Genomic DNA, 140114 nt, shown 5'->3' with positions numbered 1-140114 from the left:
CAGCAGCACGGTGGCGGAGAGGCCGCTTGCCTGCAGCAGGGCGTCAACTTGAACCTCCTGCAGACGCACAGAAACACAAACGTCACATGCACATCAAACTACGGACTCGTTCCTCCAACGCCACAAACACGGTGGGCAGTGAGACCACGAGGAGCTACCTGCTGGCTGTTGAACTGCAGCAGCACGAACATCTGCAGCGTAGAGACGTGCAGCGTCCAGTCGCCGAACTGCAGCTCGGCGTGCCCGAGCCACGTCCACTGCAGCCGCCGAGGCTTGGAGTGGCTCAGACCGTATATGGACTGACCTGCAGACAGGAAGTGACATCGGTCAGTGAGCTTGAGGCAATACTGATTGCTGTTGGAAATGGGGGTGCCGGTGTGGGTGGAGGCGCTCACTGTGGGTGTAGAACTGGGTGAACTGGTTCAGGTAGGAGCAGAGCTCCGGGGGGAGGTGCTTCGCCGGCGCATCCAGGTAGCAGAGCGAAGAGACGGCCCAGCAGCGCGGCGACAGAACCAGGACCTGGACCTCCGCCTCCTCCTCTGACTCTGCCCACTCCTCCTCCATCACCTGCAGAAACAAGGACACAGAATGAGACCCTGCAGGCAGTGATGGGTACTTGGGGGCAGGGCAGACATGTGACCTGGTCGTGCTCCTGCAGGCTGCGGTCCAGCTGCTGCAGCCGGTACAGGTGGAACTCCTGCTGCAGCTCGGACGACTCGCTCAGGTTCTTCAGCATCTGCTGCGGGAAGCGGCTCGGGAAGCAACTGCCGATCTGCTCTGCCACGGCGTGCTCCAGCCACACGTTCCCCTGAGCCAGCAGCCGGTCGCCCAGGTAGTACCTGCACAGAGCGAGAGGCGGTGATCGTTAGAGATGCGCAGCGGGACGCGCAGCGCAATGCGGCGCAAGTGTGATCGCACCTGTAGAAGTGCTCAAAGGTGCTGGCGAGCTCCAGGCCTGACAGGAAGAGCATCGGCTCCAGAAACTGCTGCAGCCGCTCCAGAGTCTCCACGCAGCCGGATGCCATGCCGCTCGCCTGGATCATCTGATCGATGTACTGAGCGAAGCGCTCGCTCACCTGCGTGCAGCAAACACAACAACGTCACACCGTGCACCGAGAACACGAGATCTTGGATGGACGCACAGCGGCGCCGGCACTCACGTGCATAGCTCTGAGGATGGAGAGCTGCAGAAGGGCAGCGGAGAAGCCATGCCGCAGGGCGAGGACGAAGGCGGTCTGCTGGCCGAACAGCTCCTCCATGGCGTTCTTCAGCCGAAGGTAGAGCCGCCGATATCGCTCCACGAAGTCCGGCAGAGTGCAGCTCGCCTCCAGGAACTTCTTCACCTGAGGGGGAGGAGTCACGTTTAGCTCATTAGCATCGAGGGCCGGCGTCCTGCAGTTTTTAGATGTGTCCTTGATCCAACACAGCTGAGTCAAATGGCTAAATGACCTCCTCAACATGTCTTGAAGTTCTCCCGAGGCCTGGGAATGAACTAATCATTTGATCCAGGTGTGTTGACCCAGGGTGAGATCTAAAACCTGCAGGACACCGGCCCTCAAGGCCTGGAGTTGGGGACCCCTGATCTAAACCCTCAAACAGGAAACGACGCTGAACAGCTGACTCACCTGGCGTTGTACAACTCCCTGCCAACAGAGGGCGATGCCTGCGATGCTGCTGCTGCTCTTTACTTTAGGTTTGGCTGAGGACGAGGAGGAGGAGGTGGAGGTGGCTGCGGAGGAGTCTTTGTTCTTCCCTTCTTTACCATCTGCAAGAAGAAGACATTTCAGACGTCGGGTTTGGGGAGCTAACGCTCGCCGGCGATGAGTGACAGGGAGGTGAGATGAGAGCGCGGCAGCCACAAACGAAAAGTGAAGCCGAGCGTCGGTCCTTCTTTTCCCACTGAAAAGAAACCGCGTCAGGGACTGAGATGGGAACAGGAAGTAAACAAAGAGCGGCCCAAACTGAAGGGAAACAAGATGGAGGACGGGCTCGTCTGAAGGAAGCCGAATGTTTCAGTTGGTTCAGATGAGGACAAGGAAGGTTGCCAGGCACCGCCTGCTGGAGGCATTTCAAACAAAAACGGGTGCTTTTGGGCTGCCTGTCAGACTCCTCCCCCAGCATCAGCAGCTACAAACATCATGTTTCAGCAGCCAGCAGGGGGCGACACCAGCTTCCTGCCCTCATGTGGACGCATGAAATGTCAAAGCGTAAAAACCAAACTAATAGGGTCCGACTGCAGCACCTTCGTCCTCTCAAGCACGTTTTATCGCCTCTCCTGGTGAGGAGGGGTACGGCACCAAGACAGAGCGCCTCGCCAACGTTTAAACACCGAAAGATTGACTTTAAATATGACTCACAAACGCACCACAAACAACAAGCTTCGCCTCCTCTCGGTACGTTCTGATCTGACGGACGCCCAAACAGGAACAGGCGGTTGTTCAATGCTGCGTCTCTTTCATGTTTCCTTTGTTTTACAAGGCTGAACACCAGACGTGTAAATTCAATGCAAATATTTCGTGTGTATATTTTATCTATTCATTACACAGCTGTTCACACCGAACGCATCATTGTGCACAACGAATCTGTGACATTTATTTTTCAGATCAAGGTTGATGTTTCAGATACGTATAAACACATCTGACCAATCAGATCTCAGCATTTGGTAACATCGTGCTGTTGCTCAAAACGCACGCCGAAGACAAACTGTGAAACCGACCCGTTTTACCTCAGACGCTCACCTACACCTGCTCAGTGTCACTCTGGTGCCAACAGGAGCTCAAACTGCTGACATCCTGAACGTCTTAAAACCATCGTTAAAAGCATCATGAACAAAACTGTTCATGATGCGAAAACTGTGAAACCATCCAGCTTCAGGAGCTGCAGGATCAAACCAGGAACTCCTCACTGCTGCTGCCTTCTCGTGAGAGCTGCATGGACCCAGAATCTGTTTCTTCCTTTTCTGGTTGACAGCCTCGAGGTTCCTGACAGTCATGCTGAAGTCATATGCTTGTCTTTAAGCTCCGCCCCATCATCAGCTCTGTGCAGACGATTGTAACCCACCTAAAATTTGCCTCATGAAAATGAACTGCTGTTCCCAACGAACGTCAGTAGGTAGCACTATCAGATTGTTTAGTACTTGTGAACTTGAGTTGATATAGAGAAGGAGAACAACGCTAAGGCTACTTATGCTGGTCGGAGCTACTCACCGAGTTTTTCTTTAATCCTTGTTTAAAAAAAAGTTACGTGTGAAGACACAAATTGGATTTTACTCTTCCGCTTGTTGGGAAACGCGAACACTTTGTTGATGCCGATGTTCCCCGTTTTTGTGATTTCTGTTCATTTCGGGTTGTTTTTTTTTGTTGGAGTCTAAAATTGTGAGAGCAAGGCCAGTAAATTCACCTGCAGCTGGGGATCCTGGGGATTCAGGATCCCCAGCTGCGACGCAGGAAGGTTCCCAGTCTACTTAGAAGTGACAACTGCGTTACTTATTGACAGATAAGCTTATGAGATCTCAAAACAATACACTACCCGGGTAGTACTACTAACATTAACACTATACACACACACACACACACACACACACTTACTTCACACACCTGAACTGAAAAGACTGAAAAGAACTCTGAACTTTGGACTATGAAACTGAATACATGGACTGACAAATATGGATTATTGGAACTGTTACTGTTTTTTGGTTTTGTTTTGAATAAATGTTGACCGTTCTTTTAGCTGTGGGTCATTCGCTCCTTAGTTGATTCCTAGAGAACATAAGCCCAAGATCCTAACTTTCTCTACATTCTGTAGTGGTATCGTGTGTTACACAGACAATGATAACTAAAAGGATGACACGAGATCACCGTTTTTATGGAGACTGAAATCTTTTTAAACTTTCCCCATGAACAACCTGCGACAGCGTCCCCGTGGCCTTAATGGCGGGCCGTCACCCTCAGAAGGCGTCAGGTTGAGTCTGCGTTTCCTTTTGTTTAGGATGAAATACGACGGTGTTACGGTCCAACTTGGAGACTGCGGACGAGCTTGCATTTTGTTTTTGTTTCAACGGCAGGAAGAAAAGTGAAAAGCTCCTGAGATCGGGCCGACTCATCCCGACCCTGACGTGCACTTTGACCCCTCGGACGTTCAAGCCCAGCTGTTTTTTTTTGGAGTCACAGGTGAGTGTGAAGCACGGCTGACATTGAGCAGCCATCATCGCCCTCACTGTGAGGTCACTTAAACTGTCCTCACAGTCACCGTGACAACGCCAGACTCTGACACGATCACAGATCTGAGACTGCGGCCGAGGTCAGATAAGAACGCTCGACCTGTTTGGCTCAGAGAGGAGGAGGGAGGAGGAGCGCAGCCGGACCCTGGAACAAACGAGGCCTCTGAACTTTGCTCTTACTTACTCTTCAGCTCTTTGCTTCTGTTGAGACCTTCTGGAGACAAAATAAACTACTGTAAGTTATTAACATCCACAAAGGGTCAAAGGTCAGCTTTCAAACACACATCAGCTGTGTCCCAAAACGTAGGCCGCATCCTCCTCAGGACCCGGCCTTCGCGGTCTACGTGGGCCGGGTCCTTTGAAGACCGAGAAGGCCGGAAGTGAGCGGCTGTGAAATGGGACGGTCTAGCCTTCAGATCTGCGTCACCGCTGTGTCTGTGGAGTTTAAACTCGGCTGTCTGCTCCTTGCTATCTAAAATATAACAGGACACCAGCTTGATGCTATCGAGCTGGTGGGTAACAGACGTCTCTGAAAACGTCGGAGCACTTTTGCAAATATGTGATGTCTTGAGCAGCAAACTGAGCAGATATTTGAAGTTTACACAGCTACATTCTCACCTGAAAATACGTTAAAAGTTTATTTTGTGACCCAGAAAGAATAATAAGAGTAATATTAAACCTAAGTAGCTGCCGCCATTGTTGGGAACTGGAATTTGCTGGGCTGCGCTATTCAATTCAATTTCATTTATATAGCGCCAAATCACAACAACAGTCGCCTTAGGGCGCTTTAAATTGTACAGTAGATAGCACAATAATACATACAGAGAAAAACCCAACAATCATATGACCCCCTATGAGCAAGCACTTTGGCGACAGTGGGAAGGAAAAACTCCCTTTTAACAGGAAGAAACCTCCAGCAGAACCAAGCTCAGGGAGGGGCGGGGCCATCTGCTGCAACCAGTTGGTTCATATCCCCTATGAATTCTGGGATATGGTGGGCCACGAAGGGCACACCCGACCCATCCTTCAAATTTGGGGAAATGAAGGACGCATTGGTCGGCCGCATTTGAAGGAGTCAACGAATTGGGACAGCCTTCGTCGCCTGGCTTTGACATAATCGGCCTACAAATGCGGCCTCGGAAGAATGCAGCCTACGTTTTGGGACACAGCAATTGTTCCTGAAACAGAACTTCCTGTTTGTGTCATCAAAGATCCTCTGACCCCGACCACCACTGACACCTAAAGACAAACTAATGCACTTTAACCCAAGGATCACACAAACCCAACAGGAAGTCAGAAAAACACGAGGAAACTATCACAATAAAAGCCATGAACAAGCTCCGACTCACTGGATTTGACGGGCGGTTTGAGCTCCTCGCCGTCCACTCTGCTCGTGTCCACGTGGACCAGCAGGTGCGTGAGCCGCCTCACTCGGGAGTTAAAGATGGTGGCCCGACTCTTACAGCGGTGAGGCGCCTCCGAGTTATCCAGATACTCACTGAGCAACCAGGACAGAGGGCTGCACGCCGAGGATTCTGGGAACACACAGACATCGGGCCGAGAGACGGTCCGCTTTAACGAGGTCATAAAGTAAACACATTAGAATTCAATAATTAACAATCTAATCAACGAGGACGACCTGCAGCTTCAATGGGAGAGGAAACAATCTTTCTACAGACATGAATCCAAACGCTTTGATCAAATCAACAAACACAAAAAACTAACCTCAAAATCTCCGACACACATAATACAGTGAGACAGTGTGAACAATTACACACAGACACACAAAAACCACAAAAGATATAATCATGCAGAAGCTTTTGCGTGTCTGTACGTGTCTGTCTGTCTGTCTCTGCGTGCCTGTCTGTCTCTGCGTGTCTGTCAGTCTCTGCGTGCCTGTCTGTCTGTGCGTGTCTGTGTGTGTGTGCGTGTCTGTGCGTGCCTGTCTGTCTGTCTGTGCGTGTCTGTCTGTCTGTGCGTGCCTGTCTGTCTGTCTCTGCGTGTCTGTCTGTCTGTCTCTGCGTGCCTGTCTGTCTCTGCGTGTCTGTCTGTCTGTGCGTGTCTGTCTGTCTCTGCGTGTCTGTGTGTGTGTGCGTGTCTGTGCGTGCCTGTCTGTCTCTGCGTGCCTGTCTGTCTGTGCGTGTCTGTGTGTGTGTGCGTGTCTGTGCGTGCCTGTCTGTCTGTGCGTGCCTGTCTGTCTGTCTCTGCGTGCCTGTCTGTCTGTCTGTGCGTGCCTGTCTGTCTGTCTGTGCGTGCCTGTCTGTCTGTCTCTGCGTGTCTGTCTGTCTGTCTCTGCGTGCCTGTCTGTCTGTGCGTGCCTGTGTGTGTGTGCGTGTCTGTGCGTGCCTGTCTGTCTGTGCGTGCCTGTCTGTCTGTCTGTGCCTGTCTGTCTGTCTCTGCGTGCCTGTCTGTCTCTGCGTGCCTGTCTGTCTGTCTCTGCGTGTCTGTGTGTGTGTGCGTGTCTGTGCGTGTCTGTCTGTCTCTGCGTGCCTGTCTGTGCGTGTCTGTCTGTCTGTGCCTGTCTGTCTGTGCGTGCCTGTCTGTCTGTGCGTGCCTGTCTGTCTGTGCGTGCCTGTCTGTCTGTCTGTGCGTGCCTGTCTGTCTGTCTGTGCGTGCCTGTCTGTCTGTCTGTGCGTGCCTGTCTGTCTGTCTGTGCGTGCCTGTCTGTCTGTCTGTGCGTGCCTGTCTGTCTGTCTGTGCATGTCTGTCTGTACCTGACAGTGTGATGCTGTGAACGATGGGGGTGATCAGAGCCTCCCAGCAGGTTCGACCTAGAGCTTCGGCAGCCTCGGCGTCCGGCAGGAAACGATCGGCGAACATCTGCTCGTGTCTTAGAGCGCTGTTCAATCTAACCACACACACACACAGACACACACCAGTTTTTCCAGATAGTTGTACTTGATTAGATGCAGTACTAGAGTATTTACTAATACTGTAACAGTATTTTTAGTGAGTATTTGTACTGCAGCCGTTCACCCTCATGACTGAAATGCCGTTAGAGCGGCTTGGCGAATTTCTCGTGGTCATGCAGACACGCTCACAGCGAGCTGGGCCGTCATTGGACACGCCCACAGTCTGAGTACACATGAACGCATGTAAAACTTTGGGCTCTAACATTTCCTGCAGGCTTTTGCGTCCATTACAGAAAACATCGTCTTTGCTTTCTGACACACGCTGTACTTTACAGTACTGTCAAGTCATTTTAATAGTATTTCCTGCACTACTTGTACGTGCTAGAGAGTGGCAGTACTCTGTATGCAGTATTCATACTTGTTGAAGAGCTGCAACAACTGCGTCTTGTCCTCCATCACCTCCTGACACCAGGTGTGGGCCTTGGTGCTGTAGAACAGGTAGGTCCGGCAGCACAGCTGCTCCTTGAACACGGGCCAGAACGTGGGCTTTGGACCCAGAACCTCGAAGCCGTGGACGCGGGTGTCTATGCCGCCCTGTGACAGAGAGGGAGGGGTCAGTGAGAGGACGGGAAGCTGAAGGAAGCTGACGTGAACTCGGTCTGACCTGCTGGCACCGCTTGACCCTGATCTGGACGATGGGCCAAAACCGGGTCATGTTCTCCAGCAGAACCACGCGGCTGGCCGATGGCGGCACGTTCACCTGTGGAGACGCAGACGGGACAGGTAAGGGAATGCTTGGAGCAAGCACAGCACAAATCGTATGGAGACTCGCACTCACCGTGTTGAGCTCCGTGTTGATGTTGGTGGGCTCGTCTCCCCCCAGGACCAGAATCCGGGCCGGCATGTAGCTCGAGTCCTCGCTGGCCACCAGGATGGCGAGTTGCCTGAGCGGAGACACAGACGGTGAGGTGTCAGCGTTACCCGAGAGGCGGGAGCAGACGGCGAGGAGCCGGGCCCCGCCTACCTGATGATGACGCCTCTGTGCATGAAGATGTTGATGAAGTGCGAGCCGGTGCAGCCGTTGGACTCCCAGTAGGTTTTCGGGTTCTTGTCGGTCAGCTTGTTTGCTCGATGGTGATTGGACGACACCTCCACCTTCTCCCAGCATTTGTCCTCCTTCAGCTCCACGCTGGACCCTGAATGCAGCACAGACAGTTAGAAGCACACCTCCCCGAGAGCGCCAACAGCCCCTCCCACTGCAGATTTAAGGTAGAAAACCACCACCGGAATGCAGCATGAAGCGGCTCTGCTCACGGAGCTCAGCGAGCTGTGAAACCAGAGCGACGGCGATTATCAGCAGTGTTTATTATCAACAGCCTTTGAGGAAACACACCACCTGATGCCATCCTCCACCTGTGACACTCAGGGCTGGATTTAAATCTGCACCAACAATAACACAGACTGTACATAAAAGATGGACATCTGTTCTCCAACCATCGGCGAACACTGAAGGGGCGGCTCTGACCATCACACTGCATGCTCATTGGTTACTGAGACGTCAGTCATGAGCGAACTAAGCTATTCTGACAGAGCCCGTTTTGCACGGCGGCGAGTGACTGCCACGCCTAACACTCGACCAGGATTGGGCGTTCACTGTTCTTTTGTTTTGCAGTGAAACGTCAGGATTTAACCAACCTTGGCACAGATTCCTGAGAAACACGTCGAAGAAGGGAATGTTGATTGGCTGGTGGCTGCGGCGGTGCTCCTCGATCTGCCCCAGCACCATCTGACAGGAAACAGGAAGTTGTTTCTTTACGTTTGCTTTCAACCGAGCGAGGGTCGTCTCCAGGTGACAGAAGCCCCACCCCCGTGTACCTGGATGCATCCTGCGAGGACGCTGGTGGTCATCTTCTTGTAGAGGCTGGCGTACTTCTCGCAGTCGGTGATCAGGTCTCGAAGCTCGGTGACCAGCAGCAGGTTGGTGCTGTGCTTGTCCAGCGCCTTCACCAGCGCCTCCTTGGTCCCCAGGCGGCACATGACCACGGCGTAGTCTTTGTTCAGAGACGCCAGCCGATACAGGAAGCGGATGAAGAGCTGCACCACCTGCGGGAGGAAGCGGGAGGTTAGCAGATGTCGGCTGCTTTACCTGTGAGCGTGCTCCGAGCGCGCTCGCTGACCTCTCTGTCGTTGATGAAGGCCGTCATGGAGGACAGGCAGGGCTCGATGCTCTCGTGCCACGGCAGCATGTCCTCCTGGTAGTTGTCCAGGAACTTGTTCAGGATCCTGCGAGAGCGTAAAGAGCCAATCAGACAAGAGCATCCTCATCAATATTAAACATATTACATCCACTCAGGAAGAACCTGCACAACATGACTGAGCTATAAACGTGTGGACGGGGTGGGAGTGCACACCCAGCACCTGTTGCACCTGAACACAGCATTTTGATCAATCATCATCAAGGTGAGCAGGGTCAGAGGTCAGCATACCTGAGGATGGACAGCTGGGCGGTCCGATCGCCTCGGTGCTGCTCCATCAGACGGACCAGGTCCTGGTAGGTGTCCCGACTGTGAGTCACCTGCACAAAGACAAGACCCAGGGTTAGGAAACATATCTGCGGCGTGTGCACATGTGCTCAAGCGTGCGTCACATCACCTGGCTGCGCTCCTCCTCCAGCTGTGAGGCGTCGTCACACAGCAGCTGCTCCAGCGTCTGGATCACCTCCTTGGTGGCCGTCATCTCCTTCAGACTGACGACCAGCATCTGCAGCTCCGTGTCCTTGAAGTCGAGCTGCTCGCAGCTCTCTGAGCGCACAGGTTGATGAGCACGAGTTAAAATTAGCACAAATCTGAATGGACTTTGGCAAGAGTGATCCAAAGCGTGCGTACCTTTGCTCTCCAGCTTGTGCACCATGGAGATGTGGTTGAGTGCGATGATGGCGAGCATGGTCTCGGCGCGGGACAGACTCAGACACTTCTTCAGGACGGCGGTGACGTCACAGGCGACCAGCTGCTCCGCGAGGCTCTTGTGGTTGGAGATGAGCATGATGATGACGAGCAGCCCGTTCCTCACCGACGGCACGCAGCTGCACAGAGGAGGGCGTATCAGCACGGCGAGCACACGGCGTTAACCGTACTCGCCGCCCCAAAGGTCACTCACCCTTTTGTGTTCAGCATGAGGTCGATGGCGGCTGGAATGGCGTCCAGCAGGCCTCTGGAGCCCTCGGGCGTGGCCGAGCCGATGCTGGCGAAGATCTCCAGCATCATCTGGGTGCCGGACTCGGAGAGCGGCGGGCTGCTGCCTACGCTGCGCAGGTCGTGTTTGCTGGCGCCTGTGATGACCTTCAGAGTCTGAGAGGTGGAGGAGCCAGTCAGGAATCATTTCACGGCAAAGCGGCAGATGAGCAATGAACAGAAGTTTTCTCACCGCCAGCGCCAGCTGCTGCACGTGCACCACGCCCGAGAACTCCTGCATGCAGGACAGGATGGCCTTGACCCCGCCCTCGGTGGCGAAGGAGACCCTCCACTCGTACTTGAGCATAAGGAGGTGGGTCAATCGGAGCGTGCTGACGACCACGTCTTTGGAGGCGGAGCCGAGCAGCTCCACCAGAAGCTTCAGCACTTTGTCCCTATGAGAGAAACATGCCGTCACCTTCTACTTCCTGCCAAACACCATCACAACCAGCGCCCGCCAGTGCAGCAGATCAAGGTTTTATGGTAACGCCACAAAGAAATAAGGCAATTTGACCACGTTTGTGACGAGACTCCACTCACATACCGAGGGTGAAGGTTAACATCGGGATGACACAGGAAACCGCTTGGCGGCGTCTCACCGTACGGTCTGGGCTGAGTCGCTCCTCGTGGCGTTCTTCTCCTGCGCCCCCTCCACCAGCCGGGTGAGGAAGAGGACAGCGGCGAGCTGTTGGGCGTGGTCTGAGCCCGAACCACCCTTCTTTAGGACGTCCACAACCTCCCCCAGCTTCTCCAGCACCGTCTTCTTGCCCTGCACCCGCGGGTTGTTAAACACTGCAGGAAGAGAGCACAGGTGAGTAACAGCTCGCTCTGATACCTGAAACGAGTCTGGAACAGGCCCCGCCCCCACCTTTCATCTTGTCCTCCAGGTCGTCGGGGTATTTGCTGACGTCCTCTGTGGGCAGCTCGCTCTCCGTCTCCGAGCTGCAGCAGCCCGAATCCACTGGAAGCTCTTTCTTGGCCTTCTTGGAGACGGAGCCCATCGCTGAAGACGAGGAGGTCGAGGCAGACGAGAAGCCCTGCCCTCCTCCGCTACCTCCACCCAGCCCGGACGAGCTTTCAGCTGTAGAGACGCACAAACGAGCACAGTGAGACAAGGGTGTGTCGAGGACACGCCTTACGGGAGGCGTGTTGTTTGTTTTCTCACCCAGCAGCTCTTCGTCCTCCAGGCTGGCTCCGCCTCTCTTCAGGTAATGTTTGGTGAAGGCGTGGGAACACAGCAGGTCGCCAAGGCACGATGACGGCAGTTTCTGCTTCAGGTAGTGCAGCAGCTTCTTGGCCACGTCTCCGGGCACTGACAGGCCAATGAGAGACGAGTCGTCCAGCTCCGCCTCCTAAGGACAGATGTGGTGACAGTCAGGCTGTTCAAACCACAAACCCGGATCATATTTCACCGCTCAACGTAGACAAGCCAGGCGGCCGCCGTCCCGCGCTCAGACTCAGGTTTATTTGTACCATGTGACTGGGAGGTGCACTGACCAGGGCCATGAACCCCTCGCTCACCGTCGCTGCGATAAACTCTGCAGACTTTGATTTTTATTTTCAGAGGATATTTCAGCTTCTCGTGATCTAATTGGTCCAACAAGCTGCACACGTGCAGCGACTCTTATCAAAGGACATAAGGTGATGTAGCGGCACGCTTACGCCACAGGCGGCTGACGGTCAGATCCTCTCACCGCAATGATCCGCCTCCCCGCGCTCTGACTTTAAACCCAAGAGACGAAGGCGTCTCCTACCTGGTCATCGAGGCTCTGCAGCAGGACGCCGTTGACCTCCTGCTGCTGCTTCGGCTCCAGTTTCTTGATAAAGAAGAGGATCTCCCACCACTCGGCTCTGCTCAGAGTGACCGGCTCCGTGTTCAGACCCTCGGACAGGTAGGGCAGAGAGTAGAGACCGCCCGGAGGCTTCAAGAAGAAGGTCTGGCTCACTGAGAGAAGAAGAGACGTGCTCAGACTGCGGAGGAAAGCAAAGGAGCAGCAGACAGCGCTCGGCTCTTACCTGATGAGAGTTTGAGCGTCTCGGTCAGAGAGGAGGCCTTCTCCTGCGTCTCCTTCTCGGCCTGACTGCTGCTGCCGCTGCCCAGAATCTCCACCATGTGCCAGTGGACCCAGTAAGTCCTGGACAGGGAGTTCCAGTACACCTGAACACAGCAGAGAGCGGGTCAGAGGCAGGCTCTGAGTCACGCTGATCTGAGTGCAGTTTCTAACTCATTAAGTTAAGGACTCAAAAATAAGAGCACCAAATGTGGACGCACCTCCGTGTACTCTGAGGGCTTTTATTCTGAAAGTATTCACAGCATGAAGGTAACATGTCACTGTAAATAAAAATCAGCTGACTGTGTGTGTTGGGGGGAGGGGCTAACACTGCTCACAGCTTCGTCCATGTTTCTCCTCCACCAGCTGGCGTTCAGTAGCTACACTCTGATGGTGTTCACTGAGCGCTGGTTACCTGTGCTCGCTACCCTCTGCTGGCGATTTCCTGTAGTGTGCTACAACTTGTGTTTCCATTTAATGTTTGTGCGCTCTACTCTGACAGCCAAATCTTTCTCTACACCTGCATGAAGCCCCACCCCCTACTTCAGCCCACCTATACGGGTTTCCTCACCTGTACGGGTGGCGAGCCGTCGTTGCTATAGCGAAACTCTCCTTCGTCGCCAGCGCTCACCTCCTCATAGTCCTCCAGCATGCGGACCATCATGCCGCTCTTCAGGTTGTCCTGGACGTACTCCACGTAGGCGGAGCGGCAGGTGAAGTCCGAGCGTGTCTTGAAACCATTTGCTTTCTTCTTTGGTGGTGTGGCGGCGGGGGCCGCGCCACCGGAGCTGGTGGTTAGAGCAACAGGGGAGGCGCAGAATCGAGGCTGAAAAATGGACCTGAGGACAGGGCGGGAAGCCTCCTCCCCCTGAGCCTCCACGCCAGCCACACCTCCCGTGAGGTGGGCGGAGCCATCAAGCGGTTGGCGGTTACGGTCCCAGCCCATCACTCGGACCAGCTCCGAGATCAGGTTGGCCATGGCCATGGTGAAGTCAAACTCCCGCTGGATGCGGAGCTGCTCCGTCTGGTGAGCGGAGCTGCTGGAGGAAGAGGCGGGAGAAGGGCAGGTGTCCAGCTTTTCAGAGCCTGACTCCGCCCCCGCTGTGTTGAGCTTGTCCATCAGAGACGTGACGCACAGGTAACGCTTCACCAGGGAGAAGAGCAGCTTCCCGGGAATCTGAACACACACAGTCAAACAGGTTTACTGCAGCGGCGCCCCCTGCTGGGCGGGGCGACACAGGCACACCTCTGACAACATAAAGAAACGAGTCTTACCTGCGGCAGGTGAATGCCCTCGAAGGAGATGCCGTGCTCCTCGGACGACGTGGTCTCGGCGAACAGCTCCAGCAGCGTGTAGCGGTTATCGAAGTCCATGTGCTGCTCAATGCCGTCCTGCTGGCTCAGAGACAGCAGCACGTATGCCCGGCTGCCTGCGTGCGACACAGCAGGACACGCCCTCAGCACCTGACACCACTCAATAACAGATCAATAGTCGTTCCAGGAGGCGCTAGCCCATAAGCACACATTTATACTTTAAACCATTTACACCAGGGGTGTCGAACTCCAGGACTCGAGGGCCGGTGTCCTGCAGGTTTTAGATCTCACCCTGGGTCAACACACCTGAATCACATGATTAGTTCATTCCCAGGCCTCTGGAGAACTACAAGACATGTTGTGGAGGTCATTTAGCCATTTAAATCAGCTTGGATCAAGGACACATCTAAAACCTGCAGGACACCGGCCCTCGAGGCCTGGAGTTCGACACCTGTCCTTTACACTATCAGCAGGGGGCGGAGCCAGGAGGGTGGAGGCAGTGTTTAACAAGGACTTAAAACATCTGATCAAATTATTGATTAACTGATTTTTTTCAGACCATGTCAGAGTAAACGCGGCATCACGCTCGACCCGCATTAGCGCTCAAAGCTCTCAGCTCTGAGGTGAAGACGAACGAATGAGGCGGAGCTTTACGAGACGTCAAGCAGCTGAACACGGACAGAATAAACCTGAAAGAATCAAAGTTTTAGACACATTCAGATGTGGACCTCTGTTGAAAGCCACCAGAGTCCATTCATAAAAACGCTCATTTTAGCCCGAGTGTGGAGCTGCTGCTGATTGGCTGCCTGCACCGACGAGTGCGTTTCTGGACCGAGCTGTAACGAGCGTGACAGGATGCACACTTTAACAAGGCGGATGTAGACAGAGATAAAACAGTTTCTCCATCAAAAAGCTCCAGTGCCTGTTCGGCTTCACGCTGCTGTGATTACCATCAGTAACTGGAACATTACTGAGAAAGAGCATGATCACAACTTATTGATTATTAATCATCAGCACCGTTCTATCAGAGTACTGATCATGTGACAGGCGTTGATGTCACCGACTGTTTCAGAGGGAGCAGTCTATGCCGGGACTCCCTCCTCCACCTCCATCAGTACGGGAGTTCAGAGATTCTCAGAGCGTGAAAACGTGAAACTTTCTTCTTCTGCTCCGATTCCAGCTATGACGTGGAGGAGCAGTGTTGCTTCTCCAAGCAGGAATCAAACTCCTCCATGGCTTTGTGGCATGTAAACATGGCTGCTGTCCCTGCACGCCTGAGGCCCGTTTAAAGGTTTGAGTCATCACCCCTCGACGCTCAGGCGGCTTCTCCAAAGTCCAGATCTAAATCTTAAGGCAACCACGATCTCAGCGTCCTAACGTCAGCTTCACGCTTCTGCCTTTGATCATTCTGCTAACCTCGGCCTGCACGCCTCAAACGGCCGACCGCGGTGACACAGCACTCTGAACTTCCTGTACGCGAGGGCTCGCCCTGTTTTTTCTCGAGTCAGCTGAACATTTCTGTTGCCACGGTGACATGATGTCAGGCTATCTGAGGGTTCACGAGCTAAAAACTTTAGTCCACCCGTCATGACCGCCTCTGACTGGACATTCTCCCCGTCGGAAAACGCTTCCTCCCCCGATTCACGATCGTTCTCACACGCTGGCCAATCGCCAACACCTGAACGCTGATGCAGCACTGGAGCACACCGCCGACCGCGCCGAGCTCATGTCGTGTATCAAAGACCAAACCCACTGAAAAACACCCCTCTAATCCTATTGGCCAGCTGGTCAAAGTAGTAGTTTTATATTTTACGCCACATTTTAGAGCGAGTTGGGAGGAGGAGGCGGTGTTGCCTCGGTCTATCAGCTGATGGTACTCAGCACAAACAGGTGTGACGCATAGCGCGCAGATGTCATTACTCTGATCGGTCCTCACGCTTCACTTCCCATTTCATTCATCACTGAAACTCCAGAACGCCGCCGCCACCCACCCAACCCTTAAAACACAACTGACCGGCACACAGGCAGAAGATCCAGTCTGACCTTTTTTAATATTCTGATGATTTTATCTCCCACAGCAGCTCCAGCTGTTAATTCTGTTCAACTACCGCTGAGAATGTAAAAGAATAATGGCGCCTAATCCACCTGAGGACTCTAAAACAAGCCTGCAGTATCATCACAGCCCACCGGGGGGGGGAACTAAGCCCTGTATCCGATCACAGCGTGGTTTAAAGATGCGCTGCTTACCTGCGTCGTGTGAGGCGAGCGCACGCAGCATCTTCCCGGCGCTTCGCCTCGTCTGCGTCTCCTTGTTGCACAGCAGCTCCATCAGCAGGTTGAGCGCGCCTGTCTCCTTAAAGACGCCGACGAGCGAGCCGATGCTGGCGTAGGCGCTCAACACGTGGATGGTGTGCATGATGTTGATGGAGAAGTCGCTCTTCTTGGCCATCTGCTTTCGGGCTCGGCACACCAGGTTCTTCACGTCTTCCTTCATGTCCGACAGCTCCACCTCGTCAAAGGTGACGTCGGACGGGAACTCTGTGCCGCTTGAAATGCCCGAGTCGGAAGCCTCGCCGCCACGCTGCTTCTCCTGCTGCAGGGGGCGCTGGGAGTCCGTCTTCCTCTTGCCCAGCAGTGTGGGACAGTTGGCGTACACATCCTCTGTCGACATCCACATCAGGATGTTTTCCGGTTTGGATTCTCCAGACACAGTGCTCACGGACCCGCCCACCCCGGAGCTGACGCCAACCGTCCCGCCCACTTCGCTGGCACCACCTCCAGAGCTGGAGCCATCGTCAATGGCGATGAGGCACCAGCGAATCAGGTATTCCGTCTGGCCATCGTGGGTGCGCCGCTGTCGAATCAGCTCCTCGGGATACGCCTGCAGCTTCGGGCCGAGCTGGACCAGCAGGTTCCCATTGCGGCGTTCGCCAACCATGGTCACTGATGGGAGGAGCCAGAAAAGGAGAAGTGGTCATTCAAAGAGAAGAAGTGCGCTTATTTATGTTTCAGTAAACTTACTTTACCAAAAATGGGACTGGACTTTGAGGAAAGTGGCAACCGATGATCTCCAAACCAAACTCCAGTCAGAAATCTGCAGATTTTAGAATCGTTATTCTTTCGGTTCCTCTCTTTAAAACAATTACTCTGACTGAACATGTGTGTGAAGGAGGAGAACTTCTGAAGTGAAAGTGAAAGAGTAAAACATGCAGACCCAAAGAGAAATACTTCAAATTTTAACTGTACTTTTGTGGCGGGAATAAAGTCATGTAACAGTTTTATTGTATTCGAAAATGATCAAACATTTAACTGGAGTTTGGTGTTAGAGTTAAAGCAGTGTACAACCAGCAGGTCTTCTGTGACTTCTCATATAAACAAACTCTAAAATTAACCAGAATCTGACTGATGTTTCATCAGGAGGCCACGAGAACATGACATCACCTGAAGTATAACTCCGTTTTTGTTGAGAAAGAGAAAAAAAAACAGAAAAGCTGATCAACCCAAAGAAAATCGTGAAAATAACTAAAATGACCAGAAACTGAATGGAGCTCTGGCATAACGACAAGTAACACAGACATGTGACTGTAGTGTGATGTCAGCGGTCAAATCTGCACATTTCTTACTGGATTCTGAAGAATATGCAGAAATCAAACTAACTGGACTTTGGTGATGGGGTGAACTCTGCAGATGTGACTGGAGCTGGGTATAGAGAAGATCACTCTAAGATGACCACAACTCCGAGTGGATGCTGGTGTGAAATAAAACAGATGTGACACTAGTTTGATGTCAGGGCAAAATTTGTGGATTTCTGACAGGAGTTTGGTGGAAGCACAAAGTCGGCTGGTTTCCAGCTGCAGCTGTGTTTCGGCCCTGGGACGATCCCGGTGCGTCTCCCCGCTGTCAGCTGAGCGTGCGCTCTAACGGCTACTAGCTTCAGCGGGCTACGTCTAAAACTTGGGTAAGAAGGAGAGTAATTTCTGGAGTCACCTGTGCTCGCCGCTGCCCTGCCTTTAGCGCAGTGTCATTAATGAAGTCAAAGTGACTTTTCATTGCATCAGCTCACTGACAGTCCTGTAGATTCAGGAATTAGTTGGGCCCTTGATTTTTTTTTTTTTTTTATTTTTATCTGAACGCAACAAGCTAACATGGCTGCTAAGGCTAGTTCGCTGCCGCAGTTAGTTTCACCTTTAACCGCAAAAATCTGCGCTTTGTACGCACTTTGTCAAAGCTGCGGCACGCTTTGTTGGTTAACATGCCAGCTAACTACCCATCACACCTAACCAGCCAACTTTTACTCATGGTGAGCCATATGGACGGAGCGCTCAAAACGTCACACCAAAGCCCATGTAAAAAAAAAAAAGAAGCAGCTCCATTTAACTTTAAACAGCTCGCTGATCAGACTAACTCACTCTTTTTTGCTCTATAGAATATTCTAGTAAATTCGGCGCCTCCAACTTCCCGTTTTTAAACACAAGTTATAATGAAGTCTACATCCAGTCTTCCGCTCTCTGCATCATCGTCACCTCAGACAAACTTCAGAGGACGAGCCAACAGTTCCTGACTGAGCCCTGGTGGCGATAGCCTGCCATCTGAACCTCAGTATCAGTGTGCCGAAGCGAAGCGAGCCTCCGACAGGCTCGCCACACGTCTCAGACACGGACGGGACTGCGCGTGTTTCTGCTCTCTGCGGAGCGTTTGTTCTGAATTGGCAGTTTTTTGAATGGAGTTTGGTGCGCCGCTCTCAGGGCGGCTCGGGGTGGGCTGTGGATGTGAACGGAGGGCCTCCGGCAGGAAAGCGGCTCCGCGGGCATCCACGGCCCGGACCGGAGGACCAGCCGAGTGTCAGGTAAGTCCGGCTTACCTGCTGCGTCACAGGCCTCCCCCCCGCTCTGAGTGCCCCCCCTGGAGCGCTGTTTTCGCTTCCTTCCTAAGGTTTCGTTTTTCAGCCTGCCGGTGTGGCTCTGCTCGCTCTCAGCCAGAGTTCTGCACTCCTGGATGCGCATTTGCGCACTGTGACAGGAACAGCGTCACTAACGGCCTCTTCTTCGACGCACGCGCCGACACTTTTCTTCTTCGCTGGGTTCAAAACTACGGTTGATTGAGCAGCGCGCCCCCCGCTGAACGGCAGTGGGACATCAGCCCAACGAGTCCAACAGGGAAGGCGAAAACATCAGAGAGGTCTGTACAGGTGTAACTAACAGGTACACAGGTGCAACAAATAGGTACGTGTAACAGACAGGTGTAAGTAAGGGTGTAACCGCAGAGGGTCAGGTACAGGTGATATTTTTGTCTGTCTAACCCTTGCACATTAATATTATTATTGCTGTTTGGAGAGGAAAGCTCCAAAAACAAAAGTGTTCTGTTCTCTGAGTTACAGACAGCAGCTACTCCTCCTGTCCCGGCGTCCTCCTCCGTCACAACCACCCCGGCCTGCCGGATGTATGAGCATCCCATTTCACGCTGATTAAAGATTAAATATCAGTTTTTAATTTCTTGCATTTTCTTCATTTTTCACTATCTGATGCTTTCCCTTCAGCCTTGCTCCAGAGTCTGCAGGGAGGAGCGCCTGGAGGCTCACAGGTGTGTGTGCTGCAGTAAAGCGTCCACAGCTGCAGGGGGCGCTGACGTTTAATCTGTGAACTGCAGCAGGAACTAGGGAATAGAATAGAATAGAATAATCCTTTAATTGTCCCACAAGGGGAAATTTGGTTGTAACAGCAGCCAAAAAGACACATATACAAACAAACAGTACACAGGACACAGAACAGAAACATACACAATTTTTCTTACATATTTACATTAAGGACAATGGTTACTATAAACAGAGTACTGTACAGTTATTAAATTAAATAAAAATAACTACAGATAAGAGGCAAACCAGGTTGTAGTGCAAATCGGTTGATTAACTTATTGCAGTTACAGCACTGATGTAAACATCTGTGATTGTTGGGAGCAGTTCTGATTGTACAGTCTGACAGCTGCAGGGAGGAAGGACCTGCGGAAACGCTCCTTCATGCATTGAGGATGCAGCAGTCTCTCACTGAAGGAGCTCTGCAGTTCAGCAACATTTCCATGCATGGGGTGGGAGACTCTGTCCATCAGAGATGTTATTTTGGCCAGAGTCCTTCTGTCTCCCACCACCTGCACTGGGTCCAGGGTGCATCCCAGAACAGAGCTGGCCTTCCTGATTAGTTTATCCAACCTCTTCCTCTCAGCTGCCGATAAACTGCTGCTCCAACATACAACACTGTAAAAACTGACAGATGCAACCACAGAGTCATAGAAGGTCTTTAAAAGCGCTCCCTGTACTCCAAATGACCTCAGCCGCCTCAGCAGGTAGAGTCTGCTCTGACCCTTCCTGTAAAGAGCATCAGTGTTGTGGCTCCAGTCCAGTTTATTATTCAGGTGAACACCCAGGTACCTATAAGAGTCCACTATCTCAATGTCCACTCCCTGGATGTTCACCGGTGTCAGTGTGGTGGGTCTGCGTCTCCAGAAGTCCACCACCAACTCCTTGGTTTTCCCGGCATTGATCAGCAGGTGGTTCTGCTGACACCAGTCTACAAAGTCCAGAGTCCACTGTCTGTACTCTGAGTCGTCCTCACCTGTGATGAGGCCGACTATGGCAGAGTCGTCAGAGAACTTCTGTAGGTGGCAGCGTGGGGAGTTGATGGAGAAGTCTGCAGTGTAGAGGGTGAAGAGGAACGGTGCCAGCACAGTTCCCTGTGGGGCCCCCGTACTGCAGACCAGTGTGTCAGAGACACAGCCCTGTGACCTCACATACTGTGGGCGTTCTGTGAGGTAGTCCAGTATCCACTGGGACATGTGGTGGTCCACTCCCGATAGCTCCAGCTGGTCTCTCAGAAGTCGTGGCTGGATGGTGTTGAAAGCACTGGAGAAATCAAAGAACGTGATCTTCACAGTGCTTCCAGGCTTCTCCAGGTGAGTCAGAGCTCGGTGCAGGAGGTAGATGATGGCGTCCTCCACCCCAATGCCAGGCTGGTAAGCAAACTACAGCGGATCCAATGAAGACCTCACCAGGGGGCGCAGATGGTTTAGAACCAACCTCTTGAGGGTCTTCATCAGATGTGATGTCAGGGCTACCGGCCTGTAGCTGCTGAGGTCCTTGGGATGGGAGGTCTTTGGTACCGGTACCACACAGGAGGTCTTCCACAGCTGTGGTACTTTCCCCTACTAACCGAAACTAACCGAAGAATGAAAACAGGAAAGGAAGTTTGGACTCAGCTGGAAATCTGGTTCTAAAGAATTTTGAGTCATGAAGATAAAAATGAGTAAATTCAAGACAAAATCTGATTTTTTCATTTTGTTTCCAACATTCAGACCTCAGCGTGAAGGTGTGACGGTGGGCCCTGAGTGTGGTCTGACAGGAGGAGTGCTGCGTCTGTCAGATCTGCCCTGGACCTGTGAGGTGGATGAAGCTGTGCAGGTCTGCAGTGAGCGTGAAGGGGATGCAGCATTTTTCATTTGTGCTGATTTATGTTTCCCTCTGCAGGAGTGACCTGATGTTGTGATGTGTGGATCACTGAAGGCACTTTTACCATTAAGCTGCTTCAGCACTTCCCTTTTGTGCAGCTCATATTCAACATGAGGTTAAATCTTACACAGTAAAACACACAAAAACACTCCTGCATGCTTTTCAAAAAAGGTGGTGTGGGTGGAGCAGGATAACAGGAAATGAGGACTCCATCATTGCGTACAGCGCACCCTACATCCTGTTTAGTTTCGGTTACTATCCATGAATTTATTTTGGAGCTTATTCTTCTGCTTTGACAAGTTCTTCTCACTCAGATGTTTGACGTTTTTTTCCTCAGCCTCCTCCAAAATTCTCTGCTTCATCCTGATCTCCCCTCCGTTACCTCCTCCCTCCTGATGGTAACGTGTGGTCTGTTCCTGGACTCTCTGAAAGCAGCTGTGCATGAGTCCCTGTTCAGAATAATCCTTCTTTACCTGACACCAGCCTCTCTGCATCCTCTGTCTGAAGCGAGATATTTAACTCCTCCCCATTTTCCACACAGCTTACCTCTGACTGGCTACCCCTCACAAACATCAGGTGGGTGGGGCTCCAGCAGGTCCTAAGAGCTCAAATCCAACCTAAGCTCTATAACACCGATGTTAATGAATTAACAACTGCGTGGAAACCTGACTCCGCCCCCAGGGGAAGCGCCGTTATTCTTCTGCTCGGCAGCAGCAGCTGATCAGCTGCATTGATTACCTGATCGGACTCATTGATAACCAGATCAGATGCATTGACGACCTGATCGGATGCACTGATGACCTGATCGGATGCATTGACGACCTGATTGGATGCATTGACGACCTGATCGGATGCACTGATGACCTGATCAGACTCATTGACAACCAGATCGGATGCATTGACGACCTGATCAGATGCACTGACAACCTGATCGGATGCACTGATGACCTGATCGGATGCACTGATGACCTGATCAGACTCATTGACAACCAGATCGGATGCACTGATGACCTGATCAGACTCATTGACGACCTGATCGGATGCACTGATGACCTGATCAGACTCATTGACGACCTGATCGGATGCACTGATGACCTGATCGGATGCATTGACGACCTGATTGGATGTATTGACGACCTGATCGGATGCACTGACAACCTGATCGGATGCACTGACGACCTGATCAGACTCATTGACAACCAGATCGGATGCACTGATGAACTGATCGGATGCATTGACGACCTGATTGGATGCATTGACGACCTGATCGGATGCACTGATCGGATGCACTGACAACCTGATCGGATGCACTGACGACCTGATCGGATGCACTGATGACCTGATCAGACTCATTGACAACCAGATCGGATGCACTGACGACCTGATCGGATGCACTGATGACCTGATCAGACTGATTGACAACCAGATCGGCTGCATTGACGACCTGATCGGATGCACTGACAACCTGATCGGATGCACTGACGACCTGATCGGATGCACTGATGACCTGATCAGACTCATTGACAACCAGATCGGATGCACTGACGACCTGATCGGATGCACTGATGAACTGATCGGATGCACTGATGACCTGATCAGACTCATTGACAACCAGATCGGATGCACTGACGACCTGATCGGATGCATTGATGAACTGATCGGATGCATTGATGACCTGATCGGATGCACTGATGACCTGATCAGACTCATTGACGACCTGATCGGATGCATTGATGAACTGATCGGATGCATTGACGACCTGATCGGATGCGCTGACGACCTGATCGGATGCACTGACGACCTGATCGGATGCATTGATGACCTGATGCCTCCTCTCTCATGGCAGCTCTGCTAGGTCTGCAGAGTCCTAACTGCACAAACCACCAGACGTCTGGAACAAACCACAGCACAGTGGAGATGTTTGCACATCTGACGCACAAAAAGCAAACCGCTCAGACGAGCTGTGAGTTCCTCGTCCACAGTGATGTGACACACTGATAAAATCAAACCATCACTCATACCAGGTTTAATGGGACCTGATGAAGGTTTAGTGAGTGTACTCTGTCTGAAGAGTGTTTATGACAGAAAGTGTGGTTCACTTTAAAATGTCCTGTTTCCATGACGCCTGATGGAATATCTCACCCTGACATTCTCTCTCTTGACTCTTCCCTCGTTTATATTTTGTTTAGTCTCTACAAGATTGTTTCTGCATGAAAAGCAGCAGGTGGAGCTGAGACATCATAAACTTCCTGCATGAACTGATTGCAGAAGGAGATCTGGAACAGATTCGGTTTGTAATATTAGAACATCAGGACGATGTCTCCCAGCTAAAAACAAAAGAAGATCTGATGTCCAAAATTCAACATTAATTGAATTTCTGAATTCTTTGAGAAATTCGTGGATGCAGATCAGGATCAACTCCAAACTAAAACCAGTTCTAAGTCCGAGCAAACATGCGATTGTTCAGCGGGTCTGACTTCACGAGTCCAAACCTGGACGTTTTCAAGGACGATTTATTCAATTCGTCATTCGCTTGATGTGAGGGGCTTTAGGACCCTGTGGAAGAAGTCTCTGCTGACACACACCTCCTCTGTATTCAGCGCACATGCCTCCTCTCTCCTCCTCCTCCTCTCCACCTCCTCTCTGCAGGAGAATCATTCTCGGAGCAGACGGACACCTGCCTGCCCGCCTGCCTCTCTCCTCTTACGGCTGTTTTGGAAATCCGGAGCTTCGCATCGGGACCCCGCCGCTTCTCAGCCCGCTCAGAGCGCACCCAGAGCGGCTGCGGGACAGCCGCGGGGGTCGCTGTCACGCCTGGATGCGCAGATGGGTGGATGAACGGCTCTCGTGTCTCACCTTGGGAGGTGAGTATGTGCGCGTGTTTGTGTGTGTGCGCGTGTGGCTATCACCGTGCTGACGTCAGAGCCGGTGAGTGTCGGTATTCGGGTCTACGATGAGGTTTTTTCTGTAAACATCCGTGCACGTGCGTGTGCGCGGTGTCCATGCACGTGCGCCTGTTGGTGGTGATGGTGGGGGCGCAGCTTTGAAGATGAGCTTTATTATTAATGTGCTGTGGATTATTTGATGTTTCAGCTCAAAGAGTCACAAATACACCAAAAACGTCAGGAACACCTCCAACACCACAGCCAAGGAAGCACCAGCAGGAAACACCACAATATCTGACGACTGTATGGAGGGAGGGCCGAGGCACGAAATCCTTTATTAGAGCTCTAATATACCAGGTGCTTCAGGTGTTTAAGGTTTCACACACGCTGCTGACGTCACATATTCCAAACAGACCATCATCAGGTCCAAATATGAAGCCGCAAACACAGCAGTGCAGACATGTCCCCGTATGTCAGACTGTCCTCCTGCTGATGGTTTCCTGCCAAAACATAAAAGGACCTCAGGTGTTTATCGAGGCATCTCATGGGATGCAGGATGCAGCTCAGCAGGTGAATCCTCTAACACACACACACACACACACACACACACACACCACATTTGCAAACACACATCACACGGGTGCATGTGTCCGTGCTGTGAGGATATTTCTGCCTGTGAGGACAGCAGGACAGGCCCGTCACACACGGACCAACGCCTTTTGTTGCACTTCCTCCTTTGTTCTCCAGTGTGTGCCTCTATCTTATTTTGTATTTATTCCTGCTGTCACAGTTGGTGTGGAGCACCTGTACAATGACATCAAAGGGCTATTCTATTCTATTCTATCTTCTCTTTTTCTATTTTTCAGCAAAGTTCAGTCCACAATGCCTGACCCTTGACCTCTGACCTCTCTGAGAGACCCCTCGAGGAGGAAACGAGTTCTGAGGAGAGATGGAAGGTGGAGGAGACGAGGAGAGCCGAGGAGAAGAGACTGAAACCTCCTCCGGGCTTGGGAGAGTCTCACAGAGAGGAGGAGGAGAATCCTGCAGACAAAATGGCCTGATCAACACGCACAGGCTGGGGGCGGAGCCCCAGGAGGCGCTGCTGTCAGTGTACTCTGCTCCTCAGTATCAGGGTCATGTGGTGATGAGCACCTCCACTCAGCAGGAGCACAGCAGGGGTCCTCCCCAGCTTCTGAACCCCAGCACTCTCCTACCCCACCATGGGGTGCCAGACCCTGGCCTCAGGCCGGCCCCCGGCCTCTTCCTGTGCCCAGAGAGTGTCCTGCGGGCCTGGGGGGAGGCCGGGGGAGGCGACTGCTGTGAGACCACCTTCATCGAGGGACTTGGACCAGAAGCCTCCTCTTCTTCTGCCGCCCCCACCTCCACAAAGGAGGTGCTGCTGTTCACTGATGGGAAGTATCTGGAGTTTTCTGGCGAGGAGGCAAAGATTCACAGGCTGTCCTATGACATCGACGACGATGAAGACTTCCAGGAGCTCGAGGTAAATAAGCTCTTTTCACCTTACGTTCACACACTCACACTCTGATGATGAGTTGGGGAAAACTCTGGCTACAGAACCCCAGACCCAACCACTGACCTTCTGATTGGTGGATGACTCACTCTGGCTCCTGAGCCGAGGTGAGGGCAGAGGTCTGAAGAACGAGTGCCAAGACTCTTTTTCTCGTTCTGACAGAAAAGTGTCATCAGCATATATTCACTGAGGGAAAACAGGCACTGCAGTTCCTCTCATGTCCACTAGATGCTGCTGTCAAACGTCTCTGTGGTAGTCAAAACGGGTTTCCTCATGGGTGCTACCACACCAAGGAAGCATGGCTGAACACCAATGTTTTTGCCATTTAAAGTCGTTGCTATGACAACAACAACCGCATCACAGTGGAAAGATGTTAACAAAGTTTCCACATTGACTTGTGATCCAGTCAGATCTTCTTTAACAGAGGAAGAACCAGACGTGAGAGCCACTGTGAGTCAGCTTGAGGCTTGGTTTGGTGATCAGTGAGCTCAGCATGATGGAGGTCAGGGCATCGAATCGAAATATATATAAAACAGTGTGTGAACACAAACCTGTCTGTGCTGTAGTAGGTGACATTGATGAAGCACATCCAGCAGATTTTGGAAATCAGCTGATATCTGCTATCATCAGAGACATCAAGAAAGTCAAGATTAAAGTATCTGCGGTGTTACTGTTATAGCTGAGCTCTGAAGGAGCTTTTGTGGCTGCTGGTTCATCATCTTGGCTTAGTGATTTCTGGTCATCATCAGTCGCTCACAGATGCTCTAACCCAAAGTTTTTTAAAGCATCGCAGATGTTCTGACTACTTCAGACCTGCTGGGCAACAGCTGGTTGCTCCCCTTTGAGTATAAATGTACATTTCTACCATTGTGACTGTGAGCTGTGGCATCCAAGTGGCAGAAACAGCTTCCTCTTTAGAGATCGGGTGAGGAACCCGCACTTTGAGGGATCTCAGAATCAAGGAGGTGTTTCAGATCAGATCTGATCAGGATCAGGGTTCCTCCTGGATGCTTCTCTTTGGAAATGTTTTAGCCATGCCCAGAAACCCCACCGGATCCATCCAGAACTAGATGGAAAGATTATAGTATAAGGAGCTTGAAAAGAAGAGCGACCGGGCTTCTTTGAGTTACTTCAAGACGTTTCAGCTGTCATCTGAGAAGCTTCTCTTTAGAATTGATAAAGAGTGAAACGTCAAAGAAGCCCACTCTTCTTTCCAAGCTCCTGAGATTACCATGACCTGGACGACTGACAACATACAGACACATGGAAACGTTAGACGTTCTGTCTGACCTGGGAACAGCTCTGGATAACAGGAAGTAAAGCTAGTAAAGAAACATCTGGAATACTTGCTGAGCCCACTGCTGTGTTGATCCGATTTCTGAAGAGGATAGGTGGGAGGATGGATGGAAGGATGGAAGGAGGGATAGAAGGATGAAAGGAAGGATATATTGAGGGCTAGAGGGAAGGACAGACAGGTGGACGGATGGATGGCTGGAAGTCCGTCCATCCGTCCGTGATGGGGAGTCAGAGTGCTTCCTGCAGAATGAGATTAGCACTCAGAGCTGCAGCTCTCTGAGCGACACGTTTGACCTCCTAACAGCCAATCGCTTTAGAGACGATTAGCTGAGATTTTGTCTCACTGAAGTCCAGCTTTAATCTACTCTGCAGCTCTAATGGGTGTGTGTGTGTGTGTGTGTGTGTGGGTGTGTGTGTGTGTGTGTGTGTGGGTGTGGGTGTGTGTGTGGGTGTGTGTGTGTGTGCTGCAGGGATTAAAGAGGCCAGAGGGCAGGGCACACTCAGAGGAGCAGTAACAGTCACAATTTGGTGAATCACCTGAATTATTCACCTAAAGCTGTAAAGTGAAACCAGTCCAGGAGTTTAAAGCTCACAGGAAGTTTTATTTCAGAAGTTTAAAATTAAATCAGTAATGACATTTGTGAGGATGCGAAACTGATTTCTCTGCAGTAGGTACACAAACACCATCAGGGACGTCACAGCACCACGAGACGTTTTACAGCAGCCTCCATTTTGACTTGAGGCGTGAGGCAAGCGCTGGCCTCCTGAAAGTGTCACGCTCAACCCCCACAGCCAGCTGATGGAACGGCCTCTCTCTTTATTCCTGCTGGATCTGTAGAAACAAACAAAAATGTAGACTTCATTTTAGCCAAAACCAATCAGAAAGCTCCATGTGCTGCAGTTCCTCTGGTGTCCAGCAGAGGCAGCAGCACTGAGTCAGTCCCCTAGACTCCTGTGTTAAAATCTCCATGTGCTGTTAAGTAACAACTGTATGTGGGAGGATGTTTTTATAACTCACCTGGGTTAAAGTTTGCATTGTTGGGGGCGTGGCCTGTTTGACCGACAGGTGGGTGGCGACACAGACATACACACAGGTGTCTAATGTTCTCGCCTGAAAAGCTGCTCCGGGTGAGTGATTGATTCGTGTTTTTGATCAGAGCGATTACTCCAGCGAATCAGAGAGCGAGGACGCCTTCCTGCTGATGCCTCCCAGAGATCACCTGGGCCTCAGCGTCTTCTCCATGCTCTGCTGCTTCTGGCCGCTCGGCATCGCCGCCTTCTACCTGTCGCACGAGGTGAGGACTCAGATCAGCTGCAGCGTTTGGATGTTAACGTTTATCTGAAATAAGAAATCAAAGAGTTCTCGTGTTTTGAAGCCAGAGGCCCTTACAAGATGGTACATTTAAACATTTAACATCTAGTCTGAGTTTTCCCAGCTAATGGACGTGTCAAAGCTGCAGTGTGTTAAAGAGTGAGCACAGAACACAAACAAAAATCCCCTTTAACCTTTGAGCAATGTGCATAAATGAGGGAAACGACAGCGAGTGCACAAAACTGTAACCCCTCAAAACCGACGGGAGCGTTTTAGGTCAAATTACTCTTGAACACGGGAAAATTCCAGCGGTTTCTGAAAGCATCGACTCTGTGCTTTTCACTGATGTTAGGGTCATTACGGTAATCCCAGGCAGGTATTCAAATCGCGGCAAACAGTAAAAACAAAACAATAAAAAAGAATGTAAAAACTGTCTTTTCTCCACCAACCTCCGTCTTTACGCAGTGTGCCCAGGTTTACCGCAATACAATACATCTTTATTTATAGAGCACATTTAAAAACCAGCAGTATACCAAAGTGCTTAACATAAAAGACAGAAAGTAACATGAGTATTATAAGGCCTTAGCAAAGTACCAAATATACTAACAGGTCATTGTCACTAATACACAGGGGTAGCATAAAATACATATCAAGTAAAAGCATTGTAAAAGCACAAGCCATTGTCCTTAATGTAAATATGTAAGAAAAATTGTGTATGTTTCTGTTCTGTGTCCTGTGTACTGTTTGTTTGTATATGTGTCTTTTTGGCTGCTGTTACAACCAAATTTCCCCTTGTGGGACAATTAAAGGATTATTCTGTTCTAGTCTATAAAAGATATGTATAAAGGAAAATAGAGTAAGTCTAAGAGTCAGGTACAGGCACTGACAAGCAGGAAAAGCGAGATTAAACAAATAGGTTTTTAACCGTGATTTAAATGATGGGGTAGAATCGGACGCCCGGATTGCAATAGGAAGGTTATTCCACAACTCTGGTGCAGCCAAGGCAAACGCACGGTCACCTCTAGACTTCAGCCGAGATCTTGGCTGCACCATGAGTAACTGAGTAGATGATCTTAGTGCTCTGGCGGGAACGTACGATCTAAGGAGTTCGATAAGGTAGCTCGGTGCTGTGTTGTGGGTGATTTTAAACGTAAGCAGCAGTATTTTAAATTGGATGCGGTATTTAATGGGTAGCCAGTGCAGGTCAGCTAGAACAGGGGTAATAGAGGCAAACCTCCCAGTTCCAGTCAGAATGTGTGCCGCAGCATTTTGAACTGTTTGCAGTCTATGAAGAAGGGCAGAATGAAGACCGAAATAAAGTGAATCGCAGTAATCCAGCCTAGAGGTCACAAAGGCGTGGATGAGCTTTTCCAGGTCCTTATGCGTAACATACTGCCTAGCCTTGGAAATGAGACGCAGTTGGTAGAAACTAGGTCTAACTACAGCGGACACTTGTAATAACCCTAAAATCACTGAAAAAGCACAGAACACTGGAATTCTTTCAACTGAGCAAATGGTTCAGATTACAGATGTCTGACACAGCAACAGGTTAGGCTTTAAAGCAGGGGTGAGGAACTCGAGGGCTGGTGTCCTGCAGGTTTAGACATGTCAGCTGATTTAAGCAGCTAAATGACCTCCTCAACATGTCTTGAAGTTCTCCAGAGTTCTCCTGGTAAAGAACTCATCATGTGGTTCAGCTGTGCTGACCCAGGGTGATGTTTAAAACCTGCAGGACACCGGCCCTCGAGTTTCCCACCCCTGCTTTAAAGTGTTAAATACATCCATCCTTATCAGAGCTACCAGAGAGCGAGATGCCAGTCTGTCTAACACAGAACTATACAGACTCACACCTGTTACTGCATGTGAGAGAAGCCACACAGCCAGCCTGTCAGCCGCACTTTCTCGCTGTGAGGCAACAGTGCTAACCACCGCACCACCACATAGGGACCAGAGAGGGCTGTAAACTGCACATGCTGCCCTGGGCACTCAAAGTTCTTCCTCCTTGGTCCAAACTGGTGTCCACGTCCACCTGCAGCCTCACTCTGCTCTCAGCTCTGCTCGTCAGGCCTGAAAGCGTCTGATTGGCTGCTCTGCTCTCATTGCTCTGATTGGTTCTCCACACTCTGGACTCTTTGGCTGTGCTTCCCCCACTACTCTGCACAGCATCAACCCGCCCGCTTCTCCATGTGTCTGTAATTCGCTCTGACACGGATCAATATTGCATCCACGACCCGTTCAGCTGCAATAATTATTCATGTTTGTCTAACTACAGTCTGCTAACTGCTACATTAATGGTAACAGATGGCTAATGTGATTATGGGGTCACTGCTAACAGTTAGCAGCTGTGGTTTGTCTGTTTGTGGGATGGAGACATGATTCCCTCCAGCTGGAATAAACTACCTGCCTGAAACAACCACATGACCCGAACACGTCAATGAAGTGACTGTTGTGTATTTACAGTAATGAGTCAGTGTGTGTGTGTGTGTGTGTGTGGATCATTACTTCAGAGCTGCTTCGACACACGCTGACACAGTTCACCTTATACAACTGATCTGCAGTCAGCTGGAGGAGGAGAGATGCTCTCACTCAGCTTGTTAAAAAAATCAGGAGTGGGACAGAGGCGGAACCTGCTGTGACCTCACACAGGTAAAATCCAGGTAAGGAGAACAGGAGAAAGGGAAAACCCGTGAAACATTCAAACTGGAGGAAATTATACATAAACACAACGCAGACACAGGAAGAACGGAGCACAGAATAAACCCACGAACCAGCAGACAGCGACACACAGACCAGGAATTTCAAAATAAAACAGGAAACGTCACAGTGACTGAGCTCCTCCCCGTTCAAGTGACCAGTGATGCCTTTTTGTGGTGTCAAATGATTGGCTGCTACTGTAACCGTGGAGCGAACGCTCACGAAAAACAGACCAGAGTTCACGGTTGACGTAGTGAGTCAATGAACCCCACGTCAGCCTCAGCAACATGACTTTGAGTTTGACCTCCACTGAACTCAGATCAGATTTTTCTGCCCATTTCACTTCAAGCATGGAAGAACGAGCCGAACTCAGAAATCAAAACTAGATCGTGTCGGTATGCAAGACGGACACGGCCGCTGTGACGTCTTTGTCCTCGCCGTCATCGTGTTTTGAAACCAGATGTGATGAGTGAGGGGCGGGTCTGACAGAGAAACTGCATGCAGAAACCTCAGCCACTCACATTCCAAAGTTGAGAAAAGTTTAGGTTGGGCCCGCCCACTTTGTGTCACCGGACCCAGACCTGTGGGGTCACTGACTTTCTCTGACCTCTGATCACCTCAAACTGCTGCTGGTCATTTCCTGTTTGGAAGCCCCTCGTGTTTGAGTTTGTGTTAATAGGAAGAGGTTCATCAGGTTTAATGACACTGACGTGTCTCTGTGATACAAAGAGATGTAGTCGTTTAGACGTCTGAATTACCCCCACATTATGAAACCATGAAACTAACTGTAATAAAAACTAAAGCTAAACAACAAAGCTGACTCTGGAAACGAACAGAAACTGAGCTGGACCACGTCAATATGGACACGTGTTCACATGGACGGACAGACGGAGTAGTAATGGAGTAGGAATGGCGTCCTCCATTACTACTCTGTATGAATATGGCTGCCAAACCGGAGTCATCTCTCACCTAGTTGTAGTTTGTAAAGCGGTCAGGGAGGAAGAGGAACAAAGTTCCAGTCTGGTTACAGTCGCCCTCTGGTCGCAGTGGCTCGCTGGTCGCAGTGGCTCGCTGGTCGCAGTCGCACTGTGGTCGCAGTCGCACTGTGGTCTCAGTCGCACGCTGGTCGCAGTGGCACGCTGGTCGCAGTGGCACGCTGGTCGCAGTGGCACTGTGGTCGCAGTGGCACGCTGGTCGCAGTCGCACTGTGGTCGCAGTCGCACTGTGGTCGCAGTCGCACGCTGGTCGCAGTGGCACTGTGGTCGCAGTGGCACTGTGGTCGCAGTGGCACTGTGGTCGCGGTGGCACGCTGGTCGCAGTCGCACGCTGGTCGCAGTCGCACTGTGGTCGCAGTGGCACTGTAGTCTCAGTCGCACGCTGGTCGCAGTGGCACTGTGGTCGCAGTGGCACGCTGGTTGCAGTCGCACTGTGGTCGCAGTGGCACGCTGGTCGCAGTGGCACGCTGGTCGCAGTGGCACGCTGGTCCCAGTCGCACTGTGGTCGCAGTCGCACTCTGGTCGCAGTGGCACACTGGTCGCAGTCGCACTGTGGTCGCAGTGGCACGCTGGTCGCAGTCGCACGCTGGTCCCAGTCGCACTGTGGTCGCAGTCGCACTGTGGTCGCAGTGGCACGCTGGTCCCAGTCGCACTGTGGTCGCAGTCGCACTCTGGTCGCAGTGGCACGCTGGTCGCAGTCGCACTGTGGTCGCAGTGGCACGCTGGTCGCAGTCGCACTGTGGTCGCAGTCGCACGCTGGTCGCAGTCGCACTGTGGTCGCAGTGGCACGCTGGTCGCAGTCGCACTCTGGTCGCAGTCGCACTCTGGTCGCAGTGGCACTCTGGTCGCAGTCGCACTCTGGTCGCAGTGGCACGCTGGTCGCAGTCGCACTGTGGTCGCAGTCGCACGCTGGTCGCAGTCGCACGCTGGTCGCAGTCGCACTGTGGTCGCAGTGGCACGCTGGTCGCAGTCGCACTCTGGTCGCAGTGGCACGCTGGTCGCAGTCGCACTCTGGTCGCAGTTGCACTCTCTGGTTTCAGCCCAGTCGTGTTTAAAGTGACGCTGCGTTGAATGTTGCAGAATGAGAATCAAAACAAAGACTTGATTCGAGCAGCTGTCTGACAGTTTGTAGACGTGGGAGGTTTGAACTGCGGAGGGTTTTGGCAACGAGCTGTCTGGTTGTCACATATGTGGTTTCCATGGCAACTGCACACCTACAGCTCCAAGGGAGCCTGGGCTGGTTGCCACTGACAACCCTTCCCACACTGAAATCCGTCAGTGAGACACAACAGAAAGCGCTGCGGCAGGAGGAAGAGGAGGAGAAGGAGCATGGTTGTCCTTTCTCTGTCAGAGGTTCATCAAACCAAAATCATTAAAAAAGGAATATTTCAAACGTGATGAGCACGCAGGAGAGGATCCTGCTCTCAGCATCATCCGCCCATCCCTGCTCACTCGGGGTTCAAACTTCACTCACAGAGTGAGAGAGGATCTTCAGGATCACCTCCTGCCTGCTTTACATCATGTTTGAAATACGAGAATCTTCTTTGGTCCCAAACCTTTAATCGTAACACTAAGAAGTCCCACAGCCTTTCTAAGAACAGGCGCATCATTACTGATGACTGTGCCTGAAAGGTCAAAAACATGACACTCGTCAACATGTTCTCAGTAATAACGCTTATTTGAGTCCCATGGAGATGTTACAGCTCTAAATGTACTGACATGACTTCTTATTGAGGAAAAGTAACTGAGTGGCTGCAGCCAGTCGGATCTAAGGGACGTTTATAATGAGCAGGTTGTTGGACGTGCTAATGCTAAATGGCTCTGTCTGAGCCATCTCCTCCACGGTGAGCTTTAGTCCTCAAGTTTTCTTGAACTAGTTTTTATTGTATTTACTGCAGTTAGTTTACCCTAACAGGGCAGTCAAACACCCTGAACCTCCAGTTAGACCCAGGCTAAACACATGTCAGGTACAGAGGGTAAAAAGGTAAACTCGGTCTGATGCTAACAGAGGCAGCAAGTCAAAACACAGAACAGCACACCAGGAAATAACTTTTAAAATCAAGGACGATACAAACTGAACTCACATATAACAAAGCAGACACACAGGAAGAAAAGCTTTCACACAGATCATAGTGAACACTCAGTGTGATGTATTGTGTATGAGGTCACATCAGGACATTTATCTAATGATGAATGAGAAGAGAAACGAGCAGAGTCAGATTCAGATTCATTCAGACTCCCTCTGAAAATACTGTCAGGACACTTTTACTGTGAGAACAAACAGCTGAAAAGTACCGTGTCCTGAGAGTAAATGGTGCCTGTGGCAGACTGAAACAATCTGTTTTTGTTAAGCTCCTGTTTATAATCTGATTTGGTGCTTTTAGATCAAGTCCAACACGCACACAGATTCATTTCCTGGAGATTAACTCACACTACTACTGGGATGACCCTAACCTTAAAAAGCGTGTCTTCAAATGTTGGCATTACATGTCCCTCTAATGTGGTGACGTATACACACTTAGGACCCACAATGCCAGTAAAAGCTGTCTACATATGACACACAGTTTGAGCTTGTTACATAACTCTGGCTTCACACACACACACACACACACACACACACACACATTCTTTATTCGGGCCGAAACATCTCATTGTTCCCCACTGGACCAGTCACAGGAGGTCCTGAGCTCACTGGCGCCCTCTGTCATGTGGTATGACATGGAAACTGTAATTAAATCTTACTGGAAACTGTGGTGATTACAGTGGTTATTTCCTGCCCATGAGTCAGTTAATCAGGTTTACAGAGTTAACTCAGCTGTCACCTGACACAAAGATAGATGGTCACTGTCAGCACACGGCGAACATCAGCGTCGGACTCGGCGCTCAGAGGTCTAACATATACCAGAGTCCACCGTTAAAACAGAACAAACAACCTGCTGTCTCAGTCGGGAAGTTTCATTTGATGAATTTGGTGTTTTAACCTGTTACTCACCCAAGTCACACTGCACAGTGTTGGTTATGTCAGTCAGTACCAGCTCTGATAACACATCAAAAAGTGTGCAGCGCTTTGAGGGCCTCGAAAAGCGCTATATAAATGCAATCCATTATTGTTATTATTATTATTTATTATTATTATTGTTATTATTGTTAAAAAGAGCCGAGTGACAAAATTAAAGCAGTAAAAATATTCAGACAGTTTCAGTCTGACTCAGTCAGTCAGGTGGGAGGGCTGGGTTTCCCTGTATGACGTTTAGGTTACTGTCAGAATGGCCAGCTGGAGCACATCACTGTCATGTTAGGAACATTTTTCAGGTCCACTCGTTCAATAAGTAGAATCCAAGCAGAAGCTGATGCAGCAGATATCTAATAGAGCCCCTGAGATCAAAAACCAAGCAGGAGGCTTTGCTCCCTGATCACATCAGCTTTATTAAAAAGCGATTAAAGAGCAGAGAGACTGATGGGTCCTCTCTAATGTTCTTCCTCTGCCTTTTAATCTTGTTTCTTCTTCTGCTGTTTTGCTCAGCATCTCTTTGTAAAGCTGATTATCTGCCGTCACATGTGGAGTCTCCCCCTAAGCTCGGAGCTCTGTGGGCGAGTTCAGACCTGAAAGCTGCTGGTTTCATCAGAGAGAAGATGGAGACAGATCTTCATCACCTGATTGAACCAGAGGAAAAATTCTGATCGGTAACAATTACTGAGGTGTACTTGGACTAGAGACTTGAATCCTCCTATAACATCAGCAGTGGTTGGCACAGTTGCCTTACAGTGAGAAGGTTTGAAGCTGTCAGCCTGCCAGACTTTTGCATGTTCTCCTTGTTCCTGCGTGGTTTCTCTCCAGCTTCCTCCCACAGTGGATGGATGGATGGATGCTTTAGCCCAGTTTCCCGCTGTTACTGAGGTTCTAGCTCACCTTTGTTGGGTGGAACGTTAGTGCAGTTTTCTGTGTTTCATGTTTCTTTTCCCAACTCGTGTCACACGGAGAGTGACGAAATAAGGAGCTAACCTTTGTCTGACTTGTTTTTACGTCTCTGTCCCTCTCAGACCAATAAGGCGGTGTCCAAAGGAGACTTTCACCTGGCCAGCTCCAGCTCCAGGCGGGCTCTCTTCCTCGCCGTCCTGTCAATCACCATCGGGACAGGTATCTATGTGGGCGTGGCCGTGGCGCTCATCGCCTACCTCTCCAAGAACCACCACTGGTAGCCTAAGATCACGGAGCGAACCCTCACCTTCCCCTGGAGTTCAGCTCCCCAGTGATTGTTTCCAGCATTTTGGCCGTCATCTCAAACTGGAGGAGAACTTCCTGTGAGCGCACGATGGCGTCGGACAGGCCGCTGTGCTGTTCTGAAGGGCCAATCGGATCCAAGGAGAGGAGATGTGTGAGAAACAAAGAAGAACCAGCATCATTTTTTAAAGCTTCTGCTGGCGTTACAGTTTGTTTAAAAGAACATTTTTGGTGTGATTACTTTAACTCTCATTTCCATCATCCAAACTGCACTGAATCATCACTTTAACTGTATCTGCATGAAAAGTTCTTTATTATTGTTGGAGGAAGTGAATCAAAAAGCTTGACTAAACCCTGAAGATGATGTTAATGTTCAGGGTGTAACAGTTTCTCTCATAGGAAGTTTTTAATGTCCACATCAGACGTTCAGCCGGAATAAAAGGAGGAGGAGTTTAAAGGAATACCATCAGCAGCACTAATAACCATTTGTGTTAAATATTAATTTATATCCTGCACTGTGGCACAGGGAGAGGAAACTTTTTTGGGATTTTATTCTTCTTTTGTAAATTTACTCTCTTCACACTTAAACAAAGACATAAAAGGCTAAATGGGACCAAACTGTAACAGTGATGATTAACACAAGGTGAGTGTGAAGGGGGAGATTACCACACACCTGTCCTCAGGTGAATGTGTGAAAGTGGATTGGCTGCTTCCTGTTTGCATATCAGGACAGTCACAAAGACTTTTTATTTATTTATTTATTTATTTATATTTTTGGACAAACTCTGGACTTTTTCATGTGATAAAAGAGAAACTGCTGAACTCTTGTTTTTTCTCCCCGTGTGGATTTTCTGTCAGCTGATCCGATGACATTGACCTCATCATTGGTCCTTTTGGCTTTAAACCAACACAGAAACACCCACAACCCACCAGCTTGTACGCCGGTGTCCGAGGGTAGACTCACATCTTTCACCTGTCACGGTCTCTGCAGGTTTAGCATCTGGAGGTCAGGCTGGGACTTCATTTAACATCTGTGTACAGTTTGGTCATGAAATATGGACATACATTCATTTATTATTCTTTCTTATTGTCTTTTTTTTATGCACACTGATGTTTTCTCTTTAAAAAAGTCTACAGACTTCTGGTCCAGAATCAGGACATCTCAGTGAAAACTGAATATTCAGCAGAAAACCTTCAAAGACGTTGGAAGTGTTGTAAGGGTGGCTCTAATGCAAGACCCTGTTTGGTGGATGTGTAAGACAGGTACTCGGGTCCTCGTCATGTCGTAGTCATGTGTAGACATTCAGAAAATTTTATGTAAGACTATTGGTGCAGGAACGTTGTTGGAGTTTTTTTCCGGGATGTTTCTGAGTCCAAATAAGTTTGTCTGGATGTCCAACTACAGATATTTGTCTAGAACTTTTATTTTTTTGTTTGTCCAGAGATCTAATTTTGATTTTTGGGCTGGCCCCTCTTCTACACCCTTGGTACTGCGGGTCCAGTTTGTTGGTGGACTTTAAACGAAAAACAGAAATCCTTTGAGTGATATGGGAATATATGTGAAGATTTGGATTTCATCTATTTTAGAAATCTGCAGTCTTTAGATGTCCACAGTTTTAAACTTGTTTTAGATGTCCACTGATGTGTAAACGTACTGTGGAATCTACATCTGGGTCAAACTTAATTCAGAGGTTTAAAAACATCCACTCAAGTTTCAATATGAGGGCATCAATCCAGGATTGTTGTTGCAAGTCTTTAAGTCTCAGTCTCCGTGGTGCAGACCCCCTTTATCTTTTGGTAAACAAAACCTCGGGTCTATCTCTTTGGTCCTGATATTTGTTGGACACGATGTCCGTTCATAATCTTTGCTGAAGGCCTTCAGAAATCCAAGAGTCTCAAAACTGATGTTGAATCTCCACCAACATCTGAAACCAGTTTGGTGTTTGCATGTCTGCACACTCCTTTTTAGGAAGTCCACCCAGGTCCTATACTGAAGGCTGTACATTTCCAAAACAAACTGAGTGTTCATGGTGATCCTTCATAGAGAAAATGTTAAACATACATATCAGCTATACAGGCTTTGTGAAGGTCCAGGGTCATTGACTCAAGTCCATCCAGCACTTGTGTTGGAAGTCTTTAAATGTGAAACCGACTGTGTGAGTCATTATTTCTACATTTCTACAAACCTTCACAGCTGCAATGAAACCAGACAAAAGAACACATACACACGTTCCTGAAACTCTGATAACAATCACTGCTGTCAGACCCTGAACAATTATCTGTTTAATGACTCCGCCCACCTAGGAGGACCATCTACCACACCTGATTCACTGCTAAGCTAACCTTCAAGCTAATCGGGCTCCCTCTGACTTCAGACCATTGGATAGAGTCTGCAAACACTGAGTGGATAATAAAGCCCGTTTTTAATGATAGTGAAGTCAGACTGAAACAGTCGTTGGCTGTTATGGATTTCTAAAATTCACAAGATTAGTCCCGTGCATTTCTTTACTGAAATCAAGCAGAATGACCCTTTAATTAGAGGTTCACGGCGTCTTCAGGTTTAAGCTGCAGGTGTGGCTCTGAAGGTGTTCATATGGGTGCTTTTGCTTGCCGTGCAGGAGTACAGTGACGGGTGTTTAAACCCCTGATAACAGCAGCCACTGGGTAACGTAACGAGGTGTTGATTGCAGAACCGTTCCTGATTCTTAGAAAGCTGCGGTGCGCTTTATCAGCCTGGACTGGAAACAGGAAACGGTTCATCCTCGGCAGCTTCAAAGTCTGGGCTAAAGGGCTGCAAACATCATCACACATGCTGTCCGCACACGCTCACTGAAGGTGTTTGACTTTAACTGAGATTAGCATCTGCTGAATGTTTCAGATTGAACTCATGGAGCGTCCTCTTAATAAAAGTCAGAATTAAAGGAGCTTTCTGTCAAACCTCCCTGTTCGCTGTCTGTCAGTTGTTTGACTCTTAGCCTAACATGCTAAGCTACATGAGCTTATAACTTCCTGCCCAGCTCCAAATCAAACAGAGCTGCTCTGGTTGGCTGTTTTTTAAAGACTTCCTGGACTTTAAGTGCTCGCTAATAAAAATGTAAATGTTTGTGTCTGAGATACTTTCATTAAGTTGTTTGAGAACCTGCAGACAGTTCAGCCTCACACACTTCTCCACCTAAAATGGTGTTCCTGCTGAAATCTTTCCAACCACAACAATTCTCCTCTCAGGAACAATTCCGGAGACAAAAACACACAGGAGACCGGATTAAATGGTAAATTCACACAAGCACTTTTCTGTACTTCAGTGGTTTCAAACATTCACACTCAGGTGCATGCACTGGAGAGCAACTCAAGGTTCAGCATCCTGCCCAAGGGTACGTTGGCATGCAGAGTGAAGCAACCAGTGATCAAGCCAACAACTATCCGATTAGTCTTGAGTTATACTTGGGAATATTTCTTAGGAACACCTACAGCAGTTAAATAAGGATCAGTAAATATATTTCTAAAGCTGCACCAGATGTCAGTAACAGCCCAAATCCAAATCAATGGCTCGGTGCTGTTTCTTCACGGTGGTCACGTGGAGTGTGATGGAGCTGTAACCTGCGCATGTGGACGGCACGCTGAGCTGCTCGCAGACGCTGGCTTCTGGAGGTGTTTCTGAGCTGTGCGCTGATTTATCACAGAGTTGTGTTTTTAATGCAGCGCCGCTGTAGTTCTCAGCCTCGTCCCTGCACGCAGACGTTCCTCCAGGTTGTTTTACTATGCTGATGATATTCACAGTCTTTTGGAGAGTCTTCTCCCAGCACGACATCCCAGTGTACTTCAGACCCAGACACACACTGGTTCATCACAAACTCAACAACGTAGCTGTGCAGTGAGGAGCGCTCAGACGTCTACACTGGAGACACCAAACACTTTATAAACACACAACATAGACGAGCCACCTCGACGGGCCAAGACTCAGCTGTTCATCTGCATCTAAAGGTCAAAGGTCACTCTTTGAGGGCGCCAATGTTTACATGTTGGACAGAGAGGACAGACAGAGTGAAAGAAGCATCTATGTCCACTGTGAACGACCATCTTTGGATAGAGGGCGGGACTTACCCCACCAACTGTCTGCCATCTATAATCCAGTCTGAGATCCTTCCCAGATGCCTTAACGCCCACTCACAGACCTCAATAGGTCACATGATAGTGTGGGCAGGACCCACGTGCTTTTTCACACCTTGGCTCATGTGATGACTCACATGATCAGCAGTGGGTCAGCGACCCTCTCAGGGACACGCCCACTAGGGCTTAAATACCTGGGACCGTCTACCGCTCGGTGTTAGAGCTGAAGAAGCTGAAACTTCTTCTTAAAGAAGAAGAAACTTAAAGAAGTCCAGCTTACCTTTCCAGGTTCCGTAGAGTACAGATTATAGACACAGCTTTTTCAGATTGGTGGACCTCTGCCTCTCCAAAATGCTCTTTTTATACCCAATCATGTGACTGACCTGCTGCCAAATAACCTCAGTGGTAGCAAAATCTTCCTCCACCTGTTTTGTTTTAGCACCACCTCCATTTCCACTCGTCTTTCCCAACTTTTTAAGACATGCCTCTGCCATCAAAGTCAAACTGAGGGCTCATTGTCTCCCACATTTATTATGAGTTAAATATGAGTTTATGATATGTGCAGATCATTGTATTCTGTTTAAATGTACACACCATCCCAGTGTTTTTAGGAGGTTGTACACGAGCAGCTTACGTAGCATGGCTGAACTGTTCAGATTCACTTTACTGTGTTTAAAGACACATATTCGTCCTCACACTTCATACTAAATGAACGTAAAACTAAACAAGACAGTGGAGACAAGAAATCGAAATAAAACAGGAAGTGAGAACCATGGGTAATTGAGGAAACAGATGAATGAACTTTAGGATAAGACAGCAGCCACAGAGGGAAGAAACCGTAAAATACAACCAGAGCTAAACACTCAAGGAAAGAACGATTAAAGAGCTCATTTGAACGAGCTGCAGGACGTCCCTGTAACATGCATGATCACATCTGCAACACATGCACAGATACAACAGACGACAGTCGGCCACAGAAACGTTCAGGAGAGCAGAGAGGAAGACTACAGGGTGGGCCAACAGGATGCAGAAGATGCAGCTGTGCACATGTACAGGTCATTTTAACCAGTCGCAGGCTCTCGTCTACAGCTTGGGAAAACGGTTCTGACCTCCTCCTCCTCCCGACACGGAAAGTTCTCCGAACCATTTATAGGCGTTCCTGCTTGTTGCTTCATGAGATCTCGTATTCTTTCTAGAATAAGCTTTGATATTGTTGTCTTATCCAGCTCTGTGAGGTTTCCTGAAGCTGAGGTTTTTCATTTTTACTCTAACTGGTCCCGCTGGTTTCAGCAGGCCCAGTTCTGGCTTTAGTGGAACGTCTTTAGGAGTCACTTCCTCTCCTGTGTTTCTGAGCTCGTCTTCAACACGTTCAGTCTTTGAGCCAAACTCACTGAAAACCAACAGGAAGTGCAGTCAAGCAGAGTCAGGAAGTCCTCATTAACCCTTCCTGTCCCCAGCCTGCGATAAACTTTCACACATGTGCAGACCTGCAAAAGTGTCGCAAGCCCACAACGAGCCTGTGGCTGCAGCTGCTTCACCCTCATCTAACAGGAAGGAGGAGAGGTGAGAGAGGAGGAGGTGGAGCCTGAGGTGACTGATTAGTATCAGCTGAGTCAGACCTGAGAGTGCAGCAGGAACCCTCGCTAATCTAAACAGGTACAGGAAGTGACGTCGGCGAGGTGGCGGACGGACCAGTCCTCTGTGGTCTGAGACTCGACACTTTGCAGGAAGCTCAGTGAGAAGGATGGAGGTGAAGACGCTGCTGCTCGTGTTTGTGCTCGCCGCTCTGGGTAAGACTGACTGAGTGTGTGTGTGTGTGTGTGTGTCTCAGCACAGTCAAAGGTTAAAGTTGAACTCAGGTCTGTGCAGGTCGGGGTCCTGCAGGAGCTCCACTTTCTTTAAAACAAAAACTAAGCAACTTATCCCAGACATGAACATGAGCTTCATGTGGTGGAAATGAAGCTGAAGATAACTGCTCTGCAGTCAGTTTTCTGGTTAATGGAAAAGGCCCAGATATTTTAGAAAGTTGATCAAATATTTACTTGTGTGCTGAGCGTCAGCTGAGCGTCGTCACCACGGCCTGCATTTATCATCCTGATCAGTGTTGGTTTACACATGTGGGATGGCTGCTGTGTTGTGAGCTTCTAATATTTTAAACAGTTTAAACTGAGCGAGGCCACGCTGTCATCACTGAAGTCCACCTTCGGCACATTTCGACTCGATGGTCACGATCCTGCCTGCATGTTCAGACGATGTTGAGGTCTGCTCATCTCAGACCTGCGGTGTGGTGACCTCTGCTGACCCGCTGAGGTCACCTTCTGCCAGACTGACATTTCTCCTGCAGCAACACTCACTTTGTCATGTCAGCGGATTTATGGGCAACCTTCAAACATTCATCTCACACTTTAAAAACAGAAATGCTGGACTTCTGGAAGTCTCTGGGCTCTCTGTGCAGTAAGTCTATGGATGTTTCTGTGTCCCATACACCGCACAGTTACTGGTTTCATTAATGACCCGTTAATCGCTGCAGAGGCTCAGTCACCATGACCTGTTTACAACTTCAGTCTTCACACCCAAACACCGGAAACCTCATCAGCAAGACTTAAACAAGTGAAAACACCCGAACAGAAAGAACCATCGCTGCATGACTAAACTAAAAACTGTGTCTCAGTTTATGAGTGATAAGGCTGCTCAGACTACACGTCCTGCTAAATTCTCTCGTTTAAACGAAGTCGGGTTGCTGTTTGCACTCAGATCGAGGCGGCTCCAGACATGATGAGTTTGAAGTAATGTGTATGTTCAGTCTGTCATGTTGAGGTTGATTTTCATCAATATTAGACTGGAGAGGCGGTGACACCACGAGTGCAGCGGGCTGATGGGAAGGAAACAAGATTTTCATGTGAATTTCAAGCTGCTGCTCAAGACAAATGTCATGTGTAATCATCATTTAAAGATCAGAAACAGGATTGTTTCATTAGAAAATTACTGTGATGGCTTAATCTGATGAACATATTTGATTTATAAGCATTTTAACTGTGATCAAAGCGTGTATTCACACATGTCAGACCTACAGGTACCTGAGACCTGTACACCATAAATAAACTAGAGGCACAGACAAATGAACACTATTAGTTTGGTCTTCAACAACTAGGTGTCAGAGCCTGTGCAATGCTTCAGCTCGTCATTCCAGCATGAACGACGTTTAGACATCTGAGCGTGTCAGAGATGCTGAGACCACGTCTGCCTTTATGTCAGCCATTTTTCAAAAGGCTCTAAAAACGTCAAACTACCTACAAATTTAAAGATCCCTACATGATTTGTGTTAATATTATTAACTCGGTGCGTGAAACTAGCTAAAACACAGCACAGTGTCTTTAAATGCAGTGAGGCAACAGGAAGTGCTTCTGTCACCACAGAAAAATGGTTCTTCCTCTCAGACCACGTACCCTGTCTGACTCACCATCCCCACAGCCAATCACCACAGAGCATCCCCCCGACTGATCCACTCTATCTCATCAGCCTGTTTCCTGTGGCTGTTTTGACAGTTTAACACCCGCCTAAAACTTCACTTCTCTGAAAACGTCTTAAGTTTATACCTAAACGTTCAGATTGAGTCTTCTGAGTTGTACAACATTAAAACATGAAGCGGAACTGATCACTGGTCTGTTTGAAAAACCTTTATGGAAACTCGGTACTAACTCATCCGTCCTCTTCTGCGTATTGCTATCAGGGCCGTGGGGGGGCTGCAGCCTATCCCAGCTACCACAGGGCAAGAGGCGGGGCACAGATCGCCCATCTGTCTCAGGGCTAATCAGAATCAGAATCAGAAGACTTTATTTATCCCCAAGGGGCAATTAACAAACAACCGAGCAGCATATGTTGAAGATAAGGACAATAATATGAATGTGAGCGTGAATGAATAATGGCATTGTAAAGCGCTTTGGGTGCCTTGAAAAGCGCTATATAAATCCAATCCATTATTAATAAGAACAGCCAATAAGAGTGAAATAATAAATACACAGAATATACAGTTTTAAAATTAAAGTGACTGAAGGTGAATAAATAACTGCAAGTGACTAAAAGTGAATGAAGTGTCAGTAGTGTAAGAAGAGTGTAGTTTATGTTTCTGGTGTGGGAAATGTTCTTATCGGCTGGAGTTAAAAAGCAGAGTGGCTTTGGGGACAAAGGTGGCTCTCCTCCTCTCAGTCCTGCAGGAAATGCAGCGGAGGCGTCGCCCAGCGGGGAGCCATTGAAATGCGGGGTAAAGAATGTGAGAGGGGTCATAGATGATTTTGGCTGCCTGTCTGAGGGCCTGAGGGCTGAAAACCTGTGCCAGAGTTCTGACAGGCAGGCCAATGATTTTAGAGCACACTGATACAGTGTGCTGCAGTCTGTTCCTGTCCTGAAGGCTGAGGGAGTGGAACCAGCAGGTGATGGAGAAGGTCATGATGCTTTCCAGGAAGGCAAAGTAAAGTCATCATGATGGGTGTGCTGACTCCAAAGGAGTTGAGTTTCCTAAGGAGGTACAGCCGTTGGTGGCACCTCCTGAGAATCTCCTCTGTCCTCTAACACGGACAGTTGGACACATTCACACCTCAGGGCAACAATATTAATTCAATTCTACTTTATTTGTACAGCACCGAACCACAGCAACAGCTCAAGGTGCTTTATATTGTTAAGACCCCAAAATAACATAGAGAACAATCGGACGCCCCCCTGTAAAGAATGACTTGGTGAAAGTGGAAAGGAAAAACACCCTTTTAACAGGAAGAAACTTCTGACACGTCTCTGATGGTAGGTGCTTTTCTCTTCCAGAGGTAACGTTGGCGTCTGGCCGCGATCATCGCCCCTCGATGCCTGGATCCCCACACAACATCAGCAAGAATGACCGTGGCCTCCAGCAGGTTGTCCTCAACGCCGCCTACTTCTTCAATAATGAATCAAATGACGCCTTCCTCTTCAAACCCGCCACCATCGACAGAGCACAGAAGCAGGTATGACAGGGTCAAAGTTCAACCACTGCATCTGCAGGAAATATGGCAGGCGTGGGTTCATGTTGGCGTAGGGGGCGGTTCCATGTGAGGCACTCACTAAGTGTGTGTGTGTGTGTGTGTTTCAGATTGTTAAAGGAGTTCGGTACATTGCAGATTTTCAGATTTCCAGAACGGTGTGTCATAAACGGGACAAGGACAACAACCTGTCCAGGTGTGACTTCCAGCCACCCGGTCCGCTCCACCAGGTGAGTCTGAGCCGCCAACTGTAGAGGAAAGACTTCCGCCATGTTGGAGTCAGGATTATGAAAGAGCCTGGTCGTCAGTCTGCATCCACAGACACTACCGGAGAGTTACCGTCACACATACCTGCACATAACAGCTGCCAGTCACAGAGGTCGCGACCCTAATAACGCAAACTTTAAGCCTTAAAACTGTTCAAGTAGGTGAGCTATAGAAGCTCCGCCCCCTATAAAGCTGCAGTGTTACATGGGCACTCTTACAAACAAGAATAGCATTTAAGTGTGAATAGATGACCGACAGTAGAGCCCTGTGGAACTCCACCACCTGTAAGGAAACGCTGGGGGGAGTCTATGGGGACTGACTCCCTGCTGCCTCTGCTGGACGTCAGAGGAACTGCAGCTTTGATGATCCTGGAGGTTAAAGCTCAGTCTGAAATGAACTACAGTATAAATTTAACTGAAAATTTTAATGTTTTTTTTCTTTCTTAACTTGGACTCCATCCAAACTCTGAGAAACAGGATGTGTCATCGGTTATCGGTCTAACCCTAACCCTGTGAAAACCCTGAGACGCTTCTTCTGTTTTTCAGGTGTTTCAGTGTCACATAGATGTTTGGATGATTCCTTGGGAAAAACCACAGAAGAAGAATTTCAACTTACTTTGCAAACAGTGAATGCAGCAGCTGACTCCTCCCCCTCCTGCTGCTGTCGCCCGTCTTCATCCACTAAATAGAAACTGTCAATCGTCCACGTTCAGCTCTGTTCTCTGAATATTTCAGTATTAAAGATGAAACTCTGAACTCTGCATGTGTGAACGTCTTTATTTCAGTGATAAATCGACCTATTGACCAGTCTCTGAGTTTTGAGGTTTCAGTCGAGCACGGTGACACATCTGTCAGAGCTGAGCGACACTCGTGGATTCATCAGGACTTTAAATCCTGCTGTGGCTGATGGAGGACGAGGCAGACGAGGCCCCCTGCTGGTCAGAGTGTGAACGCCTCTGGTTGCTCCATTAAAACAGTTTCTGTCATGAATCCATGCAGAGATGAGTGTGTGGCTCGTCTTTCATTTAAAAGTGCTCTTTGTTGCCGGAGCTTTGGGGTGTCTGTGGCTCAGGAGGACCAGCTGAAGCTTGTAACTGGAAGTCTGGCTGTTCCAGGCTGCAAGTCCAACACCAGGACAAGATTCAAATGTGTGAATGAAGAACAACATGCTGTGGATCAATGAGCAGGCAGTATTAACCCTTTAAACCCTAACCGGTCACCGGCGATGGGTTAGGGTTTAAAGCTGGGGTGGGCAACTCCAGGCCTCGAGGGCCGGTGTCCTGCAGGTTTTAGATATCACCCTGGGTCAGTTGCCCATCCCTGCTTTAAAGGGTAAATCACTCTGAGTACTCGGGCAGAGTAGACCAGCATGATGTAGGAACCAAACGCTTGGCGTCACACTGCAGACACAACCAACCAAAGGACATATCAGTGGTCATGACAATTTGCATATTAATGATCATAAGCTGACTTCCCAGCCTGTTGTTAGTAAGTGGGCTGGTTTCAGTCACTGTGCAGATCTGCTGTTTATAAGGTTGGAGACCTGCAGTCAGCTGAGACTGAAGACGTCACCCAATGATGATGAAAAACGTCCGGATGGACAGAATTGTTTTTTTTAGGATGAATTGATCATGTTTGACAAAGAAAGCAGACGATGCTTCACGTGTTCTAGGAGCACGCCGTCTCACAGCAGGGTTAACCCATCAGCAGGTTATGTTGTGTTATATATTACATGTGCATGCTGTGTGGGAGGTCTGTGAGGTTCTGTCTCCTTAAACTGACAAAAAGCCTAAAAACCAAGAAGCTGTGATTCTTACAGGTGTGCCGTGTATCAGGCAGGTGTGCTCGAGACGTCACTGGATGCATAAAATAAGGACTCTGGAGTTCTGCGGTGGGAGAACTGTTACTTCTTCTTTGGCCCACGTTTTTGGTTCTGCACCTGTCGAGGAGCATGAGGAAGATGTGCATGGACTCTTTTAGTTCTCTGTGACAGACAGAATACCGTACAACAATAGAGTATTTGACCTCTGACCTCACAGCTGCCTCTCTGTCACGCTGACCTGCTGTATGTGTAAAGACTGTCAGGAGAAAGGCGGAGCTGCAGAGTCGGTGACAAACTGTAGTGTAATATTTTATAAACTCAAGTTACTCACCTGTAATCTACATAATCTCTGTGTAATCAGAGTAAACCTAAATGATGGATGACATCGCGTCCATCCTCGCCCCCCTTTAGTCTCAGTTTCTGAGCTTGTGTTTCTATAAGCTGCACCGTCACTGGGTATTCCTTTTCTTCACGATGATGTCATTAAACCATCACCACCAGGTGGCAGCATCACACCAGCACAGAACCTGACAGGAACTTAAACTCAGCTGGTGCTTCAGGCAGTTTGTTCACGTCCTGCGAGCTCGTTTCAGTCTGAACATCCTCTCAGCCCATTTCATCTGTTATCAACACAAAACAAAACACCCTCCACTTTAAAGGCTTCAGTCTGTCTGTGGGAGTCTGCCTCTGTCTGGATTACATCACTCATGGGGACTCAGTTTGATCTGTGAGGAAGACGAAGGCTGCGATAACAGTTCAGCTTTTATTGAAAGGCTGCAGGACAAAGTAAAAAGACGCAGTGCGACTGAAATACAGAGCTCATCACAGAGAGAAACATTTGGCACAAAAACAAGAAAATCAACAGAAGCACTGATCAATCATCACTGTTCAGGCAAAAAACGGAAACGCCACCAAACTGGATGAATTCAGAAGATCAGTGTGAAGTTCTCAGGCTGTGAGCAAACCTGTGGCTCTGATGTCACACTGATGAGCCCGGTGCGTTTCAGCCTCGGGCTCCTTCACTGTCTCCAGTCGCAGGTTTTGTTTGTTCAGCTCGTGCGTCGTGCTCTGACCTGCACGAAAGACGCTTCACACGTAATGTTTGACCTAACGCTCACAGCTTTGGTCTCCTGAGGTCAAAGGTCAAACAGGAAGTCAACAGCCAGTTTGGATCATTCGTCACATTTATAAAAAAAATGATTCAGTTAAACAAACATCCTCCAGTGTTTCCCTCACTTTTTACACATTTTCCAGTTTTGAAGATTAACGGAACAAATACTGAACAGTTTCAACCCAAAGATTATTATAAAACCTGCTAATGCTAAGCAGCTCATCCAGTGCATGTGAAGCATTATCCATACTAAGCCACTAAACTGCCTGAAATATAATAAAACTAAAAAAAGCACTCGTCAGTCTTCAGTGGATGATTGAAATGTCTTTACAGGGACCCGTTCTGCTCGTTTCCAGCTACTTACTTCTAATATATGAGAGCAGCTTTGCATAACTCCCAGTTCAGAATAATCCTGTGTCTGTGCTTGGCTCGTCCTCTGTCTGAAACAAGCTGCTTCAGCTCCCGTCTCTTTAAGCCCCTCCTCCCTCGAAGCCCACTGTCCTCTGACTGGCCAGCTTCCAGAGGCTTGCTGAGGGGCAGCATGGAGCTGTTGAGCTGTACTGACTGCAGCGGCTCTGGCAGACGGAGGAAATCTGTGATGTAACGACGTCAGCGCATCAACAAAACAGGAAACAAACAGAAACTTAAAGTCGCTGATGTTTACGCGGCGCTACAAAACCAAACCTGCTCGTCTACATGAGCAGAATAAGACGTATTCGTAGGGTTAGACGAGTTTGTAATGTTATATATATTCATACAAAGGACAGGAGGAGGACATGAGGAGGAGGACATGAGGAGGAGGACAGCTCCTCTTAACAGCTCAGATGACACAAAGAACGCGAGTCCACGCTTCGCGACGTGCAACAGACATCAATGTGAGGGAGGTGATCAGCGAGGACATCAAGCTGCTTCCACAACTGAAGCAATTTGCTCGCCACGCTTCGTGACAGCTGATTGCAACCAGTTCTGGTTGCCCAGGTAACTCTACAAACAGGCCATACCCTTGTTCATCAGTGGTATCCTGCGCTCTCATTAGACAACATTTCAGTCGTCTGCCTGCAAGTTGACAAAAGAAAGGCTTGCAGTCGCCATGTGGCTTCCAGTGTGGACATAGCTTCTGTGCCACAGGTGGGCTGCTGGGCGAGTGGCAGCAGGAGGTCACCGACAGTCACCGGCGTGAAATTGGGACTCAAAGAGGAAGCTGCTCAAAACGTCTTTGTGATCGCTTCGGTTGCTAACAGAGGAGTCCTCTGCAGACACGTTCAAACATGTTGCTAAGTAACGGTGCAACTGTGACGCACCGTGGAAATGAAGCTGTTTGCCTTCAAAGTAAAAGGTGCAGCTTTTGTTAGTTTCTGTGGATAGAGACAGCTTTTATTTTGAAGAGGAGCCATGTCTGTTTCCAGTTTGTGCTGCGCTTTTTAATTTCATTAGTGCTCGCTGGTTAGCTAGCTAACATCTGCAGCCAAGTCAGCATCTTCCACTACGGGACTACGGGAAACTGCAGCGACCAAAGCGACCAACTCCACACTTGTGACTACCAGCAACCTGCTGGGAAAACACATTTTTCCTTAGCGACCAGCAGTTGCCAGGTAATCCCTGATATTAGTATTATCACGAAAGATCTCCCCTATCAATCAATCAATTGCTAAAGCAACGCCTGAATCCTCCCAAAGCACTCAAGCTAACCCATTCAGATGCTAGCCCATCAAACTGCTATCGTATAAATATTTCAGTGCTGTCGGCCAATCAAATAACATTACAAAGAAATCCTTACAAAGAAATAAACAGTCTGTAATGTGACATCAATCACTGTGGCCTGAAGTACGTAAACACAGTCACAGGTAGGGAGCTTAGCTCAGTCACACCTGTGTTAGCCTCTCTTGTGACTGGTTGGTTATCACTAAAGACACGCCCACAAACACTTCCCAACGTGTGTCCAATTTAAAAAAAAATTTTTTTTAAAAATGCAAGTGCAAAAGTGCAGACGCTAGCCAATCAAAACACATTAAATCGTCCCGAGAGGGCGAAGCAGTTACTCAAGCAGCCTGTAATCTGGCATCAGTGTTAGCAGGAAGTTTATCATCACGGTGAGTAACCGCTCTTCTTCTGTGTAAACAAAGTTAGTCAGAGGCAGCTAGCTTAGCTCAGGCTAAGTGCTAACTAGCAGGTGAACGCTGTAGTCGCAGTGGTTTTCAGTGAAGAAATGTCAAAAGCAGAAACACAAAAACCCAAACCTCGTTTCTCTGGAGATTTTGGTTGTGAATAAAATGTCTAAACACAGCGGTCAAACAAAATACTGTCAAAAAGTGAAGAAATGATCAAAAACGGTGATAAATCTAAAGCTGCATGAATCTTAAAAGGAAAAATCAACAGAGATTAGCCAAAAATGGTAATGCTGCCCAATTCCTGGGACAGCCTGTAGGTGGCGCTGGGTGAAGTCATCATCATATCCTCGGGAGATTTCCAAGGCTGGAACTTTAATTTGTGGAACGAGTCGACAGAGGCGGGTTAACACCGTGTTAACATTTCAAAGTCACAAAAATGTCCATCTGCTTGTCATCTTTTTAAATCTTCTACACCTTGCTGAGGTCGAGTTTGGCAATGTACGGCGAGCGGAAGGAGCCCAGGTACAGACTCCCATCATGCTCGTGGACCTCGCTGATGTAGGCCGCAACCAGGCCGTTGGGGTCGTGGAAGCTCCGCGTGCACACGCCGCCGTCGTGGAGCTCTGCGACCAAACTGTACCGAGGAACGAACTTCATCAGGATATCCTGACTGAAGAGCTGCAGGAGGGTGGAGGAAAGGTGAGAGAGAAGGAGACAGACAGCAAGGAGTTAAAGGGAAATCAGGCATGCTCTGTGGCGGTGCTGAACCCGGCGCGACCGCCACTCATTTTTTCCAGTGTCTGATGCAACAGGCGGTTTTGGAGCGCTCGCTCCAGGTTAAAGTCTGCAGACGGAGCAGCCAATCAGATTACAAAACTCTGGATTATGACTCATTCATGTTCCTGGACACCAGGACGAAGAAGAGGCGCTCTGAAACGCGTCATCATTCCAGAGTTCACTTTGATAAACCGCTCGATCGGATCCGTAGCTAAGAGCTACCCTGACCTGACCCCTGACCTTCACGGCCGCGTCAGTCTGCCTTCGGCCTCCCCCCTTTACACCCTGATCTGTGACACACACACACCAGAACTGTGTGTGTGTGTGTGTGTGTGTGTGTGTGTAGCTCAGGTCCTGTGGCACTGTGTGAGTACGTGTTTCATCCGTCTGCTCTGGCTCACGTCCGTGTTTGTGAAATTAAGCTAAAGTGCACCTTCGGGGGTGGGTGGAGCTGCCGTTTACCCCACAAACCAGTGAGAGTCGTACACGTGACGGAGTTTTAACTTTAGTAACGTTGTTAGTAATGATCAATAAATCGGTCGGGGGGTCAAGCCCAGCCGACTCGTGTCGCTCACTCGTGCGTGTGCCGAGGATAATTAAACCAAAGGTCAAAGGTCGAACACTCTGAATGAAGTTTCCTCCTAGTTTTGACTAAACATCAGAAGATGATAGCAGACCACCGGTGACGGCCGCTCCACGCGGTTTACAAAGTGTCTCATTAGCTGTAGCGTGTCCCGGGGGCGGGAATCAGAGGCTGTTTCTGATTGGATCACTTCCAAACTCGTCCCACTTTTCTACACAGCCGAATCATTTCTGATTGGCTCTCGTCTCTGCAGATATTTTCATCTCTCTTTTATTCGTTAATGAAAGAGGCGATAAACTTCATCTTCAGTTTTGTTCTCGTGCGCCATTTTTAATATATTGTCTGTTATCATCAGATAAAAACTGATGGTCAGCGACATTAACACTGGCGTGAAGACACACATGCTACACGCGTGCCTACGTCAGGTGACATCACAGAAATGACCCTCCCCCACTCAGGCGCCAACAGATGTAAGCCGTGCTCCTGCACAAACTCCTGCACAAGCATCTTTGCTCTGACGTTAACAGTATCCGCTCTAGCATCCACATCGTATCAGAGCCCATCACCTCCCCGCCAGCACGTGACCACCATCACCTTCCCGCCATCACCGTCAGATTCATTGATTTCAGACATTTTAATCAGGTCTAATTTTAAATGTGTATAAAAGTCTGTTTTTACCTTGAATATGAACTTTTTGATCCAGGGTCTCTGGGACAGGAAATCCAGCATTGAGAAGCCGGGGTTCGGTCTCACCGCCGACATGGCCACCCAGTAACCTCCGGTGGAGCTCGGGCGGATGTTGTCAGGGAAACCCGGCAAGTTGTCCATGAACGTGTCCATCCCGCCTTTATTCAGCCCGGCCACGTGGACCCTGGTGCAGAAGAGCGTCACGTGACAGACAAACGTAGAAACTGCATCACATGACACCGATCAGCCGTCTGTGACAGCGAGGTTACGCTGAGCAGCCTCTGGGGGGCCAAAACCAAAACGCTCACATCACAGGGAACCTCACCCAGCAGCGGGGGATGTCACAGCAGCTATATCCATTTTTTATTAAATGTTTACAAATATTTTATTTATTTCAAAACAAAGTGGCTTAAAAAAACATTTTTCTAAACAGAACATTTATGTTTTTAGTCTCTTTTAGAAACAATGAATATGATTAAACCTTAAAATCCTGGGTTAGCACACCTGCAGAGGTCAGACTGACAGCTGCAACAGAAACGCTCACCAACACAAAATATAGAAACATTTACGTCATCGTGACCTGTACTTACTACATGTCCCCTGCTGTCATGTGACCTGAGTGTAATGGAAGTGCACGTTTCTGATTGGCTGTAACTCTTTAAACAGACGTGACCACAGACCTGTTTACTGTTCACACGCCGCTCAGGCCGGAGCCTAACAGGAAGGAAGCAAATCACCTGGCAAGTCGACCACGACACACACACACACACACACTCACGTCTCTCTGTGTTTGTCAGGACCAGTGTGTCGCTGACGTAACGTATTATGTAACCATGCCTGATTTCTGCAAGCATGTGTGAACCCTCACTAACGGTCCTAACAGTGCAGACGCGTCCCCATAAAACAGACGTCCTCACTACAGCGGTCTCTAACATGTAAACCCCACAAACACAGAAAGACGTGACTCCCTCTCTAACTCACACACTTGATGTAGGTTTAAAAAAAAAAAAAAAAAAAAAAGGCTGGACGTTCTCAGAGAGCCTGTTTCCACGGCAACCGAGATCCAGCATCAGCACCATCATGCAGACGGTTGTTTAACATCCATCGTACATGAGTGGCTCACACAGGAAGTTAAAGAGCACAGATAGCAGCCTGGTTTGATTTGCTCGTGATTTTACGTTAAATATTTTTAACTCTAAGGTTTTTAGTTTGTGCTGGACGTTCTGAAGCCCTCAGCCTCAGATGGTCCCGCAGGCACAGGTGAGTCGGGTGGGTTACCTGCGGATCCGGGCCATGGTGGTCTCCGCCACCAGCACCGACTCCTCGTCCGGCAGCAGTTGGATGCCATTTGGGAATCGCAGGTCCTCCATCACCACCGTCAGCTCCTTGGTCTCTGTGTTGTACTCGAGGACGCTGAGGATGAAACGGCTCACGTTAGAGAACCGCTGCCAGGCTTTTAATGTGACATGTCACAAACAGGAAGTGGTATGGATGATTAATAAACGCCATTCTAATAAAACGTTTGACTGTCAGTGCTCTCAGACGCTGGTTGGACGCAGGTACCGGCCGTCGGGCGTGGCCTCCATGATGAGGTGCATGTAGTCTCTGCGCTGCCACCTGCTGCTGGAGTCGGTAAAGTACACCTTCTTTCCATCCTGCGTCACCGCCACGTCGTTAATAAATGACAGCTTCCTCCCTGCGACGATCTGGCCGCCGTTCACTAACCTGGTCGCCTCACCTGCAAAGAAAAACACACAGTCCGCTCCACCTGATCATGTGACTCAGCACGAACACAGTCCAGCTGTTAGCTTTGATCCAGATGTGCCACGGTAAAACCCAGAATTAGACTTTCGGGTGCCAGAACCTTTCAGTCACATGACACCTCTACGAAACTCACCTGAGCCCAGCAGGCAGGAAGCGTGGGAACAGGAAGTGGGATCAGGCTGCACCATCACTTACCTGTGGTGGGGTTGACCTCGAACAGACCCAGGTAGGCGTCGGCTACAAATAGCGTCCCGTTGGGTCCGACTCTGATCCCCAGCGGCCTCCCGCAGGTGGGCTCGTCCTCTCTGGAGCCTGCTGGACATCGACCAATCAGAAAGGGTGCCAGGTGTGCTTGGACACAGACGTGTGAGGAACATTTAAAAGAAATCTTTTTAGGTTGTTCGATTCTTTTATTTTGGCACAAACAGGCTCCAAACGTCAACGAGCACAAAACTCAGAGCTTCTGCTTCCTGCTGGAGGAAGCGCCACAGCAAGCTCACGTTACCTTCGCAGACCTGAACTTCCTGTTCGGGTTCTTCCCGACACACCTGGCTGAAAGTTTAGGCTTAAACCAGAGACTTCAGTTTAATAAGCTGGTTTAAGTTGGAGTCAGCAGACTGCGTGCTGTTACCTGCGTCTCAGGTGTGCTGTGACGCTGTCCAGGTCTGAGCGTGTCGCCGGGTTCATCCGAGGTCTCTCACGTGTTTGTGTTGAAAGCAGCAGATCAGGGCTGAAGGTCAAACTTCAAACCGTCAGTTCTTTATTGGGAAACTCCAAAATGAAGCAAGCGTGTGGCTGCGGGCAGGCTGACAGTAACGCCTTGCTCAACAACAGGCTGACGGTTTGATCCCGTCACTCTCGCTCACTGTCAGCGTGTGACAGAGCTCAGGCTGTCTCACCTGCAGCTCCGTCACATGATGTAAAGTTTAAAGCTCTGAGCAGAGGGAGGCGGGTACACCCGGACACAGGTGAGCGCCGCGTCGCACCTGGACACCAGCCAATCATTTAGGTTTTGTCTAGCTGGCTAACACATGAAACCCGGACATGCTGAAGTGTTTCTAACCTGAAGTCCAGGTCACGCCCACAAACTTTGACAGCGCACAGGAAGAGGAGGCGGCACGTGAAGACAGGAAGCACACACGAGCACGACTCACCGCATGGCAGCTTCCCGAATCTCGTCACTGTGTGGATCCTCCGACCGACCAGCTTCACGATTTTCCCGTCAGCTGTTCCCGAGAACAGAACATCTGCAGACACAGAGGGACAAACATCTGTCAGCTCTCGGCGCTCCTCGTCCCGGTCGCTGCGGACATCTGACACCGACCTCCGATGTTGGCGATGGACTCGGGGCCGACGAGCTGGTCCTCAAACAGTCTCTGAGCTTCTCTGAGCTTCAGGTTGGGCTCCCAGCAGCCCTTCATCATCGGCGGCTCCTTCAGCCTGCAGCACCACGACCGACCAGCGGGGGCAGCAGCAAAAACTCGTTAACTTTTATTTCAAAAAGGATTTAACATGAATATTGTGACTTTCTCTGAGCAGACAGAGTTTCAGATTACAGAGTTACTCTGTGTTTTTATTCATCTAGTTATTCCAGGATTGAAATATTGGGATCTTTCACACGTTTTTATGGATTTTATTTTGAAAACATCTAAAGTAATTTCTGAATGCGCTGATGTTTGTAGCCAAACTGATTATTCATTAAGCGGCTGACGTGTGTCACTCACGTGAAGACTTCGGGCTTGATGGGAGACTCGAGGATGAGGATGATGACCAGGAGAGGAAGAAGCAAGAGGACGCCCAGAGAAAGCAGCGTGACCCGGAAGATCTTCCCGCTGTAGGTGCTGAGAGCAGAAACAGAGACGTGACTCCTCTGTTTCTCAGGGATCCACCCCGGAGCCTGACCCACCTGACCCCCACAATCAACCGTGTTTCCCACACTAGCTTCATTAATGCAGGCCGACGTCCTCGTAAACACACCTGCACGATCACATTTACAGGTGAGCATCACGAGATAACGAGGCGAGCCTTGAAAGAGTCAACGTGTGTGAGTGAGAAGACCCCGAACACGAAGGCTAATAGAAACACGCAGCGTGTCCCCGTGGGCTGTTCAACACCGCCTCGATGAGAACAAACCCCGCGGCTCTTACCTGGACCCTTTGTGCCGCTGCTCCGGCAGCTCGTCGGTGATCACCTGCGGGCGGTGCAGCCGCCGGAAGCGCAGTCCCGCCGACTCGTTCATGTTGCGCTCGGCTCGGTTGCAAAGCTCGCGGTCACCGTGTGCAGGTTTGGTGCTTGTTGGAGCGAGTGAAGCAGCTCTGGGAGCGAGCAGCAGATACTTCTTCTTCTTCTAAATGTTGTTGGCCGTTAGCAAACAACAAAACGGCGCATTACCGCCACCAACCGGTCTGGACCGGAACGACCTCTAAAAACACCCTCAGTCCTCCCAAACATTTTACCCTCTTTTACAAACTGGAACAAGGCCCGCTAACCTTGACTTCTCGAGTCCTTTGGCAGTAAATCCGTAAGATCCAGATTCATCTTCATGTCACTGAGGTTCTGGGTCAGTGGGTCAGTGGGCTTCTCTCCACCTGATACTTCTGTGTAACATGATCCATGGTTTCCTCTGCTCCACAGTACTCACATTTCCCTGTATTATGTTTCCCTACCATCAACAGTGTAGTGTTCAAACCAGTATGTCCACATCTTATTCTTGATATAACCACCTCCTCTCTCCTACTCCTTCCTGTGCTCCTCCTCTCCATCTTTCCTTCATTTCTTGCCTTGCGACTCTCTTTATCTCTGCCTGACAGAAGCTAACAGCCGGGTCACTAACCCGTGGTTTGTGGCTTCCTTCGCAGCTCTATCTGCCATTTCATTGGCTCTGACTCCACATACAAACACACCTGTAAGTCTGTAATCTACGGTGGCCCTGAGAGGCCAAACGGACTGCAACTTCAGAAAACACCTGCAAAAAGAAAAATGCTGCACTGCAACTTCAAGAAAAACGCTGCACTGCAACTTCAGAAAACACCTGCAAAAAGAAAAACGCTGCAAAAGAAAAACGCTGCAAAAAAAAACACCTGCAAAAAGAAAAATGCTGCAAAAGAAAAACGCTGCAAAAAAAAACACCTGCAAAAAGAAAAATGCTGCAAAAGAAAAACGCTGCAAAAAAAAAACACCTGCAAAAAGAAAAATGCTGCAAAAGAAAAACGCTGCAAAAAGAAAAATGCTGCAAAAGCACACAAAACACAACGGAAATAGGAAAAAACACAATGGAAATGTATCTGGGGAGACAATAACCCGACGGACCAGTTGCACGAACCCTAACATGCATGTATATTCCAGATATCTGTAGAATTATTAGAATCATATTATTACAACACATTTACCTCCCCTCCACTTCTTTGAAGTGTCTCCCAGTCCCAGCGCACTTGTTAGCATGTTTTGGTTCGTGCAACTGGTCCGTCGGGTCAACTGGTCAGTAGGCTCTGAGAGGAGGGCCAGCGTTTACGCTACGAAAACACGACCGAGTGTTTTAACCTGACAGCCTGAGGTGTTCTTCAGTAAACTGGACTACCCGACAGAAGGACCCGAGGCCCCGCTGCACTTTTTAGAATAGAATAGAATAGAATAGAATAGCCTTTATTGTCATTGTACAGGGTACAACGAAATTGGAGTGCCACTCCCTTGGTGCAAAATGCAATAATAAATATAAATGTAAAATATAAAAAGTACAATAAAACAATCGTAAGTACAGGATAGCAGCATTAATATAATGATAGTATGAATAGCAGCATAATATAGTGACAGTGACAATATGGTATAGTTAAGCAGGTTCAATTGTTTTTGTGCTTATTTACTACGGTGATAGCTCTGGGAAAGAAGCTATCCCTGAATCTGTTTGTCCTGGTTTTATGTGACCTGTACCGTCGGCCTGATGGTAATAGTTCAAACAGCTGATTGCTGGGGTGAGAATGGTCCTTGATGATATTGCCAGCTCTGCTGAGGTACCGAGAGTTTGCAATGACCTCCAGGCTGGGCAGAGAGCAGCCAGTGATCTTCTGGGCTGTGTTGATGACCCTCTGCAGTGCTTTCCTGTCTGCAGCTGAGCACCCTGCATACCATGTTGTTATGCCGTACGTTAGGATGCTCTCTATGGTGGCTCTGTAGAATGTCACCAGCAGCCTCTCCTCCAGGTTGTTCCTCCTGAGCACTCTCAGAAAGTGGAGACGCTGCTGGGCCTTTTTTACCACCGCCGTGGTATTTGCAGTCCAGGAGAGATCATCAGAGATCTGCACGCCCAGAAACCTCATGGAGTGTACCCTCTCCACACGGTTCCCGTGAATGTAAAGTGGGGCCGGGTCTGCTCTGCCCTTCCTGAAGTCCAAGATAAGTTCTTTAGTTTTCGTGGTGTTCAGTTGGAGGTTGTTAACTGAACACCACTCAGTCAGTCTGTTGACCTCATCTCTGTAGTCCGACTCATCCCCCCTTGAGATGAGTCCAACCACTGTGGTGTCATCCGCGAACTTTATGATGGTGTTTGAGAGATGGGTAGGGGAGCAGTCGGAAGTGTAGAGCGTAAACAGGAGGGGACTCAGAACACATCCTTGTGGAGACCCGGTGCTGAGTGTGATGGTGCTGGACAGGTGGGGGCCGAGTCTGACAGACTGTGGTCTGTTTGTCAGGAAGTCCTTGATCCAGAGGCAGATGGGGGTGGAGAGTCCCAGGTGAGACAGTTTTTGGACCAGGATCTCCGGGATGATGTGATTGAATGCTGAGCTTTTCAGTAAGTTAAACGTGTTTGTAAGCTAATCCGTAATTACCGTCCTTAGCTAGCTCCTGAGACCTAGCTAGCTAAAATGAGCACTCGGCTATCGGGGTTCGTTTAGCTAATCTGTGCAGGTGAATGAACTTACTAAAGAAATCAAGAGAAACGCCCCGGGCTGATCAGTCACTAATTACTGCACTTTTATTACAAGTATTATACTGTAAAAGCATCAGGCTGCACCCTGCTGCAGCTCCTGTGCAGAGCTGATTATTAAATATGTGCAAACAACAGCATGTTTTCAGGCTCTTGCCACATCTGTAAAGACAGTAACATCTTTTTTAAAAGCTTGTACTTCAGTAACTCCTCATTAATCAGGAACTATGGATTAAAGTACTGTAGTGTACTGTAATACTGAAAAAAGGTAAGAGAAGAACTTCAGATCCTGAGTGTGTGAGGACAGAAGAATCAGCTTCATTTCAATTTTGAGGGATAAAATTTATATCTGAGTTTGATGGTTCTGTTGTCTTTGTGATTACAGGAGCTGCCCTCAGATTCAGACCTAACAAAAGAAAAGACCTAACAAAAGACCTAACAAAAGAAAGAATCTTTGGAAAAAAAATTATCTAAGGAGAATAAATTTATTTTAGTCTGACCTAGGGGTGGGTTTTAATAATCGATTCATCGATTAAAATCGATTCTGGCTTGGATAACGTGAAATCGATTCATTAAAATCCTGAATCGATTTTTTAATATAAATTTATTTTGCCTGAAACGCCAGAATCTCAGGTGAAACCTCACAAAATTTCAACAACCACCAAACAGCTAAGACAGTAAATGAGAGCAGGTACAAGGATTCTGCGCAAGGACGTAAACACACAGCGCAACATGCGGATCAGAATCAGTGAGATGTCGCCTTTCTCACCCGACGGGCGCTGCCGCTTTAAGCGGCTGCGCGCGCTCCCGCGGACGGCAATCACTTTTTGGCACAACGGTCGTGTCCAAATTCATGGGCTGCATCCTCCATCCTGAAGGATGGCTTGGGTGTGTCCTTCGTGGCCCACCATATCCCAGAATTCATAGCGCGGCCCAGCCAAACTCCAGTTTCCGGCAATGGCGGCCGCTACTAGGTTTTAAAATTACTTTTATTAATCTTTCTGAAAACTATCCGAAGCTGACTTCCCAAAACCAACAACAGTTTAAAACACATAAAATAAAAATGTAAAGTTTTTATAACATTTAATTTTGATTAAAAGTGAATTTGAAATTTGAAAAAAGAGAAAAAATAATTTTCTGATTTGTTCATAATTATGTAAAATGAAGAAAAGCATGAGAGTCCTTGTGTCAGAAACAGAGGTGGGACCAAGTCATTGTTTTGCAAGTCACAAGTCAAGTCTCAAGTAAAGTCAAGCAAGTCAGAGTCAAGTCGCAAGTCAAGACAGACAACTTTCAAGTCAAGTCCCAAGTCCGAAACTTTGAATTTCAAGTCCTTTCAAGTCTTTTTTTTAACCCTCTGGGGTCCCGGGTATAATTGGCCGTTCTTGACTACTTTTGATTTTACTTCTATATTTCACTTTTAAAATATGTTTTTCTTGCCTTGTTTGGTATCATTATTTACAGCACAACCTCAAATATCTGAAATTTGAGTTATTTTTTTCATTTTGGTATACTATATTAGCACAGTTGATCTAAATTCAGACAAAAAATTCAGAATCCGAGTAGAAAAAAGTTATATTTTTTTACATGTTTAACGAATCATTTTCATGACTTGAAATGCAAATAGAAATTGTACATTTCTAAAAATTATGCACAAGTTTTGCAAACAACAAAGTTATATGGTACTATTTACCTAAAAATGCAGCCAAGGCCTCAGGTGTTTTTTATATAACCATTTAAATCTATTTACAGAACAATCAGGTGTGCTGCATCAAATAAGAAGGCACACAAATTATTTGTGCCAGTCCAAAAAATGTAGTTTGTGTTCAGTATAAGACAGAGGAGAACACCACAGGCCTAAACCCTGCAGGTCTGACAACTGGAGGTGCATCAGTCCAGTTTTCTATGTGGAGACAGCGTTTACACTGGAATCTGCCTTTGACAGCTTTTTTAGATCAAATATGAAATTCAGCAGTATAACTGACACACAATACAAAACAATAACTACACAACAAACTAACTACAGCCTCCAAACACGCTAAACGTCACTAATGTCTCACATATGAAAACTCTCTCTCTCTCTTTCTTTCGCTCGCCCGCTTTCCGTCGCGGGTGTCACTCCTAAAAACTTCCCCTTCTCCCTAAACAACCAAATGTCACATGTTGCCTTATCATTTTTTTGATTGGCTGACATGCTAAACTCTAACACCAATAGGGAAGGGGTGTTTTTTCTTTTTCCTTTTTCACTCGCAAGTGGAGAGCGTATGCTAGGCTGTCTGTAGAAAACGCCGTTTTTGTCTAGCATCCCTGTTGAGAATAACCTTTGCAAATAAACAACAGCTAATAATATAAGATCAAAGTGTTTTATTTGATGTATTGACATAAATGACAGAAGAAAAAGGCCATGTATAGCAGGACTACTCAATTACACACTAAGGTGGGCCAGATTTTCTAACCAAAAAAAAATTTCCCTGGCTCAGACATGCAAAATGGTAAATGGCCTGTATTTATATAGCGCTTTTCTGGTCCCTAAGGACCCCAAAGCGCTTTACATATCCAGACATCCACCCATTCACACACTGGTGATGGCAAGCTACATTGTAGCCACAGCCACCCTGGGGCGCACTGACAGAGGCGAGGCTGCCGAACACTGGCGCCACCGGCCCTCTGACCACCACCAGTAGGCAACGGGTGAAGTGTCTTGCCCAAGGACACAACGACCGAGACTGTCCAAGCCGGGGCTCGAACCGGCAACCTTCCGATTACAAGGCGAACTCCCAACTCTTGAGCCACGATCACCCCTAAGTTAAACACGACCATACACTAATTGCAAATTAAACACAGTGATTTTGAATTGTGATGTGATGGTAAAATAAATATTTGTCAGTCTAAACTGGGTTAAATCTACGGGGTTAATGATGGGGAGGAGACGGAGAGAGACTGAGTACAGCTACAGAACCCACTTTCTGAAACGGACCCTGCTCACCATTCACCGACAATTCTGAGCTAACAAGTTGCATGTTATTCTTGGATGCGCTTGCAGGACCGGATTTAAAATAGCATGACAAACATATCATACCTGTTAAAGCCAAACAGTATCATCAACGTAGCCCGAAGAACATTTGCTAATAAGATGAAGTTAGCTAAGTCAGCTGTCTCATCGTAGCAAAAAAAAAAAAAAAAAGCAGCACCTACCGTTCTTTATGCAACTTCAAATGTCGGACAAAGTTGGAAGTTGTTCCATCTCCGTCTGTGATTCTCTTCTTGCATGTTTTGCATATTGCATTTCGTTTTTTGTTGACTACTTCGTAGTTTATGTACCCGAAAGAAATCACTCTTGGAAGCATTTTTGGCTCCAGCGTTTTTGTTCTTGTTTTTTTCAAATCTGGTTAATTTGATTGGCTGTGCTACAGCCCACGCTCACATACATACGGAGTGTGGTAAGAATGAATGAATGAATAAAGTGAATTAATGGTCCGCACTTTTTATATAATATGTATGTTAAATTTTAGATTTGGGTAAAATATCAAGTCTTTTCAAGTAAACAGGTTCAAGTCCAATTCAAGTCCCAAGTCACTGGTGTAAAAGTCCAAGTCAAGTCACAAGTCTTACAACCTTTTTTCAAGTCAAGTCTAAAGTCATAAAATTAATGACTCGAGTCTGACTCGAGTCCAAGTCATGTGACTCGAGTCCACACCTCTGGTCAGAACGCTGACGAGCTGCGTGCTCAGATGAAGTCAAAACAACACAACAGGTGTGAAATGTCTGCGTCATCCAAAAACAGCTGAATGATCTATAACTGTTTATTTACACAAATATGAAACAAACAGTTTAATGAAGCTTTGATTCAGCACCGAGGTGACGCACCTCACGTATGACCTGTACAGTACAATAAAATAACATCTTAAGATGGTTCAAATACTAATAATACAAATTAATAACAACATGAAACAAAGTTTAAAAATCCAAAGAATAAATTAAAACTTTATTTAAAAACAGTTTTAACTAGAAAGTGCATTTTCTGAAGAAACTGCAGTGTGAATGCTTGAATCTGAATGTATGCACCGAAATGAATTAATTGCTGAATTTTAAGTTAAAAATGTTGAATGAGATGAAAAATACAGAAATTTTCACCTGAAAACAAAAGTGCAGAACTGCTAAAAGCTGACATTCACACAGAAGTTGAATTAGAAAAAAAGTAATGAGAAAAGAAAATTCAGAGTCAGAAAACATCTGAATGAATATTAAAAGTTCATATTCTTTGAATCACTGAATGACTAAAATGTGATCCCTCCACTTGGATCCACACAGTTGTAAAGGTTTACATCTCTGAGCTCTGAAAGACACAGTGTTGGAAAGAGAACAACGATGGCGACGTTTTGAGGGTAAAAATGATGGCTGTAGAGCAAACACTGTGGACACAGCAGCAGTTGAAAGAGAAGTGTTTAAGATGAATCTTGGCACAGTGAGAGACAGAGCTCGTTAGGCAGGCAGGTGTGAGCCTGGTTGCTATAGTGACTGCACCCAATGGCTCCATACACACGCACACAGACATGCACCTCACTTTTGCTGCTTAAAATGAACAGAAAAGTCAGCCCGAAACAAATCGCTCCCAAATGAAAAGTACATGTCGTATTGACAAAATTCTTTCACCGTGAGCGACAGCAATGTCCAGTCTACCAAATTCTCAGTTTTCATGCCTGTGGAGTTTATTATATGGACGTGGTGACAGTGGAAAGACAGCCTGTACTTCTGGTTTTCAAACAAACCTTCTGAGCCATTTTAACATTAGAGTCTATGGAAGAGTTGGAGGGAGGAGGCTGTGCATTGGTGACATTTATGAAAGAACCATAACACCTATTACAATAGTAAACACATTGGATGAAAGAGGACAGCGATGGCTACGTTTTGAGGGTAAAATCAGACCTGTAGAACAAACGCTGCGGACACAGCAGCAGTTTTAAAAAAGATTTTAAGATTAACTTTTTTGCTCCTCTCACTCTAGCAGTTGAGCTGTCTCACTCTAGCCCCAACATTCCGTCCCATACACACCCATTATAAACTCTGAAACGGCTGAAAAAACATCATGAAACTTAAACTGGAACTGAAGAAAAAGTATAATAGATATTGAAAAGATAAATACAGGTTGAATAGTTGAATATCTTGTCTTCGTTTTAAAGTTTGAATGGTGGCTCTATGTCAACGTATGTGGAAGTAGTAAGAGTTTAAAAATGAGTAAGTTGAAGGAGAATTTGAAGGGTCTCCCCATTGAAATACATGGGAAATTTTTGTTGAAAAAAGTTGAATAAAATTAAAAATATAAATGTTAAAAATGAGAAAAATAGAAGCAGTCATGTCCTAAAGAAGAGGAATCTAACGGTGTTTGAATGGTTTTTCTAAGTTGAACGGTTTTGAAGGAGATAGAGTCCAAAAAACGTATGGAATAGATAATAAGTGTGAAAAATAATAATAAAGATTCGAAGAACAATACTGTGAATGCTTGAAAAGCATTCACACTAATAAGGTTTTCTGTCTGTTCTTTAGATCATTTATTCACACTGAATTTTGTTGTTCTGGTAAAAACAAATATAAAGTTTGAATTTCTTTCATTTCCTCTGTACACACGTCCTCTGAGGTGTGACGTTAACTGAGCGTGTGCGAGGTCTTGGTCAGCTGACACACCTGTGCTCGCGGAGGCTCCTCATGGTGGTGAAGCAGCGGCCGCAGGCCGAGCAACTGAAAGGTTTCCTTCCTGTGTGGACGAGCTCGTGGCTCTTCAGGTTTCCCTTCTGGCTGAACTTTTTCAGGCACACGGCGCACTCGAACGGCTTCTCGCCGCTGTGGACGCGTTTGTGCCTGACGAGGTTCTGGGACACGCTGAAGCTCCGCCCACAAAACTCACAGACGAATGGCTTCTCGCCACTATGCGTGCGCAGGTGCAGAATGACGCTGGCCTGAGTGGCGAAGGTTTTCCCACACTGCGAGCAGCTGAACGGTTTCCCCTCCGAGTGGCTGCGGCGGTGGGTCTTCAGGTAGCTAGGGGAGCTGTAGCTCCGCCCACACACATCACAGAAGAAGCGCTTAGTGGCGGCGTGCAGCTGCAGGTGTGTCTTTAGCGTGTGTGTGCTGCTCCTCCCACACTTGTGACAGGCGTGGGTGGTGCGCTGGCCATGCAATAGCTGGTGGCGCCGCAGCGCTGCCACCGAGGAGAAGCTCTTGCTACACTCGCCACAGCGGTGCGGCTTCGTGCCCGCGTGGCACCTCTCGTGTGCGAGCAGCGCGCCACACAGTCGGAAGCCCTTCCCGCAGGCATTGCAGATGAAGGCCCAGTCGCCACTGTGCACTGCGCCGTGCGCCTTCAGGTGAGCAGCCTGTGTGAAGCTGCGGCCACACACACCGCAGCTGAACGGACGGCGGCCCGAGTGTATGAGGCAGTGGCGCCGTAGGTTGGCCGACACGCTGAAGCTCCTCCCACAGATGTCGCAGGTGAAGGCCTTCTCGCCGGTGTGCACGCGATGGTGCACCGACAGTCCGCTGCTGCTGGAGAAGTGGCGGCCGCACCACTCACAGACGTGAGGCCGCTCGCCGCTGTGTGTCCGCTGGTGGGCCGTTAGGCCGCTCTGCTGGCTGAACGCCTTCCCGCACACTCCGCAGCTGAATGGCTTCAGACCAGCGTGGACAGTGAGCAGGTGCACGCGCACGTTGCGGGGTGCTGTGAAGCCTTTGCCGCAGGTGGGACAGGTGAAGGGTTTGTGCTGCAGGTGCACGCGGCGGTGAGCGGACAGGTCAGCGCGTCTGGAGAACGTTTGGCCGGCGCTCTGACACGTCAGTCTGTGCTTCTTCAGGCCGCACACCGTCGCGAGCATCTCTCCGCAGGCTGAGCACATGAGCGGCCACCGCCCCGCCGCCTGGTGTACCCTGAGGTGGCCGCGCGTGCCGAAAGCCTTCCCGCAGTGACTGCAGGCGTATGGGCGCTGGTGCCCGTGGACAGTGAGATGGTGGATGCGTTTGCTGCTGTGGGCGGAGAAACAGCGGCCGCACACAGAACAGCTGAATGGGCGCTCCCCACTGTGCACGCGCACGTGAGCACGCAGGTTGGAGCGTTTGGAGAAGTCTCTGCTACAGACATTGCAGCTGAAGCTCCGCCCACTGCCTGCTCCTGGAGCCTGCTCTGATCGGTCACTTGTAATAACATCTGATTGGCTGCTCAGCTTCTGCTGGACCCCAACCTCTGAGGCTGGATGGGCGGAGTCTGGCTGAGGGTTAACTGCAAAGAGAGAAAGAAAAGGAAGGGTCAAAAGATGCAGCTGAAGGTCACATGACCTTATTGCTGTTGTTCCTCCACCTCACCGTTAGGGCTGAACGATTATGGAAAATAATCTAATTGCGATTTTTTGCCCCAATATTGCGATTGCGATGCGATATGCGATTATTTTTTAAGGTCTTTGTCTTCTGTATTATTAAACAAAGACAAGCAATGCATCATATAGTATGGCCAATACTATATTACATTAATTTTAAACTGTTCTTTCCTGGAAGACAGACCTCTGTTATGATGACATGAGGTGATGCATGAATTGATGACTGACATTTTTATTTAACTTCTTCAATCACAACAGTATATTTGAACATACACAATAGTTTATTTTTAGCTTACAAACATCTGAGCATAAAGTGCTGACAAGGAACCCTGGTGTAAACATTAAAATGAAAGTCAGTACAATGTGCAGATTGCAGAAATATACATAAAAAAAAATCAGTGGCTTTACCACACTCAGTTTTTCGACATCTGTGAACTACTAGACAGTCATTAAATTAAAAAATAATATTAAATAAATAAAACTAATAAATAAAAAATACACACATCTTACTGATCTCTGCAGTCAGTAACATTACACATAAAGTGCAAACATAATAGCAATTGTATAAACACACACACAAACACGCCTTTAAATTAAAACTGGCTGAACATCTTGATTATCTGCAGTAAGTAACAGCAACACAGCACAAACTAAAGTGCACAATGAGTATGGCTCAGCTAGCCATAATCATCCTAGCTCACAGGTTTTTTGCTAGGAAGACCAGCATATCTACTTTTGCTGGCTTTAAGGATGAGCGAGTGCAGGTCACTATATTCCCTCCAGTGCTGAACAGACGCTCTGAGGGGGCACTTGTGGCTGGCACACACAGATATTTGCGGGCCATCTTGCACAGTCGTGGAAAGTGAATGTTGTGCACCTTCCACCAGGCTAAGGGATCATCCTCTCCGTCAATGACAGGGGTCAACAGGTAACTATTCAACTCTGCCTCCACGAAATCTTCAAGTGGCAGAGGCAAAGCTGAAGAGGCCGCACTGGTTTTAAAAAGACTACCAAGAGTCTTCTTTGCCTTTCCCCCAGAGGCCTGTGCACTTGGAGAATTTTGAGCAGTTTCAGTGCGAGACCTCTTCTCCTGCCAGATGGGAAGAGAGACATTAGTTTTGCAGTTAGCTTATATATAAATATTATGTGTTTGTGGAAATATAATTTTCAAGGATTTACCTGATTATGTGTACGTCTAGCCGATTCCACCATTTCTGTCTTCAGTCGGGCCTTAATGGCAGGAAGGTTGTCTGCGCTGATGTATTGCGTTTTGAACCTAGGGTCCATGAACGACGCAACATCCAAAAGCTCCTGGGTGTTGAGGTCACTATACTTGTCGTTGAGGTATGCCAGGACCTTGGTTTTAATTGATCTAGTCAGATCAGTGTCCTCAGCATCTTCAGCCAAGACTGATGTTGCCAGAAGATGGAGAACTGGCTTGAGGTAGGAGATGCTCACATACTCTTCTCCAGAAAGAGCATCAGTAAATTCGGAGAGAGGATGCAGTGCCTTATGAATGGACTCCAACACTTCAGCATCCTGCCAGGTTGGGATGAGGGAGCGTGCATGTCGGTCACCTGTCAATACCTGCGATATGGCTTTCATCTGTTCCAGCACTCTGGCAATCATTTTCTCTTTGGACCCCCATCTTGTAGGGCACTCAGTAATGAGAGAGTGCTCAGGAAGCTTAAGCTCCTTCTGTGCCTCAGTGAGTGCTGCCTTTTTCTTCCAACTGTGCGAGAAGTGCCCCACCAACTTCTTGCACAGCCCAATTGCTCTTGATACTCTACCATCTTTGATTGCATTTTCTGGAGGGAAAAAAAAATAAAGTAAAAAGTAAAATTAGTGTTAGACATACAATTGCAGTTATGATGCAAGGTTTCACCATTTCTCTCTCTCTCAAATTCAAAGTTGCTTTATTAGCATGACTATGGGAACAGTGTTGCCAAAGCTATTGTTACATACATCATGACATACAAGAACATAAGACAAAAACAAAAAAGAAAATACATAAGAAGAGGTGGGTACATCAGTGTGGGGTTGACATAACATATCTAGAATTAACAGCAGTAAAGAACAAGATAAATAATAGTGTGGTGTGTTTGTGGGAGAGAGTGATACACAGGCTTGCGCATACATGCATGCACACGCACGCACACACACACTCTCTCTCTCTCTCACGGCAGTAACTTACCAATAGCAAGATGTAATCTGTGTCCGAAACACTGGAGCCTGGTCCATTCGTTCAGCTGTGCTGCTTTCACCATATTTGACGCGTTGTCCGTCGTTATGCAGACAAGGTTGTCTTCAGGGAGATCCCAACACGCAAGCCCCTCTCTCAGGCCAGCAGCAATGTTTTCCCCTGTGTGGTCTTCGGGGAAGTAGGCCGTTTGTAGGCTGCGAGCTTCGAGGTGGAGGTCTTCGGTAATGTAATGCACCGTCAGACTTTGATAGGGCTCTGCTGTACGGCTTGACCACATGTCTGTTGTCGCCGCAAAAAACTCAACAGCCTTTAACTCCGCTGCAACCCTCCGCCTACATTGCATATGTAGCTCGGGTATTGCAGTCTGACTGAAATACGTGCGGGAGGGCATTCTGTACCTCTTATCCAGTGTAGTTACCAAATTATTGAACCCAGGCTTGGTCACCGTATTGACGGGCATCATGTCTTTCGCGATGCAGTGGGTTACTGCTTTGGTGATTTCCACGTGCCGTTTTGAAGTGCGTTCATATGGCGTAACACCTTCAAACAGTTCGGTCAGTGATCCTTGCCGAGTAACGTTACTAGGTTTATTCTGCACACTACTAGATTTTTTAGCCATACATCTATCATACTCTGTTTTGTGCTGAGTCTTAAAGTGCTGGTACAAATTCGTAGTGTTTCCCCGAGATGTAGAAACTCTACCAAGACAGGTTTTACACAGTACCTGACCCTGTGCGACATCATCTCTTTTAAACCCAAAATATTCCCACACGGCTGATGTGCAGTTCCTCTTTGGTACTAGCATCCCCGCAGGCTCTGGTTCTGTTGAACCTGAGGCCATTGTGTAGGCTACAGCTTTGCTTGCTAGTTCACTCTCGGTAGAAAACTTTGCTCCCCGTGTCACGTGACCAGAGTGCAGCCTCTGTGGTTAGACAATCTCGTTTGATCATATCACATGTTTTACTCGCGCATGTCACGTAAACGTATAATCGCAGCCTTTGCGGTTAGAAAATTGCACTTGATCATATCGCGATATTATCGCAAATGCGCTATATTGTTCAGCCCTACTCACCGGGCTCTTTCAACTCCGCCTCCTCCTCCAGCAGCCTCCCCAGCTCCTCCAGCAGACGCTCGCAGAGGGTTGTCATGACAGTGAGAAGCTCCGCCTACAATGCAAACACAAACAAAACGATCGACTGACGATGACATCAGCAGAGATTTTAAAAAGCTTTACAAAAACAGAATCGTGAATTAAAACAAATAAATAAAACAAATTAAAATATCACAATCAATAAGTATAACTGTAACATCAGAGCGCCTCCTGCTGGTCACTGCTACATCTGCACGGTGGTTCTATACTGAACCCTGCTGTGTGAATAAAATACTTTTTAAAATAAATGTTGTGAAAGAACAAAAATACTAAATGTAATTCATTTTGTTTATTTAATATTTTAATATATTTTAATATTATTTGTTAAGATTAAAAAATGAATATAAAAAATTATATTCAATAACATTTGTCGCTGTTTTTTTGTGTGCCTCTTCTGTGACTCCGCCCCTGTGCATGTCCTCCTTCATCCACGACGCTCCTCTGAGCTCCTCCTCTGAGCTCCTCCTGCCTTCCAAAGGGATTTGGGCTGTAGCTCATTTTATGGATGAGAATGAGGTTTTCTTAAAACATGAGACGCTCTGTGAGAAGTTTGAGGTAAGATGCTGCTGACAGTCATAAACCACTAACCAAAGCCGGCCCCACCCCTCTGAGGCCACTGATTAAAGAACACACTGTGCACTCTAACATCCCTCCTGGACTGAGACAGCTCTGCAGAGTCAGAGTTCACTTTGGTGACAACAGGTTTACAAACAAGGACATCAGAAATACTGTGATAAATCCTAACCAGGTTAAAGACTGGCCATGGAGGATAAGGCCGTACAAACAAAGTATATTTCACTTTCCCCTAACGTAAAGAGGTTAACTTTACAGTCATAAATGAGATTTACCCAACCAACGAATTCCTCAGACTGAGATTTAACCCAGATGTGAACACCTGTGGAGTCTGTGAAAATGACACAGAGAGTTTGTTTCACTTGTTTTTCTGTTGTAGATCAGTGCACTCCTCCTGGACTGACGTGTGGACCGGCCAACAGTCGTGTTCAGTTACCACGTCTGACGCTGACTGTAGTTAAATCTGAGATGCTCGCTGAGAGCCCAGATTTAGACTTTAGGACTGTCTGTTTTATTCACACATGCAGACACTTCAGAGGTAAACATGTAGAAACACATGGCTGAATGATCTTAAACTCCTGAGTAAGTCTCAGAAACATGTCAATGACAAGAAAGCCGTAAACTATAGTTCTATTCAACAAGTTCAGTTTATGATGAGAAGAAGCCTCCTCGCTATCCGACATCTGTGTCATATATATCAACCAACCTTTCTTGCGCCACGGACCGCTTTATGTCCGGCAATACTGGACTGGCCTTTAAGGTGTCGCGGGTGAATACAACAAAATGAAACCAGTAGGCCTACCGTTACCCCCAAAAAGATTTATTCATAACACACGGGAAAAGACCCAGGGAAACAGAGTTAACGATAAAAACGATTAAAAAAAAAATAACGATGAAAACCGATAAAAACCCTGAAAACCATACATTTCACACCCGAGCCTCAAATCTCGCGGCCCGGTACCAAACGACTCACGGACTGGTACTGGTCCATGGCCCGGGGGTTGGGGACCGCTGATATATATGTATGTACTGGACAACTAAAGGTACCTTATTTGTTTATACTGTTGTTGATAAATAAAGCTCAGTTATAAACAAATCCTCGTGCCTGCAGCTCCATCTTCACCCTCCCTCCTCTGCACATGCTCAGATCACCTCGGCCTGAGTGTGTGTGTGTGTGTGTGTGTGAGTGAGTGTGTGTGGTCTGAGCTGTGAAGTTGTGATTGTAACTCTGTGTTTTGATAACTGTTATAAATAAAGTTATTATTCTGTCACACGACTCTTCTTCGGTGGTTTTTAAAGGGTTAAACTCTTCCTGACCTCCATGTGTCGGAGCTCGGGGTCAGAGGTCACCTTCAGCCGGCCGCGCAGCTCTGTCACCGCGGTCTCTTTGAAGCGCTGCAGCGCGGAGCTCACGCGCTGATGCGCGCGCATCTTCTTTGACTTTTTATTAAGAGTCCGAAAAGCAGCAGAACCGGAAACAGAACGTCTTCATCCCGCACACGCGGGACCGGATCAGGCCGTGTCACTACCCAATCCGTACCGGAAACCCGATCGGTACCCCGCATGCGCGAAAAGTGTCTACTTCCGGTCGTAGCGTTTTACGATAGTTACGGGTCAGAGTATCTGTTAAGATGTTAAGAATAATAAGTATCTCTTAAAATGTTTCCAATGATGAAGCATTTCAGTACAATGTAGACAAAAACGAAAAATAAAAAGATAGTTACGGATCAGGACTCCCCGATCCTTACTGCGCATGTGCAAAGTCAGACCATACAAAGAGGCCGTTTATCAATGCCCAAGTACGCGAGTACGTACTCGCGTTCTCGGTGAGTACGTACCCGCCGAGAACGCACGGGAGTACGTACCTGCCGAGAACGCGAGCACGGACTCGTCGGCCGTTTCTCAGTTCTCAAGTACGCGAGCACGGACTCGTGATTTGTACAGTCGGAACACCTGCGTGCGTGATGATGTCACAGGTCCGGAGTTTTTACTGCCGTCCCCTCCTAATTTAACTGTGAGTAACATGTTATGAAGCTTAACTTTAATCACAGCCAAACCGGTTTACTCAGGAACAAATAAAACACTGAAATAAACCAAACATTAACATTTAGAAGTGATCTAAGTGACTTATATATCATTTTTAACTTCAGTAGTGAAACCTCTATTAATAAAAATAGTGTACATGTACATACGTGTACATACCTTAATAAAAACAAGCAGGTGAGATGTTAGAACGCTTTTATTTCTATTTTAGTGGACACTCAATACTATAGACAGCTGCTGGGGTTTCTTTAACCTGAGTAGTGAGAAGTCCGCGAGCGGGTTGGGGGGGGGGTGAAAACGATGTGCCGGGAGTCCGCTGTTGAGTTTTGGACGAGGGGGGACCGGCAAGATGGCTGTCGGGGCAGGCAACCTTTTTTAAGCCGTCGTGCACTAATCCCGGTGGACTTGTTTGGACCTCTACTTTTGAATTCCAAATAGGTTGCTGTTTTTGCCTATAATTTTTAAGGACTAGATTCACCTCTTAAAACCTTTTGAACGGACCCAATCTGCCATTTAAAGAAGAAGAAGATGACGCGGGAAAAAGCAGAAACTTCAGCTAAGCCAGCGGTAGCCTCCAAGAGCTCCGCATCCTCTGACCACGAATATGCAATGGAGATTTCAACACCGTCAGTCAAAAGAAAAACTCCACCTACGCCCACCAAAGCACCCCCACCACCTAGCAAAGGTACTGTATCCCAAAGCGTGGAAACCAGCAGCTCCATAATAGAAGCCATTAACAAGCTAACAAACAAGATCGATGACTTCGGTGTGCAGCTAAGTAACAACATGATAATGGTGGCTAACATTGCCAAGCTAGCTGAAATGAACGCAGCCGATATAAAAGACTGTAAGGCTAAACTGTCTGGTTTGGAAAAAGACATTCCTGCTCTTAACAAAGAAAACGCAGAGCTGAAAGAGAGAATGTTGGAGCTAGAACGATACATGCGTCGCTGGAACTTGAAAATCCAAGGCTGGAAAGAAAAAAATGACGAAGATACCCGCAAAGAAGTTATTGACATCTTGGCTAAGATCGCGCCACATTGGGCCTCCTCACTGGGCAACGCTGTGGATACCGTCCATCGTCTAGGGAAAAAAGAAGCGGGTAGACATCGACAAATAATAGTTCAGTTCACCATGAGGCACTACCGAGACGCTTTCTGGAAACTGACCAAGGATTCCCAGGTGTGCAAGGAGCTAGGCGTCTACTTCAAGCAAGATTTCTGCAAACTAGACCGGGAGGCAAGAGCTGCAGTTTGGCCCAAAATGGAGCGAGCCAGAGCTGAAGGGAAGAACGTCTACTACCGAGGGCACGCCGGTTACATCAACGGAGTTCGGGTATTCCCTGGGTGACTGTCGAACTATTCAAAATAACCAGTCAGCATATCACTCTATGAGTACATTGTGTTTTGCTAACAATTCTATTTAGGCCATGTTCTTTAACCAAATTATAAGATTGCCAAAAGTTTTAAATAGGCAGGTTCAATACTTACTGTTTATATTACCTATTTGGTACGTTACTATAATGATTTTTCATAGAGGTCGTTTGCACTTTGTGAATTCAGTTTTAAGGGATTAAGTGCTCCCAATTTTATAGAGTTCTACATTTATCTGGGTACTTGAAGTACAATCAACCTTTCTATTTTGCTTTCTCACTTCCCTTTTATGTCATTCCTTAGTTCAAATTTTAACTGTGTGTCTTTAAATACCAGGGGCTTAAGAGACAGTGTTAAAAGAAAATCAATATTTTTGTTCTGTAAAAATGTAAATGCGAGCTGTATACTGCTACAAGAAACACACTCTGTGGAGGCAGATGAAAATTTTTGGTCTAGTCAGTGGGGGGAAAGAATAATTCTTTGTCATGGTACTAACAAATCAGCTGGGGTAGCCTTACTATTTAAAAACTTTCGTAATAAAATTGAAACTCATAGGAAAGACAGTCTGGGCCATTGGCTAATTTGTGTGCTCAAAGTGGATAATAGCTTTTTGATTCTATGTAATGTTTATGGTTACAACAATGTAGCTCAGAACAAACTCTTATTTACTGAGATTACCAATCACCTAAAAGATCTATCTCACAAATACTCCACAAACAATCTTATATTAGGTGGAGATTTCAATATGGTTTATGACGAATGGCTTGATAGATCACCCTCTAAATTCCATTCCCATCATATAAATTCATTTTTACACAACTTCTGTCTAAATCTCAACCTAATAGATCCTTGGAGATTAGCAAACCCACTTGTTCAGTCCTTTTCGTGGTTCAAGCCTGATGGTTCGGCTAAATCGCGTATCGACTTCTGGCTAATCTCAGACAGCTTAATGCAGAATAGTGTAGATGTGGGTGTCTCAGCTGCGCCTTTAACCGACCACTGTGTGATACATTTCAGTGTCACTCCTCAACTTAAAAACTCTTATAATAAAGGTTACTGGAAGTTTAACTCATCCCTGCTTACCAATGAAAATTTCAGTAACGAAATACTTCGACAACTAGAACTTATTTCAACTAATGAAAACATAAGTTCTTACACAGAAAAATGGGAATTCTTTAAGTTTAAAGTACGTCAAATCTCAATTAAACACAGTAAAATAATAGCTCATCAGAATAAGCAAAAAGAAACTGAAATTATCAGAGAACTTAATCACATCTGCTCGAAACCCTTTTTTAATGATAATGACAAACAACGTAGAAGTATTCTACAGTCTTCTTTAGATGATATTTATACTAAAAAGGCCAAAGGAGCATATCTGAGATCCCGAGCCAAGTGGATCGAGGATGGCGAAAAAAGTACAGCATATTTCTGTAGATTAGAAAAGATAAGACAGGAGAGAAATGCTATAAATAGTCTACAAATTGATAGTCGGCTATGCACTGACCCTCAATTAATATCTAAAGAAATTTTTACCTTTTACAGTAATTTGTACTCCTCTTCATACTCTAGACCATTGGCTGAGACATTTTTTCAATCTATCAAACACCTGATTCCTAAAATTGATGAAAATTTTAAAAAGACCTGTGAGGGCAAAATTACCATTGAAGAGTTAGATAGAGCATTAAGTGCTTTACCCAAAGATAAAGCACCAGGTTGTGATGGTTTGACCAGTAACTTTTACAAACATTTTTGGGTTCATATTAGAACCCTTGTGTTTGGTATGCTTACAGAAATTTTAGAAAATGGGTCTCTCACACACACTATGAAACAAGGGGTAATTACACTCATACCAAAACCTGGGAAAGATCCGACTCTTCTTGATAATTTAAGACCAATTACTCTATTAAATAATGATTATAAACTTCTAACACATATTTTTGCAAACAGATTAAGATCGGGCATAACTCAAATTATTTCTGACTCTCAGTCTGGATTTATAAAAGGCCGCTCAATCCATAATAATATCCGCCTTATTTTGGACTTGATTGACTACAACTACCTAATTGAAAACCAAGGTTTTGTCCTTTTTTTAGATTTTTACAAAGCCTTCGACATGATAGAGCATGAATTTATGTTTCAAGCCCTTGATTTGTTCGGTTTTGGGGGTAACTTCATTAATTTAATCAAATTACTGTATAGAGATACTAACAGTTCAGTGTGTCTTCCACGTGGCACCTCACAAAGATTTAGGATTTGCAGAGGAATAAAACAAGGATGTCCAATCTCGCCATTGTTGTTTATCGCAGCAACAGAAATGCTTTCCATACTGATTAAAAATGCTGAGTTTGGTAAGATATCTATCCTGGGTAAAGAGCTCTCTATCAGCCAGTTAGCCGATGATACAACTATTTTCCTAAATAACCTGAATGAAATCCCCAAAATCCTGCAGATTATTGAAACTTTCTCGAAAGCTTCAGGGTTAAAGCTGAACTTAAACAAATGTGAGATCTTACCCTTAAATGATTGTACTATTTCTAACACTTTTAATATTCCTGTTAAATCCACTGTCAAATATTTGGGTGTGTATATAACCAAAAATAAGAATGATTTAGATAACCTTAATATTTGGGAGAAAATTAAAATCTGTAGAACTCATTTAAATAACTGGGCTCAGAGAGACTTATCGATTCTAGGTAGAATTTTTCTTACCAAAATGGAAAGTATCTCCAGGCTAGTATACCCTGCATATGCGGTAGGAGTGCCTAAATCAGCAATCAAAGCTATTAACCAGCTAAACTTTGATTTTATATGGAAACGCAAAACCCACTATATTAGGCAAGGTAATTTAGTCAAACGTTTTGAAGATGGAGGTTTGCAAGCTATTGAATTTGACAGCTTAAACGGCACCCTAAAAATAAATTGGCTTAGGTCTTTTTTAAGAAGTCAAAATAGCCTTTGGTTTCACATTCCAAGCAAAATATTCTCAGATCTAGGCGGAATTAATCTTTTACTTAGATGTGACTTTGACATAAAAAAACTCCCCATAAAGCTCTCTTCCTTTCACCAGCAAGTTTTATTATACTGGAAATTAATATACAAACATAACTATAGCCCACACAACACTCCCATGTGGAACTGTCGTTACATAAAAGTTGGAAACAAATCAATCTTTATGGAAAAATGGTACGATAAGGGCATCTGGTCAGTGATGCACTTGTTAAATGATAGAGGTAAAATTTTATTAGAAGATTTTACCGCCAATTATGATTTGCAAATAAATAACAAAGAATTTCAAAAAATTACTAAGGCTATCCCTCAAAACATTCTATGTACAGCATATAATCTTTTTCAAAACCCTGACTATAGATCCCCTGATCTCCCTGAACTGTTGGTAAATGGGCATAACATTACAGCTAACAGTCTAAAAAACTCCCAAATTAGGGAATTATTTACTAATGTTTTTTTCCCTTATAGATCCAATCCAAATTCCATCTCACATCTGTTCTCCGGTGATCAAAAGAAAGAGATCAGAAAAAATTACCTAAAACTTCCCATTCCTCCCAAAGCTAAGGAGGTCCACTACAAAATCCTCTCTGGTGTTTACCCTTCCAAAGAATTTCTCAGACGTCGCTTCGCTATTGATGATAATTGTTGCTCTTTTTGTAATGGGGATATTGAATCAACAGAACATTTATTTTATGATTGTATATTCTGTAAAGCCCTGTGGAACGATGTGCACTACTGGCTCTTCCCTAAGATCCCAAACTTACTTGAATTTTCTAAAAATGATATTATGTTCGGTTCTCTAAGAAAAGAAAAGAAGCTTGAAAATGTTTTAAATGTAATAATTATTATGGGCAAATTCTTCATTCACAAATGTCGTTTTCTGAAAACAAAGCCGTCTTTTTTTACTTTTCACAAAGAACTCTGCCTCTTTTTCTCATCTGTTAAATTTATGGACAAAAAACAAGCTCTGGATTTGAATCATATGATTGTTGAACTAGATCTGTTAGAAAACCCCTAAGGTATAACTTATTTTATGTTTTTTCTGTTTGGGGTTTGTTTTTATTTTATTTATTTATTTGTTGTTGTTTGTACTTCCTGTTTATTATCCTTCTTCTATATGTTGGAATTCAGCCTGTTCTGATACTATCTCATGTTGGAAAAACTGAATCTTTGTAGAGATTGCCATAATTGTTGTACATTATATTTTGTGCAAATAAAAAAAAAAAAAAAAAAAAAAAAAAAAAAAGTTTTGGACGAAATGCATTCTGGGATATTTAGCTGTCCCAAGTCTACACCGATGCATGCTCGATAAAACGGGCGGAGCGAGAACACATCCGGGACTTTTTCGCGTTCTCGGCGTGATGCGTACTTCGAATTGGAACAGTACTTGGTCTCCGACTGATGACGTATCACGAGTACACGAGAACGCAAGTACGCACAAGTACGCATTTTTTTTTTTTTTTTAAACTTTATTTAACAAACAATGAGTATACAACATACGAACAGATGAAGTATACAAAACAACAGAACATGAACACACAAAGCCAGGGGTAAAAAGTTACAAGAATACACGCAAAAATTCACAGATATATATTGTTTTGAGAGCCTTTTTGTTGGTAGAGTCTGATATTGGCCGTTTATCAATGCCCAAGTACGCGAGTACGTACTGGCGTGCTCGGTGAGTACGTACTCGCCGAGAACGCACGGGAGTACGTACCCGCCGAGAACGCGAGCACGGACTCGTGGGATGTTTCTCAATTCTCAAGTACGCGAGCACGGACTCGTGATTTCTACAGTCGGAACACCAGCGTACGTGATGATGTCACAGGTCCGGAGTTTTTACTGCCGTCCCCTCTTAGTTTAACTGTGAGTAACATGTTATAAAGCTTAACTTTAATCACAGCCAAACCGGTTTACTTAGGAACAAATAAAACACTGAAATAAACCAAACATTAACATTTAGAAGTGATCTAAGTGACTTATATATCATTTTTAACCTCAGTAGTGAAACCTCTATTAATAAAAATAGTGTACATGTACATACGTGTACATACCTTAATAAAAACAAGCAGGTGAGATGTTAGAACGCTTTTATTTCTATTCTAGTGGACACTCAATACTATAGACAGCTGCTGGGGTTTCTTTAACCTGAGTAGAGAGAAGTCCGCGAGCGGGCGGGGAGGGGAGGGGGGGGCGATGTGCCGGGAGTCCGCTGTTGAGTTTTGGACGAAATGCATTCTGGGATATATAGCTGTCCCAAGTCTACACCGATGCATGCTCGATAAAACGGGCGGATCGAGAACACATCCGGGACTTTTTCGCGTTCTCGGTGTGATGCGTACTTCGAATTGGAACAGTACTTGGTCTCCAACTGATGACGTATCACGAGTACACGAGAACGCAAGTACGCACAAGTACGCATATTGATAAACGCCCATTGATTGTATATACATTTCCACATCCTTAAAAAAATGACAGAAAAATGGTGTTTTGTTTGTAAACTTACATTTATGGATAAAAAATTTAGCTAAAAGTATTAACAAATTTATCATAAAAAAACATTTATCATTCTTCTTGGGGAACTTAAAGAAACAGAATAAAACATTTTCCCATCGTAAAGAAAATTCCCTTAAAATATGGACAACAACAAACCTGCTAAATTCCTTCCAGAATCTCTGTGTAAAAGAACAGTACCAAAAAAGATGTGTCACAGTTTCTGGATGATCCCCACAGAAAGTACAGTTAGTATTTATGTCTCTTTTAAATTTTACCATGTAGTGACTGGCTGGATAACATTTATGCAGAATTTTAAATGAGACTTCCTTCACCTTATTTACAATCAAATATTTATGGGGGATCATCCAGACTGTCTTCCACTTGATATCTGGAACATATCGGTTCCAGTAAGATATTACATATGGGAGAGAGACGACATCTTCTTGGAATAAACTACGTATTCTCTTATTGCTGTTACCAAGTTCCTGTGAAAAGCAGATTTTTCCTATTGGTGACTCAGCTGGATCAGGGAGAGTGACTGAGGTAGATATTGAGCTGTCAGTGTTTTTATATAAGTACGCACAGTGTTGCCAACTCCTCAGTGAGGAAAATCGCTATTGGCTGTCCTAAAACTCGCTAGAAGTCGCCAAATGACGTCATCGCCTAATTTGCATAATTGGTCATGCTAATGTAATTGTAACTTACGTTGTTGGAGAGAGAAATAACATCGTGGAAGAGACGTAAAGTGAGTAAAAAATACCATAAATGCATTTAGAATTTATTTAGAACTACAAAATAAATTTCTTTTAGCAATTATGTTTTTTTAATGTCACAATTCCAACCCTGCACCTTTATCCGGGCTTGGACCGGCAAAAGTGACCCGAAATAGGCACTCTGGTGGAGTTACTTTCTTTGTGTGTGTGTGTTTATAAGTAGTTTTAAACCTTGTGATCCACAAAACAGCATAACAGTAAAAGAAGAACTGACTGCGTTACAGTCAGTGCGGGAGCAGCGGCTTCGCTCATGCGCGATTCACTTGCAGTTTGGACACACAGGTGTGAACATCTACTACCCTGATAGCAGCAGCGCGAGGACTATCCTTCGCCTGTGAGCGCTTTGGCACGGGCGAGGTGCCCACGGCAGCACCCGGTGCTTGTTGAGAGTAGGAGCGATACGCGCTTTCACGTCAAAAAGTCGTCAGAAATAAGTCTCCGATAACACCAGAAAAAGTCGGCAGATTTGTCGCTAGTCGCTTTTTAGAAAAAAAGTCGCTAAGGGGGTCCGAAAACTCGCTAAATATAGCGACAAAGTCGCTAAGTTGGCAACACTGAGTACGCATTGTCACTACCCGATCTGTACCGGAAACCCGATCGGTACCCCGCATGCGCGAAAGGTGTCTACTTCCGGTCGAAGCGTTTTACGATAGTTACGGGTCAGAGTATCTGTTAAGATGTTAAGAATAATAAGTATATCTTCAAATGTTTGCAATAATGAAGCATTTCAGTACAATGTAGACAAAAACGAAAAATAAAAAGATAGTTACGGATCAGGACTCCCCGATCCTTACTGCGCATGTGCACAGTCCGACCGTACAAATCGGGTCTACCCGATCCGTACCGCGCATGTGCAGATGTTTTCTTCTTCTTCTGTTCGTTTAATGGCAGTTCACTCCCCAGTGTACGAGGATACCGCCACCTGCTGACCGAGCGAATGAACCCTGTTATAAACTGAATTAGCGTCATTTCAAATGCGTGTTAAATTTGATTTAGCGATAGTCAAGTGTGTTTATGCTTGTCTGTGTGGAGAGGATTGATTGGAATAGTGATGATGATGTCCGCTATCACTGTCAATTGTCAGTAAACACTTAATCTGGCTGATGAATCTTCACGTGACCTATTACAAAGTCTGTATTATTAAGTCTGTAATTAGGCGCCATTCTTATTATTTTACGGAGCTTTTGTTCAATCGGGGGACGCTGTCTGTTGAGGAGAAAAGCACGAATCTGTTTGTATACGGATTATCCATTGTTTAAATGTCCCGGTAGTCGAAAAGGAGGCAGAGCTGTTGAGAAATGTTGTTGGACTCATAACTCAGACGCCCTCTACAGGAAGGGCAGAGCAGGCTGTACCTGCTTCGGAGACTCAGGTCGTTTGGAGTGGAGGGCCCACTCCTGAAGACCTTCTATGACTCTGTGGTGGCCTCAGCCATCTTTTATGGTGTGGTCTGCTGGGGGGGCAGCATCTCTGCTGGGGACAGGAAGAGACTGAACAGGCTGATCCGAAGGGCCAGCTCTGTTCTAGGATGCCCTCTGGACCCAGTGGAGGTGGTGAGTGACAGGAGAATGGTGGCTAAGCTGTCATCCCTGTTGGACAACATCTCCCACCCCATGCATGAGACTGTGACAGCACTGAGCAGCTCCTTCAGTGGGAGACTGCGGCACCCACGGTGTGGGACGGAGAGATTTCGCAGGTCTTTCCTCCCCACTGCTGTCAGACTCTACAATTTAGACTTTTGCAGCTGATCAAACACACAAACCCACACATGTGCAATAAGACTGCTATACGTGCAATTCTTCTTCTGACGAAGTTGTTTTTGTATTTTCCTACTCAGTTGTATATAGTATTTGTATTTCTATTTTATTCTATTGTATATATTATTCTATTCTATTTTATTCTATTGTATATAGTATTTTATTTTATTTTATTGTATTTTATTGCATTCCAGTGTTTTCTAATTTCTGCTACATAACTTTGCACTTTTGCTGTAACAAAACAAATTTCCCACCTGTGGGACTAATAAAGGCCATCTTATCTTAAATGCTAGGAGCTAACTGGGCGCTAACTGTATCATTCAAATATATTGAATGTCGCAATGCTGGCAAAGAGAGGAAGTGACGTAAGATTTGCGCATGCGGGGTACCGATCGGGTTTCCGGTACGGATCGGGTAGCGACACGCATATTGATAAACGCCCAGAATGTCGCAATGTTGGCAAACAGAGGAAGTGACGTAAGATTTGCGCATGCGGGGTACCGATCGGGTTTCCGGTACGGATCGGGTAGCGACAGGTCGTGTTGTTGTTCCTGAAGGCAGGGGTCAGTGAAACGGGCCGGAGGCTGACTGCGCCCCCTGCTGAGCGGAGGCCGCCAGCACAGCAACAAAGAGCCGGAAATTATGTCAAAGAAATTAAATGACAGCAAATAAAAACAACGTTAACTAACAGTCTGTTAAATACCTTTTTTTTAAAAAAAAACGACAAATTATGTTACATATTTTTGCATTTCTTATTGCATTATATTGCATTTTGAAATGCAAAGATGTATATCTAAAATCTTGTAACTAATAATAATAAAACAATGTTGTTAATGTTGGATTTTCATTTCACATGATTTTTTAAGCTTTATTTATTTCTAAAAAAGACAAGAAAAATCTTCCCCTTACCCCCTCAGAAAGCTGAGAATTCTTATTTTTGATCACATATTTCGACTTTATAGATATTTTTATTTACAAAGTCAAATTTACAGAATCTGAAACAGATTTAAGATCTTTACTGTTTCATGGTTAAAACTAATTTGATGTTGTTCCAGCCTTAAATAAATAAAAGCACATAGATGGTTTGTGACTGTTTACTGTTTATTTCTGATGATGTTTGTTTACATCATCATTGCTTAATTGCACAGTTTGATGATTTCAGACTACAAATGTGATGAATTTAAGATCACATGAAGAAGAAATAAAATCATTTAAAAGTTGGATCCATTGGTAACGAGAGAAAACCGCCCTCAGTGTCTCGGCATCTTTCTTCCTCCAATCAGCAGCGGCACTGACTGCCGCACTGCTCCTGTTTGGAGCAGAGCCTTCACCTGTACGTGACGCCCCGCCCACCTCCCCTCCTAATTCTTCTACTTCTTCTTCTTCTCCTCCTCTCTCTGCTTCCTGTACTCTTCGTGGGCCTCTATGATCTCCTTGACAACGGACGGGTCATCCAAAGTCGACACGTCGCCGAGATCCTCAGTTGTTTCCATGGCAACCTTCCTCAGGATCCGCCTCATGATCTTACCTGAGCGGGTCTTCGGCAGCCGCGTCACCACCTGACAGACAAGAGTGGCACACTGAGCTCTGATTGGACGACACAGCCGAACGCCAGCAAATAATATGATCAATAATATGATCAACTGACAAATTACAAATGAAGAAGAAGAAAAACGTTTTGGTTTTGTAAAACGGACCGAAGCAGGAAACAATCAGAATATATGAATGTAAATATTCCAGATCACAGGTAAATATTTATGTAAATCTTCCTGTTTCTGTTTGTTGTTGTTTCTGGTACTTCCTGTTTCCTGCTGAGGGGTGTGGAGGCGAGTTCAGACACACACTGACCAGGAAGTGCTCGGGGACGGCGTATTTGGCGATCTTGGTGGCGACGAGGTCTCTGAGCTGCTGCAGGACAGCGGGAGCGTCATCACTGAGGTCCTCCTTCAAAACCACGAAAGCAAAAGGCACTGAGGGCACACACACACACACACACACACACTGTCAGTGTAAGCTCCGACAAACATCTGGAATCTAAATCTTCTGATTGGACAGTTGGACTGCCCGTCAGCACTCTGCCTTGTTTCTTTACACGTTTCTGACTCTGCCTGCAGCCTGCAAACAGCCCAGCAGGGGGCAGCAGAGTCTCATGAGCTTGATGTCATCATCACTAACAAAACCAATCAGACTTTTTCATCTCTCCCCTTCTTTCCTTCCTTCATTGTGTCCTTACCTTCTCCCTTGATGTCATGTGGGATTCCTATGACAGCTGTTTCTGGAACAGCTGGATGTTCGTCCTGCAGGGAAGAGCACATGTGTGTCAGCCGCTCGAAATCACAAATATTGAAGACGCACCTGTGGTATCCATTTAAATCTCCTACGTCGCCTCGTTCTCGACTGAGGGCTTTCACGCGATTTTCAGAAAACTTGACCTGTGACCTTGACCTCGGGGTCAGATCCTTCAAAATCCTTCAAACGTGCTCAAATGTTTAAAGAGAATAATACTCGGCACGTTTCTGAGGCCTGTGTGCGTCTCACCAGAGCGTCCTCAATCTCAGCCGTGCCGAGGCGGTGACCGCTCACGTTGATGACATCATCCATGCGGCCCGTTATCTGGTAGAAACCATCCTCTGAGCGGTAGGCTCCATCGCCGCTAAAGTAAAAACCTGAAAGAAAAACATGCGACTTTTAGACGGCGACTCTACAAAACTACAGACTGTCAGGGTTTACGCTGTAACACTGACCGGGATACGGTTTGAAATACGCATCGACGAATCTCTGGTGGTCGCCGTAGATGCTCCGAGCAATCCCCGGCCATGGCTGACTGATGCACAGAGCTCCGGTGATGTCGTTACCTGACAGTGGCTCGCCCTGGTCAACAACAACACAACAGCAGGACACACAAACTGATCACAGAGGCCAGTTTATAAGCTTAGCAGCTGATAACATGTGCTTCTATGCAGTTTTATTTCTCACAGCCAAAGAAGAAGAAAGTAAAGTAAAATTTTATTTGTATAGGACCTTTCAAGACAAAAATCACAAAGTGCTTCACAGAAAAGCTAAAGCATAAAAACAGAAATCAACCAAAAGCAAGTTTAAAAAGATGGGTTTTTAGCTGTTTTTTCAATGAAACCACTGAGTCCACAGATCTCAGGCTCAAAGGAAGGGAATTCCAGAGTCTGGGGGCCACAGTTACAAACGCTCTATCGCCTTTCGTTTTCAGCCTCGTATGTTGGACGACCAGCAAGCCCTGATCCCATGACCTGGGATCCCATGACTTTGGGAGTCAAATCTCAGCTCACCCTCAAAACTGAAAGGATCCACACTTAAAAAAACTAAAAACAACAAACATGTCATCACAACAAGCAGCTTGGTCATTCTACAAGCTCTTGACATCGTTCAAAGGAGGTTAACAGACCGAAGACCACCACTCAAGTTATTTTTATTTGAATTATTTCCATTCATCAACCTCGTAAACCTGCAGTTTCTCTAACATCCAGCAGAGGCAGGAGTGAGTGAGTCCCCACAGACTCCCATGGTTACAGCCTGATACAAAAACTGTTTCATAAACTTGTTTTTACTGTATGAAGGACTAAAGCTTGGATTATTAGGGGCGTGGCCTCTCTGACTGACAGGTGGATGCAGCTGCTAGCTTCACCTGAACTGGACCTGTGGACCGTGTTTGTGCTGCTGGAGCCTTTTTAATGACATCATCTGAAAATATTATGGCTGCTATGATGTCACTGTACTAAAAGACCCTCTGCAAGGCTGAGCTCCAGGTTTAGGATTTTGATTGGATGTCACTGATCAGCAGATATCTGAGTCTGTGTGATGCAGACGGACGACACCTGAGCGCTCCACCCTGAGAATAAATCCAGAATCCAGTGTGACATGCTCGCTGTGGGTGCAGGTACCCGATAAAGAGACTCGAAGGCATCGTGACAGCAGCTGTCGCTGAAGCTGTTTCCTGTGAGCTCGCCTTCATTCATTATTTTGTTTGAATAAAGATCTCGTTTTTGGACTTACTGAGGCAATGTGGGCGCTCAAAGGCTGCATGATGCATAAAGTTTGCATTAAATGAAAGCGTGCTGTCAGAGACTCCCGCAGCAGGAGTACTTTTACTCATATACAGTTCTTTTGCTTCTGAAGTCTGAAACTTTTTCTGAATATTTGAAAGAGCACAGTTATTGAACAAAACTATTTCCAGTAAACAGCTCAGAGACTCAGAAAATAGGAAACAGGTCCCCTCCAGTTCATTCTGCTCTCTAACGTCTCACGTCTCCACCCTGACAGCGACGCCACTGTAAGTGGTCCGAGTTCAATCAGCGGCTAAATTGCGTTAACCCTGAGAGGATTGGAGTGAAAGTGACCTCGAGCTCCTCCCAGGATGAGGAGCTGAAGGAGGTCTAATCTAATTGAGTCCTCTCTGATGAAAAACCCTCAACGCCCGCAGATTACGCTTCTTTAACGAGCGGATAATTAATTTGGGGATGTGGTGATCGGAGTCCGAAAGTCTGTTAATCAAAGCAAACAGATGCTGCGGCGCCGTCTTAATGGAGAGATTAAAGAGAGGGTGTCACTGGGAGGCTCGTCCATCTGAAGGTCTGAGCGCGGTTAATGAGACGCAGGATTGATGTGAGGCTGCAAACAGCTTCATCAGCAGGTCCGTCTCTGAACAGCTGCTTCATTCAGTACGTAATGATGCTTGCTGCTCCTCTCTGACTCTGACGGGACCATCAGCTCCAACATGGACTTCCTGTTTCATCATTAAAACGTTTGCTGAGGTCAGAGGTCACTCACAGGATGCTCACAGATGACCAGACCTGCAGAGCTGCCCCCTGCTGCTCATTAGAAACAGTTTTATCGTCACGCTTCATCAAAATCGATTCTGTTCTTTGTATGATGCTTCGTGTTCTGAAGGTCAAACCAGGGTCACAGGTCACAGGTTCATGGGGCTGACGATGAGCCCACCTTACCTTCTTTATACCTTCAGGTATTTAACCTTTAGTGATGTCACCTCAGAGGTGGTCCTGAGACCCCCTCCCAGGTGACTGAGCCCCGACTCACACCTGGACCCATATGACCCTAACAGCTCCTCCTAGGCTTCAGCTCGACTTAAAACTAGAACGACTGAAGTGTTTGTGGTTTATTTATCTGCCACATGACCCTTCAGCAGGTCACGCATGCTCGTCTGATCACAGCCACGCTGATTGTTTCATTATAAGTGAGAGTTTCATGATAATCACCTGTTTGAACTGTATTAGGCTGAATGTTAGCATGACTGGGGGTGTGGCCTCTTTGACTGACAGGTGCATGGTAAGGTTAAGTCAACACAGGTTCAATATAAAGAGCAGAGGTGGCAGCTCACCTTCTCTCCCATCAGGACCGGCTGGATGCCAAAAAACGGCCTCATGGCCATCGCTGGAACGATGGGCGCTCCTTCATCGGCCGGGCGCGGGGCGATGCAGACTCCGCCGGTCTCTGCGGGGGACAGAAACATCACGCCACTGTGAGGTTATCAGAGAGGACGGTGCTGAGGCATTCCATGCTTTCTACCCCCCGCCACCACGAGAGGGCCTCAGAGGTCGCCTCTGACTGCAGCTTTAATTTCCTTTAATTTCTTAATTTATTGGGATTTTCCTCCTTTTAAGAGTCGGAAGCAGCTGGCAGAGAGTTTAAAGTCCGATTTAAAAACACACTCTTGGTGTCGTGATTGTCGAGGAATTAGGTCACACGCCCTGCTGTCGGTGATCCTGCACCGTCTCGTCCTGGGGGGGTTTCTGTGAGGCTGCAGGGGGGTCGGGGCGTAAGAGTGTGCAGGATTTGATCTTAATTCATTTTCTGCAGAGCTGCAGATGTTCTGCTGCTAATCGTTCAAATTAGGGTAAAGGCTTCACTAAAGAGAGAATCAGATGGACTTAGAGTTGGATCAACGCCACAAACAAAGAGACCAGAAAACTTCCAGGAATTAAACCCGACCGCCGACTCCACAGCAAACACTCAGGCACAGTGTTTTTAATTGAATTTGGTAACGTTTCAGTGAAATCAGCGGTTGTGGAGCCGTCAGTGAAACGGTCAGCGAACTTCGTCCTCGTAAACCGAGCTGAAGGAATCAGGTTCAGACGCTCTACAAATGACTTTCTGAGTTTTTGGAAATTAAACTTAATAATAAAACTATTACATGTTTTCTAAATGTGTGAGCAACGATGCAATCAAGAATATTTCCAGTGTTTGTTGTCATAACTTCAGGACCTGCAGACGCCGCTCACACCTGCAAATCAAAACTGTAAATAAACAACATGCTGTTTCCCTCCAAACCCTCGTGCAGCGAACGCCTCGGCTGTGACCGGGAACGCCCACTCGGCACACCTGTGTGTGTGACCTGGCCAATCAGTCAGACTTTGGCCCTGCCTCTGGGCCGTGAAGAGACACACCTGAGCAACCCATCGTTCTGCTGCTTCTCACAGCTGAGCTTAGGTAAGACTGAAGACTTTATTTTTGCTACTGATCATTTTTATGAACCAACCAAAGGCCTGGAAACCCCGGCGCTATCGTTCATCAATGATTAGAAATCATACAAAAGTCAGGTGAGCACTCCCTGATAACAGTGTGTGGCTGAGTCTCACCTGTCTGCCACCAGGTGTCCACTAAAGGGCACCGCCCCTCTCCCACCACACTGTGAAACCAGTGCCAGGCCTCGTGGTTAATGGGCTCTCCCACTGTAAACACACACACACACACACACACACACACACACACACGTTATTTTAATGTAATTCAATTAATTTGAACTTATTTTATTTTGTAAGTTTAATGATGAAACTCAGGTTATATAACTAACTTTGTTGACATGTAGTGTGTACATATTTCTCCCCAGAACACTCAGATCTGATATTTTGGCTGAAATCTGATAAAACCGTCCAACCTGATCCGAGCGTCCTCAGAGACGAGCGGTCATACTTCTTCACCCAGCTCTCGCCGTACTTTAGCAGCAGTCGCAGAGCTGTCGGAGCGCCGTAAAACTGGCTGATTCTCAGACGCTCGACGGTCTCCCAGTACCTGCCTGAAGGAGCCGCAAAGAAACAAACATGTGGAAATATGAATGAAATAGAATACACGACATGTTTTCAGCTCAGTCACATGACATGTTTCAGTCACATCACTGAGCTGAAAACAAGTCGAGTACGAAAACTTTTTGAAACTGTTTGAAACAGAGACACCAAACACCTGCAGTCAAAACCCAGCGGTAAAAAATCCACAGTAGTCTAACATCCATCACTCCATTATCATCCATCCATCCATCCATCCATCCATCCATCATCCATCATCGTCCATCATCAGTGAGACCCACCACATGTCTTTTAGATCCAATCCCCTCTTCACTTTTTAAAACACTTTATGGATTTTTTGAAGCTGAGCTTTTATACATGATGAATTGCTCTCTTCAGTCGGTGTCTTCCCTGCTGCCTTTAAAACGGCGGTGGTGAGGCCCCTTCTGAAGAAGAGCAATTTGGATTGTAATGATTTTAATAACTACAGACCTGAATCCAACTTACCATTTTTAAGTAAAATTTTAGAAAAACTTGTTTTTACTCAGATTAATGATTTTCTGAATGATAAACAGATCCTGGAGATATTTCAGTCTGGATTTCGGGTGAACCACAGCACAGAGACCGCTCTCCTAAAGGTTTTAAATGATATTAGATGTAACTGGGACGCCCAAAAGCTCTCAGTCCTGGTGCTACTGGATCTAAGCGCAGCCTTTGATACAGTAGACCACGCTATTCTTTTAAACAGACTGAAACACATGGTGGGCCTCTCTGGTGCTCTACACAACTGGTTCACTTCCTATCTCTCAGACAGAACTTTTATGGTGAGTATGGATACATGCTCCTCTAAGATCCATAAAATGACACGTGGTGTGCCCCAAGGGTCGGTTTTAGGCCCTGTACTTTTTAATTTTTTATATGCTCCCTCTTGGCGGTGTCATCAGGAGGCATGGAGTGAACTTCCACAGTTACGCTGATGATACTCAGCTGTATATCTCCGTGTCTCCTGATGACACCAGACCAATGGATGCCCTTTTTAACTCTATTTTAGATATAAAATCTTGGATGGCAGAAAACTTTTTACAGCTTAACCAGGACAAAACTGAAGTTTTAATCATCGGTCCTGAGGCTCAGAGAGAGAAACTCTTGTCTAAATTACAGGCATTTTCACTATGCCCTTCGCTACAAGTGAAAAACCTGGGTGTTATTCTTGACACTGAGCTTGGTTTTATCCCACATATTAAACATGTAACCCAAATTGGATTTTATCATCTAAAAAATATAGCCAGAGTCCGCCCTATTCTCTCTCGGGCCAACACGGAGATGCTGATGCATGCTTTTATTACCAGTCGCATTGATTATTGTAATGCCCTGCTCTCTGGTCTCACCAAAAAGAATATTTCACCTTTGCAACTTTTGCAAAACTCTGCAGCTCGTGTGCTGACGAAGACCAGAGGGCGGGCCCACATTACACCGGTTTTACAATCGCTGCATTGGCTCCCCGTGTGTTTCAGGATCGATTTTAAAGTTCTTTTATTGGTTTTTAAATGTCTTAATGGTCTTGGGCCTTCTTATCTTTCAGATCTGCTTTTACCATATGAACCCTCGCGGACCCTGAGGTCCTCTGGTACTGGCCTTTTGATTGTCCCTAAAGTCAGGACACATACTCACGGAGAGGCAGCTTTTCAGTGGTATGGTCCTCGACTGTGGAACAGCCTGCCGGAGGAGCTCAGGGCCGCAGAGAACGTTCATGTTTTTAAGAACAGGCTCAAGACCCACCTTTTTAATTTAGCTTTTAACTAACGTTTATTTATTTTATGCTTATTTATTCTAACCTGTTATTCTATTTATATTATTAATTTAGTTTTACCTAATATTTATTGATTTTATTCTTATTCATTTTTTATCTTCTTACTCTGTTTATACTTATATTTATATTGTATCCCACTCTTATTTATTTTATCTCTTTATCCTGTTTATATTCTTATTAGGTTATATCTCCAGTGTTTCCTCGGAGGGGGCTCTCTGCACCGGGGCTGTGATCGACCGTGGCTGCTGGGGCTCTGTGGGCCCTCTCAGCCTGGCTGGGGGGCTTCTTTGCCTCCCTCCTGCTGTGTGCCCAGCCTGGAGGCTGCGGTCTGTGACCGGCTCCCGGTGCAGACGGCTCCCTGTGATAGTGTTTCCTCACTTGGCTAATGCGTACCCAGCCCAATTTTACTCTTTAAGTGTGTGTGTGTGTGTGTGTGTGTGTGGGGGGGGATGTGTGTATCCATGACCGTTTCTGTTAATGAGAGTGTGGGGAATGAGTGGGAGGGTGGGGTGGGGTGGGGTGGGGTGGGCTGCTTTTAACCATGTAAAGCACTTTGTGCTACAGTTTTTTTGTATGAAAAGTGCTTTATAAATAAAGATTGATTGATTGATTGATCATCCGTCCACCCATCCACCATCCATCCATCCATTCATCCATCCACCCGTCAACCATCCATCCACAATCCATCCATCTGCCCATCATCCATCAATCCATCCATTCATCATCATCCATCCATGCATCCATCCACCCATCTACCATCCATTCATCCATCCACCCATCAACCATCCATCCACAATCCATCCATCCTCCTTCCATCCATCCACCCACCAACTACCCACCATCCATCCATCCATCCATCCACATCATCATCCATCCATCCATCCATGGGCCCGTCATCCATAGATCATCCACCATCCAACCATGGTCGTCCATAATCCATCCATCTGCCCGTCATCCATCAATCCATCCATTCATCATCATCCATCCATGCATCCATCCACCCATCTACCATCCATCCATCCATCCACCCATCAACATCCATCTGCAATCCATCCATCCATCCATCCTCCTTCCATCCATCCACCCACCAACTACCCACCATCCATCCATCCATCCATCCATCCATCCACATCATCATCCATCCATCCATCCATGGGCCCGTCATCCATAGATCATCCACCAACCAACCATGGTCGTCCATAATCCATCCATCTGCCCGTCATCCATCAAGCCATCCATCCATCATCATCCATCCATCCATCCATCCACATCATCATCCATCCATCCATGGGCCCGTCATCCATCCATCATCCACCATCCAACCATGGTCGTCCATAATCCATCCATCTGCCCGTCTTCCATCAATCCATCCATCCATCATCATCCATCCATCCATCCATCCATCCATCCATCCATCATCCACCATCCAACCATGGTCGTCCATAATCCATCCATCTGCCCGTCATCCATCAGTCCATCCATCCATCATGATCCATCCATCCATCATCTATCCATCCATGCATCCATCCACCCGTCAACATCCATCCACAATCCATACATACATACATCCTCCTTCCATCCATCCATTCACCCACCAACTACCCACCATCCATCCATCCACATCATCATCCATCCATCCATGGGCCCGTCATCCATCCATCATCCACCATCCAACCATGGTCGTCCATAATCCATCCATCTGCCTGTCATCCATCAATCCATCCATTCATCATGATCCATCCATCCATCATCCATCCATCCATTCATCCAACTACCTGTCATCCATCCATCCATTCATCCATCCACCATCATCCATCCATCCATCCATCTGCCCGTCATCCATCCATCATCCACCATCCATTCATCCAACCACCCATCATCCATCCATCCATCCATCCACCCACTAACTATCCATGGTCGTCCATCATCCATCCATCTGCCCGTTATCCATCAATCCATCCATTCATCATGATCCATCCACCCGTCATCCATCCATCCATCCATCCATACATCAACTATCCATGCATGTATCCATCCATCCATCCATCCATGCATACATCCATATTCCAAATGTTCTTCTCCCCAGAAGCTCCTCCTCAGAGATCCTGTTGTGTTCCCGGGCCAGATGAGAGCTAAAATCTTCAGGTAGTTCTGTCTTGGTGTGTCCTTCACACTGAATGTGTAAATTATCTGGTGAGGGCCGATGCCTGAACCACCTCAGCTGACAACCAAAGAGACCAGTACAGAGGAGTAGTGGTTCTACTCCAAGGCTCTCCCTGTTCATCATCTGACCAGGACGCCTCCTCGCTGATTTCCAATGGCAGTTTTCTGGGCATCCCCAACAGGAATTAAAACTACAGGAATACCCTGAAAGATTACGTATCTCACCTGGAAATTGGAGCACCTCAGGGTCTTTACCTTACAACATGAAACACCTTCAGGTGACTGTTGTGATTTTATGCTATATAAATTAAATAAAATGTATTTAAAATAATCCAGAGGAATATAAACCGCAGTTGGGGATTAAATGTCTGGAGTACGTACTAACACTCACACTGACTGTGAACTAGAGCTGGGCGATATGACCCAAAATTCATATCTCGATATTTTTTTAAAGCCATAAAATAAGAACAAAAAGAGAGTTCTTAGTCAAAGCTGTGTCCCAGATGTCACACAGGCACTTTTATTAACATACAGCATAGATGTACATGAAAAAAACTACTCAAAAATAAATTATGAGCATTTATTAAATAATGATGCTCTATAAATAAAAGAAAACTATGTTGTTTTGTGCATAACAAAGAGCTCACAATTGTGCAGTCAAAATGTAAACTAACAGACGCTGAGCATAATAACATAGACAGATTTCACAGCTGCTCTGTTCCCAACTTCTACTGCGTGACTGACAGCCTGGAAATCCGCTTCGTAACCATGTGTCAGGGGTTTGTGTCGTGGAGGCGTGGATGAGAGAAGGAGGACCCAAACGCTGGACTCACAGGTAGGTAGGTGAAGGTGGGTGTTTATTGTCGATGGAGTGAACAAACAGAATAGAAGTAGGAAACGGCTGGCTGGACGACTGACTGAATGAACGAATGAAGGACTGACTGACCGAAGGACTGAATGGCTGGCTGGCTGAATGCAGGCGGAACCGACAACATAACATCACAATAACATCAATGACACGACAGAGAAGTGGTAAAACTGAGGAACTTAAATACACAGACTGGATGATGACAATAATTGGACACAGGCGAATACACAGCTGAACATAATGAAACAGGAAATGGTAGGAGTGGTGAAAACAGAACATGAACTGAAAACGCAGGGTCAACGACCCAGGAATCCTGACACCATGTCTCTGAACAGGAGCCATTTATGGTCCTTATACACACACAGTACGGTAATATTACGTTGAAGCACAGTACGTATCACTCCGCGAGGCTCCTCGGTAGCCGTAATGCTCCGACAATCCATCAAGCGGTGCAGCTCCATAGCTTAGCAAAGTCGAACTAAAACATTTATTGACAGATTGCTGAGCGCTGTGTATCACATAAAATCGGTTCGTGGTCATCAAGCACAACCAGAATTCATACAAAAGGCGCGCAGTCAACTTTTGAGAAAATGAAAGGATTTCAGGCCGTGCATGGCGTTAGCGTGGCTAGCTCGTTAACACGTTGATGCCGTCCAGCCCCACGCACGGGGCGATGCGCAGTAACTCATTAACGGAGATTTGCCGTGTCCATCTTGTTGCTGCCTGCAGGTGAAGCGATGGGGGAGGAGGGGGAGTTGTGTTCAGTGAAGGAGAGGCGAGGTCGAGTAACGTTGCGTAAAGACAAAAGTGGACGAAAGAGAGGCAAACTTGCGGCTCCGCAACTATAATTATAACGTAACATAGACTACAGGGAGTGCAGAATTATTAGGCAAATTGTATTTTTGAGGAATAATTTTATTATTGAACAACAACCATGTTCTCAATGAACCCAAAAAACTCATTAATATCAAAGCTGAATGTTTTTGGAAGTAGTTTTTAGTTTGTTTTTAGTTTGAGCTATTTTAGGGGGATATCTGTGTGTGCAGGTGACTATTACTGTGCATAATTATTAGGCAACTTAACAAAAAACAAATATATACCCATTTCAATGATTTATTTTTACCAGTGAAACCAATATAACATCTCCACATTCACAAATATACATTTCTGACATTCAAAAACAAAACAAAAACAAATCAGCGACCAATATAGCCACCTTTCTTTGCAAGGACACTCAAAAGACTGCCATCCATGGATTCTGTCAGTGTTTTGATCTGTTCACCATCAACATTGCGTGCAGCAGCAACCACAGCCTCCCAGACACTGTTCAGAGAGGTGTACTGTTTTGCCTCCTTGTAAATCTCACATTTGATGATGGACCACAGGTTCTCAATGGGGTTCAGATCAGGTGAACAAGGAGGCCATGTCATTAGTTTTTCTTCTTTTATACCCTTTCTTGCCAGCCACGCTGTGGAGTACTTGGACGCGTGTGATGGAGCATTGTCCTGCATGAAAATCATGTTTTTCTTGAAGGATGCAGACTTCTTCCTGTACCACTGCTTGAAGAAGGTGTCTTCCAGAAACTGGCAGTAGGACTGGGAGTTGAGCTTGACTCCATCCTCAACCCGAAAAGGCCCCACAAGCTCATCTTTGATGATACCAGCCCAAACCAGTACTCCACCTCCACCTTGCTGGCGTCTGAGTGGGACTGGAGCTCTCTGCCCTTTACCAATCCAGCCACGGGCCCATCCATCTGGCCCATCAAGACTCACTCTCATTTCATCAGTCCATAAAACCTTAGAAAAATCAGTCTTGAGATATTTCTTGGCCCAGTCTTGACGTTTCAGCTTGTGTGTCTTGTTCAGTGGTGGTCGTCTTTCAGCCTTTCTTACCTTGGCCATGTCTCTGAGTATTGCACACCTTGTGCTTTTGGGCACTCCAGTGATGTTGCAGCTCTGAAATATGGCCAAACTGGTGGCAAGTGGCATCTTGGCAGCTGCACGCTTGACTTTTCTCAGTTCATGGGCAGTTATTTTGCGCCTTGGTTTTTCCACACGCTTCTTGCGACCCTGTTGACTATTTTGAATGAAACGCTTGATTGTTCGATGATCACGCTTCAGAAGCTTTGCAATTTTAAGACTGCTGCATCCCTCTGCAAGATATCTCACTATTTTTGACTTTTCTGAGCCTGTCAAGTCCTTCTTTTGACCCATTTTGCCAAAGGAAAGGAAGTTGCCTAATATTTATGCACACCTGATATAGGGTGTTGATGTCATTAGACCACACCCCTTCTCATTACAGAGATGCACATCACCTAATATGCTTAATTGGTAGTAGGCTTTCGAGCCTATACAGCTTGGAGTGAGACAACATGCATGAAGAGGATGATGTGGACAAAATACTCATTTGCCTAAGAATTCTGCACTCCCTGTAGGGTGATATAAAGGATATTGTCACATCTTATATCTCGTATAAAAATATATCGATATTTTTAAAAAACTCGATATATCGCCCAGCTCTACTGTGAACCCCTTAATCTGATTTCAGGTGTTTCTACAGCTGACCTCGTGACCCTGTAAAAGTCCAGAGAATCACAGCGTAACTGTTCATAACTGGAAACATTATAGAAACTTTTATTTTTACAGTTACTTCCTGTTTACTTCTGCACCTATCAAACAAGACCACAACATGACTATAAAATCACATTCACCTTGTTGCGCCTCTTTGAGGTCACAGCTGTTTGAGAAAACAGAGGAAGTACGATAATAAAACAATGGAGGTGTGATAAGCTGCCTGTGTAGGTAATAAAACACCTTTAATGAGTCACTAAAACCTAGAACACCTGGTTCTACTTCCTTGAGGTCACCTGTGAGGAGAGGGCGGAGCTTCATGAGCTTCAGGTGTTACTCTTACCTGGGTTCGGATAAACAGGTGTGCTCTCAAACAGGACGGTGGTGGCGCCGTTGCACAGCGGACCATACACCACGTAGCTGTGTCCCGTAATCCAGCCGACGTCTGCCACGCAGCCGAACACGTCGCCGTCCCGGTAATCAAACACGTACTGTAACAACGACATCAGTGTGGGGTCACAGTCGCTACTGTACTCTGTAAAAGTAATCTATTACTGCGGGAGAGGCCCTGAACACAGAAACACCCTCGAGATATGCTACAAATAAGAATAAAGAAAAAAGGATAATAAACACATTGTTCTGTCATTTATGAATAAATTTGTCACTTTTGGTGCTCCACATATAAACTGAGTGTGACACATTAAAGGAAAAGTCACAGCGGGCTGAAGTAAAGTGGACCGAACCCGGACTTCCTCTCAGGATCATCAGGTGTTTGTAGCTGAGCGGCTGAAGCAGCTGATCTGAAGCGTTTCAACCACAAACACTCCCCCCACACACACATACACAGACACGCACAGTAGTGCTCATCGCTCTTTTTTCACATAAATCAGCTTTTGTTCTGTTTCACATCCAAACAACCAGCGAGCCAAAAACTCTGAGCCGCTAAGCAGCTTTAGAAATTAGCACTGATAAATATTTGGCAGACATGGTGGTGGTGGTGGGGGTGGGGGGGTGGGGGTTGTTATGTTTTGATTCAATTATGAACAACAACATCAGGTCATCATGTGACACATGCAGAGGAAGCAGATGTCTCGATAAAGGCTAATTTAAAGCTTTCAGAGGCAGCATCTCCTCGCTCTTCATCATCACCCTCCTCTTCCTCCTCGCTCTGAGGACGGCGGCGGTGAGGTCATTGTTGTGCGGCCTGTTATGTAATTGCTCTGCTTTGTCTTCACGGACACAAACAGCCCATTCAAAAACACGAAACTTTATCAAACGTCATGCCAGAGGAGGGTGAGGGAGGAGGTGATGGAGGGAGGAGGTGGTGGAGGGAGGAGGACCCCCCCTGCCTCCCCCACTGAGAACAGCGTCTCAGTTATTCACAACTCTGCAAGCATCGTTAGAACAGGTTTCAGGTCGCTGACATAGAAATCATGCCTGCAGCCATTCAAAAGTCAGCACCTGACGCCAGAGAGGAGAACCTGCACTGACCTCTGCACCTGAACTCTGCCCTAAAGATTTCTGCCCTGGAAATATCAAATATCGTTCTCCTGCTGACGTTCCGCAGAAGCTCCACACAGAAAGTTTTAGGAAGAGGACGAGTACCTGGTGTGTCAGGGATGCGTACAGCAGGTATCCAGCCTGTGTGTGGACAACGCCCTTCGGTTTGCCCGTGCTGCCTGACGTGTAGAGCAGGAAGAGGAGGTCCTCGCTGTCCAGAGGCTCGGGGGCACAGACGGCCGGCTGAGACGACATCGCCTGCAACACGACACGGAGCTCAAACGCTGATCAACGATTCAATATTCAGATTGTATCAATAAACTATCGATCTCACCTCCTCCAGCCGGACGTCCCTCTCTCCCATCACCGCCGGCGTCTCAGTCCTCTGACAGACGAAGACGTGCTGGACGGAGGGACAGGTCTTCACCGCGGCGTCTACCATGGCTTTGAGCTGGATGACCCGGCCTCCTCTCACACCTTCATTAAAGGTGATCACGGCTTTACAACCAGCTGGAGAGCAGCAGAGGGACAGTTTGTCATGATTTAATGATGAAGTGGAGTTCCTCAGGGCTCAACCCTGGGTCCTCTTTCATTTCACTTTATTGCTTCTTTATAAAAGTTTCCCCTGCGGTCACACTCAGGAGAATCAGTAAAGTCAGAGATCACGCCCAGGTGTTTGACATGTGACATCACCTGATCTGTTACCTGAGGAGCACACACTGAGCACTTCTTCTTCTCTTGTATGACTTTACAACTCAGTCTTTACTCGTCGAACGTCGTTACTTATTAACAGATGTTCCTCTGAGAGGTTATTACAGTTAATCTGCTTTATGAATGGACTGTGAGTGTGTGTGTCACAGACACTGTTTGTGTGTCTGACGTTGTGAGCTGCCTCATTTTGTTTTTTTGTTGTGGAATTTGATCTCATTTGAAATTTCTACAGTTGAATCCGAGTCCTGAGCGGCATCACAGATGTTGGTTTTAAAGAAAGTTTGATCCTGTCAGCTTTAAAATATTAATTATTGTCATGATTACTAATATCATAATTCTCTGAATGTGTACATTTAAATGTGTTTTTGTGTCTGACAGTGAAAATCTGTCAACAGGAAGTCAAACTGTGGCTGAAAACAGATCCAGAGTCAACCTTTGAACTGGATAGAAATTTAAGAGTCTGGTGATAAAACGTCGCTGCGTCTGTGCCAGAGGTCAGAGGTCAGTGTCAGGGTTGGCTCTGACTAAAGCGAGTGTGTGTCTGCTGCTGGTTTTGGTTCATGTGAGGAAATTGTTGAACTTCAGACAAACTTCAGCTCCCAGCTCATAATCTGCAGATAATCCCAGATTTAATGCAAATAAGCATCAAATATGCAATAACACAAAGGTGCACTGCCCTGTATGTGCTTTTTCAGCCATCAGCCACAGAGGACGCTGGAAGGAGGCAGGGATTGGCTGAAAAAATATGTTTTGGTAAATTTATCATCAGCATGAGTCTGACGAGGATTTGCTTCTTAAATCTGCACCAAGAAAAAAGAAAAAAACTGAGAAATAACTGCAGAAACTCAGAGAAACCCTAAAAAGATTCAGAGGACAGAAGAATCGCTGGTTTCCTCGTTTCCTGCTGCTGTTGGTTCAAACGACCGTTGGGTATTTATTGCTGCTCCTGAAATGCCGCGCTTCACTGATTTGTTTCCAAAACACAGAAACGTCCCCAAACGGTGAGGCTGACCTCCACGGACCTGAACCCTCCCCCTGCTGTCAGACCAGACGTACCAAAAGCTAAAAATGACTCTGTGTGATTCTGCGGAAATCGAACAGTCAGAGCTTTAAATGTTCAGTCTTTGTGAGAGATTAGACCGCACAGAGAGCGTGGGGGACTGACATGCAGGAAATGGTCCGGCGTGGACAGCAAACAGGTCACCTGTTCAGCCAGGTGAGGTGCAGCAGCAGCCCACAGGGTAAATGTTTAACATGTCACAGACTCCATGTGTGAAATACAGCAGTGGATCCAGGATGCCCTCGGGAGCTTTGAATTAGTGTCTCACACTGTTTAAAAGCATAAATATTAATACTCTTTTGATTAAAATACTAATTTCATAATGGTAATAAATATTGATAAAAAGAAGTTAAATATAATAAATACTGATAAAAAGCATGTAAACATAAGTTTAATTAATATGTATGTATGTATATGTAATATATAAATGGTGTGGGGGCAGGACTTTGTCCTTTAGAGTGTGTTTGTTAGATCCACTGGGCAACCAATCATTGGCTGGTCTGACCCTCCCCCAGTTTGTGTGCGCTGCTCAGACACCTGTGTGTGCCTTCGTGTGCCAGGCAGATATGCCAGAGACACAGACGGTGAAAGATCCGTTTACCCGTGCGGTGAAGAAGCTAGCTGGATAGTAAAAGTCCTTTTTTCGGTGAAAATAATAAGAGTGATACTGTATTCCAGAGGCCGTGAGCCAGCGTGAGCACTGTGAAGCCCCGTGTAGCATCTGTTGCTTCACATGTTACGTCCCAGGCAGTGCGTGTGCGCTAGCATAGCATGCTACTTGCCGCTAGCTCCGATGCTAACTTCCGCTAGCCATTTTGCAATGAAAGTGCCATTTCCGAGGCTAAAGCAATTAGCACAGAGTCTGCACTTTATACGAAATGTTCTTTAAAGGTTCATGTCACATTACTGTGGTATTGATGTATAATGTATGGTTTTGTGTGAGGTTATGTTAGCACATGTTCACTTTTCTCATGGTGCTAATTATAGTTCTGCAACGTGAAATTAAGTGCCTTCACCTGCACTTAGCTGAAACTTGATAAGTCTCAAGCCAATGTGTATTTTTAATGCACTGCTGAGCTATTTTGTATTATTTTAAATGTGTGTTTCCTATGCACCTTTTCCCTTTGAAATTGGAATAAATTGTTGTACAACATAGAATATTTTGAAAGAAATTTAGAAACACTACAAGCAACTAGTAGTAATAATAAGTTACAGACATCATAGCTTAAATGTTGAACTACTGTGTTCTGGCCTGGTCCCCAGGTCAGGTTTTTTCCCTTTGCTTATTTGGATTGGTTTTGAGGACCTGAGAAGAATCGAGGATCCCTTTTCCAGTAATGGATGGCGAGCCCAGCCCAAAGAGCCGGATGAACTGGTAGATTGTAACCCGACTGGTTACGAACACACTGAGTGACTATTGAACATTGACAGACTGAAATTGACTTTAAAAAGGACACAAAAGACTATATATCCTTGGGTCGACCATTTGTGGGGTTTATTTTATTTTATTTTGTTTTCAAGAAGCGCGCTCTACTTTTGTTAAATGTGCACAAGCTGCTAAACTTTAATAATTGCTAATAAATGCAATTTTGTTTTCTACACCTACTGTGTACAAGTCAAATGGTAAATGGACTGATTCTTATATAGCGCTTTTCTACTCTCCTGGAGTACTCAAAGCGCTCTATACATGTCTCATTCACCCATTCACACACATACATACTCCGATGAACGCATCGGAGGGCAACTTGGGGTTAGTATCTCGCCCAAGGATATTTGGCATGCAGACTGGGGAAGCCAAGGATCGAACCACCAACCTTCTCATCAGTAGCTGATCTGCTCTACCACCTGAGCCACAGCCACCCCACAGTCCTCTGTTGTCATACACCCTTGGCTCCTACGAATCTAGAACCTGTCTGATCTGGCCCATATTTCCCTTCTGTCCTCGCACTGTGGTTAAAGGTAACTATACTGCCTGTACTACATACAAAGAAGGCAAGAAGTAGCACTAACAGGTCTTACATGCCCACTACTAGTATTGCAGCACCAGTGTTACTCATACACGACTCGTTTCTAATAATGAGGCATTTGAGATTTTCCTCGAGTGGCTGAGGAATGGTCACGATCCGGCCGTTCAAGCTGTGCTCCACATGTGTGCAGGTCAGTGTCATCTATCAGGTTTCCTCTGGTCTGTAGAACAGGTAAGGACTGCTGAATCTGTAAGTTTGCTCACAGTAATTGTGCAGTGTGTTTTTGGTTCATGTTGTGTCTCTCTCCATTAAAATTAAACTACCATGAAAATGGATCAAATCATTACTCCCTCAGTGTGTCAGCGTTCCTAGCATGAATGAATGAAGCACCTTTACATGTGTGTTTGTTGGTGATCTGCACCTGCTGAAACAACTTTAACATCAATTCTCACCGCACCTCTCACAGCTCATCTTTCCTTAGAGACCCAAAGAATTCATCATAATGAAAATAACAACAATCACTTCTGTGTGTTTCATCTCTTTGGTGGGAATGAATTTTATGAGGGGCTGACATCAGAGGGATGATGATGATGATGATGATGAGAGAGGTGTACTCACCGTCTTGGATCCTTCCTGCTAGAGCATCAGAGCTGAATCCGGCGAACACTACGGTGTGCACCGCGCCGATACGGACACACGCCAACATGGCTGCCACCGCCAGTGGAGACACGGACATATAAATCGCAACTCGGTCACCTTTGTTGATCCCGTGGCTCTTCAGGGCGTTGGCGAGGCGGCAAGTTGTCTCCAGCAACTCCCTGTGGGTCAGACAGAGTGAGGATGATCAAGGTGGCTGATCATTTCCAGCTTTGAGTATTCATTCTCAAAGGGAAGAGCAGCTTTGCATGACTCGTAGTTTGAAATAATCCTTCTTTATCTGAGTTCATCATCCATCTAAAACCAGCTGCTTTAGCTCCTCCCCTTAAAGAAAACAGGACTGATCAGACAGCAGGACATGGGAGGAAACGATTAACAGCTGGTCAGAACCATCACCTGACGAGAGCTGAACCTGCATCGCGGTTGATGGCGCCGCTCCGTACATACCTGTGCTTGGTGTGGCTGTGTCAATGTCACCACCGAAACACTAGTTGGCAGTGGAGTTCCTGTCTTCAGAAGGATATCAGAAGCAGAGGCTGGAAACGGGAGATAACTAATGTGGAGGCACCTAACCAAAGGCCAATCATAGTCACCGCAGGCTATTACATTTGCAGACAGGTGTAGGTTAGGGTGGTGCAGGTTCAGGTGTGGCTATGACATAACACAGGAGTATGACTCCCACCGTGACCCTTCTGAAAGCTGAACCTGTAAGTTCGAGTGCAGCACCCTAAAAATATCCGGTCTTTAAGTGATGACGTATGAACCCTGGGCCCAAACTGCTCTGTTTATTAAGGCTGTTGTGTTTTTAACATGTTTTCTATCTTGTTACATTTAATCTGAACAAGCCCCTAAAAACAGTCAGTGATCACTGTCGTCCTCTCTCGGTTTTCATCACCACTGTTCATTTTAAAGCTCAGTTTTTAAACCTTCCGATGTAACTACAGCCCAGCCCATGCAGCAGTATATGAATGACTAACCTCGTATTGTGGATGGATTATCTCAGTTGTTCTCCTGACTGAAGTTTGGTCCGTTTACAGCATCCTGCCATGCGATTGCATTTGTCCCTAACCATCAGGAACCCTCACGTTAACTTTTATTGAGTGGGAAAAAGTTAGCGTTCACCCTCCAGCTTCACTGTGTTTATGCTATGCTAACATAGCTGTGGCATTGTTAGCGTAGCACATCATTATATACCAGCTAGCCCAACTTCAGTAACCCTACAAACGTCACTGCTGTTTAGGATGTTAAACTTAATTGTTGTACCTGGTAAAGCAGCAACGCTGATCATTTTATTAAAGATGAAAGAATTTAAATAGTTTGTAAATCTCAGTGATGTCGCAGTGTTCATTTGACTTTGGGACCTCAAGCGGAGTTTGGACCCGGAAACAGCTGATGACGTCAGACTTAAAGACCGGATAACTACACCTCCAGTTCTGCACCATCATTTCCTCCCTATGCATTTTCAGGCTCCTTCCTCTTCGCCACAGTTTTCTCTAAGAGAGAAACTCAGACACACCTCACAGCTAGCGTGCTGGGACTGCATTGGGCATTTACTGCATTGAAGATCACAGCTGCTTCTTCACAGAGGATCTCCTCCCTGATCTGCCCGGTGCTGGACCTTGTGGAGGTCACGGAGACTGGCTGGCTCTAGTGACCATTGACCTTCCGGTCAGCTATCGAGCTGATGGGTAACAGACGTCTCTGAAAACGTCAGAGCGCTTTTGCAAATATGTGATGTCTTGATAAACCAAGCAGATATTTGAAGTTTACACAGCTACATTCTCGCCTGAAAATATGTTAAAAGTTTATTTTGTGTCACAGAAAGAGGAATAAGAGTAATATTTAAACTAAGTAGCGGCCGCCATTGTTGAAAACTGGAATTGGCTGGGCCACGCTATGAATTTTGGGATATGGTGGGCCACGAAGGATACACTCGACCCATCCTTCAAATCTGGGGAAAAGGAGGACGCATTTGTCGGCCGGATTCGGAGGAGTCTACGAATTTGGACAGCCTTCGTCGCGTTGCTGTGACGTAATTGGTCTACAAATGCGGCCTCAGGAGGATGCAGCCTACATTTTGGGACACAGCTCTAGTGTCACGATCCTGGGTCTTTTGACCCGGCGTTTTGAGTTTTAGTTTATTTTGATGTTTATGGTATGTTTAAGTTCTTTAGGTTATCTAAGTTCATTTGCTTATTAGTTTCCCCTTGTGTTTTCAACCCCTGTTAAGTCTCCCTTGCCCTTCATGTGTTTCATGTCTGCGTCTTATGTTTCTTGTTTTATTTTGAAGAGGTCTTGTGTTTCTATGTTCACTATATTTAGTTTTACTCTTTCCCTGCGAGTTCATTATGTTCATGTGGGTTGTGCTGTTTTGATCTTTATAGTTATCATTTCCCTAGGTTTCAGTTATGGTTATCATGGGTTTAGTTCTTAGGTTTTGTAATATGGCTTCACTGTGTTCCATGTTGTGTCTACTGTGCCTTTCTGTACCATGTTTCAGGTTCCTATGTTCTGTCTCCCCAGTTGCTGTTAAGTTTACATGTCTAGAGTTCAGTCAGTGTGTTTCCTGTTTTACTTTGAAGGTCCGTGTCTCATGTCAGTGTTTCTAGTTTTGCTTCCCTTGTCTCGTCCAGCCTGATTACTCCCAGCTGTGCTCTCCTTCTGTGTCTCATTCCCTCGTTATCCCTCAGTGTATTTAAGCCCTGTGTTTCTTTGTCAGTGTCGTAGTCTCCCTCATGGCTGTGTTTCCCTGTGTGTCAGTTTATCCATGTCCCAGTTTAGTTTAGTTATATTTTTCGTGCCATCCTGCAATAAAGCAGCTTTTTTTAGTTTAATTCCTACGTGGTGAGTTGTGCGTTTGGGTCCTTGTTCCTGCCTACACACAGCCGAAACATGATATCTAGAGTCATTTGTGGTTACGTCCTGTTTTACTTTAAAGGTTAATCTTCTGTTGTGTGTCCTTCTAGTTCTACATCCTGCCTGGTGTTTCTTGCTGTGTAATCTTTGTTTGTTCTCTTCGAGATGATGTTGTTCCAGTTGGACTTTGCTGTGTTTGGATTTGGTTATCTCCTCCTAAGCTTTCATACTGTTGGCAGAGAGACTCTCAGCTGAATATATCAATCAGACCATCACAGCTGTAACTGAAACCGTGCAAAGTGAAGCTGCTAACAGCTGAAGTTTCTGGAGCCAGGTGAAGATGCACAGCACATCTGAAACACCTGCTCCACATTTACGTTGCTCTAACAACTTTGTGGCTTAGCTGTGTGCTGATAGGATAAAGAGCGGTGTCATCTGCATAGAGGGAGATCATGGCTGGATTTCTACCAGTAGAGCTGATTAGATGATAACAGGTGTTCTTACCTGTAGGTGACCTTCACCTCAGTGCCGGGTTCATCTCGCTCCCAGATCAGAGCCACTCGGTCCGGATGTTTTTCCACGTGGACGTCCAGGCAGTTCACTGACAGACAGACAGACAGACGGCGACTCAAACGGAAGCTTCAACAAACTAAACTTTATATCAAACAATAAAAACCAGATTCAGATCGCACAGTGCTCACTCACACAGATTTAGACAGATTTGTGAACGATATCTGAGAGTCATGGGTCTTTGTGTTTGTAGAACATGTTTCAGAGCTTGCTCAAAGGGGGTCATATGATTGTTGGGTTTTTCCTCCGTATCTGCTGTACAATATAAAGGGCCTTCAGGTGACTGCTGTTGTGATTTGGCACTATATAAATAAAATTGAATTGAAAAAAATTGAATCTTTGAGTTCAGCTCATGAAAAATGGGAGCAAAAACAAAAGTGTTGAGTTTTTGTTCAGTGTAATATCAGTTTGTTTTCCTACACAGCAGCACCAGGAGAATAAGCTTTAAACATTTCATGAACTGTCCCAGTATCTCCCATCACTTCCAGGATCCTTGTCATCTTTTAGCAGACTGGTGACTCCAAACGTGAGCAGAAACAGCACAAAGTGAACCTTTTAAAGCCAAAAATACAAATGTGTCACAGACAAGGCAGCTGCATAAACTCGAGGCAGGACACAAACGAGGACGGCAAACCGACACAACGGCACGGGCAGACTGAGCCTATTTATACAAAGTGACCCAAACACAAAACAGGACGGCACTGACCAGAGACCAAAAACCCCCACAAGGGAAGGCTGGGAACTACAGGGAATAAACCCTGACCACAACACGACTGGAAATACGTGGAGCTAAAGAGCACTGACGAATGTGGAAATCAAACTAAACTAAAACCAGAGCAGAACGCAAGTTCACAACCTCAGAAATCTGTACGCTCTACAACCTGAGGCACCTGTTAGTCAAAGAGGCCACACCCCTAATAATGCTTTAAGCCTCAGTCCTACATGCTACACCTGTAGAGGTGTTATGGGGGTAAATTATCTACAGACACCAGAAATGTTTGTGTATCAGGCTGTCAATATGTTGACTCACTGCTGCCTCTGCTGGACACGAGAGAAACTGCAGGTTTGAGGCTTTCTTTTTCAGCCCTGGATGGCTTAATGCAGCTTGTTAACTTCCTCAGAGCTGCACAGATGGTCTCCCCCTGAATTAGATCCTGCTGCATCATCTGAGGCTGTTTAATCAGGACATCCAGACTTTTCAAAAAGCAGAATCCAGAATTCCTCCTCACGGCTGCTGAGTCCTGTCAGCAGCTACAGGAACGTCTGGTGGAGGTCTGAAAATTATGCACTGATAGATTCACAGACCGGCCTGACTCTGAGTGCTCGCAGAGTCTCAGTGATGGTGTTTGTGGTGAAAATCACACCGCCAATATTTCACTTTACTCACTTTGCTTCTGGATTTTCAGCCTCGGAGGTGGATTTCATACAGAAACTCTGACTGACTAAAACATGATCAGTTCTACTAAGCAAACCTTTGAAGCTGAGGAAACAAATGTTTCTCTTCATTGTTTAATAATCTTTGAGAAGACATGATTCAAGCCAGTGTGACAAACATCATCACACTCCTATACTTACTCGTTTTATCTCATCAGGTTTCAGTTCATCGTGAAACCTTAAAGACCTGCAGCTGCAGCTGTGTCCTCTATCTCTCGTGTTTTGTGGCGTCAGCATCTCTCAGATCCTCTAATGATTAATTCTGTATCTGATGCAAAGTGCTGCAAACACATCGTGTGATGCAGAGCATCTTCATTTATGTTCTGATTGAACATTAATCTAAAAATGGGCTTAAATCTGCAGATCCTGTCACGCAGCAGCTTTACAAAGTCATTTATGTAACAAAGAGCAGGAACAGAAAAGAAAAGCATCCAATCAGATCGGAGAGAAATCCTCCAGCCGGCGTGATTGGAATATTATTGGAATATTATTGGATTATTATTGGATTATCATGTGAGAGAGAAAAACAACAGAGGAGGATAAAGAGAGAAACGCAGTCAGGTCACACCCTGCAGAGAGGCAGATACTCAGTAAACCATTAGTAGTATTATTACTCACAGCACTGTCTACACAGTAACATGCACACAGTAAGCTAATATATGAAACTTCCAGTCTGATCACTGACTCTTATTTAACCCAATAAACAATCAGTCCGCTGACTTTAATTCTTGATTTCTATCAAATCACATCAATAAAGATCAACGAGCACAGCAGCGGCAGCAACAATAACCTCTGCTGCAAACACTGAAGCAGAAACATTCAACTTCAGCACACAGATCAGAACGTCACATAAAAATGTCCCAACAGGACGCCAGCTCCTCCCCTGTCTCAGGTAAAGAGCTGCAGGTGTATGTTACTGATCAGGTGAAGTGGCTTTATTGTCATTTCGACCTTGTGCAGTGGTTCAATACACAGTAAACTGAGACAGCGTTCCTCCAACACCCTGCTGCAGACAACCAGCACAAAAACACAACAAAAACAGTGCAACATTAGACACAACTGTGCAATAGAAATGTGCAAAAGACTGAGCAAAATGTAACTGGTCAGTCCAGTCACCGAGTGTTCAGGAGTCTGACGGTTTGGGGGAAGAAGCTGTTCCTCAGTCGGGACGGGACGTCTTTCCAGAAGGCAGCAGGGTGAAGAGTGTGTGTGGGGTCCTCCACGATGCTGGTGGCTTTGCAGATGGAGCGGGTGAGATAGGTGTCTATGATGGAGGGAAGAGAGGCTCCAATGATCTTCTCAGCTGCTCTCACTATCAGTTGTAGGGTCTTGCAATCCGATACAGTGCAGTTACCGTACCAGACAGTGATGCGGCTGCTCAGGACACTCTCGATAGTCCCTCTGTAGAAGGTGGTGAGAATGGATGGAGGGAGATGGCCCAGCTTCCACAGGAAGCAGAAACGCTGCTGGGCCTTCGTAGTTATGGAACTATTGTTGAGGGACCAGGAGAGGTTCTCCACCAGGTGGACACCAAGGAACCTGGTGCTCTTGACAACCTCCACAGAGGATCCATCGATGTTCAGTGGACAGTGATCTCTCCGTGCTCTCCTGAAGTCAACAATCAGGAGAAGTCTATCAAACATGTGTTGATAGACTTCAGTGCTGAAGTCTATCAACAGCATTCATCAGGTGTCTTATTGACAGGTGTGTTACTGACATGTGGGCTTGAGCTGAGCTTCAGGGGTCACCAGTTTCTGCAGTCATGGTCTGAAACATAATCATGTGACAGTAAAGGTGACCTTTGACCTGTTGGATATAAAACAGTATAAAATGGTTTGGATGAAGTCCAGGTGAGTGTGTGCAGAATCAGAGGCCGAACTGAGAGCTCTCACCCTGTTATCAGCAAGCACATTCCTCCAGAGCACGCCTCCTCCTTGTGCCAACAGCTCATTATCAGCTCAGTCAGCAGCGGTGGCTCCGCCCAGCAACATGAAAGTAACGGGTGTGGTAAAAAACGGAAACAAACGACCACACAGGGAGCTGTGCGTATTCATAAAAAGGTAATGAGAGAAGCCTGCGGCACAGGACTGAACTTTACCTTCATTTTATGATCATTATATGTACTCGCATGCATTAACACAGAAACAGACACGCCCACATGATCGATAACATGCGTTTGTTTAAAAGGATTCATTCATGTGCAAAAACACATGACTGTCTGCATGAATAAAGCTTGGTCTGAAAGCAGAACCATTATTAACCTTTACATGTGCTTCAGTCCGAGCCACAGAACAAACTGTGAAACAAACACATTTCTGACGTCTGGTGAGTCGTCCTTTTTCTGCCCTCATTAGGAGCCGCCGTACAAACACTCAGACGGGCCAGAGCTTCAAACTGTGACTGATCAGCAACAAAAGAACACCCCCATCACACCCCCACCACCATTACACCAGCAGCTCCGACTGTAAGCAGGTTTTAAACTGAGCTCAGGCCTCAATGATCAAACTGTGTGACAACAACACCTTCATTTAGCCTCTTCATCAGAGCTGCAGACCCAGAGAGTCCCTTACACTTCCTACAGGCTTTATGTTTTCATTAAACACGCATTAAAGCATCAAACACACTCCAGAGAAAATCAAGGTACAAAACTACTTAATCAGATAAAACACATCAGTAAGTGTAATTAAAGTAGGGCTGCTAGCTGCAGCAGCACTGTTGTTACTGATTGATGGGAGATTAGATTAGTGTGGAAACAGCAGACGAAGTGAAAATGAAGTGAAAATCTGACTGAAGTCTGGCTCCGTTCGGCTTTTTATCAACTTTTTCTGCATTACAAACTTTGACTGAAGCGCTCAAACAGCCGCACACACAGGCGAGTAAAATCAGGCACATTTTGAATGAAGTCTGGTGCAGACACTGGCTCCCCGCACAGAGGAGTTCAGGGCTCCTGCGCTCAGTATCGATCACTGATTAATAACAGAGTTATTAGCGTGTTATTGATTGGCTCGCGCAGGAAACGTGACCGACTCTCCGACACCGGGAAGATTGACTGAGCACGACGGAGGAACTCGGATTAAATCGGTCAGGTTATTGATCGGCGGAAAACTCACCGGACACGTTGAGCTTTCCTCCCAGGAACCAGCCGATCCTCCCGCTGCTCAGGTCGCAGTCCCGGACCCGGTGGAACGGTTCCGCCCAGCGGAGCCTGTCGGCGGCGGCGGACCCCCAGAACCGATCTGGGTCCGTAACGGAGAGCCGGTACAGGTCCCCGTGGGAGAGCCGGGACAGCTCGGTGCTCCAGGTCCCGGGGGCAGGAGGGTGAGGCTGGTAGGACAGGCACCTGCCGGGTCCCGGAGCTCTGCGGCGGCTCAGCACGGCCCAGAAGAGCCCGGGCCACCTGCTGCGCGCGGCCATGTCGATCCTGAGCGGTCAGCTGTGAGACTGGAACACCTCCGCTCCTCAGAGCCAGTCCCTCGGCCCTCCCACCCCTCAGGTGTGTCCAGGTGCAGCAGGTATGGAGGAACAGTAGTGCCGAGTTTCTGTGCTCCTGCATCCTCAGCATTATGAACAGAATTAGACCTGAAGTCTGAGTTTTGGATTGAAGAGTTAAAATGAAATTCTGAACTTTATTTATGAAATAAACTCTTTTTTTTGTAAAATAACAATAATAATAATAATAATTAAAAAACAATGAATTCACTCACTACTACTGATTATTTTAGAGAATTTATTTCATATTTATTCAGAAACATGTAATAAAAACATGTTTACATTTTTAATCCCATAATGATGTTTTTTATATTACATTTAAATTAAAGTCAGAATGTCAACTTTTATCTGCTCATGTTCACTTTTTATTGTCACATTTATTCATTAGAACTACACACAATTTCCTTTCTCGTCTTCTTATTGGTGGAAACCTGTTACATCACTTCCTTTGTGAACATAAAGAAACCATTTAAATTTGAACTAAGGTGTCCCAGGCTGAGCGTCCTCATGAAGCCGCCCGCTCACATTAAAACCTGCAGATATTTAAAAGTGATGGCACACCTGTAAAGTCACACCTGTGCGAGCAGTTTGGGTGTTTTGCATTTCTAAAGGAGGCTCTGTTAGCCGAGTGTCCACAGATGTGGAAAAACCTGCGGCACAGAAACAAGCAAAGCATGCGAAACACGAGTTCCTCTCTGCGTGTTTTATTAAAATGTCAGCGCGAGGTCTGAAGATCGCACACAAGACCAAACGAGTCAAACAGGAAGGCCGTTTGTCATCGAGTGCGTGAGGTCGTACTTCAGACTCAGTTTTAGCTAAAACAAGGAGGTGATTTGTCTTCCAGCCAGCGATGAGCACGAGGACGCTGAAGAGAAGCTGCTGGATTTGTACAAAATGAAATGTATGCAGTGGACAGATATCCATGGTTACAGCCTCGACCAATAAAGAGGACGGATGCCCAAACAACTACTGTAATCTGCACATTTCCACTTTTTTTTATTCTCAGAATTTTCTTTATGTCTTTATGTTTATAAAGAGACGAGCTGAAACACGAGGCTTTCAAAGATTAGAGACAGGAAGTTACCGCCGAGTGTTTCCTGTGTGGATAACAACAGTAAAACATGACAAAAGACACGATTAATCTGACATAAACAGCTGATCCCCGCTGTCAGCAACGCTTCAGCTTTAACCCTGTGAGAGTTTGACCACCTCGCCGACGTCCACGTCAAATCTGCAGCTCCTCGCATGCCTGCCAGCCAATAAGGTGTCACAATTATTAGCCCTCATTGAAACTGGGATTAACAGCTGCAGCTCTGACACAGGGACATGGAAAACATGGCGGACTTAACAGGTAAACAGAGGTCGTATCCAAATTCATGGGCTGCATCCTCCTGAGGCCGCATTTGTAGACCGATTACGTCACAGCGACGCGCCGAAGGCTGTCCAAATTCGTGGACTCCTCCGAATGCAGCCGACAAATGCGTCCTCCTTTTCCCCGAATTTGAAGGATGGGTCGGGTGTGTCCTTCGTGGCCCACCATATCCCAGAATTCATAGCGCGGCCCAGCCAAACTCCAGTTTCCGGCAATGGCGGCCGCTACTAAGTTTTAAAATTACTTTTATTAATCTTTCTGGGTCACAAAATAAACTTTTAACATATTTTCAGGCGAGAAAGTAGCTGTGTAAACTTCAAATATCTGCTCGGTTTATCAAGGTATCGCATATTTGCAAAAGTGCTTCGACGTTTTCGGAGACGTCTGTTACCCACCAGCTCGATAGCTAGCCGAGAGCTCGAGGGCCACTGAAGCCGCCGAGAACGGCACAACTCCCGGCACATCATTTTCAGATCACCGCGGACTTTCGCTACTCAGGTTAAACGTAATATATAAGTCACTTAGACAACCTAAAAAGGATATTGTTTGGCTTTTTTCAGTGTTTTGTTTGTTCGTGAGTAAATCAGTTTGGCTGAGATTAAAGATATTAGATTAGATTAGATAAAATAAAACTTTATTAATCCCCCGGGTGGTTTTCACACAGCTGAGTAAACATCAAACAGAAAACTGATTAAACAGAAGTGTGAGATGGTCGAGAATTTACGCCAGTGTCCTGTTATATTTTAGATAGCAAGGAGCAGACGGCTGTTTATTAAACTCCACCGAGACAGCGGTGACGTTAATCAGAAGGCTAGACCGTCCAATTTCACAGCCGTTTACTTCTGGCCTACCCGACCTTCTGAGGACCCGGCCCACGTAGACCGCGAAGGCCGGGTCCTCAGGAGGATGCAGCCCATGAATTTGGACACGACCACAGACAACAGTAGCAATCAGCCGTCGCCACGGTGATTAAACTGTTCAAACACAAAGGGTCAGGATTATCTGCTGATTGGATCCTTTAATCTCACCTCTGTTCAGATGAAAAACAGCTGGATTACATCAGCAGCTATCACAGAGGGGCACGGCCGACACAACAGAGGTCAAAGGTCACAAAGCAGGACAACTGGTCAAAATTCCAGGTGCTCTATTCTGAAAGTGCAGTGGAGGAACTGTGTGTATGTGTGGGCTGGAATCAGACTGTATATAAAGAACGGTCATTCACCTGTCAAAGAGGCCACGCCCCAAATAATACAAACGTCATTCTTCATTTTTCGGCGTGGCGATCATTTCTGATCTGAGTTTGTTTTCAAAATTAAAAGACGTCATAGGACACATCAGTAATAACTAATTTATTACCAAACAGATACGAGTTTAACGACCACGCGGCGCCACGCCTCACAGCTTTGGTGCAGAGTGCGACCGTGGCCACTGAGTTCTTAAACACTGTAAACACAAACGGCGAGTTCTTCCACTCCCCGTTTGTGTTTACGGTTTCATCGTTTTGCTTTAAAGACTCGACACCAGCTGGGCAGCGATTATGGATCCGCCTCGGACCGCCTCCTGTTCGATGCTGCTGACTGGTGGGAGGGCGTTTCCCTGCGCTGCTGTCTGCTGCGTCTGCTTCAGGTGAGCTTTGGTCTGCAGATGAGCCTTGAGAAAGGTCAGCAGGCGGAAGTGTTTGCCACAGTCGCGGCAGCTGTACGGCGTCTCGCCGCTGTGGATGCTGCGGTGCCTCATGAAGCTTGTGGCGAGGTTGAAGGTCTTGGGGCATAGCGAGCAGCGGTATGGTTTCTCTCCAGTGTGTGTGTAGCGGTGGTCGCGCAGCAGCTCCTTCAGACGGTAGCTTTTCCCACAGATGTCGCAGTGGAAAGGTTTCTCCCCGGTGTGGCTCCGCTGGTGTGCGCGGTACTGCGACGGGTTCGGGAACTTCTTGCCGCAGACCTCACAGCTAACGATGGCGTCGACAGCGGGCAGCTCATCGGCGGGCAGCTCGTGTGAGTGTTTGCTGATGACGTGGTTTTTCAGGCACCGGAAGCTCTTGCCACAGACAGAGCAGAGCTGCCGCTCGCCGGTGTGTGTCGCCTGGTGGCTGCGCAGGTTGGCGGCCTGCGTGAAGCCCTTCCCACAGGTGGTGCAGCGGAACGGCCGCACTTCCTGGTGCACCAGCTTGTGGCGCGTCAGGTGGCAGGCGTGGTAGAAGCCCTTCCCACAGATGTCACAGATGAACGACTTGTCGAAGTGCGTGATGCGGTGCGTCTTCAACACGCTCGCGCAGGCGTAGCCCTTCCCGCAGATGTCGCAGTGGCAGCTCTTCTCGCCGGTGTGCCGCGCCTTCACGTGCAGGTCGCGGTGCGCCTTGTGGTTGAACCTCTTCGGGCAGAAGTCGCAGGTGTATGGCAGCAGCCCGTGATTTTTCAACTCGTGTTCACGCAGTTTCAGGATGCCAGTGAACCGCACGCCACACACCGAGCATGCCGGGTGAGCCTTCTTCTCGTGGTCGGCGATCCGCTCGCTGTTTGGAAACAACATGGCGCAGTGCGAGCACTGTAGGTGAGTTTCTGTTGCCTCACCAGACGCCACAAGTGGTGCTCCCTTCCTGCGGCCGCGAGGCCTCTTCCTGACCCCGCCCACTGCCACTGAGGCACTGCTGGATGGAGGCGACGTCAAGCGAGCGTACTCGTGGTCATCGGCCTGAGGCACAGGTGAGGAGGGGGACAGCTCAGTCCCCTGACCTGTTACATCGCGCATGCTTTCATTTCCACCTGCAACAGAGCAACAGGAAGTCTGTGAGCGGGACGTTACTCGTAGACGGGACAGTCGGATAGTTCTGGCACACCTTAACAAACTATCAGGTAACCTTAGAAAATATGATGTCACAGCCAATTGTGATGCTGTGATGTCACGCTACAGACAACACCTTCACCAAACACGTGCCTGTTTGGGGGCGTGGCCTGCTGCGTAACACCCACACTGTGTATAAGAACCTCGTGTTTTTCAGGTTTAATGAGTGACAAATCAAAGGAGCAACTGATGGCGGGGGTTTCTCACCATTAGCGTGGCTCTGCAGTGACACCAGCACACACTGTGAGTCGGCGGCAGCGTTCTGAAAGACAGAGGACAGGTGTCAGTGTTCGCTTAGTGCTCATTCTCTGGCGGTTTGCTGGACTCACTCACTGACCTCGTAAACCAAGATGTAGGTCTGCTCTAAGGGGGGGAGGGGAGCGCCACCGCCACCTTCGCCTGCAAAACAGGAAACAGTAAGTATACAATCTGAGACGTTTAGGTGGTGATGTAATCATTCTTTCAGAGACCCCGTCCCAGCTGTTCAATCTGCAGCCAATCAGAGCTCAGAGTACTGACCTCCGGCTGTCTCTGAAGCATCCTCGCTCCCATCATGCATCTGGCCCACGGTCTCGCCGCTCTTCATAACGCTCAGATCGACCAGCTTCAGGATTTTCTCCACAGCTTCAAAACACAGACGCTCAACGAGAGCACAGAGTTTCTCCTGTGAGGAAAACACAGAAATGGTAAATGGCCTGTATTTGTATAGCGCTTTTACTAGCCCCGCCTAAGGACCCCAAAGCGCTTTACATACCCAGTCATCCACCCATTCACACACACATTCACACACTGGTGGAGGCAAGCTACAGTTGTAGCCACAGCTGCCCTGGGGCAGACTGAAAGACACACACACACAAAGACACACACACACACACACACACACACACACAGACGTACACACACACACACACACACACACACACACAGAAAGACACACACACACACACACACACACACACACACACACACAGAAAGACACACACACACACACACACACACAAAGAAAGACACACACACACAAAGACGTACACACACACACACACACACACAAAGACGTACACACACACACACACACACACACACACACACAGAAAGACGTACACACACACACACACACACACACACACAGAAAGACACACACACACACACACACACAAAGAAAGACACACACAAAGACGTACACACACACACACACAGAAAGACGTACACACACACACACACACACACAAAGACGTACACACACACACACAAAGACGTACACATACACAGAGAGACACACACACACACACACAAAGACGTACACACACACACACACACACACACACACACAAAGAAAGACACACACACACACACACACACACAGAAAGACACACACACACACACAGAAAGACGTACACACACACACACAGAAAGACACATACACACACACACACACACACACACACAGAAAGATACACACACAGAGAAAGATACACACACACACCGTTTCATGACTCATGTTTTCTGATGATGGTCCTGCTGTAGATCTTCATTGGAAATGTTCTTGTTTTTAGGTTTTCTTCACTGTCACTCCAACTCAACAAAACTCTGCACATAATCACACATATGGGGAAAAAGCGTCGTTTCATATTTGATTCGGGACATTTCCCAAAAACAACCCTGAACGCTAAACCATACTTGGAATCTGTGAGGCAGCAGAAAAACTGCTTCTGCTGCAGGTGAACGTCTTTACCTGTGTGTTAAAGTGAAACTTTTCTCTTTCCAACTTAAAACAAGCCGAAATGTAGCGGCTTAGATTTCAGTCACAGGTAAGAGGGAGGAGCCAATTTTCAGGCTTTAGGTCTAAGTAGTTTAGGTTGTAATGATTTGTGTCACTGAGTTAATAAATGATTGACGAACTAAAATTAGAGGATTTTTAAATGGAGCTCGGGATGATGACATTGGGACTTTGGGAGTGAGTAAACCACTTCAACACCTCGCGCTTCTTCTTCGTCTTCTCCCGCACGCACACCGTGAGCACGTGAAACCGGAAGAGCTGGAGTTGAGCTAGCTGTTAGCAACAGTTAGCTGGGTTGGCTTACCTCGGCTTCGGGGCTTTGTCTGTTTAAAGAAGCTTCCTCCGCCGCGCTGAAAATCTCCGTCACCACCGCCCTGGCCAGGCTGTTGACGACGAGCGCCACTTCATTCCTGAAAGTGCTTAAATCAGCCATTTTTTAAGAGTTCACGCTCTCAGTGGCCAGCTAGCTTAGCAACCAAACCGCTAATGTGGATAGAGGAAATGACGTAATTGGCTTATCCCGCAGGCACTGTTTGGGAAAAGGAAGCAGAAAGTGAATAAAAGCACATTTATTGATTTTCTGCTGAATCTACTGAAGGCGTCGCGCGTTGGATAATAAACGTTATGAAAAGTCCTTTAATTACATGACTGTAAAATAGAGTTTGGTTTACTTCAGTGTGGAATATGAACGTAAATGAGAATGTCTTTAATAGAATAGAATAGAAATATCCTTTATTGTCCCTCACTGGGACAGACGGAGCGTGCAGATTCACACAAAAGTAAAGAATATGAAATAAAAAAGACAACAATTAAGAGACTGTAGAGGCGGATTTCCAACATTAAAAAATCAGGACTCACAGAAATGTGCAGCTGAGTAGGATCATTGGTGCACAAAGTGCTGTATATTTGTGCTTAAAAACCAACAACGACAGACTATTTAGAGAAAATGGAAAAACTGTGCAAATACCAGCAGGGTGTAAATACTTTATTGAGTTTGTTGGGAGCAGTGATGGAAGTCCAGCAGCTGCTGGGAGGAGGCCCTGCGACACTCCTTTGTGCACAGTGGATGCAGCAGGGTGAGACTGAAGGAGCTCTCCAGTTCTGCCACAGCTTCATGCGTGGGGTGGAGACACCGTCCAAGGATTCTTCTGTCTCCTACCACCTGCACTGGGTCGAGGGGGCATCCTAGCACAGAGCTGGCCTTTCTGAGCTGGTCCAACTGCTTCCTCTCAGCTGTAGATAAGCTGCCGTTCTAACAGACAACATCATGATGGTTGATGATACACGTGTAATTTAATTCAGATAACACAGAAAAAACAGTATTAATGGTATAAAAATATTTTTATTTTAAAAGGTGCCTGATTTTCTTCTAATACTGGCAGCAACGCCTAAAGCTGGAATGAAATCATATTTTACAATTCATCCTTCAGTTTCATTAAATTTGTTTTATAACAGAAATATGAAGATGAGTGAATCTCATTGGACTTTTATGAATTTAATTTGTATTTTTTCACCTATCTGGTTAATTTGAGGTTCTGTGTATATGGAAGTCAGTGGGTGGCAAAAGTGATAGAAACAATTCAGAAACCATTTGAATTAAACTGTTAATGGAAAATTGTATGTTTTAGTCAGTATAAGCTTTTAATGATATAAGTTTGCTTGTGATAGAATGCTGCATAATGATCATTTCCTTGCTTAGAACTGGTTGTTCTTTATAAAACATGTTCTGATATTTGTATCTGAGTCTTCTCACAGCGATAGCAAGAAGACAAGCAAGCAGTTCTGACCTCGAACACACACACACACACACACACACACTCACACACAATCACATACGCACATGCTCACGTCAAATGTATTCATTTTTCTTATGTATAAATAAAGACAAGTGCAAGAACAGAGCGCGCATCGCAGGGCCCCCACTCTGGTCTGAGCGTTCTGTGATCGCCCTTGTATACAAGTAAATGCTGCAGCATCTGTGTGTTTCTCCTCTTAGACTCTTAGCTGAAGAAGTGTCTTTAGAATAAATCTCTTGACATAAACATTTATGGTACTCAAAGTTTCCTGTGAAAACTGAATATAGAATTTGGAAACTTTATGGAATTATGCTCTTTTAAAACGAGTAGTAAATATGTGCCTCTTTTTTTTCAGCTGATGTGTAAAATTAAGTTTTAATCAGTGTTTGTGTTAATAAATCACAACAAAGCTCAGCTGATTCCAAAAATACTTCTTTATTTTCCACCCTGCTGACTCTCCACCTGTACAAGCATATAACAATAACAATAATAATAATAATAATAATGATGATAAAATGTTTGAAATCTTACATTTAAATTACATTCACAGAGTTTCAGTCAAGCAGGTCCAACTATAAAACACAAAAACCAACAGGAAGAAAATATTAGATATTCTCAGACTCCCAAAAACCATGGATATAAAACATGAACACACACACACACACACACACACACACACACGTCTTTCACGGTCTTTTAGAAAAGACCCCTCGAGGCTGATCTGAACGTCACGGCGTTGGTGTTCATCTTCACGATGAACATTAGTTTCCCAGGAGCACGGCCAATCACTATTTTGTTGTTTCAGAACGTAAGTTAGCATACATCAGTATGCTAGTACAGATTAGCATGCTTAATGCTAGTGCTCTGTTAGTATCAGGCTATTTTAGCACACTAACAATTAAAGCATGCACTTTGTCGCATAGTGCAGGAAATACCACCGTAGCGTGCCACTAGCATGGTAATTCTGAAATGTTCAAATATTAATAAAAACATTTAATAGTACTGATTAAAGTTTTTTTGAAGTGCTAAAGTTTGCTAGCTGATCCTTACAGTATTACACTGGGTTTACATATATTAGCATGTTAGCTAAAAATAGCTTTTAATAATAGTATTTTCTATCAAAATATGTTATCGTGACTAATCATATTTTCCCATTATTTGTTTCACTGTTAACACTTATTGACACCTGAAACTTTTAAAATCATTGTTTTTCATCTAAAATCAGAACTGGTTTTTTGTCGCTAACACTGAGAAAATAAAGTCAGCTACAAAATGCTTACATGATAGATCCTGCTGTATTAGCTCTTAGCTTTGTTAGCAAACCAGCAGCTAGCGTTTAAACACAATAACTTTGCATAGTAACAAGTGAAGTTTTGGCTGTGTTTGTTTCAATTGGCTGCGCTCCCTGAAAGAGCCAATCCCATCACAGCGCTGCCTGAACAGAACACCTTCTTCCTCTTTGGTCAGATCGCCTTCAGCTATGTTCGTCTGATTCGCTGCAGCTTTGTTGTCGTGGTGAAGAGGCGGTTCTTATTGAGGCTCCGCCCTCCTCCTGCTGCTGCTGTTTAGATGAGCTGGACAGGTCAATAGCCACCTCCTCTTCCACCTCGTCCTCTTCCTCCTCCATCAGCTCGTCCTCCTCTGGCTCCCGGGCCTCGCCAGAACCTTGTCGTTCCGAGGCGTTGCAGAACGAATCGGAGCGCGTCGAGTCGGACGCCGGAGGGCTGGAACACTTTTTGGACATTTCCAAAGACTTCTTGTGCATCCCTGTGGGGGCGGAGTCAGATTCAGGTTCAGTCCAGTGCGAACTGCAGTGTTGTTTACATGTTTGTTCACTGCTATGGTAACGTGAAAACATTCAGGCCCGTGTTACACGCAGCGCTTCATTGTTTACTCTAAAGGCTTATTGATTACTGATCGGTGTGTATTGATGCTGCTGTGGTGCACGTGTGGCACTGACGTGCATGCGGCTCACCGAGCAGCCAGGGGGCGCACGATCCCATCATGCCGTTCTTGGCGGAGTTGAGGATGGACTCGGGCAGCGGGATGGAGTGTCGCACCATGGCGCCGTACAAACCATACTCCGCCATGACGCTGCTGCGACCCCAGCACTTCTCACGCTTACGCCACTTGGCCCGCCGGTTCTGAAACCACACCTGGAAAAACCCAGGAAGTACAGAGGTCAGAGGTCGTGCCCAACACCTGAGCAGGTAAACGAATAAATAATGTGTTACACAAATAAAAACAACACGATTTCACATGTTCACAGCATTTCTCAATAAAATCAACAAAACAAAAGAAAGTTCAGACCTTCAAATTAAAGCCCAAATATTAAAAACCAAACAGCCTCTTCAAATAAATTCATTAAATCAATAATAAAAACAATTTGAAAAAATACTTCTTTTTTTTTTTAAATTGTGAAAACTTGTCCTGTTTTTACGGTGATGTTTCCCCCTCAGAGGAAATCTGTCTCTGATTTGAATGATTCGGGTTTTTCTCATTACAGATGTTCCTCGGATCAGTTCTCCTTCACTCTGCTGATCGGTCAGATTGATCTCACCTGACCGGGACCCTCACCTGTATCCTGTCCTCGGGCAGCTCCGTCTTCATGGCCAGCATCTCCCGGGCGTACACGTCGGGGTAATGAGCCTCCTGGAAGGCCTTCTCCAGCTCCTCCAGCTGGTGGGAGGTGAACACCGTCCTGAACACAGCAGCAGACCTGATCATGTTTCATTCTTCATCACGTTTGATCTTCTTCTTTACTGACATCACTGATATATTATTTACACTTCCAAGAATTGTTAATGACTGAAAATTAAAAAGAAATCAGGTTAAAATATTAAATCTTTTTATTTTATTATTATCATCTGTCTTCTCTCCTGAATTAATGGAACCTGATTATTGATTATTACTTATTGAATCCAGTAAAGCAGCCACGGATTGGTTGTTCCTCCAGTTTTTTTCCCTGTGATTTGACTGAATACGTTTTCTGCTTTTCACTAATGAAACAATCACGATTCATCATCAACATTATAATATTTACGACACAAAGCTTTCAATAATAAAATAATAATAAATGCTTTTAATAATCACGATGAATCAAAGTTCTTTTTTGTGCTAAAAACGAAATTAATTCGTAATTTTAACTTAATTAAAATATATTTAAGCCTTGCTTAAAGCTGAAATGTGTCTTTAAAAATCATTTTTTCGTTTCTTCTTTTTTATTGTTTCCAGAATAAAAATCTGAATGTGTGTTTGTTTGTTTTTTCAGCATTTTTTCTCTTATAAATTTGTATTTTTGTCAGAATTCAACGGAAACACTGAACAAACATGCAAAGAACACAGAATTAGAATTTTAAAAAGCGCAAATGTTTCAAAAATGACCCTGAATTATTTCTTCGTTTTAAAAACATTCGGTTCGTTGAGTTCTGCAGTTTTCCTCACCGGTGTCTCCTCTTCTTCCTCTTCTGAGAGTTTCCGCAGGTTTTGGAGTCGTTTCGGTCCGACAGACACTCTTCATCTGCGACAGCAAAGAAAAAAAATCAAATCTGAACGAAAAATCATCAGAAACAAACTAAAGTTGAGATAAAGGAGCCAATAAGCTCGGGTCGGTGATGACGCTGAAGGCCTCGTGACTAAATCCAGATTAAAAGAAGGCAAAAAATATTTTAGGGCCGCGTCAGCACAGAACCCGAGCCGACCCGGAGCGAAGGGCTCGGATCAGGGACCCCTCCTCCAGCCCGTCCCCGTACCGGAGTAGGCCTCCCGCTGGGCCTCCAGGTTCTGCAGGTAGTGGCTGTCGGGCCGGGCCTGCAGCAGCGGCAGGTGTCCGGGCAGGAAGCACGGCGCCCCGGCGGGCTGCTGCGCCGCCAGGCTGCATAGGAAGCCGAGGCCAAGGGGCAGCGACCCCCCGGGAAGGAGAACCCGCCGAGGCCGGGTCCGGCCCCGTGCTGCTCCGCCCCGGGCCCCGAGGCGCCCGGGGCCCCGCCGGGCTGCTGCCGGGCCTGCAGGTCCGTCTCCAGGCCCAGCAGGTCGGTGATGGCGAAGCCTTTGGAGCGGAGCCCGGGCCGTGCAGGCGGCTCTTGTCGATGCCGAAACCCGGGGACAGCAGCTTCACCCGCGGCTTCTCCTCGCTGAGCTCCTCCCGCCCGGTCATCTTGGAGCAGAGGAGGTGACGATGCAGAGGAGGTGATGAAGGTGGAGAACAGAGCTGCACCGGGCGGCGGGCGGCTTTATCAGCCCCGGGATCCCAGCGGCGGCCAATCAGGGCACAGAGCACAGAGCGGGAGGGGGGGGGGGCTCAATCCCAGAGGATTAATTGCCACCAATTTCCCTCCAATCCGATCAGGATTTCAGAGGAAGAGGAGGAAGAGGAGGAGAAAGACTGTTTATCTTTGATGCAGCCAAACATCACAGAGCATCCACCAATCGGCTGCTGCCATCAGCACCAGCCCTCATCACCCTCAGATTTCACAAACCTAATCTACCATCAGGGCTGCTCAAACTGTGGGGCGCAGCCCACGGGGGGCGTGCTGACAGCAGGATGAGTCTAAGGGAGCCGCAGACTGACCGATGACACTGCGAAGGCTGGGGTCACGTGACCCTCGTGCAGTTCTGTTTGTGCTCTTTTCATGACCCTAAAAATGACCTCTGACCTCTCTTCACAGGTGTTTGATGCTTTGTATTTGCTGTAATCTGACTTCAGCTGCTGTTAAATGTACAAAATAAAGAAAACTGGATTTTAAAAGTGCTGAAAAATCAGTTTTAATGATCGATGAATTTTATTTACAGACAGAAAAATCAAAACTCAGCAAAAAAACTATTAAATCAAGGAAGTGAGTAAAGAATCAAATGCTCAGTTCCTACTTTATCCGTTGGATTTATTTCCTGGATTTGGTGCCATTTTATTTCATTTCTTTTTTTAAACATTGATTTATTCATTTTCCTTTCTGAGGTTTTGAACTTCCACACACTTCATGTTCATGTTTTATATTTAATTTATTGTCATTATTTTGCAGGTTCAGTCAAAAGTGACGTCTGCAGACAAAGCAGCTAGAAGAATGGAATAAAAGTGAAAATAAAGACAATAAAGACGATGATCTGTGGGTGGAGCGGGTGGAGCTGATGAGGATAAACAGAGAAAATCAGCTGTTTGTCTCTTTGGGCAGAAAATGAAGCTCCTGCTGATGAAAGTCAGGCTGGAAATTAGGGCCAAGTTGGCGGTTAATCCCTCAGGATTGACTGCAGGCTTGCAGGCAGTGTGCGTGTGTGGGTGCGTGTGTGTGTGTGTGTGTGTGTGTGTAAGAAGGTAAAAATGGTCAACTGGTTTTAAAAGCAATTAGAGGAATCTGCTTATCAGAGATAATTAAAGCAAATTTGGGCTGTTTTTAAATCCTCTCTGTTCTCCTGCTTCTCTTTTTTATTGTGGGCGTCACAGTTTGAGCAGATTACAGATTAAATCATCCGACGCGTTCATGCGCTCGTTAATGTGCTCGTGTTAAATTAGAGCAAAGAAGCTCATCGCTCTCACTTCACCGGGACGCCCGAGTCACCGACATTCGAGCGCCAAACAAAGTCAAAGTCATTCCTGATCAGTCAGCTGGAGGTCAAAGGTCAGCACACCTGCTGCTTTACTCTGAGCTCATTTACCAATAAAACCTTATTGATCGTCAGTGTGATGTAGCTGTTATCGCCCAGAAATCATTTTTAAAAAGTCAAACAAGAAACTAGAGAAACACGAAAGGCGTGCTGGAGCAGAGCATCTGCATACCTGCACAGGTAAGTCCTGCAGCTCCACAGGTGAACCTTCAGGTGCACGCCAAGAAGAGGAGGAGGAAGCTGACTGGATGAGTGGTGGAATTACTCAACCTCAGCTGAACGTCTGCAGCTCATTACTGACGAGAGCTGAAACATCTGTGCACATCTGTGTCCAAGAGGAAACGGGGAGAGCCTGAACGCACCGCGGCGGCCTGCAGAGCCCACGAAACGTTCACAGACATCAGAGAGTTTATCTGCGTCTGTCTTCACTGTATTTGAGCTGACATGTGTTTGATTTTTACAAAACTTCACCAAATTAGAATTTATTAGTTTTTGCGTTGTTTTTTTATTTTATTCATTCAGTTATATTTAATAATTTTTTATCCTTTAGCGTTTTGCTTTTTATTGGATTTTTTTTTTTACAGTTTTATGATATATATGTATTTTTAAATACTTCTGGTTATTTGCTTTTACACCTCCAGTGTAATTATTTTTTTCTGTCTTAGTGTTTAAATCTGGTTTTAACCTTTAACCTTTGTTGTTGTTTTAATGTTTATGTTTTGTTCATCATTTTATTTTGAGGTTAAATGGTTTTATTTGCTGAAACATCACGTTTGAAATCTGAGACGGTTGAATAAAAATCTGATGTTCTTCTTCTCTGCCGCTTTAATCGGCCGCTCAGATTTGCAGGAAGATGAAAACAGAGCTCAGACGGTTCATCAGGAGACGCCCATCTCGTCCCGCCGCTCACAAACAAGATGATACCAACATCGAGCAGAGGCGACACGGCTCGTTATCTTCTTTAATCTGAGGGCGCTCTTTGTTATCTCACTGATAACAAAACTGCAAACACGGCCGAGCGTTCATGCGGCGGCCCTCAGTGTGCTGCAGCAGCGCCCGCTCTGACTCAGTGGATCTCTGTGGATCAGTGCGTCCTGAACCAGCTCAGACACAGACTGTATATAAAAGACGGACAGCGCTTCTGTGAAACGTGAACTTAAATCTGAGTTTGTTCTGATAGATGTGCAGCGCTGCAAACGTTTCTTATCAGAGCTTTTAAATATCGATGACTTGTAGCAGACCTGAACGTTTACGGAGGAAACAAATGGGGAGGAGCTTCAGGAAGTGCAGCAGAGCGGCTCGTGCTGGGATATCCGTGTAGCAGGTGGTTTCTCCGTCTTCACCACGTTAAACCAAACTTTCATGACTTCTGCTCGTGACAGCGGTGGGCGGGTTCGTTGATTATTTTGGCGCCAAGCCCCTCTGAGTGAAAGGAGGAGGCGGATTTCCCCTGAGAGTGTGGACACGCCCACATAAAGGAGCAGCAGGAGCATCCATTCGTCAGGCTACCGTCACGTCCACACACCGGCCTGACCTCTGACCTCTGCATCAACAGCAGCTAAACGCAGACTGTGAGAGGCACAGCCCTGCAGAGCAGTCATCAAATTTTACTTTTGCATCATGCTTATCAGCCGGTGTGATGGAGAGGTCAGAGGTCAAAGCTGACTGTTTTCTACTCTGTGGTGTCGGCGGCGCTCACAACGTGCTGACACGTGAGCGTCTGTTCTCGCTTCATCGTAAAGAAATAAACCAACAAAGAAACAATCTGATAACAATGCTTTCTAACTGTAAACAGAGCGCTCCATTCTGAGGAACAAAAACAGCTGAACCTCTGAAGACAGCACGTGGAGGCGTGGCCTACGACCGCACCACCTGAGGCCTGGGGCTGAGAGCATGCCGTAATTCTGTCTGCAGGAGGCAGCAGGATGGTGAAGTTAGCCAGGCTGAAGCACTGCGAGGAGGAAACCTGAACGTGCTGGACCAAAGAGCTGAGGCAGCTTTAGTCAGGAATGCAACGTAGGGGAGGAGCTTCATGTCGAGCTGGGAGGAGCCCCAGCACACTGCCACGGACACCGGCACCGCCTCTTCTGAGAAATGTTCTTGATGCAACTGAACACACTTCCTGGACTCGCAGTGATGTCAGTAAGCCCAAGAGCTTCACAGCTGACCTCTGATCAGCGGTGACGCCGGCCAGAGCTGCACGTTAATTACAGAAAGAACAAAATGATGAGGGATGGAGATAAAGTGATGAGAAGCTCAGAGAAAGAGAAATATTCAGACCTTAATCTGAAGATTATTCAGCGCTCGTAATCAATCAGTCTCCTCCTGCAAATCTTGGTAATCCACGCTGTTTGAACAGTGAACATAAGTTTGTGCGGTGATGTTTAATCCAGCATCAAACTGATGTTCTGCTTCAGTTTATAATCTGCACACAAAGAAGAAAGAGCGGGACAGAAAGCAGAGGAAGAAGAAGATGAGGATGAAGAGGCGATTGAGGCTAAAATGGAAAAGATTAAATTATCTCATAATTCAGAGAAAACCTTCCACAGCCGTCACTAAAACCTCAGTTATGTTAACAATAAATCACAACGAGGTGATTAAAACCTGCACGCTCTCTAACATCCAGCAGGGGGCGACTCCTCTGACTGGATAGAAGGAAAGGAAACGATCGCCCCACTCAGATGACCTCTGACCTCAGTAAACTCTGTCCTGATTGGTTTCTGCTCCAGCGTGCCCTCTGCTTCTCGTCTCTGCACTCGAGGGCTGTGTCCCAATTCAGGGTCTGCACGCTTGTAGTACGCACACTACACGTACTACGTACGGTGCGTACTATAAGTACGAGAAGTGCGGAAGTGAGAGGCTTGTGAAATGGGACGGTCTAGCCTTCGTCGTGCTGCTCAGGTTGCCTAGCAACCATGATACTAACCGCGAGAAATGTTTCATACAGCTTTGTGTGACAGAAATGAAGGAGAAAAAATGTTTTGTTGTTCATTCATTTTTGTCATGACATCACTTTGATTAGTTGAGACCACAGGACTGTAAAACATGATAGTTGGGCTTCATTTCTGTACTGAACAGTCATTTAAGATTAGTTAGTAAATAATAATTAGCTCATGTTATTCATGAGACTAAAGTCATCTCACTGTGGTAATGTTAATATAATATGGACAATATTATATGTATTGTCAGATTATTATGATATATATGTATATGTGTGTATATCTATATACATATATACGTATATATATAAAAAAAAAACAACCAAAAAACACCCAGCACGCCCCTGTGGGCGGTCTATCCTTCAAGCTCGGGTCCTCTACCAGAGGCCTGGGAGCTTGAGGGTCCTGCGCAGTATCTTAGCTGTTCCCAGGACTGCGCTCTTCTGGACAGAGATCTCCGATGTTGTTCCCGGGATCTGCTGGAGCCACTCGCCTAGCTTGGGAGTCACCGCACCAAGTGCTCCGATTACCACGGGGACCACCGTTACCTTCACCCTCCACATCCTCTCGAGCTCTTCTCTGAGCCCTTGGTATTTCTCCAGCTTCTCGTGTTCCTTCTTCCTGATGTTGCTGTCATTCGGAACCGCTACATCGATCACTACGGCCGTCTTCTCCTGTTTGTCTACCACCACTATGTCCGGTTGGTTAGCCACCACCATTTTGTCCGTCTGTATCTGGAAGTCCCACAGGATCTTAGCTCGGTCATTCTCTCCCATTTTGACCTTGGGACTTCCAGGTTATACTCGGCACAGATGTTCCTGTACACTATGCCGGCCACTTGGTTATGGCGCTCCATGTATGCCCTGCCTGCTAGCATCTTGCACCCTGCTGTTATGTGCTGGATTGTCTCTGGGGCATCTTTACACAGCCTGCACCTGGGGTCTTGCCTGGTGTGATAGACCCCAGCCTCTATGGATCTTGTGCTCAGAGCTTGTTCTTGTGCTGCCATGATTAGTACAAGAATATATATATTACAGCAGTGAGCTTGAACTCTGGGTCAAAGATGCAAGTTGCAGTTATTTATATTTCCTATCACCTTAAATCTTCACTCAAAGACAAGTATCTCTGACAGTGTATATACAGATGTATCATATATAAGAGACAAATGTTGTTCGTTTAATATGTTGGCATTACTAAATTTGGCTCAATGCTTACATATATGTGTAAAAAGCAAATGTACGAGCTGTGATAACTGTTTCTGATAGAATGAAGATCAGACTGATATATTAAATATTCCTTTATTGGGTGAGAAAATCAGACCATGTCATAACTGCTTTAAGTCATTCTAATCCAAAATACTCAAAGCTTCATAGAACTGAAACAAACATTTATTTTTAGCTCCATTCTGCTGCTGATACATACTTTAGGTTTCTGAATATGAAACTTGTTGCTGCCTTTCATAGTGTGTAACTTGAAGGCCCTGTGTACTTTCTCCCACACTGAAAACACTGGGATGATAACATTATTTGAACATTACCTAATAAGACTGATTCAGGACAGACAATTAGTGATGTTAAACTTTCCTAGCAGTCCTTCACAAACAGGGAACAGTCTGTCTATTCTCTCCATCTGTCAGCTGCTGCTGGCTCTTCCTCCTCCTCTTCCTCACACACTGCTGAGTTTGTCCTGGTGGATCATCAGGGGTGCAAAGCCTCACAGATGATGTGCAGCAGTGGGTCCCTCAGTCTGTCCTCACTCTGGACACTTGCAGTTGTCACACATGGAAATCAAATGTGTGATAAGCTGCAGGATTCAAACACAAGTGTAACTTATAAATACATGTTCATACTTTTATTCCACAATCAGAGAGAAAGAAACAGAGAGAGAGTGCAGGACAGACAGACAGGTGACAGTCTCAGGTGTACACACTGCTACAAAACAGCACAAGAGAAGGAGGATTTAGTGTTTGTGTTATTACGAGTGCTAAACAAGAAGAGTTCCCAGATGGTCCAGTGGACACATGTGTGACTCCTGTGATTAAAGCATCTTTCTTTCAGCTTAACGAGTGAACCGTCAGCTCGTTCAAACACACGTTAAAGTCCGTTTGGCTCGACACCACCGAACAGAGGCAGCAATATAACATAGCTAACATTAACAGTGCAGTGAATCCTGCTTGTGCCGTCATATTCAGGACTGCAAACCGAGCAGCATCACTGACTTTCAGCTTGTTGTGTTTCTGGATATATGACTGACTTTAATTATCCATAAAATCATCACATTCTCTGTAAGATTAAGGTCGACTATATATATATTTAGACGTAGAGGCTTTAAAACCAAGTTACCGCTGAAAGTACAAACATCACTAATGTCACATAACTTTCCCGACATGTGGCCAACAGTAATGTTTTAATGTTCTTCATTATTGAACATTTGGGCATAAATAAGTGACATAATACTCAGTACTTACTTTTGATAGTTCACTCTTCAGCCGCTCCCTTCTGCCGTATTTTGCGGCAAAATTATCCACACCCACCGCCGCGCTATGGATTGTGGGATATATGGGGCCACGAAGCGTGCACCGGACCACGCTTGATATTTGGGGAAATCGACGGCGCATTTGGAGTATGCATTTGAAGTACACTTTGAATTGGGACAGCCGTCGTCGCGTGGCGGTGACGTAATCGCACTTAAAATGCGTACTTCAAGCGTGCAGACCCTGAATTGGGACACAGCCGAGGACTTTGCTAGCAGATGCTCTGTCCTTCTTTTTAATATCCTCCTCTTTATCAGGTGTTCCTGACTCCTCCCAGAAGTGGGCGTGGTCACCTCACCGGCACACCTGTTTCCCATCTTCACCTCGGTCCTCCTCGCTGGACAGTGAAGCTTCAAAGAGTCAAGTGCCGCTTTGTTACCTGCCTGCTCACCTGTGCCACGTACTGGCCTCACCTGCCAGCCAGAAACACTCACCCACGTTCAAACCTGCAGAAATCAGAGCGTGCTGAGAAACTTACCTGCACCCGTGTTTGTGAAACTGTCATGTAACGTGCTGTGGCAGGCAGGAAGAGGACCCAGAGGCCGGACTCACAAACTCAAACGGCTAAACTAAAAGAGGAGGCTTTATTGTGCTGTAGCAAGAATACTAAACACAAAAACAGGAAACTAGAAACCACGAATGAGGAACTAAGACACTGGGAAACCAAACTAGGAGCGTGGACGACAAGGGACACGTGGGAGGAAAACACAGGGCTTAAATACACAGAGGAAGGAGGATCACGCAGGGAACACAGCTGGGAGAGATCAAACACAACGAGACGGGGAGGAAGCCAAACCGAATACACTGACACAGGACGCGAGACTGTCAAAGTAAAACAGGAAACACGAGACAAGGAGACATGACTGACAGATGGTCCGGAGGTGCACGAACACAGAGACCAGACTGGACATGAAATACAGGCGAGGCACCTTCACAGAAACATGAAGAAGACTCGCCATGTTAACACCTGTGGAACCAACAGCCACTCACCCGAGCCCGCAACCACACAGCCGTAGCTGGACGTGGTCGTGTGGAGGACTCCTTTCAACTGCTGCCAATGCTCACCTGTTGTTCACCTGAAAGTCTTCATTAAACTGTGACATTGTTGTTCGTCTTCCAAATGGAGGTTAGTGTCAATAAAAATCCAGAAACACGACAAATCCGAAAGACGAGGAAAAAGAGGCTGACGGCAACAGGGGGACAAAAGACAGACAGGAAGTAAAACAAGCTAGAACACACAAAGTAAAGAGGAAATGACTGAAACAGAGACAATAGTGCTCTCAGCCTGATACCGAGTACAGGGCCAGTACACAGGATAGTATAAAGGAGGTTTATGTATGGGAAAGTACTGTGTCATGATTTGTGGGAGAAAATTATTAACTTGCACATTCTCAACACATTTTAATGACCACTGTGATTTCCACAATAATGAGTTAATACAATAAAACAGCTTTCAGCTTTTATTTTGAAACTCTGGTTCAGCTTGTGTAAATGAAACAGCACAGACAGGTTCACACACACTGAACTTAGAAGAATGGATTGAGCCGCCTGCCTCTGATGAACTAAGAGGGGAAAAACTAGGAGACGGTTTATTCGTTTTCTCTGGTTGAAATCGAATCTGCTGAACACACCTGCAAACGTTCACCTGCTCCCACTTTATTCCAAGAAGGCCGGAAATGAAAGCAGACCATCACCAGAAGCAGCTCAAACGTTTCCGGCTGCCGTGCAGTCTCACAGGGAGTTAATGGGACCAATTAAAGCGGCAGCTGTGATGAAATTAAGGGCGGCTGGCGGCTGGCTGCTGGTGCGTGGCCTCGGCCGTCCGCGGCCTGTAAGCGATAGCAGTAATTCAGGCAGCAGACGGCTGCAGCTCCCCGCGGTTTTTGTTGTTCATTGTTGTTGCAGCTCCATTGTTTACTGCCGGCAACGGCAACAATAGTCTGGCCACGCGTCGGCACCCCTCCCTCACCCTCCACAGCCCTCTGTGTCCCACTAATTATTCATAAATGCACATTTATGCAAATAGATTAACCTAATTCAGTGATGTAAACAGCGCCTGGGTCGGGATTAAAGTTTTCAAATTAGACTGGAGTCTGTGTCTGGAGCTCTGAACCATATACTCTTATATGAGGCCTGCAACCCCCGACACACACACACACACACACACACACACACACACACACACACACACACACACACGGCCTCATTTGCATTCTGTAATCTCAGCCCTAAAGTGCATGAGGCCAAGCCAGACAAACAGCAGCATCCAGAGAAAGATCCAGTCTGTCTGCTGCCATTAGCTTTAATGGCTAATGATTAAAAAATTTAATACTGTACGGAGACTCGCTGCGTCTGGCCTGTTTCTTCAGCCACCCGCCTCAGGCATCACGCCACCTCGGTCACCTGATGCCAACGCGTGCCGTCTCACTCAGTAAGCTAAATGCATTATGCTAATTTAAAAGCTCAACCTGAATGAGTGATTAAATGTCACAGAGCTTCTGTTTGCTTTGCTTTCTGAATACAATTAGCCAATTCTGCTCGGCCTGTCCCAGGGAGCTGGTGCCCAGTGAGACAGGAAGTGACAAAAGCACCTTCGTGTTTACCTGCAGGAGCGCCAAGGAGGCTGCTAGCATTCCCTCTGCAGATTTACAGGAGATGATGACACTGATGTGATCAACCTCTAACCCTGAGTCCTGGTGACCCTTCATTTCTAACCTCAACCCTAATCCTGACCTCTGAAGGAGGCGTAGACCCACAACACAGCGAGCTGAAGGCAGAAGGTCAGGGTGTAGTTTACATCTATTCATGTTGCCTTTAAAGGAAGTCATCACTGGTCTGAGGTAAAGATGTTGTCCTGAGAATATTAGTGACATGGAGATGTTTCAATAAAGTTTCATATGGTTTATTAAGCTACAGCTGTACAGATGAAGTACAACAATACAAAAATTCACACGATAAAAACAATCAATTGCATGAATATAGGAAACGTCCCTGTCAGTGATCGAGCCGGCTCATTGTGTGTCCTCATTGTTATAGATGAAGGTCAGAGTAACACATTAGGTATTTGTCACATAGATATCATTCCATATGAAGCAGTGTTTAATTATTATTTATATATAAATATATGAAAGAGGTTATTTTCACAAAGCTGAGAGGTTTGGTGGGTGTTAAACACAGTGTTCAGCTTCTGTAAACATGTTGTTTGTTGGTGTTTGTTGTTGTTTTGGTTTACGAGCTTAAATCGTTTGATCTGTATATTGTATATGGGTGTAGACGTGTCTATAGTTAAACATACACAAGTATTCATATCGATAATCTGAGGTAAAAATGGACTAAAGTTTATGTGATGCAGGTATTCTCCACGTGTTGAAGTACTCACTGTACTGTAAACATGAGCTCAGTCTCTGCAGGCTCGAGGTTCACCTCTTCTTCTGGAATAACTTCTCCTCCTGGATTAAGTCTGATTGTAATTTTCTCTCAGGTCAGATGTTAATTAATTAATTATCAGGCATAATTGTGATGTGTGTGGTCACTCACACTCTGCTCCACCATGTGGCTGCCCCCTCCTTTTCACCCTCCCTTCCCGCCATCTTCACCCCTCCCCATCCCTTTCTTTGCATGCCTCACTCTCCTCCTCCATCTGTCCTTCCTTTTCCCTCCCTGATCCCTTTCCTCCTCCAGTTTCCACCCATGCTGGGATAATTAGGAAGGAGGAAATTCCAGGACTCACAGACGAAGGCCTCAGTCAGACCTTCATCAGCTATTCTCCATCATCTTCACACCTGTTAGTGAGAAAAGGCCGAAGCACTCAGAGGTTTTTTGAAACATTTATTAATATTAGAAGGTGTTTGCTTGTTGCATTTTCTTAATATTTTAAGGCATTTTAAAAATATTTTATTCTGATCTTATGAATTATTGAATTATGAATTAGTTATAGTACATAAATACTTACATTAATACTGTTAAATCATATACATATGAATTATAATGAGCTGACTGAGGAAGTGTGTGTGTGTGTGTCTGTGTGTGTGTGTGTGTGTGTGTGTGTCACCATCCACCTTTCAGTCAAAGAGGCCACGCCCCTAATAATGCAAACTTCAAACAGGTGAGCCATAAAGAAATCCTCCCTCTGTACAGGTGTTATGAAGCAGGAGATTATCTACGGAGGCTGGACCTGTGGACATCAGCCTGTAAACATGCTTGGCTATGGGAACGGACTCACTTTTTAACAACTGAGGCGGGTCAGAGGTCAGGTTTGGGGGTTATTTTATTTATTGCTGATGTGAAGACAAAACCATATGGCTCAGGGCTTTAGCCATGTCTCATGTTCCGCACTGAATATGAGATAATCCACAAACAAAGAGTGATGTGCAGACTTCCATCTTGGTCTTCACAGCAGGTTTCAGGGCGCTGCATCCATGCATCCATCCATGCATCCATCCATCCATGCATCCATCCATCTATCAAGACATCGATCATCCATGCATCCATCCATCCATCCATCCATCCATCCATGCATCAAGACATCGATCATCCATCCATCCATCCATCCATCCATCCATCCATGCATCCATCCATCCATGCATCCATCTATCAAGACATCGATCATCCATCCATCCATGCATCCATGCATCCATCCATCCATCCATCCATCCATCCATCTATCAAGACATCGATCATCCATGCATCCATCCATCCATCAAGACATCGATCATCCATCCATCCATCCATCCATCCATCCATCTATCAAGACATCGATCATCCATCCATCCATCCATCCATCCATCAATCAATCCATCCATGCATCCATCATCCATCCATCATCCATCCATCCATCCATCCATCCATCCATCCATCATCCATCCTCCATCCATCCATCCATCATCCATCCATGCATCCATCCATGCATCCATCAACCATTCATTCATCCATCCATCCATCATCCATCCATCCATCCATCCATCCATCCATCCATCCATCCATCCATCCATCCATCCAATTCAGTGCTGCCTTCAGGCTCTGTGATGCTTTGTCTGACAGTAATCCCCAAATTAAGCAAATAGCAGGCAGTGCTTCAGGGATCTGTCCATTTTATTCTCTATTTATGGGCTTCCTCGTTTTCAGATTGATCTAAAAAATAATCAAAAACATCCAGTTTGCATCCCAACTAACCTCCACCACAAAGATGTTCATAGGAGAGAATCTTTTACAGTTTTCAGGACAAATTTCCAACTTGAGAAGTTACTGATTGTACTAAACACTAAGGTCTTAAATAATCAGGCCCCATCTTATCTTAATGACCTTGTAGTACCATATCACCCTATTAGAGCACTTCGCTCTCACACTGCAGGCTTAGTTGTTGTTTCTAGAGTATTTAAATTTGGTAAAGTAAATCCGTTGGGCATCTGTCTTTGCCTTTAGACAATAATTCTGATGGCAAAAGAACCAAACGGGACAGGCAAAAAAAAAAAAAAAAAGTAGAATGGGAGGCAGAGCCTTCAGTTTTCAGGCCCCTCTTCTGTGGAACCAGCTTCCAGTTTGGATTCGGGAGACAGACACTATCTCTACTTTCAAGATTAGGCTTCAAACTTTCCTTTTTGCTAAAGCATATAGTTAGGGCTGGACCAGGTGACCCTGAATCCTCCCTTAGTTATGCTGCAATAGACGTAGGCTGCCGGGGATTCCCATGATGCATTGGGTGTTTCTTCTTCACTCACTATGTGTTAATAGACCTCTCTGCATCGAATCATATCTGTTATTAATCTCTGTCTCTCTTCCACAGCATGTCTTTATCCTGTCTTCCTTCTCTCACCCCAACCAATCACAGCAGATGGCCCCGCCCCTCCCTGAGCCTGGTTCTGCCAGAGGTTTCTTCCTGTTAAAAGGGAGTTTTTCCTTCCCACTGTCGCCAAAGTGCTTGCTCATAGGGGGTCATATGATTGTTGGGTTTTCTCTGTACGTATTATTGTAGGGTCTACCTTACAATATAAAGCACCTTGAGGCGACTGTTGGTGTGATTTAATAAAATTGAAAACTTTAACAAACCATGAAGTTATTTAAAAAGGGAAGAAAACAAGACTCAGAAATTATTCCTAAGGAAGCACATCTCCTGCTGATCAATAATCCATCCATCAGGATCAGTGCTGCCTTCAGGCTCTGTGACACACTGCCAGTCAATAACCCCCAAATTAAGCAAATTGCAGGCAAAAGAGAAAAACAATCATTGTTGGAGGAGATCAGACAGGTCCTCCTTCATCTCTTCATATTCACTGCTTATCTCATTGTTGCCTCCAATCCAAGTTAGCAGGGATTATCTCCATGGAAAGGGCATTAAGAGGCGGATAACCTCAGCTTGGAGGCAGTTAATCTAGCAGCATGTTAATGAGTCTTGTAGTGGATTGCTTAAATTAAAAGCAAATATCAACAGTCATTTGGCTAAAGGAGCCCACGCGACGAGGGCCTGGCCTCAATAATAATGCATTAAGTGATTTGAGTCGCTGGGTCGTTGCAGTAATCGTGTAATGTGAGTGAAAAACAATAAAATTAACAGGTTATCAGGAAATTAAGGAGGCGAGGGGAAGAAGAGGGGGAGACGAGGTTGTGTGAGGATGCAAACAAGATTTAATTCACCTGGATGAAAAAACAGAAGGATCAGACAGAACCACACACACTTCACTCTGTGTGAATACGAGCTTCAAACAAAAGAAAATAGGAGGAAAATGTAAACACATTAATAAGGATTAAAGTCAGATTAAATGGAGGGAGAAGAAGAAAAACACTCAAATAATATCCTCCATCAGAAATAAGCTCAACACAAAAGCAGCTTCACAGGCCACCGAATAAAGAGGAATGATTTCACCTGAGATGCACACAGACTTGTTCCCAAGATCCATGGCGGTCAGCAGAACCAGAAGAATAGAATAGAATAGAATAGAATAGAATAGAATAGAATAGAATAAACCTTTATTATCCCACGGATGAGAAAATTCGGATTTACACAGCTCATATAGTAAGGAGAATATAAAATATAAAAAGAAGACACAAAGTGGTCATATATACATAAGCAACTGAAGTTCGTATATACATAAGCAATGTAGAGAAATATGTATAGAACAATAGCACGGAGATATGTATAAAATGTGCAGAGAACAAACAAGCTGGTGAGTAAGATGACCAAAGGATGATGCACTCTGGATTTTTATGTTTTTGATGTGTCCTGTTCTCTGCTGTTATTTGAAACGTGTTGTGTTTTGGGCTACAGCAATGTAAACTTCATATGTTTTTATCTGCTGATGTATCCACGTCGCTCTTGTCCTGCGTTAGACGAGCCTCTCGTCTTTCTTCGTGCTGTCGCTCGTTGTCTCTTGTTTCTTTGAACCTTCAGTCCTCATTCTCTGCCTATTTTCAGCTCTGCTCATCTCTGAGCTCAGTTTGTTAAAAACTCTGGGCATACCAACAGCTGATGGGCTCACGGAGCTCCTCAGAGAAAAATCAGTGTGAACAGGAAGCTCAGGATCGGGACTTTTTCCCACCGAGTAATCCAAACCACACAGCGGCATTAATGAGTAGGGATGGGTATTGATAAGATTTTCACAATTCTGATTCCATTTTCGATTCTGTTTAACGATTCGATTCTTTATCGATTCTTTTTTAAAAAGAACAGTGAGATCCTAAGAGATCCACAGCCTACGGCTCTTCAATGGGGTGTCACAGGGTCCCCAGGAAAAAAATTGTAAATGTAAAATAATAAAATAAATATTCTTCTGTAGCAATAACAAAGTATAACATAAATTATTCTGTAGCAATTACACAAGAATATCCAGTAATGTCCCTGCCTACAATTAAACACATTCACTTACCGAAAATCGGGGGCATCTGCTGTGGCACATGGGTGCAAGGCTTTGACCACAAACTTAGTCACTGCTCGGTGACATTCGTCTATCCTGGCCTGAAAGGAGACGCTACCGGTAGACTGCAGCGAGAACTGCCAGCCAGACTCTGTCTGTCTCTCTCATCATGGTCACCTAAATGCACAGTAATGGCAGGTTTTGTAATGAAGCAGATCGTGCTAACATAATATGCACTGTTAGCTGATTATTTACCTGCTGCATTAACGGGAGAGGACGTGCAAACGTTACCGCTGCTGCTGGGTTGAGATTCACGAGTCCGGAGCGGAATTAAAAACACGACATTCATTTAAGTTCATCGCGTGTTTAGTGAGCAAATGCTTTTGCATATTCGTAGTGTTTCCTCCTTTAAATGAAATATCTTAGCTAATTATAGGCCAATCTCCAACCTTCCTTTCATATCAAACATCCTTGAAAGAGTAGTTGTCAAACAGCTAACAGATCATCTGCAGAGGAATGGCTTATTTGAAGAGTTTCAGTCAGGTTTCAGAGCTCATCACAGCACAGAAACAGCTTTAGTGAAGGTTACAAATGATCTTCTTATGGCCTCTGACAGTGGACTCATCTCTGTGCTTGTCCTGCTAGACCTCAGTGCAGCGTTCGATACTGTCGACCATAATATCCTATTAGAGCGATTAGAACATGCTGTAGGTATTACAGGTACTGCACTGCAGTGGTTTGTATCATATCTATCTAATAGACTCCAATTTGTACATGTAAATGGAGAGTCCTCTTCACACACTAAGGTCAATTATGGTGTTCCACAGGGTTCAGTGCTAGGACCAATTCTGTTTACATTATACATGCTTCCCTTAGGCAGCATCATTAGAAGACATAGCATAAATTTTCACTGCTATGCAGATGACACGCAGCTCTATCTATCCATGAAGCCAGGTAACACACACCAATTAGTTAAACTGCAGGAATGTCTTAAAGACATAAAGACCTGGATGGCCGCTAACTTTCTGCTTCTTAATTCAGATCAAACTGAGGTTATTGTACTCGGCCCTGAAAATCTTAGAAATATGGTATCTAAGCAGATTCTTACTCTGGATGGCATTACCTTGGCCTCCAGTAATGCTGTGAGGAACCTTGGAGTCATTTTTGACCAGGACATGTCCTTCAACGCACATATTAAACAAATATGTAAGACTGCTTTCTTCCATTTGTGCAACATCTCTAAAATTAGAAATATCCTGTCTCAGAGTGACGCTGAAAAACTAGTTCATGCATTTATTACTTCCAGGCTGGACTACTGTAATTCATTATTATCAGGATGTCCTAAAAACTCACTGAAAAGCCTTCAGCTGATCCAAAATGCTGCAGCAAGAGTCCTGACAGGGACTAGAAAGAGAGAGCAGATTTCTCCTGTTTTGGCTTCCCTTCATTGGCTTCCTGTTAAATCCAGAATTGAATTCAAAATCCTGCTCCTCACATACAAGGTCTTAAATAATCAGGCCCCATCTTATCTTAATGACCTTGTAGTACCATATCACCCTATTAGAGCACTTCGCTCTCACACTGCAGGCCTACTTGTTGTTCCTAGAGTATTTAAAAGTAGAATGGGAGGCAGAGCCTTCAGTTTTCAGGCCCCTCTTCTGTGGAACCAACTTCCAGTTTGGATTCGGGAGACAGACACTATCTCTACTTTCAAGATTAGGCTTCAAACTTTCCTTTTTGCTAAAGCATATAGTTAGGGCTGGACCAGGTGACCCTGAATCCTCCCTTAGTTATGCTGCAATAGACGTAGGCTGCCGGGGATTCCCATGATGCATTGAGTTTTTCCTTTCCAGTCACCTTTCTCACTCACTATGTGTTAATAGACCTCTCTGCATCGAATCATATCTGTTATTAATCTCTGTCTCTCTTCCACAGCATGTCTTTATCCTGTCTTCCTTCTTTCACCCCAACCGGTCGCAGCAGATGGCCCCGCCCCTCCCTGAGCCTGGTTCTGCTGGAGGTTTCTTCCTGTTAAAAGGGAGTTTTTCCTTCCCACTGTCGCCAAAGTGCTTGCTCATAGGGGGTCATATGATTGTTGGGTTTTTCTCTGTATTTATTATTGTGCGATCTACTGTACAATATAAAGCGCCTTGAGGCGACTTTTGTTGTGATTTGGCGCTGTGTAAATAAAATTGAATTGAATTGAATTGAATACTTTGCAAGTATTGCTAGTTGCCCTGTTGTCATCCGTTCTCGTAAAGTATAACCAAACTTTTGAGCGTTTGAGCCGCTTAGGCGCCCTGCCAGGTAAATGACGCTCCGCAACGTGGTGACGTCATTCGGGGCGACTGGAATCGATAAGGGAATCATTTGCAAAAATGGCAAACAATTCCAAGGAATTGAAACAGTGGGAACCGGTTCTCCACAAGAACCGGGTTTCGATACCCATCCCTATTAATGAGCAACCTCGTGCTGTCGATGGATCAGGTCAGAGAAGTTTGGTCTGTGTCGTCATCTCTGCTTTTCAGGGAACCTCAGCATGAACTGTTACTGAGAACACTGATTACAGAGCCTGCGATGAAGTCAGAAACAGCCTGATGAGGATGATGTGATGCAGGTGGGTTGCAAAGCAGCTTTCAGATGTTCACCTGTGTGAAAATGTAAATGTATTATCTTTATTAATAAACAGTTCAGGTTTCATAAATCCAAACCTGGTGTGAT

General features: G+C 46.3%; 8 protein-coding genes and 1 long non-coding RNA gene across 21 annotated transcripts in view; 2 read left to right on the top strand and 7 right to left on the bottom strand.

The window, feature by feature from the left end:
- cul9 (cullin 9) overlaps positions 1–18729 on the bottom strand; it is a 27101-nt gene extending 8372 nt beyond the window's left edge. The window contains exons 1-32 of one of the 7 annotated variants that reach the window (XM_019366466.2): positions 18528–18667; positions 16688–16760; positions 15914–16609; positions 13628–13782; positions 12924–13529; positions 12318–12459; positions 12056–12246; positions 11467–11653; positions 11170–11382; positions 10901–11093; positions 10495–10696; positions 10228–10418; positions 9957–10153; positions 9724–9872; positions 9558–9646; positions 9249–9354; positions 8947–9174; positions 8767–8857; positions 8096–8267; positions 7910–8015; positions 7736–7831; positions 7490–7665; positions 6934–7067; positions 5569–5754; positions 4404–4433; positions 1626–1765; positions 1161–1343; positions 919–1076; positions 641–839; positions 396–567; positions 159–304; positions 1–57 (exon numbers count right to left, since the gene is read on the bottom strand). The exon at positions 1–57 is cut by the window's left edge and continues 70 nt beyond it. In XM_019366466.2, coding sequence (XP_019222011.1) covers positions 1–57; positions 159–304; positions 396–567; positions 641–839; positions 919–1076; positions 1161–1343; positions 1626–1765; positions 4404–4433; positions 5569–5754; positions 6934–7067; positions 7490–7665; positions 7736–7831; positions 7910–8015; positions 8096–8267; positions 8767–8857; positions 8947–9174; positions 9249–9354; positions 9558–9646; positions 9724–9872; positions 9957–10153; positions 10228–10418; positions 10495–10696; positions 10901–11093; positions 11170–11382; positions 11467–11653; positions 12056–12246; positions 12318–12459; positions 12924–13529; positions 13628–13782; positions 15914–16609; position 16688 — 5592 coding nt within the window. In that variant the 5' untranslated portion in view covers positions 16689–16760; positions 18528–18667. Of the gene's footprint in view, positions 58–158; positions 305–395; positions 568–640; positions 840–918; positions 1077–1160; positions 1344–1625; positions 1766–4403; positions 4434–5568; positions 5755–6933; positions 7068–7489; positions 7666–7735; positions 7832–7909; positions 8016–8095; positions 8268–8766; positions 8858–8946; positions 9175–9248; positions 9355–9557; positions 9647–9723; positions 9873–9956; positions 10154–10227; positions 10419–10494; positions 10697–10900; positions 11094–11169; positions 11383–11466; positions 11654–12055; positions 12247–12317; positions 12460–12923; positions 13530–13627; positions 13783–15913; positions 16610–16687; positions 16761–17289; positions 17421–18527 lie in introns of those variants that run through there. The other 6 variants (XM_019366468.2, XM_025897235.1, XM_025897236.1 and 3 more) reach the window with 6 other exon arrangements.
- A 4261-nt stretch (positions 18730–22990) lies between these two features.
- syndig1 (synapse differentiation inducing 1) lies at positions 22991–39199 on the top strand. Of its 3 annotated transcripts, none has more exons than XM_003457472.5 (4): positions 22991–24025; positions 24913–25547; positions 28031–28168; positions 35916–39199. In XM_003457472.5, the coding sequence occupies exons 2-4, from the start codon at positions 24996–24998 to the stop codon at positions 36072–36074; spliced, it is 849 nt and encodes a 282-aa protein (XP_003457520.1). In that variant the 5' UTR covers positions 22991–24025; positions 24913–24995; the 3' UTR covers positions 36075–39199. The 3 variants fall into 3 exon arrangements, with proteins under 3 accessions (XP_003457520.1, XP_025753017.1, XP_025753016.1); XM_025897232.1 differs by having other exon boundaries at positions 22991–24616; XM_025897231.1 differs by lacking the exons at positions 28031–28168; positions 35916–39199 and having other exon boundaries at positions 22991–23124; positions 23351–24025; positions 24255–24993.
- A 2551-nt stretch (positions 39200–41750) lies between these two features.
- On the top strand, positions 41751–46239 carry cst7 (cystatin f). The gene is made up of 4 exons (XM_005462223.4): positions 41751–41993; positions 45019–45197; positions 45323–45442; positions 46025–46239. Exons 1-4 carry the CDS (start codon positions 41948–41950, stop codon positions 46106–46108), a joined length of 429 nt encoding a protein of 142 aa, XP_005462280.1. The 5' UTR covers positions 41751–41947; the 3' UTR covers positions 46109–46239.
- Positions 46240–48049: 1810 nt separating this feature from the next.
- apmap (adipocyte plasma membrane associated protein) lies at positions 48050–57224 on the bottom strand. Of its 2 annotated transcripts, none has more exons than XM_005462221.4 (9): positions 56478–57224; positions 56055–56171; positions 55655–55770; positions 55485–55577; positions 54526–54645; positions 54130–54304; positions 53845–53979; positions 52558–52750; positions 48050–51197 (listed from the first exon to the last, which is right to left on the bottom strand). In XM_005462221.4, exons 1-9 carry the CDS (start codon positions 56567–56569, stop codon positions 50988–50990), a joined length of 1251 nt encoding a protein of 416 aa, XP_005462278.1. In that variant the 5' UTR covers positions 56570–57224; the 3' UTR covers positions 48050–50987. The 2 variants fall into 2 exon arrangements, with proteins under 2 accessions (XP_005462278.1, XP_003457534.1); XM_003457486.5 differs by having other exon boundaries at positions 50988–51197; positions 54526–54642; positions 56478–57221.
- A 7338-nt stretch (positions 57225–64562) lies between these two features.
- LOC102082274 (oocyte zinc finger protein XlCOF6) lies at positions 64563–72289 on the bottom strand. 3 transcript variants are annotated; one of them, XM_019367090.2, is made up of 4 exons: positions 71856–71874; positions 68807–69981; positions 67792–68420; positions 66829–67702 (listed from the first exon to the last, which is right to left on the bottom strand). In XM_019367090.2, exons 2-4 carry the CDS (start codon positions 69654–69656, stop codon positions 67310–67312), a joined length of 1872 nt encoding a protein of 623 aa, XP_019222635.1. In that variant the 5' UTR covers positions 69657–69981; positions 71856–71874; the 3' UTR covers positions 66829–67309. The 3 variants fall into 3 exon arrangements, with proteins under 3 accessions (XP_019222637.1, XP_019222636.1, XP_019222635.1); XM_019367092.2 differs by lacking the exons at positions 66829–67702; positions 67792–68420; positions 71856–71874 and adding exons at positions 64563–66518; positions 71889–72289 and having other exon boundaries at positions 69888–69981; XM_019367091.2 differs by lacking the exons at positions 66829–67702; positions 67792–68420 and adding an exon at positions 64564–66518 and having other exon boundaries at positions 69888–69981; positions 71856–72288.
- A 10645-nt stretch (positions 72290–82934) lies between these two features.
- Positions 82935–110750, bottom strand: acss1 (acyl-CoA synthetase short chain family member 1). The gene is made up of 14 exons (XM_005462220.4): positions 110312–110750; positions 105702–105798; positions 102303–102502; positions 98281–98456; positions 98052–98204; positions 96790–96937; positions 88912–89049; positions 88613–88705; positions 87355–87467; positions 84731–84857; positions 84525–84652; positions 84220–84283; positions 83835–83956; positions 82935–83545 (listed from the first exon to the last, which is right to left on the bottom strand). Exons 1-14 carry the CDS (start codon positions 110613–110615, stop codon positions 83357–83359), a joined length of 2052 nt encoding a protein of 683 aa, XP_005462277.1. The 5' UTR covers positions 110616–110750; the 3' UTR covers positions 82935–83356.
- Positions 110751–113279: 2529 nt separating this feature from the next.
- LOC102078101 (zinc finger protein 136) lies at positions 113280–118005 on the bottom strand. Of its 2 annotated transcripts, XM_005462219.3 has the most exons (6): positions 116985–117122; positions 116387–116490; positions 115423–115567; positions 115241–115302; positions 115111–115165; positions 113280–114824 (listed from the first exon to the last, which is right to left on the bottom strand). In XM_005462219.3, exons 2-6 carry the CDS (start codon positions 116399–116401, stop codon positions 113569–113571), a joined length of 1533 nt encoding a protein of 510 aa, XP_005462276.1. In that variant the 5' UTR covers positions 116402–116490; positions 116985–117122; the 3' UTR covers positions 113280–113568. The 2 variants fall into 2 exon arrangements, with proteins under 2 accessions (XP_005462276.1, XP_005462275.1); XM_005462218.4 differs by lacking the exon at positions 116387–116490 and having other exon boundaries at positions 116985–118005.
- An 887-nt stretch (positions 118006–118892) lies between these two features.
- Positions 118893–122756, bottom strand: vsx1 (visual system homeobox 1 homolog, chx10-like). Its single transcript, XM_019366822.1, is given in 7 exon segments — positions 118893–120243; positions 120452–120632; positions 121054–121177; positions 121921–121996; positions 122229–122381; positions 122384–122542; positions 122545–122756. Coding segments are annotated over 7 exon segments (1074 nt in total). The 5' UTR covers positions 122633–122756; the 3' UTR covers positions 118893–119950.
- A 478-nt stretch (positions 122757–123234) lies between these two features.
- On the bottom strand, positions 123235–130938 carry LOC102078040 (uncharacterized). Its single transcript, XR_267552.4, has 3 exons — positions 130025–130938; positions 126355–126499; positions 123235–126270 (listed from the first exon to the last, which is right to left on the bottom strand). It is a non-coding gene; the product is annotated as an uncharacterized LOC102078040 (long non-coding RNA).
- Between the last annotated feature and the right edge of the window lie 9176 nt (positions 130939–140114).

The sequence above is a fragment of the Oreochromis niloticus genome, linkage group LG13, assembly GCF_001858045.2.
Source record: "Oreochromis niloticus isolate F11D_XX linkage group LG13, O_niloticus_UMD_NMBU, whole genome shotgun sequence".
In the NCBI taxonomy this organism is placed as follows: Eukaryota; Metazoa; Chordata; class Actinopteri; order Cichliformes; family Cichlidae; genus Oreochromis; species Oreochromis niloticus.
This window is presented reverse-complemented; position numbering and strand designations above follow the sequence as displayed.

Coding starts and splice junctions, on each gene's coding strand:
- syndig1 (XM_025897231.1), top strand. CDS start 23,767: ATGCCTCCTCTCTCCTCCTCCTCCTCTCCACCTCCTCTCTGCAGGAGA. Junction 24,026..24,254: donor CTCGTGTCTCACCTTGGGAG/GTGAGTATGTGC, acceptor TTGATGTTTCAG/CTCAAAGAGTCACAAATACA.
- cst7 (XM_005462223.4), top strand. CDS start 41,948: ATGGAGGTGAAGACGCTGCTGCTCGTGTTTGTGCTCGCCGCTCTGG. Junction 41,994..45,018: donor GTTTGTGCTCGCCGCTCTGG/GTAAGACTGACT, acceptor TTTCTCTTCCAG/AGGTAACGTTGGCGTCTGGC. Junction 45,198..45,322: donor TCGACAGAGCACAGAAGCAG/GTATGACAGGGT, acceptor TGTGTGTTTCAG/ATTGTTAAAGGAGTTCGGTA.
- apmap (XM_005462221.4), bottom strand. CDS start 56,569: ATGAACGAGTCGGCGGGACTGCGCTTCCGGCGGCTGCACCGCCCGCAG. Junction 54,305..54,525: donor CGAGGTCAACCCCACCACAG/GTAAGTGATGGT, acceptor TTTTCTTTGCAG/GTGAGGCGACCAGGTTAGTG. Junction 52,751..53,844: donor ACCATGGCCCGGATCCGCAG/GTAACCCACCCG, acceptor CTTCTGCACCAG/GGTCCACGTGGCCGGGCTGA.
- LOC102082274 (XM_019367090.2), bottom strand. CDS start 69,656: ATGGCCTCAGGTTCAACAGAACCAGAGCCTGCGGGGATGCTAGTACCA. Junction 68,421..68,806: donor CAGATTACATCTTGCTATTG/GTAAGTTACTGC, acceptor TTTTCCCTCCAG/AAAATGCAATCAAAGATGGT. Junction 67,703..67,791: donor CTAGACGTACACATAATCAG/GTAAATCCTTGA, acceptor CCCATCTGGCAG/GAGAAGAGGTCTCGCACTGA.
- acss1 (XM_005462220.4), bottom strand. CDS start 110,615: ATGGCCGCGCGCAGCAGGTGGCCCGGGCTCTTCTGGGCCGTGCTGAGC. Junction 88,706..88,911: donor TCTGAGGACGCTCGGATCAG/GTTGGACGGTTT, acceptor GTGTGTTTACAG/TGGGAGAGCCCATTAACCAC. Junction 84,858..87,354: donor CGGTCCTGATGGGAGAGAAG/GTGAGCTGCCAC, acceptor GTTGTTGACCAG/GGCGAGCCACTGTCAGGTAA.
- LOC102078101 (XM_005462218.4), bottom strand. CDS start 117,113: ATGGCTGATTTAAGCACTTTCAGGAATGAAGTGGCGCTCGTCGTCAAC. Junction 115,303..115,422: donor TGCTTCAGAGACAGCCGGAG/GTCAGTACTCTG, acceptor CCTGTTTTGCAG/GCGAAGGTGGCGGTGGCGCT. Junction 115,166..115,240: donor CCTACATCTTGGTTTACGAG/GTCAGTGAGTGA, acceptor TCTGTCTTTCAG/AACGCTGCCGCCGACTCACA.